This window comes from Cinclus cinclus, chromosome 20 (genome assembly GCF_963662255.1).
Source record: "Cinclus cinclus chromosome 20, bCinCin1.1, whole genome shotgun sequence".
Taxonomy (NCBI): Eukaryota; Metazoa; Chordata; class Aves; order Passeriformes; family Cinclidae; genus Cinclus; species Cinclus cinclus.
This window is the reverse complement of record NC_085065.1, coordinates 6,213,021-6,332,360: the sequence shown is the minus strand read 5'-3', so window position 1 is coordinate 6,332,360 and position 119,340 is coordinate 6,213,021. Positions and strand designations below refer to the sequence as shown.

Genomic DNA, 119,340 nt, shown 5'->3' with positions numbered 1-119,340 from the left:
AGTTTGGTGACTGATTTCAAAGTATTACCGGGGGTGTTCACAGCCCAGCTTTTCCTCACTAAAAAAATAAAATTTTATTTATTTATTTATATCTGTCCCTAGTGTCGCTAGGAGGACAACAGCAGACCAGTCACCATCCCGGTCCCCCATCGCCCCTGCCCATACCCACACAATTCTGCTTTCTAAGGAACTGCACAACAAACTGTGGAAGGGGAATCTGATAAACCAAGGAAACTCAAAAGGGCTGGAAATATTCCCTTCCTCACCTCTTTTCCCTCTCTGGAGACTAAAAACCAACCCGCTAACCCTGTGTGTAACTCGGTACTCCACTGCATTATGCAGGCGGTGCAGTGCTTGCCCTCTTGTGTCTTTTATGCTGACACAGAATTCCCGGCAGGTGAGACCCTCGGGGAGATGGACAGCCCCAGGCGATGTCTCCAGCACAGCGTTCCCGGCTCCCGGGCACCCTCTGCTGTCGGAAAGATGGAGCCAAGCCTGGTGACCGAAGCACGAATCTGTCCCAGTACATTACACCCATGGGTCAATCGATGGATTGAATCCCCTGGGACAGCTGACGTGGAGCAGGGACTTCCTGTTACTCTCTTGTTCATTTTACCTGTAATGTCCTAACTGGGAATGGAGATCTCCAGGGCTGGACTCTGTGCGTGGGACCATGGCCCTGGGACAGGCACAGGGTTTGGAGAGGGTTAAGACAGAGCCACCAGATGGGTGAGAAACGGCAGGAGAGTGGAAAAATGGGGAAAGACTGTAAGACAACATCAGGGGGGCTTGGCAGGCAATGAGCAGAGAGGACTAAAACAGTGAGAAAGACAGCTTATTTATAAGGAAAAAAAATGCAGAAACATAGGAGGGTGGCCCTCGCCAGGTGCTAGGTGCACCCACGCAAGCTGCTGTGATTAATCCTTGGGTGACTGACACGGTGTCAGCATCCTGGCTGCCCGGGGACACCTGGAAGTGCATCAGAGCCAAGGTGTGCTCCCTGCGGGGTTTGCTCACCTCAACAGGTTCCTTTGCACCTCCGGGGCAAGTCCTGATGGGATGTAGTAGCCACTGAGGATTTTGTTGCTGGGATCCTTGCAGGTGAAAAGCAGTGCAGTAACGTCTGCAATTCATTACCGAAGTTTTTAATGATTCTTGTGTTGTTATTAATTAAATTTGTTGGCTGCCAGGGGGACTGGGAGCATTGCCCGAGGCAGTAAACACTCTTTCCTCTATTGCTGGCTGGTAAGGACAAAAGAGGCAAGGTAAACCAGCACGTTTAGCCCGAGGGGCCTCTGAACCTCTGACCTCTGCAAAACATTATTATCAGCTCGGATTTACTTCTGGGAGGCCTGGGCTTCCCCTGAGAAAGGCTGCAGACTGAGAAAAGCTCAGCCACTTCCCAAAGGAATCCTTATGGCTCAGCAGAGGCCAGGCGGGGCAGAGCTGGTGCAGCTGGTGGCAGCACAGGGGGGACACATGGAGCTCTCCCTGGGCTGGAGAGTGGGTCCTGAGCTCTCCTTCCCCATCCCACACAAGTCAGTTTGGTGCTGTACCTGCAGTGCAGCAAGAAGGACACAAGCAGGCAGGAATGAGACTGAGAAAACACACAGCAAATGGCCCCAGCTCTGTGCTTGCCCTGGCTGGGGAAAGCAGCAGAGACATCTCCAGAAGGGGCATTTCAAGGACTAGAAATTTTCCCCATCCACCCAGAACTGCCATGGGACTCCTATAGCTCCCCCACAAAACATAGCTGGGCGAAAGGGACCTTGAGCAGAAGCTGTCCCCTTACCAGACAAACATTTAAATCATATCTTCCCTGTGGTTTGTGACACAGTTACTCCTTGGGAGGAGAGGAGTTAAGGTCCTGAGGTCCAGAGAAAGGTGATCCCACCCTGAAAAAGCAAAGGCAGCACGTCAGCAAAGGAGAGCAAATTCCGGTCCCTAAATCCTGCCCTTTTCTAGTGCTAAACCTTCCTCGTTGATGACACCATGGGTGGGAAAGGATTGAGTTACCAGTGGCACTGAACAGGTACAAATGCAAATTTCTTCCTTTTCCTCAAGAACCTTCGAGGCATGGAGTGGACTGATTTGAATAGAACAGGGTGGGGCACAATGTTTAGTGTGCTCCAGTAAGCAGAAAGCCAAGCCCAAAATCATCACCGAAGATAAGTTCATCATCTAAACCATCACCTTTCAAGGGAAGAGACCTCATGCATGTAGGGAGATGGATTTGGTGGATTTGGTGGGGTGGCCTTGCTCTGTGGTGACCATGACCCTATGACCGAGCAGTCCATGCCATGCTTAGCAGTGTTGTCAACTCATGCTCTTGCTAGGTAAATAACCCTTATCTCCTCATCTCTTTCCAGCTTCCCCAAAATCAGCTATTGCACAAAATGGATCACATGAGTTTCTCTGAGAAGCCCATGAAGCCCTGCTGTCAGCTCCAGACATGGTATAAATTACAGAGACGTCCCAACGGGTATAAATTCTTCAACTGACCAAGCTGCAGCAACAGGGAAACTTCTCAGCCTGGCAGGAGCAGAAATTTGGATCCCAGGCAGCAAAACAGGTTGGTGGAATGGCTTTGTTTGAATGGTTAATTCTCTTTGTTTTGGGTTTTTCACTGAGAACCAATGAAATGCCAAACTTGGCACAGGGCTCAGGTAGTTCACACCCTTCCTGCAGGAACTGCTAAAAAATTAGGATGTGATGGTCCAAAGATTCCCGGGGATTTCTTACCTTTCGGTGGCCTGTTCTTCAGCAAGGAAGTATAACAATTTCTCGGAATGTTGAGTGTTTGACATTTAGAATTTAAACCACACTGGCTGTTTGCCCCAGGATATTTGATCCTGTGAGTACTTTTTGGTGCTTTTCCAAATCTTGCGTCAATAAACATATAAATGTTGTGTGACCAATTAGATGTGCTTCATGAAACTGACCTGGGATCTCCCTGAGCAAGAGCATCTTAAGTAAAAAAAGCCTTCAGGGAAGCAGGAATGGAAAGTTTGAAAATGAGCTCATCCCTCTTCTCGCACTCCCTGTCTCAGCCTTTCCTGCTCCTGTGATAAATCCTGTCCTCCTCATCACGTGTCCTGCTTTGGCCCAGTCCTGGGCTGTCCCAAATGCACCTCTCACTCATTGGCCTCTCTCCCCAGCAGCACGGACCCTCAGGCAGAACCTTGGCTGAACCATGACCGAGGAGCCTGGGCGGAAAGACGGCGAGCTCGGACACCCCCACTGCAGCATGGGCTGCGGACACAAGGACGACAAAGCCAGCCTGGCTTCGAGCCAGATAGCATCCTTCAGCCACCAGCCCCCCTCCACTCCTGCCTCCAAGGAAGTGTGGAAAAAGGGCGGCCGCATGTTCTCCATCCTGCTGGCCGTGCACTTGGCCCTGCTGGCCTGCACGCTGGTGAGCAGCGGGGCTTTCGAGAAGATCGCCGTGCACGACTACGATGTCTTCTTCCTGCTGACAGTCATGATGCTGATTGTCATCATCTGGATCATCTTCTACCTCGCCGGCACCTCCCGGTGCCCGGGTGCCATCCTTGGCAAGGACTCCCATGCCGGGCCCATCTGGCTGAGAGGTAAGTGCTGGAGCTGGAGGGGAGATACAGGATGGACAGTTCATGGCAGCATCAGTTATTACAAGAGAAGCAGCAAAGATCTGGGCACAGCCTCTTCCTGCTGATGGACTGGGGCATGGCACCGTGTCCTGCGTCAGGTCAGCTCCTGGTCCCTGAGCTGGACTCACTGCCAGGTCTCCCTGAATCCACAAAGGCTCTTTGTAACTTACAGCAGGATCTCTCCTGCTGCTTCTGCAAGAGCTCTTAGCCCCAGCATACCAGGCTGATTGAAAATCACTTCCAGCCAAAATTATTATGTGATTTTTTTGCTGCCAAGATAATTTGGGTGTTGGGAGAGGAGAAACAGCAGTAGAAGCAAAGCCTCTTCCTGACATTTTGTCTTCTTCCTCTCATCCATCTGCATTAGCCCATGTGTGCGCACATCTGGCCAACCACAGATATTTTTGTTCCCCAACAGGAGGCCTGATCCTATTTGCCATTTTCAGCCTTGTCATGGATGTGTTCAAAATAGGCTATTACTCAAGCTTCTACAGCTGCCTGTCTGCAATCAAAATCATCTACCCCATTGTGCAGGCAATATTTGTGATTGTCCAGGTGAGAGGTTGTGCTCTATCATGGGGAGCGGTAGAGAGACACAGGCACCAGTAGAAGGAGCTCTGATCTCTTAGATTTAGTTCAGCTGTCCCCAAAGCAACTACAAGGGCTCAACTCAGCCCCCACCCAGCCCACATCTTCTGCCTCCAGCCATGACAATTCCCATCTATGGCAGCTCAGCTCACTATAAGGCAGTGATTTAAACTTGTTACCATCCCGTGGCATTTTTGTCACAAACTCTGAGCAGCCCCCAGCCAGCCAGGCCTCCTTTCCCATGAAGAGCAGAGGAGGAGAAGGACAGTCAAGGCAGAGGCTACCTTGCAGTTTGAGTGCCCACACAGAGGATCCCCTGCTCTGGGACAATGCCAGGGAGGGATGAGATCGGAGAGAGACAAATTAGACAGAACAAGGAGTGGCCACGAGCAGAGCAATGGAGCAAAGAAAGAACGTCCAGCAGAGGGCCAGCGATATGAACTAGGCTGAACTCAGATGGACCCAAGCTAAAGGGGCTCCAGCTTGTTCCCTGCCCTGCAGGGACATCCCTCCTTCAGAGAGATGTGCTTTGCTTTCTTGTTTCCGTGGAAATAACTTCTTTTCTTTCCCCTGCAGACATATTTCCTGTGGGTCTCTGCCAAAGACTGCATCCATGTGCACCTGAACGTTACCAGGTGAGCACTGCTGCTCCTTGAATCCCACTGGCCCAGCAGACCTGGGTCCCCACAAGCACTATGTGCTCTTTCACAAAGCTAAGATGTAACCAGGGGATAATCCCTTAATGCTCTCCAGAACTAAACCTGCTCAATCTCCACCTAAACTTAGATCCCGGCTCAAGCTGTGGTTAATGACCTGTGGATCTATCAGGGTTGGGATTCAATTCAAGAATACAAGCATTACTCAAAGCAGATAGTATTAAATAAATAATTATCATAATGATTCATAGTTGACTTTTTCTTCCCTGGGAAGAAAACTATGCAGTGGGCAAGCCTCAGGCTAAAATAAGATCTTGTCTACTTTTGCAAGATTGGATCTACTGGAGACCAATTCTATTAATTCATTCACTATCGAGAAGCTCTTTCAAAATCAATAGTGGGAATCAAGTCTTGCTAATTCTCATGAGCATGGACAAAAAATAGGAAGACAGTGAGGGCAGCAAAGAAAGGATCAAGATTTCCAGCCTGAGCCACTGGAGTCCTCACACCACTTCAGGCAGATGCCATAGTCCCTCTGAGCACACCTAAACCATGGATGGGAGAAACATGGTCTAGAGCCACTGCTTTAATGTAACAAGCCTTCTCCTCCTCCTACAGGTGTGGCTTGATGCTAACGCTGACTACAAACCTGGCAGTGTGGATGTCAGCAGTGACAGATGAGTCTGTCCACAAGGCACATTCAAAGCTGAAGAAAAACATGACAGAGGAAATCTTCAGGTGGCTCCTGAAAGGTAATCTGCCTCTTTGCAAAGCCATCTGGTCCAGGGAGAGATCCCGTCTGGTAGAATTTGTTTCCCAGCAAGTCAGATTTTTTTTTTTAATCCCTTTTCAGAAGGTCTGTTCAGAGCTGTTTTGTTAAAAGCCAGGCCTGGGGGTTCGTTTCCTAACCTCTGTCAGAGAGGAGTCAGAGAGGTGGAAGACTCTGTACAAATGGGATGGGATTGAAGAAGGGTAGGAAAAAGGAAGATTTAACCAAACAGTTAACTTTTTAAGAAAGAACCTGGCACAAAAAAGCTGAGGGTGAAGTGTCCTTGTTTTCAAAGTGGTCACATATTCTTTTGTTCTTTGTCTTGATTTTCACTGACCCCAAACATCCAGTTCTTCAGGGAGAAGTGTTGGCTCCTTGTTTTAATACCCGGGCATCTGTCTGGTTTTGTCTTGTTTCAGTGGGAATGAGAAGCAGCTCAGTTGAAGAATGCAATTGCAACAGCCAAATCTGCCAGATCTTCAAAAATGGTTACTTTTGGCTGTATCCCTTTAACATTGAGTACAGTCTCTTTGCCTCTGCCATGGTCTATGTCATGTGGAAGAACGTTGGACGCTTCATAGACCACCATTCCCACCACATTCAGCGCCTGAAGTTCAGGCTCTTCCGAAGGACCTTCTTTGTAGGCATCATGTTGGGCCTTATCATCCTCGTGAGTGGTTTGGGAGTCCTCATCCTGTATGAGGTGCAGGTAAATTCCAGCACTGAATCCAGCAAGAAGAACCAAGCACTCACCATGTACTACATTTTCAACATTGTTTGTCTGAGCCTAATGTCTCTTGTCTGCATCGGTGGCTCCATCATCTACCGGTTTGACAAGAGGGACATGGACAGGCACAAGAACCCCACCAGGACCCTGGACGTGGCCCTGCTGATGGGGGCAGCCTTGGGGCAATATGCCATTTCCTACTACTCCATTGTGGCCATCGTGGCCAGCACTCCAAGGGACGCTATCAGCGCGCTCAACCTCACCTACGCCCTCCTAATGATCGCCCAGCACACCTTCCAGAACGTCTTCATCATCGAGGGCCTCCACCGGCAGCCCCCCAAGGAGGACTGCAAGCACGAGCCTCACCAGAAGGACCTGTACGGGCTCACCTTTGTCAACATCAACGCAGTGTCCCTGCGGGTGCCCGACACCCGCTGCACCTTGGCCACTGGCACGGCTTCTGGCACGGAAGCCATGCACGCTTCTGACCTCGTGAGGTCCCTCACTGCCCCCAAGAAGATGAACTGGAGGAGGAAGTTCTTGAGGGAGATCTCCATGTTCCTGCTGCTGAGCAATATCATAGTGAGTACATGTAGGGAGAAGAGTTTGTTGGGGAAGGAGAGGGCTACAAGCACAAGGGAGAAGGGTCTGTGATGGAAAGCGGGTGGCCTATGGAAAAACAGTCCTTTCTGTGCCCCTGCTGTACAGAAAGTACATTAGTTATATTTATAAATGCAGAATTCTGATTCCCTTGTTCCCTGAGAAAAACCCCAGCAACTTCCCTGAAGTTAGGACATTTCAGGCTGTATCAACAGACCTGTCACTAATCACCAGAATATCAGACACAAGACATGGGTGCAAGAGAATAATCAGTTTCAGTATTTTTATTGTATACTAGTGGATGTATGGGATAGCTTATAAAAAGCAATAAATTACATTAAGGTGTTCCCTTCACCCCCCCAAAGAAAGGATGTAAAGTAACAAATATCTGGGCTGAAGTCTGGGTTTTATTGAGAAATGGCAGCATATCTCTTCTCAAAACCCATGGCCTAGGAGGTTGCTCCTTTCCCGGGCAGCCGTGGCTGCAGGTCGCTGATGTGCCACACACGTTTCTCACTGCAGTGCTGTTCTCCCATTTCCTCCCACAGCTCTGGATCATGCCAGCCTTCGGTGCCCGGCCCCAGTTTGACAATGACACAGAACTGAACTTCTATGGCGATTCCATGTGGCCGGCCATCGTGGACATTTGCCTGCCCTTTGGGATCTTCTACCGAATGCACGCTGTGGCCAGTTTGCTGGAGGTCTACATCATGTCCTAAAGAGCTCCCTTGCAAGGAAGATGAGATCCTCCTCAAGCAATCCACTTGCTTCCTGCCCCAGGGCTGGGAAGCTGCTCAGATGTTCCCAGGGGTCTCCAGCACTGCCTGAATCATTTCCCCTTGCAGTGTTGGGGCATTTATGAACTGTCAGTGAAGATCATCCAAACATAGTCCAGATTTTATTTTTGCTACTTGTGTATGGATGTGCCTGTGTGTCTGAAGTTCTTAAAGCTTAAAAGAGAGCAGATTTAAAAAAAAAAAAAAAAGGAAGGTATCTAGGGGGATCATGGTGATTACCCTTGGCTCCTGCAGAGACTCACCTTCCTTGTAAAGCCTGTTCGCTGCATGCCACTGATGGACTCTCCAGAGTGGTCTCAGCACCCTTGGGCAGTTGGAGCCTCTGTGCACACAGAGAACCAAGGGGCTGACGCAGGCCTAGAAGGACAGAAAGGGAAACCACTTCACCTCCTGGTACGGCCAGTCAGAAATCACTCCCCTGCAGAGATGTGAAAAACAAACTGGTGACCACCAAAGGCTTTGGGAAATGTTTGGATCTTTCCTCTCTGTATTGCCCACGTTTATGGGCCCTCTCAACCCTTCCTTGTGCCAGCCCCTGCCTTTCTCTCCAGGGAAGCTTCACTGCAGCCTCCTCTTCCCCAGGAGGGAGAGTTGTGCATGTGGTCCTAGGCTAGCCCTGATATGGGATTGCTTTAGCACACTTTTTTTTCTCAGCTTTCCTGAATCAGGGCTCAAGAATCATAAAGATGATGTGGGCAATACAGTCTGGGGGATAATAAAGAGATTTTTCTTTTTCCTTTTTTCTTTTTTTTAAAATACATAATGATTTTTTGTAATATATGAACATTTTTGTATGCAGTTATTTATTGATTTTCACTGTAACTGAACTCCTGAAGGGACCCTATGACAGAGAAATCAATGCAGTGCCTGGCCAATTTGATCTCCAGTGCCCTGAAGGGATGCTGGTGCTGCACCCTCAAGCCTGTGAGTGCTTCAAGGCTTAAAGCACAGCCCTGCACCCAGACCCTGGGGCTCTGACTCAGGTTTCTGGGTGCCTGCAGCTCTCCATGAACCACTGAATGACTGAGGGGGCTTTCAGAGCAGGAATCCTGGGCTTCAGGAGGTAAAAATGAGCCCATCTGCTGTACCCAGCACCCAAGCAGAGCCTCAGAAAGGCCTCCCTGCCAGGACAGGAGGGTGCATGTCAAGCTGGCACAGCTGAGCTCTGTTTGCATCCTGAGAAATTCGGGTTTAACTGTTCTAATAAAGGTTTTATTGTTCCATCAGGGTTTATCGTTCCAACAAAAAACACTTCAGAAGGGGCAGAAACCATCCAGTCTTTTCCTACGGATGTGTGTGCATCTGCCAAAGAAAAAGTACTAAATGGAAATCATGGTACTTGGAATGGAGTGATGCAGTTTTCCACCCCACAGCCCAGGCCAACGTGTTTCCAACCACCTTCCCCTAAAGTCCAGAACACCAAACCAGCAGGGACCAGTGCCTCTGGCTGGTCTGACACCAGTGTTCCTGCCAGCAGCTTTTCTCTGAACTGGGGAGAACTCGGGGAGAACTTCAATTTCTCCTGCCCTCAGAGGGGATCCAGCACTGATCCAGCATCTCCCCTTGCCTCAATCCTTCCCCTCACCAGCCTGGGAGTCTTTCCAAGCCAAACTGACCCTGCAAAGGCCTGGTTCTATTTTTACCACTGATCTGGTAAAGATAAGATCTTTCTCTAGAAACCTTTACCTTTCCTAAAACAAAAGCCTCATTATTCTGTGGCTCCTGCAGTTAAAATTAAGTCAGAAGAGACGTAAGCAGTGCAGACATCAGTCCTGCTTACAGCTACACATATTGTTTGAGCCCAAGCTGCTGAGCACACACAGGGGCAGAAAACATTTTTAATCATTTAATCTGTCCCAGGGGGTACACTAGGTTTCCTCCTACATGCTCTTGATGGTACCTGCTCCCAGGTTCCCAGGAATGGGTGCCCTGGGTCAAGCAGGACACACTCTGAACTGCTCTGTTTTTCTGGACAGCTATTGTAGGGGAACTACCAGGGCCAAATAGATGCAGGGTGGGTGTCAGGAGAACACCCCAACATCTCAAGCAGCTTTGATACAGGCAGTAATGCCAAATCAACCACTCCAGGGTGGTGGGTCAGCTGGAACCACAACATCCAACCGCAGTCCTGTTGGGATAAACCAAAACATTCTGGGGATGGCAGAGGCTCCATAAGGATTCCTGGCTAACCTGAGGTATCTCCAGGCTGCAAGCACAGGGATGACAGGGGCTTCCAACCAAGGGCTGAATTCTTCTGCCCTGCAGCTACAAACACAGGTCTTGGGAGAAGCAATAGATTGGGAAAGAGCTAGTGAACACCATCTATATACCAAAAAAGGAACATATAAATATAGGGGGGTATATATATGGCCAGAGGGAAAGTGAGCATAAATGCAAAAAAAAGAAAAAAAAAGAACCCTAAAAGTCCAAACCCTAAGAAAACTCCACTGTAAAGCCTCTTGTGTGCTCAAGGATAGTAGAAGGTATCAGCTCATGGTCAGTTACTGTGCAAAGAGGTGTGCTCCAAGGCTGATGGAGAATCATCCAAATGCTCCTGGGCAACTCCTTGGCACATCCAGTCTCCCAGGTGTGTCACCCAAACCCAGGCACACCCCTGGGGCAGGCACTGCCACATCCTAAGTGCACAAATCCATGCCTTTCCCTGGGATTCCCCTCTGGCAGGTGATGCAGCTGACTGCTGCTGGCTGCTCCATCGCTGCCCCTTTCCCCTCAGACCTGGGACACAGCTCTCACAGCCCAGTTAAGGAGTGGGATGCATCTTCTTGATGGAGGGCCTGGTGGAAGGGAAGGACACCCCAAACACAGAGTACCCAAGATACAGGAAGGGACCACGCTTGGCCCTTTGCACACATCCCTGTGATGGATCCCTGCAGAAAAGCACTGTTGGTAGCTCTGTCTTCTGTGCCTGAGGGAAACTGAGGCACAGGAGCTGGGTGAGCAGAGAGCCTGTCAGAGCAGAGAACAAGGCTGGGCCCCAAGGCCACCACCAGCATCTTGCTGACTGCTCCTGCCAAAGCATCCCTATGGAGCAGAGACCCCATCCCCATTAAGGGATGGGGAACCAGGACAGGGATGTGCCTCAGGGTGACTGTTTAAATGGCAGGCACTGCAAATGAAGAGCTACAGGAAAGCAAAGGACTGCCCTGGGGTGCTCCAAGTCCTGCCAGGGGTGCCCAGATTCACCCAGTTTGGTATAAAAATCCACCTTAGCCTCCCAGGGATTTGAGCACCTGCTGTGCTGCAGAGTTTGGTTGAACTCTGAACCCCACAAATAAAAATCACTCCCCAGGGGTTTGCAGGGTCAAGAGCTCAGCACTGGTTGAGCTCGGGAGCTCCAGTCCCAGGACTTGAGACACTGTGTGAGTGTCAAAAATGTCTCAATTCAGACCCTGGCCTGAGGAACACAGTGCCAGCAAGGGAGAGCAGCAAGAGAGGGCAGAGATGAAGTGCAGGAGATCAGAAATCATTGCTCAGAAAAGAGCAGGGAAAGCTATAGTCAGGGTCAGGACTGAGGCATCATCCCACCCCTACCTGCATTTTGCATCCCCTCCTCTGCTTCTTAATCATCTGTTATTTCAGGGTGAGATTTGTTTTATTAGGGAAAAAATTTGAAACAAAACACCATTTATCTGGGTGATTAGCTCTGAGGTGTGTCAAAGATGAGGAATCCAAGTTAATTATTATCTGTCAGTGCAGTAGATGGAAAGTGGATGGATTGAGAAGGTCACAAAGCTGGCAGTGAGGGATGGGATTGCAGCACAAGGTGAGCAGGATTGGTTCCAGCAGTGTGCTGAGCACCAAGTCAGGAGGTGGTGGCAGAGGAGGCATTTCCAGTGGTCCTTAGCAGCGAGGAGGAACTCAGTGCCGGCAGGAGAACAAAAGGACCTATACCAGGAGCCAGCAGGGAAAATAGAGACACATTCCAGTGGAGCCAGCCATACCCCCAGAACCCATCAGAGGGGATGGAGGGGCAGAGCTGGGCAGTGCAGCACGGCTCTTTGCAGTCACCCCAGAAGTCTCTGACTCCCAGCCCAAGGAGACGTCACCACTGCAGTTATCAGTGCCAAAGGAAGGGTGTGGGCCAGCCGGGGAGATGTGAGGAGCCCCGCGTTCCTCAGGTGGCCTTTGGGCAAACACAGCGGCTGGGCATGGAGCTCCTTCCTCCCAGGACCTGTTTACAGACCTGCTGGGCCCAGCCTGGCTGTTATCACTGCTAAGTGCACAGATAGCACCATTAATAAGCACACTGCTGATAGCAGAGGGGCAAACATCGCTCCTAACGTTCAGCAGCTTTCCCCCCAGCTCTGAGTAAAGGCAGCTTCTCCAGGGTAGGAGTTGTGTGATCGATCCAGTGAGCTGGACTCACCTTCTTCTTTCCTGCATGCTTGCTTACTTAATGACCTAGTTAAACTCCTGTCAATACATTCCAGTAAAACAGCTGCTCTTCTTCAAATTAAGGACAAAATAAGGAGGATTAACCCATCTCCCAGGGCTTTAAAACTCCTCTGGGTTCAATTTCAGCTCCAAAGCCAAGATAGGGCAAGTTAGGCTAGGAAGGATGCAACACAGATGCCCAGTCTCATTGACAAAACTACTGAAGCACAGCAGGCACTAGCACTTTATTTCAGACCCATCTTTGAAGGAAAATCCTCCATTTTCAGCCAAATTTTAGGATACATTTGGACTCATGGCCTCTACTTCCCATTTCTGTATGGCCACCCAAATTTGGGATCATAGCACTGAGAAAGAGCAGGTTTGTTAATGCCTCACACAGAAATACTTGGCTTTGGCCAACCAGATGGCTCTTGGGGCATCCCAGTTTCCTGCTGACCTCTGGAACAGAGTCTAGAAAAGAGCCAGGCCCCTGAAAGAGCTCAATTGCTCTCAGGGGATCTCAAAACATGAAAGCAAGGAGCAAGGACATCCAAGCAGGCTGGAGATGCTGATGCTCTGGGGGCAGGCAGAACAAATCCAGCCATGGGTATTCATGCACACCTGCCCAGACTGGAGCACCTGGGCTCTACCACAGCAGTGCAAGGGGTTGGTCAGACATTAAACATGACCCTTTTGGTGGCAGACATCAAATAGTGGCTGCACCAGCACTCACCAGGTTGTGTGTGTCTCACCCAGGAGAAATGGGCCCCTTTCAGTCTTGTTTTCCATCCCTTTCGTCACATCCCCACACCCGATAACCTGTGCTCCCCCAACCACTCCTACCCCTAATCAGCTTCTTGGGAATTATTTCAGGGCTCTGAACTCTCAGCTCATGTATTTGCCAGCTGTAAGGATCTCAGGGCTTGGAGGTTCATCCTGTGACACAAAAATAAGTCCTCATCCTTTCCTGATGGACCCTCCAAACTCACCAACTCAGAAATGCTGAATCCCTCCTGCTAGCCACAAAACCTGAGTCATCAGCTCACCAGAGAGTCCCAAGCCAGAATCAGTTTGCCCTGCAAAAGGAGAAGGGATCAAGAACAGCACAGCTTGGACCTGAAGCTGTGGCCAACACTGTGGGTCTGGCACATGTGGGTCTCACTCTGAAAACAGCATTAGTAGATTGTAGTTATCACCCTCAAAAGCTGTACCTTTCTGTCAAAAAGACATCAAACCAGTGTCATTCCTGCACCAGTGCAGGGGTGGACTGCGAGCTTTACCTTTTGGGTAAGATTTGTGATTTTTTTGGATAAAAGCAAAAAGAAATTGTACATGTGAGAAAAAAAAAAAGTCTTAGAATCTACCTAAAAACAAGGGAGTGGGGAACTCAAGTAGATCTTGGCCAAGGCAGTGTAGGTAAGCACTCCCAGCACAAGCCTGTGCCAGGAGATTAGCTCTACCCCTGCCTGAGCCATGGCACAAATTAGTCACCACGGTTTGTGGTTTTACCAGTTGGCACATCCTGCGCCAAGCCCGATGGTGTGAGGCAACCCAGCAGGTGCATAAAAGAGTTGTTCCCCATTGGCTGCCTGTGGCAGATCTGAGAGCTTCCCACTGAGTAATTAATGTAATGACAATAATAGACACAAAGTAAACAAGGTGGAAAGAAAATAAATCAATGGGGTGGGAGCAGAGGCTGCATTTAGTGAGGAGCAGCCCTGACGGCTCCTGTCTGCACCCTGGGCTGTCGGAGTCTCCCGTGCATCCTGGTGGCATTACAGCCACTGGTTTGGGATCAGCTGCATCCAAGGCTGTGCCAGCTCCTCAGGCAGCAGGAGGCTGCAGGCAGGTAAGGGCTGCCTTTGGCTGCTGCCTCCAGCACAGCTATGGGGTCAAGGGCTTGGGGTCCCCTCTGTGTGCAGCCCCGTCTGGGTACTTGGGTACCTCCTGGTGCAGCCTGAATGGGTTTCCTGCTGAGTTTATGGCCTCTAAGCTCCCTTTGGAGCAGAGGAATTATGCCCCTAGAAGAGAGGAGGGAGTTTGCCCCTCTGCTAACAAGTTAGGAGAATTTTAGAGAAAAACGGGGAAGATTTTAAGATCAATCTCCACCAAGAGAAGTGCCAAGGAACTCAGGGCTTGGGGGGGGTTCATCCTGGGACACACAAATTAATCTTCTCCTTCCATGGAGAGGTCCATCCTCTTGTAATGGACCCTCTAAACTCACCAAATTAGAGAGAAATGCTGAATACCTGCTGCCAGCCACAAAACCCAGGGGATCAGCTCACCCCAGAGTCCCAGGGGCAAGGGCAAATAGAGCACCTCTGTGCACATGCAAAAGAATAGGGAAACACTAAATTCCAATCCCTTCTCAAACAACTTCTCCCCAAGACTACCTATCACAACGTTTAAGGTTCCTCCCACTCTCAAACACATCTCAGGAGGCTTTTTTTTTTTCACTCCAGCCACCCTTCACTACAATCAGAGCCATGCCCTGGAACGAAAGCATCTTGACATGTACCAAATCTATAGAGAGGCTGATCTTGCCTGATTTTTTTATGTGAGCAAGATTTCTCTCTTGAAAGCAATATAGTCCTACCAAGATTTTATCAAAAGATGGATGGAAAAACTCCCAGACTGAATGTCTACCTGGGCCAATTCCCCAATCCCTCCAGCTCCTCTCCTCATGTGTCAATGTCCTCACAGCCTTGTGCTACAAGAGGAAAAAGAAAGAAAATCAGGTACTAATTGTTTCCCAGTCTCAGCCCACCTGGGAGGGAGTTTGGATCTTCTCCCAGCAGCATATTCCGAACTTTAGAGACCCTTTGTTTATTCTCTCCAACTCTGCCACAATTTGTGTGACCACTCAAGGAGCCCATAACTCTCAGAGCCCAAAAACAAAAGGAAGAGGTTGGACCCATCAACTGAAAATCAAACAGCTCTGAATTTCAGAGCAGGTCTAAGCTTGCTCTTCATTTCCATTTAATCCTTACAGCAACAAAGGGAGAAAACCTGAACCCAGGGCTGGAGAAGGCGTGAAAAGGGAGGGTGAGAATGGTTTGTACTGGTGGGGCAGGGCAGAGACATCAAACCCTGTCTCTCTGTGTCTCATGGTATCTCTGGACAGGCTTTGGCAGAAGAGCCTTTCCCCAGTGCTCTGCAATGACTCTGTCCACTGGGAAATTTTTAATGTCTAACCTGGGCTAAAAACCAATATCCTGTTCCCCTTCATGTAGCTTCTGTAGAAGGAAAGAGAAGCTGAAAAGCAAGGAAGGGAGGTCACCACACAAGTGGCCTTCACAGCAGAGCACACAACCTCCCATCTCAGCATATCCCCCACTTAAACCTCCCCTCTTTTTGATGCAGCAGGTGACACCCAGGCAGATGAGCCATGTCTGACAAGAAAGCCTCCAGGCCCTGCCATCACTGCAAGAGCAAGTCAGCATCAGCCCCGACAGACAATTCCAAGATCCACTATGAGAAGTTCTGGCTGTACCGTCACTGCTCTTCGCTGCAGCAGAGGGACCGGCAAGCTCAGAAGGCTGGGCAGCTCTTCTCAGGGCTGCTGGCCATGAATGTGGTGTTTCTGGGCAGTGCCTTCATCAGCAGTATGATCTTCAACAAGGTGGCCATCACTCTGGCAGATGTCTGGATCCTGCTGTCCATCCTCAAGGTCTTGTGCCTGTTCTGGATTATTTACTACCTGCTGGGCACCAGCCGGCAGCCACACGCGGTGCTCTACCGGGACTCCCACGCTGGAGCCATTTGGATTAGGGGTAAATTCTGCTTTTATTTAGTCTCTCATGCCTTCTTCCAAACACTTGGAAGGCAAAGATATTCTTCCCCTGTTACTAGAAGAGTTAGAAGCCATAGGATATGCAGTTAGGGCATTGGGAATCTCCCAGTTCCTGTCAGGCTGATGGGAACAGTGCCATAGAGTGGAACCTCAGTAGCCAGGAAAGCCTGAAACTCAGTTCCCTTCAGTCTCCAGTCAAACTTCACAAACTTCTGGTCCCTTCACAAAGAGAAATCTAGGCATAACCCCTTTCCAGGACAGCAACTGAGCACCATAGGAAAGGTTTTTGGGCAGGAGCACTTTGAAAAGTGAGAGGAGAATCACTGTGTTTATCCTCCAAGAGCACCAGTGGCCCTACATCACCATCATCCTCCTTTAACATCCCTGCAGCCTTGTTGCCAGGGAAGGATTCTTACCCATTGAATCACATCCCAGTGACACCCAGGTTTGTCTGAGAGATTTTCCCTTCAGTATTTGTCCCACTTTGAGAAATTACCCTTCTCCCAGCAGCCATGTCTCTGGTTTATCATGAAATTTTTAATTAGGCACTGTCTTGTTAACTAAGCAGGGAGAATCAATTGAAGGAAGCTGCAAGGTACTTGAATACCTGAAGCTGCAAAGACTTGTCCAAGGCAAAAGGGAGAAACAATTAAAGTGTCCCAACTTCTGCAGGTGGGGCTGCTACAAGCCTTAGCAGACCTGTGTCATCTCAGGTTTCCTCCACAAGGCAGGAAGCATCACCCACCATTAATTTACCCCCATCATTTTAGATTGTACAGAAAAGCCCAAAAACCCCATCCCCACTTTGTAACCAAGCACAAGAAAATACCTTGCATTTTCCTAACACCTTTAACCAATCAAAGCACACAATCAGGTTCAGGAATAAGTCTCTCCTTTGTCCTCTTCTCCTAAAATCATGAGAATTCCAGAAGAAAGACTGCAGGTTCCACACAAATCCAAGAAACACAAGGCCTCCTGTCCCCAGCCAAGCTCAGACGCTCCACAGACATGTCTGCATTTATTTACTGGTCCTTTGCTGTTTGTCCAGGGTCAGTGCTGCTGTTTGGCAGTTGCAGCATCCTCCTGAATGTGTTTCAGATTGGCTACAGTACAATCCTCATCCACTGCAAATCCAGGGTGGAAATTGTGTTCCCCAGCATTGGAATCCTTTTTATTTGCACCCAGGTACTACACATAACCCTTCTGGAAGCTTGTTTTTTCCCTCTGTCTCATTCCTGGGAGCCCCAGGGTTGGGGGGAAGCTGGGAGATGTGGGAAGGTGAATATGGGGGATTCTCCTGAGCATTGAAAACATTAAAGCATCACACACCACTTCAAATGCTACCTGCACTCCCCGTGTGCCACATTGAGAGACAGGGGAGAAAGTTTCAAAAATTACTCTAGAAACACCTGACATACCATAGGGTCCAGAGGAATTTGCTTTGAAACAAAGTAAGGAGAGAGGAGAGAGGAGAGAGGAGAGAGGAGAGAGGAGAGAGGAGAGAGGAGAGAGGAGAGAGGAGAGAGGAGAGAGGAGAGAGGAGAGAGGAGAGAGGAGAGAGGAGAGAGGAGAGAGGAGAGAGGAGAGAGGAGAGGATTTCAGGTTTTGCCAGAGATGACTTTGCACCAATCTCAGCCTCAGCCCCTCTTTGTGTTTGCCAATGCATCCGCCCAACAAAATCCTTTGCACACAAAGATATCTCGCACCGTTTTCACATTTTTATTCAGCACCAGCCCTCTTCTTTACAGACCCAAAGCCATATTTGAAAAGTAAACTAATTCCCACCTCAGCAGCAAGTACCCACATGAACAGAACAAAGGAACACAGAGCTCCAGGATGTGCATTCAGGGCACTCACACATAAATGCTGCCCTTACCCAAGGATGCCAGCATCTGCCTCAGCACTGGGGTGCAGGTGCACACCTGTCCCTGCACCCTTGCACAGAGGCAGTTTTGCTCCTGCTTGGACCTGTACCTTCTTGTCTACCTGTCCCTTTGCACCATGTGTGCAGCCAGCTGCTAACTTCACTCAGTTCACGCTGTTATTATTTTCCACTTACAGGCTTACTTTCTGTGGCATCACTCTAAGGACTGCATTCAAGTCCAGCACAATTTCACCAGGTAAAAAAATAGGATAAAAAATGTCTTCTACTGCTCTAAATGAACTTTTCCTTTCTGCCTGTGATGTCCATTACGATTTCTGCTAGAACTGTTCATCTGATCCTACACAAACCCTATATTTTGGATCACACAAGAACCAAACTATGCATTGTTCAGAACCATCCTCCCTCCACTGACCTGGGCTTACCAGCTCCCTTCAGTTTTCCTTTGTGCCTTGGAGTGCTGCAAAGCTTGTTCCTTCCTCCCAAACATCTTCCTGCTGCCTGTCTCAGGGACCAGCTCCCAGACTGGAGGATGGGGGAGGGTGGTCTCCCCATTCCTATCACTGGGACATGTCAGCTTAGGCCAGTTTCATTAGGCAGTGCCTGTCCTGCTCCTTTGGAAATGGCAAGTGGGAATGTGCTCAGCTATGTTTGTGCAAAGCCACACCCCATGGGCCTCAGGCAGAGGGATCACAAACACCCCATGTGTGCTCAAATCTGTGCATGGGCCAGCGAGAGGGGAAGGACACACTGCCCATGAACCATCTCCAAACATTGTACAAGTCCTGTGTCTCCTCCCAGGTGTGGGCTGATGCTGACCATAGCCACCAACCTTCTTCTCTGGCTCCTGGCCGTGACCAATGACACCCTGCACATCGAGATCGAGTCTCAGCTGCGCGAGGTGGAGCGGCGATTCTCAGGCAAGGCTCCTTCTTCACATCCTCACTGGTGTTGGGCTGACACAGCTGACTTCCAGGGAAGAAACATTTCACAAAACCACAGAATATACTGAGTTGGAAGGGACCCACAAGGATCATCAAGTCCAGTTCTTGGCCCTGTACGAGACCATCCCCAAATACTCCGCCATGCGTCCCAGAGTATTGCCCAAACACTTTGTGAGCTCTGTCAGGCTTGGTGCTGGTGCACTTCTCTGGGGACCCTCTAGGTCTCAGTGATTTAGATACCTCCAGTTCCCCTAAATGCTGCAACTTCCCTATTATTGGAGGTTGTGTCAAGTAAATGGGCTGCAAGGGGAGAAGATCTTCACCTGGAGGGAGGGTATCTGCTATGAAACCCTGAAACTGAGGGCTAGAAAAGGAAAAGCCCACCGTAAACTAGCTTTTTTTGCTCACTTTTTCCTATTAACTGCAAGCACAAGATTGCCAGACTAGAAAAAGCTCATGTAATTGCTGTGGTCTCCTTTCTGAGGATATAAAGAAACAAAGTGGATTCTAGTATTCCAGGGGTAGAAATAGAGAAGGCTTTTTTTGTCAAGGAAAAGAAGTCTCTCATCCAGCACCTATGGTGTTGACAATAGGTAGGAAAAAAACATTAGCTAAACTGTTTTATTCTGAATCCTCATATCCTTTAGGTCTGAGCAGTAGCTATTTAACTTCCTGTTGTTCTCTGCTTCTGAGGCACAGACACACATGTTGTGCCTGCACACAAGAAACTCCCAAAGACAGCTGTGACATCCAGGCCCTCTCCCTCTTAATTGTTGCCTTCCTCTTCTCATGCTCCAGGCAACGACACTACCTTGTGCACATGCCCAAACATGACCATCTGCAAAGTCTTCCAGAAGGGCTACATCCTGCTCTACCCCTTCAACACCGAGTACTGCCTGGTCTGCTGCTCCGTGCTCTATGTCATGTGGAAGAACGTGGGGAGACGCATCAGCCACCACCACATCCCACACATCAAGCCCAAATTCAAGCTCCAGGGAGTGGTCTTTGGGCCACTGCTGGGCACCAGTGCCGTAATCATCGGGGCCTGCGTCTTCATGATGTACCAGATCCAGGCCACCAGCTTGGTCCCCAGCCACCAGGTCTTTGTGATCTATTATTCCTACTACATCGTCCTTCTGCCCCTGATGAGCGTGGGCGCCGTGATCGGGACAGTCATCCACGCCTTGGAAAAAAAGGAGCTGGACACGCTGAAGAACCCAACCCGCAGCCTGGACGTGGTCCTGCTGATGGGAGCAGCCCTTGGCCAAATTGGCATGTCCTACTTCTCCATTGTGGCCCTGGTGGCCACTGACCCCAGGGATCTGCTGAACAGCCTCGCCCTGTCCTACTCTGTCCTCATCATCTTTCAGAACATCACCCAAAATGTTTTTGTCATCGATGGGCTCCACCGACGGCGCATTGTAGCAGAATCTGAGGCCAAACATGCCAGAGATGTGGGGCAGCACACAGTGGCTGCAGAGCTGCCTGGGGAAGAGGAGACCACGCTGAGCAGCAAACAGGAGCACAGCCAGACACGTCCTGGCAAGGAGGAAGACACTGAAGAAGAGCAGAATGGTGAGATCTACAGCCAGAGACGAGTGAGTGTACTGGAGCTGGGACAGGAGATCCGGAAAGCTTCCCTGTCCTACATCCATACCTACTCTAACCTGAGCTGGAAGAGAAGAGTGTTGAGGGAGATCTCGTTCTTCTTGGTTTTGTGCAACATCATAGTAAGTATTGTGCTCTCTGCTCTGTCACAGCTCTGGCTGAGCCAAGTGACCTGTGACACAGATGTGATCTCTTGGTCTTTTTCTTATATTCCAGACAAAAAACCTTTGTCCACCAAGTCCAAACCTACTGGTGAGGCAAGTCAAGTCCGGTTTTGCTGTTAATACCCCACCCTCAAAATTGGAAAGTCTCTCTTCTACCCTTAGAATCAAGTATTGCTGGGTTTCATGGGTGCACGAAGGAGACAACTAATAAATCCTTACTTGCCAAGATTTTAGCCTCTTAAAAAAAACCCATTAAAGGTGTTTCATGAGAAACAGGAAAGAAATTGTGAGGCACCAGCATTAAGTCTATGTAAACATGAGTCTCCAGGCTTGAAACTCAACCCAACTGTGGTCTGGGATCTTGAATGAATGCTGCAGCCTTAATCCAGTAAGAACATATTGCCCAGGGAAATACTGAAACCCTGTAGAAAGATGAAGTAGGCTGGGGCAGAATGGGACTGTCATTAGATTTCTAGGGATTCAACAGGATTTTAATTACAGCAAGGAGTTAACAGCATAACTATGGGATTTTCCTTCTCCTCCCTGCAAGGAGACTACTGTGATACTCCCGAAATATTCCTACAACCATTTGAACCAGTGCTGAGATTAGGGTGCAGGTAGAGGACAGTTTGTCATCCTCTGACTTGTGTTTCTTTCCCTCACATCTCTCCAGCTGTGGGTCATGCCCACATTCGGGGCTCACCCCATCTTTGAGAACAGAATGGAAAGGTCATTTTACGGCTACTCCACCTGGTTTGTGATCGTCAACTTCGGACTCCCCTTGGGTGTGTTTTACCGCATGCACTCGGTCGGGGGGCTCCTGGAGGTCTATGTGACAGCCTGAGCCAAGCTGGACCCCCACCCCAGGGGCTGGGGAGAATCACTGATGCTAAACAAAGATGCAGTAAGCAGCAGATATGTACGTGGAAGCTTCTAAGATTTTTTTTTTTCTCCTCCAGCTTCTACTTGTACTTCTCCTTGTACAATATCACCATGAATTTCAGAAAAGGTTATTTCATATTGTCCTCTTCCACCATAAAGTATAGACTCAAAGCCCATAAACAAACTCTCACTGCTCTCAGGAAGAGAGTCTGCCAGTGGATGCTCTTTGGCAGCAACTGGGACTTTACTGACTCCTATTGAGATTTTCCAGATAAAAGAATGCAAGGACAGCCTCCAGCAAAAGCAACAGACTGACCTGCACCAATTCAGAAAATCAAAAGCAATCAAAAAATAAAAGTTATATCATGACCTTGCTTTACTGAGAACAAACACTACTTCCTACAGGCACTCCCAGAGCCTCAAGTGGGACTCACTAGGGAAGCACTGTGGGTGATCTTTACTCACCACAGATATGTTATCACTTAAGGACTAGCCAAGGTCCCATCCTTGCACACAGGGCTAGTTCAAGAGCAAGCCACAGCCACATCCACTGTGAATCTCTCCCCATACCAACACTTTGGCCCTTACTGCTGCCTTGCACATCCACAAACCTTTCTCAAGGTCAGCATGCACAAAGGAAGGTAGCTGCAGTGAGCTGCCTGATCAAAGACCCGTCAGGATGTGTTCCACAGGGTTGCTTTGAAAGCACGTGACAGAGTAAGGGGCTTGTGACTATGGGTCCCAAATCCAGAAACTGATGAATGGAAATAAAAAGATTGAATTTTCATGCATGTCTTGTGAAATCTCTGGGTCTGCTCTGTACTCAGTGGGCTCAAAGTCAACTCATTTAAGATGCTCTTGCATTCAGAGGTTATATGGGACTCTGAGCTTAGAGGAAGGAATTCCTGCCCATGGCAGATGAGCTTTATGGTCCCTTCCAACCCAAACCATTCTGGGATTCTATGAGACTTAAGAGCAGGCCTGCTCTATAATAAATCAAAATCTGTCATGACCCTTGCCTAAGCATGGCACAAAAGGCATTCTTATTATTGATTCTGTTCCTCTGTAAATCAATCCCAGGATCAGTGTGGGTTTAGTATTAGAGCCTATTTATGGGGTTTTTTTTTGGGATTCCCTAGTAAAGCAAACTCTCCCAAGACAGTAACAGTGAGCATTCAGCATTCAAGCAGTGATAGCACCTCTCTGTAAAACTCTCAGGGAGACTGATTGCCAAGAGCATGAACTTTGCCCAGTAAGTGTTTGTATTTGGGCCCATGTCAACAGAAATATGTAATGAGAGTAACAGCTGGATAAATTAGGCTCCAATAAAGTTAATTATTATTATTCTCATGTCAGTGTGTTTGTACCATGGGATCCACAGGACATACACGCTAAGGTGTGACCTCAAACCTTCTTCCTAGTGATTGACAGTCTGGGGACAAGGAAAAACTGCACTTCATGGGCAAACCATGACCTGGATTTTACCCAGTTTAATGGATGAAACACTGGTTTAAGTTACTGAGCTTTCACAGAGCAGGTGACTTTGGAATGAACACTGAATACATGACTGAAGGCATGATCAGCATGGACAGGAATGAAGCCCACCAGCTCCAACTCTCACCTACAGCCACGACAGATCAGATAAACAATCAAGGCCCTCCATGTCATTTCCTAACAACCCCCAGGGCCAGGGTGCCTGTTTTACAGGTCTCAATTGCACAAAGGTTTTAGCACATGGTTCGCTAACTCAGGAGATTGGATCATGCTTGATCTGTGGTAATGTTTTAAACACAGAAATAGCCAAACTCACACAATTCAGGCTCATTTCCCAGAGTCAAATCTTCATTTCTGATTATTAAAAAAAAATTCCACTGCAGAGGAAGCATGGTTCACTAGTGGCACAAATCACTTCAACATAAGACAAACAAGATTCTAAACCTCTCTATGGAGAAGGAAAAAAAAAGTACCCAAGTGCATGTTTCAATTAATCTTTATCTTTCTCTCCATAAGTAAGCAAAGAGTTTACAGTGCAAGTTGATTTCCACAGAACAAGGATCAGACTCCAAACACCAAGAAACAAACAAAAAGGCTTCCAGAGAAACTCACAAAGAAACAAAGCAGAAAAGAGAGGACGGAAGAGATCATGAGAACCAGCAGATCCATGGGAGGGAAGAGGCAAAGCACATGGGACATGAGAGGTCCCGTTCCAGCTGTGAGATGTGAGTGCCATACAATCAGAATCGGGCCCCACCAAATCACATTCTTACACATGAGATTCTCCAAGTGAAACAGAGCCCTCACCCTGTTTACACCTGAGCAGAGGTGGGGTCAGGATGGGAGTAGTGCTGGGTTGGAGATGGGACCCAGGTGGGGGAATAACCTTTCTCTATTTCATGTATTTCTTATCCTTCAGAAAACCGTTCCAATTTTATTTCACTTTCTACTGGCCTGGGACTCCATCCTCTTTCAGTGCCCAGAGGAGGAAACCACCTGATTACAGGCCAGTGGGAGCCAGCAGCACACTGGAGCAGCATTCTGGAAGGGAATGATCATGCTGTTAACACTGCAACTTCGAAGCTTAGTCCAGGGTTACAAGTCACAGAGTGTGTGTCACACTGTCTCTGTACTTAATGGGACAGACCTGTTTCCACTGGGTCTAACCTGTAGCAAACAGCTCATGGCCTGTTGCAATCATCCCAAGTCTGAATAAAAGAGCACCAAGGGCTATGCTTTGATGGAAAGGTCTGAGTTCATGACAGCACCCCTCACATTTCATTGTCTAAAGACCATGTGGGTCTAAGACAGCAGCCCCTCTCAGCAGAACATAAAATTTGACTCAAACCCTAGGGTGTTTCCCCTCACCAATGTGTAACCCCGTGATACTGAACCAAGACAGCAACAGCAGATCTCCCACCAACTCCCATTCTGGCTTCCCAAAATTCACACGTGTTTGGGACCCAATACATTCAAGATCCAATAACTTGGTTAATAAGCAAAATGCCCTGAAGAATTAAACTTTGCCCCAGCACTCTCCACTTCCTACTGACATGGAGATGCTTTTCCTCCTACAACTTCCAAATTCCTCCTACAACTTCCCTGAGTGCCTCCCTCAAACCCTTGCCTTAACAGTAGTGTGCAAAAGACCCTTCTGCTCCCTGCATTGCATCAGCTTGCTGGGCAAAGATGGAATGATATGGTTCCTTTCAAACCCAGGTGACAGTGTCCTTTCAGCCAGTGGGAGAAGACTTCAAAGAGTTTAACAGTCAGGTCTCTTCTTGCTCTCACTGAGCCAGTCCCTTCCTCCCTGTGTGCTCACATAGATTAAATAGGGCTTTCAAAAGTAAGACAGGCTCCTTTGCAACAGCCCACCATGAAGGACAGGCTGCTGGCCCTGGAAACCAAGGAAAAACTTCTGAACCACACCAACAAAACTTCTCAAGCAGCTTTTCAAGAAAGGACTAGAGAGATTCAGAACTGAGACACAAAGTTTTCCTTCGACATCTTCTCCTTTCATTTAGGTAGGAAAGACTTCCCTATATGCAACTGAGATACCAGGGAGACATCTGCAGCCAGAAGGGATGCCTGGAAACTTTAGAGAGCTACATGGAAGTAACTGCAGTTTCCAAACCCTGTCTCCTGCAGGAATAGCAGCTTCTCCCTTTGCACCCAGTTTAGAGCTAGTCTTTTTCAATTAAATGCTGACTCTGACCAGGGCAAGGACAGGGTCAGATTGGTTTCCAAACCACATCCAGAAGCAAAAGAGTAACAGAGGAGCTAAGAACAGTCTGATTTCTAGTGCAACCACAACAATGGACAATCCCTTAGATATCTTTAACTCAAGGTTTGCCGTGAAGGGTGAGGGAAGAGAAGTGAGCTGGGGGGAGGGATGCCCAAGCAGGTCACAATTAAAGCTTTAAATGACAGGGAGGTAAATGAAGTGATTGTCCTTTTGGTCTCTCAGCTGGATGTGAAATGCAGGAATAGCTGTGATGAAGCAGAAAGCCGCAGTCCTTAGATCCAGTGTATTTCTCTCAGTAGAGGTAAGCGCTCTCTTTAGACCCGTTGAATTTCAAACAGCTTAACATCTGTGTCATACCAGATCGGGGGATCCACATTCCTGAGAGAGAAAGACAAGAGCCACTTTACTCCCTGGAGCCAGTTAACACAGAATTCAAATCTCACAACCATGATTACAGGAGCTGGCTGCATAGCATGTCTTCAGCTTTGGATAAAAGGAAATCACTGGTTGAGAGACAATGCACCTTACAGGGATGACAGTATCTACAACATCCCATAAAGCCAGAGCTGTGCATAAAATCTCTGCACCAGACCTTCTGGGCAGCTTTTCTATACCCTGCTGCTGCCAGTTCCCAAACAAGCAGTGCTCCCAGAACAACCCCCTTCATGTCACCCACTCAAAGTTTTGGAGCAGCTGATTCACCCCAGTCTCTTCTATCCTGTAAATATGAGATAACCTAGGGATGGCTGAGTGCATGCAATTCTCTCCGTAGGCCTCCCAAAAGTCTGGAAAAGACCAAGCCAGGCTGCACCCAGCTGATTTACCTCAAATAAATAACTCCCCACATGTAGGTGCGGAACCACATGGCAGTGCCTGAATTTGCCTGGTACTTGCGGATGAGGATGGGGTGAGGCACTGGCAGCAGCCCCACCAAGGTGCCATGCTGCAGGAACTTGAGGATCTCCGACTCATCCGTGAGACCCCTGCCAAGACACAGACCAGAACATCCTTAGCATTCCCACACATACCTCCAAAACTGCTGCAGCACGAAGGATCAGCCTAAACAAATACAGATACTGAGCTGTAGCCAAGGAAAACACACCCCCTCTCCTCTGTAAACAGAGTGGAGAAGGGATCAGACAAACAAGATGTTTGGCAAGGAAAGTAACAGCTCTGCTGCACCCAGGATGCTTTCGATTTAACTTTAAAAGGTTTTCCTTAGGGGCCTTCCAAATACAAACTCTGTCAACCTCTTATCGCTTCTTAAACACCACACGGCCCCTCCTCTCCCAAAATGTCCTTACTTGTCAATGCAGATCTTCTCCACCTGAGGGACTAGCACCTGTAAGAGTCGCATGATTGTCTGCAGGGGAAGCTTTGACTTCCAAGACATCACCTGTAGGTAGAAAAACAGCAGGCAAATCAGTGTGCTGCATTAGCAGGTTTTTACAGCTGTCTCCACAACCTCTGCAACAAATGAAGTTTACAATAATCACAAAGCTGGTGGATGAACTGAGTGCACAGGAGCAATACGATAAATCTTGAAGCAAAAGAATTATGAGGCACTCAATGAGACCAGTAGGGCATTGGTTTGAAACAGGTAAATAAAATATTTCTTTGCCGATGTCAGTAAATTAAAGTTCTGGAGTTTTGACCTCAAGTGTCTGTGAGGAAATGCTGCTCTGGGAGATCCTCTAATGGCAGGGAAGGGGCAGGGAGTGTGAGGCATTTCTGCCACAACTCTTTCTCATTATTTATTTCCTCTGTCCACATGCCCTTACCCAGTCAGGAGATGGAGTCCACTGTCCACTGGAGGATGCACTAGAGAGACGCCTTCGATCCCGCCGGGAATGTGATGCCTCCTATCATAAACGTGATTTTTAACAAATAAAAACAAACAAATGCAAATCACACCTAGAAGTAAGAAATACAATTCAATTTCTGCTGATATTCTCCCCAGATTTTTTTGATCACTACTGAGAAAGACAGCTCAGCCTGTCCCTAGAACATGTCAAACTCGCCCAACCTTCAATCACCAAACCCACGTGCTCTGACCCAGAGTGACAATATTTGATGAAGTTGGAGGATCCTGTGGACGGTCACAGCTCCAGTCACCACTGCTGACACTCTACTGGAAAATCCACAGTGGCAGAGTTAAAACAGGACTGACAAGAGACTGTTCAGGCATGCTTCTTTCTTTTGGCATAGGGATTAAATAGCTAAAAGCTACAGATTTTCCAGCTTTTGTCTACCGAGTATCTCTGGGATTTTTTGTGTTCATTCAGAGCATTTTTCCAAGGGTAGGCTCCCAGCAACTTCTATCTAAAAGCTCTTGCCTCTTGAGCACTCAGCCTGGCTTTCCATATTCATGGTGGGAAGGAGGGAAGGAAATAATCTTCTAAAATCACTGCTGCTCTCTGCACAAGGTGAAAACAGAGAGGCTTTTCCCTTTAGCAATGCTCCCTGACCATGCACTGCTACAGCCTAGAACTGACTTTTCTACAAAACAAATGGGCACAACACTTCCTTCCAACAAGCCATCCTTCACCTCCACATGCATAGACTCATTCAGTCATCACCTTCACAACCAGAAACAGCCAGCTTGGAGCTGTGCAGTACTTTTTCAGCTGGGGAACAGTTCGAGCCAGCTGCTGGACACAGATGGAAAGGCCCATTATTATGTTTCATGGGCTGCTGGAAGAAAAAAACCTTCCACAAGTTCTCAGTCAAGATCTCATTTAATGATAACATAATTTATTGTGTGCTTAAGATGTCTTGCTGGACACGGGCCTTCACCTGGTACCAGGCAAGGCCAGGAAGGGTAAGGAAAATTGGTCCTGGGGTATTTTGGAATTCTGTACATTCCAATTTATTCAAAGCCACTCTGACCCAGCCTCCATGGGAACACATTGTTCACAGCATGAGATTCTGGTAGCTAAAAGATTCTGGTAGAGCTCTCCATCCCAAGCGAGATGAAAAAGAATCAGCAGTAAGAACCTGAGTTGAAAACATCAGGATCAGGTGGTTTCATGAACATCCTCTGGCAATTCTGCACTCATTGCTCTGTCATAGTCTTCATGTTGGAGAAAGCTCACTTAAGTGCCCCAGCTTTTGTGTCACAGCACAAACACAAAACACCAAAGATGATGCAACAGCCTCTCTGAACCATGCTGTGTCCCAGCACCCTGCATGTGTGCACACTGCCTTTAGTGTGATGCCTTTCTTCAATGGGCCAAGAGACCTCTTCTTCTAACCCCTCATTTTTGTTCACCTCACACCTAGACCTTCCCTGCACACCAGTGTCTGGCCTTACCGCACTCCAGGGCTCCCCATCACTCAGGGCTGTAGGTGGGGTTCCCTCTGGTGACAGCTGGGAAGCCTCAGGCTCCAGTGAACGCATGGTCCCATCCTCTGACACCTGGGACTTCTCTGTGAGCTTGTCAATCCCTGTGTTCAAAAGAGGAAAAGCTCAGAAACACAAGTTAATTAAATATGTTTAAAAGCAGAGGGGTCTTCTCTGCCCCACTATGCACAGACACCCTGTGTCTCTGCTGATATTGGAAAAGCTCCCCTTTCAACAGGAGAAGCAAGATTTAGCTTTGATTTCACAACCCTAAAGGAGTTTTTCTCTACGAAAATGCTCCCGGAGGAGGAGAAACACAGGTTCACATGGATAGAGTTAACCTGAGGCAACAGGTCAAGACTGGGACAAATGGTCATGTGGACACTAAGTCTGAGAGAACAGAAACTCAAGGCAGTTTGTTTGTGATCAGCTTGGGCCAACTGATCTGAAACTCAGACTGAAAGGCAGTTAAGTTATTCACAAATGTAAACTCTTAATCTCTCCACACCCAGTGAAAGGGTGAGTCCACACCATATTCCACACAGAAAACAAACATTTCTCCTGTCCCAAAGGTAAACTAAAGCTCACCTGGAGTAGCCACCAGACTGGTCTTCAGTGTCCCTGGTTCAGCAGGGGCAGCAGGACGTGACCCTTCCATGGAGACCCCGTCCTGGGAGTTGGTGCGAGAAATGGGTTCAGGGGTTTTCTTCTTGCGCTGCAGCCCCTTCTGGATGGACTGAGAGTCTGTGGGCAGGTTGGCCAGCTGGTGAAAGACATTCCGCTTGCGGATAACAGCATAGACCAAATTGGGGTTCCCTGGGAGTAACAGCAACAAATGAGCAGAGAAGTAAGGCTCAAAGAGCTCTGCCAGCCCAGCACAGCTCGCTGAGTACACAAAGCCTGACTGCTCCCACCCACAAAGGCAGTGCCACAGGGAAGAAAGAGCAGAGCTCAATATCCTCTTATCTGTTACAAAGCAGTACAGGAAATTGAGTGAAATCCTTCCTAGGCTGGAAAACTGTCAAGAAATAGCTTGGTGAGGGATATTCAAACAGCTGAGAGGAAAAAGGACAGTTTAAACTACATATTAGCATCTATTTTGGTAGAAAAGGTTACTAGCCAAGGTTCAACATTTTTCCATCTTCAAAAGAACTCACAAGACACATCAAGGCATATAATTTGAGGAGACACAGGCTTGAAATAGCAAAGCCGAAAGGCCAGAATTCTTACTGCCTGCAAGATGGCACAGAACAGAATGAAACCATCCTCTAAATACAAATATAAAACACAGATTACACCCACAAAGGCTGGTTTTGGATTTGGCAACTGCCACATGCAAGATTCCCATCAGGGAAGCAGAATGGCCATTCTTGATTTGCAAGTGTAAAGCAAAACACTAAATTTTGACCAGGTTTAGGGAGCTTACTTTATTATTTATTAGGTAAAGGACTGTCATGTTATTAAGAGGGAAAGAATAAGACATTTCCTGGAAAGTAGCAAATATCAGAACTTGTTTTGGATGAGGCAGTTTGGTCTTCAGCTCCCAGGGACCTACCACAGCAGAAATGAGAGGCACTTGAAAGTTGTTTTGTCCCATCACCTACATTGCTGAGCAACACGAGCAGTTTCACAGCAACTTCCAGCCAGTCACAACTTAGGTGTTACACACTCACTATGTTTCTTTTCCTCTCTGTGCATCTCACCTTCTGCAGGAGTGCTGAGGTTATGCTGATAATTAGCTGCCATCTCATTTTGCTCTAACCAAATTTGCCTGGGCCAGGACTCAGTGCTGATTATCTACTAACCCAACTTCTCAGTCCCATGTGGCTGATTTCTACACTTCTCACCTCCTCTCATCTCCTTGGACTTTCTTTGAACTTCCATCTGACATTCTCTTGGACTAAACTAGTGCAAACACACTAAATAAAGCAGTCTCTTACCATCAAACTGGTACTGAATGATGTTGTTGAAAACTTCAAGCAAGAAGAAAACAAGATGGTGGTTCTGGACAGCAGAGAATAGGAACCAGGTGGTGGAAAAAGCCTCCAAGAGATGCAGCAACTTGTTAGCAGCCACCATGGAAAGAGACTTCAGGTATGGAGACACTGTGGAAGGCAAACAAATGAAAACTAGAGAAAGAACCAAGGTGTATTTATTCTCAAAAATACACCACTAAAATTGTTGCTTTAATGGAATTCCCATCCTTGCACTTCTGAGAAAGCTTCATGGAATAGCTGAGCCAACAGTTCCACAGAAACATTTCCACATACAAAGCAATGAAAATGAGATATTACCAAGTAAAATGAGGCATTGCTGCTTTTAGAGGGTTTTGTTTAGTCTTACACTAATAACTGCACCTCTGCTGTGCCTCCTGAAAAGCTTCACAACCGGAGCCACTTGAGCACTCACTGAGTCCAAGGGAAGCCCTGCCACCATGAGGAGGTGGCACTCCCTGCTGGAAAGGGACAGTACTGCTAACTACCCTCACCAGGCCTGCTGGCAAACGTCCTGTTGCCACCTCAAGGGAGCTCCTGGACTCTGCCATCCCATCTGTCCACAGAAGCAGATCTTATCTGCACTGGCCCCTTCAGCACAGGCTGGAAGGGATGAGTTCCCAGCAGCAGGCACTGGCCAGTGTTAGGGAACACAGGTTAGGGGCACAGGGAGAGGGGAGTGAGAGCACTGTGGGCTGTGGTTTCTCCCCCCACAGTGCTCACCGTTTACAACGATGGTGAGCAGGCAGTCGAAGAGGGGCTGCAGCCGCTGGTGCCCGCTGGTGATGATCTTGTGAAAGACCTGTGGAAGGAAGGAGCTCTTGAGCAAGGCAGCACCTTACTGAAAGCACCCTCTCAACCAAAACCAGTGCCACCCCCACACTAATCGCTTCCTGACACCATTCCTTCCTAGGCAGGGCCCTGCACACACAATTACACAGGTGGGGAAGGCTGCTCTCACTGCAGACTCACGCTCCAGGAGTACAAGCTTTCATCTACAAGGAATCCTTTGGGAACATGATTAGGGCCCTATAACACCGCAAACAGAAACTGACAGTAAGCTGTTCCACAATGTTCAGGCAGCCTGGGACAAAACTAAACCACCAGGAAATAAGAGACACCTTCACCTCCAATAGACTTTGACTCTGACCCTTATGATAGCTGCTTGAAATGCCACAGAACTAATCATTTTACATCTGATTTTAGTGCAAACTTCTAACTCAAATGTTTGTCCTTATTTAACTATATCCTCAGACATGGAAAGATTCAAGTGCCTTGTAACCAGTTCAGACATTTGCAATCTTGGCCCTCCCACCTTTATCTGGCATGTTTGTAGAGAAGTCCTAAGCATAACTAAAACAAAGATATGATCTGAGATAAATGGAATGCAAGAGCAAAACACATAGCATCAAGAGCAGTTACAGTGGGCAGGTTTCTTTCCTACTCCTTTTAATATAAATCTCCTCTTGGAAATTTATCAGAAGCTGCTGAGAGATTCTTCTCTGGCAAATGAGAGCATGACAGAAGGGAAGCACCTGAGGCTCATATTGCAAAGCACACAGCTGCTCATAAGCAGTGCTGTGGGCAGACTGAAAAGTCAGTGAAACTTGCAGCAACCCAAAGCTGTAGTGTTGAGCTTGGTATCACTACTGTCCCCATTGACAGATGTGTTCCACACACTTCTGGTTGCCTAGGACAGAGCCAGATCCCCCACCTTCCCTACCAGCAATAGTAGAGGGCATGCACCCACCCCATCATGACAGCAGTGCAGCACCGTGAGGAGCCCTGTTCTTTGGGATCATATCATGCAGATGGAATTGCACATCATGCACATGCACCCTACCAGACAAATCACCTAAGGTTAACAATGTACATCCCACACACTTCCTAGCTATTCAGTGGGCTTCCAGTCTAGGGAGGGCGAGTATATTGAAGGAGGACAGTTATTTGTGGAGCTAGGAGGGTTCAAGAAGTGCTGGAGCTGTACTCACTATGATGAGCAGATCTGCATGTGTCCCTGTGAAGACAGGGATGTCCATAGGCACTCGTACAGAATATGGCTTGTTCAGTCGCACCCCAAAGTTACGCTCCCCACTGAGGAGCAGGAGGATAAAGACCCCAATGTGCATCAAGCCCACTCGTGCTGCAAGGAGAGAAAAAAAAAACAAAACAGAAAAACATGTCACAGTGAGGCCAGTGAAATTCTGTGAGGGGCAATGAGGAGAGAGGGAAAACACTGTGGGACTGATAAAGACTGCACAGACTAAACCATTCTGATAAAGGACATCCCAGACAGAGCTCGCTCCATTGGCAATACCAGTGTCCTTCCCAAGCACATCTGTGTTAAGTCTTATCAGTTATGTCTTGGATGCTTTTCTTCATTATGTTCTTAATGTAAACCCATCATCATAGTAGGGAAGATGTGACTACTTGTCTCCACTGCACAGTGATGGAGTTATGCCTGATTTACCCCCATGGCAAGAGCAGATTGCTCATTTCTCCCTCTTCACTGGATCAGGGACACAATTTTCAACACAAGGACTCAAAATGTTAACACATACTAAGAAAGGATCTCCTTTCCCTGTACTGCAGGATAGATCATGTCCTGCTTCTAGCCTCCTACAAACATTAAAACCCAATTAACTGGACAATTCCACTCCATGTCTGTAGGTCCGGAACACACACTCAAGATGCTGTCAAGTGGTAGGGAGGAAACATCTCAAAAACATTCTAGCTCGACTGTCAAGTACAAATTGTCCCAAATACTGAAAATAACCAACTTACACTGGTCTGCTCTGGCATCATTGAGAAAATACAAGATTGGGACAAGAATGTCCAGAACATCGCTGCTCTTCAGCACAAAGAAGAGGAATTTCTGGAAGAAAGGGGAGGATTTCAGACAACCATAAACATATACACTGCACTATCCACAGGACTCAGGACAGGCAGTCTCAAGCTAATCAGTCTCTCAAGTACATTAGAAAGAGTGGTGTATGCACTACCTCATCAACTCCAGTGTTATTTATAAAGTTATTGTAACACCTGCTGCAGAATTCCAGCACAGACCTTCAGGAGATGCAGCCCCCTCTCCCAGGCTGTCCCTACAGCCAGATCCCCAGCTCCTGCATCAGTGGGGCTGATGAGCACAGCACCCCAGAGCCACTGCCAACTACCCACCACAGCCCTTCACCAGGGCTTGGTCCACAGCCAGAGCCACAGCAGCCAAGCTGGAGTGAAGCTCAGCAAGAAGCAGATCCACACCTTGTTGAAGTCACAGAGTTTCCAGAAGAGGACAAGGAGTTCCTGATGGAATTGTATCTTCTTTGCAGAGTTTGGCAGGTAGGTCTGGACCAACGGGTTTGATAACAAGCGAGCTACTCCTTTCAGGATGAACTGGAAATCCTGCCAACAAATCAGGAAAGAGACTGTGGTGGGCCCAGGGCTAACATAATGAAATCAGAGAGGGAACAGGGCAGGATGGGAATATGTTACCTCCTCCCGGTGTATCCTTGAGAGGTAATTCACAAACAGATTGTCTGGTCCAGGAGGCTGCATTCAAAGAAAAGGAGGGAAATGCTTACTGGCAATAAGGTGTATTCAGGAAGTTGAAGTATAACCACCAAGGTCTCTCACTTCAGCTTTCTGCTCTGGATGATCCATCTTAAATGCAAGGAGAGAGAGCACTGCATGGAATAATGAAGTCAGGGGCTTTTCACTTACATGCTCTTGATTCAAGTGACCAAAATTTGATATTTTGGTGAGGTATAGGTCTTTAGTGACTACAGGACTGAAGCAGGATTGTATCAGAGAGAGCAGACTGCAAGGGGAGTAGCAGTGCTGGGTCTTACTGCTCAACATTCAATACGAGCTGGTATGAGAGGACCCCAGTGAGTTCAGGAGAGCAGCAAATACAGATTCCAGTATCACTCACATCCACATCATCCATGGCTGTGCCAGTGGTTGTGCCATCCACAGTGGGACTTGAACTGGTGGAGCTGTCATAGTCCAAGGTGACAATCAGCACCTGGGCCGCCTCCTCCACCAGCGGCTCACGGTAGTCAGAGAAAAGCAGGTGATTGTAAGGAATCCCATAACCCACGGGGTCGTAGGCACAGACGACATTCAGGAGAGAGGTGAAGAGTGGGAGTGCATGTCTGAGGAGGAGAAAATGCTCTCAGAAAGCAGTAGCAGGAAACAAAAGGCACTGCCTTGGAGAGGGACAGGTATATCTCTCCCCAGGAGTCTGGGGCCATGAAAAAACACAATCATCTTCTCTAACCTGTGAAAGCAGTCCATGACTGAGCAGCCCAGACCCAAGAGCCAACACTCCAGCTCCCAGCTGAGCTCCTGGACTGCAGCTGAGAGGGGAGGTGAAAAATATCACGTGGGCTCCCAGAGGAATCTTGTTCAAAATGCGAAAACGGGAAAGGACCTCAAAGCTCGCTAGCTCCTTGAAAGACAAAACTATGTCTTCAGCCTCCAGCCAGGTTTGTACTCCCCTACGAGGAGCGAGTGTCACCTGAGGAGCTGGAAGTCCCAGAGGCAATATGTCACTAGAGGGCGGCATTCACCCACCACCAACAGCACACCCCTTTCCCAAGAGAACAGGGTCTACAGCAGGGAACGGGACCTGCCACTTCCCACAGGACAGGGATCAGTCCTGCAGCAGACTCCAGTGGGCACCGTGCTCAGATTCTCATTTTGCAGCTGAGGAACACTCCTCACTAAGCAGAAACACTAATGGCGTGTACATTAAATACAAGTAAAAGAACAGCCCCTGGATGTTGGAGGCAACAAGTCCTATAGTTCCCCATTACCAAATCACTCCACGGAACAGATTTGAAGATATTTCTCCCCCTGGCACCCAGGCCCCTCACCTGTTCTCTGTAGAGCAGAAAAACTGTACCCAGGGGTTGGTGTTGCTGCTGTCGGAGGAGGGAGGCAGGTACATGGCCTCAGAGAAACAGGTCAGCAGCAGCTTCAGCAGCTCTGTCCTGGAAGGAGAAGTAAAGGCCTGGAGCCATTCAGGAGCAGGGACTGGGCATAGGAGGCACAATCACCACAACAACATGTAAGGAAGACTTAGTGCTGTCTAGAAAGTCCTTCTGAGAGAGAGCTAAGCCCATTTAATTTCCTAAGCCATACTTCTGTCACTGGCACAAAGCTGAGCAGAATTGCTGCCTTACAAAAAAGAAATCTAGTACAGAGCTCCTTGGCATTTCCAGAACAGCAGTGTTTACCCAGTTCCTGCTGCAGGCAGTCCAACTCCCATCTCATACTACAAAAAGCTGTTCAAAAGGTCTGCTGGGTTGTTTTTTTTCTGTGTTGCCAGTCCTGTTAACGTCATAAAGAAGCAAGCAGAAAGCTCCTTGGGAATCATGGATACTTGAGGAGGTAAAGACAGTTCATCTCCCCCAGATCTCCCTCTCCTGAGCCCAGTTTCTTTCCATTCTGCCTTAGCAGAAGCTCTTACCTATTTAGGTCATGGATGTAGTTGGGCTGTGGAGAATGAGCAAAGCCCACTCCTGCCTCCCAGATGTACTCACAGCTGTCAATGGAATGGATATCTTCTGCTGTGTCCTGTGGGAGAAAAAAGAGGTTGAATCTTGGAATGCAGGACCCAGAATTGGCAGCTATGGTGGTATATCCAAGGCAGTTCAGACCCTCTCTCTAGACAAAAAACAGCAGAGAAGCATCCAGACAGCTGAACAGTACAGAAGCTCCCTCCCAGGCCTGAAAAAGCAGGTGCTGATGTCTTCAAAGAGCTCAGCCTTTGCAAGCAAGGGATAAAACATAGAGACAAAAGTATCCTCCATGATGGAGGGAGCCCAGATTTCCAGCCATAATTTTAGGTCTGACTTCAGTGGGAATACGGGTCAGCCCTATGTCTCCTTTGCCCATTGTCTCACAGTTCTTCCTCTTTACTCAGTGGTACTTCAGCCAACATCCACCATGACCTGTATCTCTGTGGCCACGTGCCACTCTGCCATGAACATGAGGGGCTCTTAACTCTCTGAACATGAGCATGAACTCTCTGCTCTTAAGCTGCAGTCAGACCAAGCCCAGAGAGAGAAAATCAGCTCAGCAAAGACTACAGAGGCTGCAGGCAGCAGACGGGCAGCCATCAGCAAGGAACATAAATCATTCACAATCTCAGTGTCTAATTCCAGTTGCCCAGAACCCTGAAAAACCAGTCTGGCTGCTGCCAAGGGAAAAATCACAGGTGCAAGTGGTGGGGGGAGGCTCTCCCAGGAAAATCCATTGTCACCTTGACTTGTGCAATCCATTCCAGGTGACAGCACCAGACAGCAAGTCCATCTGTTTCAGCACCACTTACTAATAGCACATGGGTATCTCTGATCCAGCCTTTCCCCTTCAGCCCCAGGTGACAGATTTCAAGTCTTTCTACTATTCAGAAACCCCAAGCAATCAGTACTCAGATATGTCAAGGAATTTTGCAGCCATCAAACATGCCATGGTTTAGTATGTGCATTTTTAGTTTGTGTCAGATCTATCCCAAAAAGGAGTGCTGCTTTTTTGTTTACAGACTGAACCTACAGAAAACACGAGAGTCACTGGCAAGGAGAAAGAAGGAGGGAGATGTACCACAATCTGTTCTCTGTTCTTAGCACACCTGGTAGGAGATCCCTGCTTCAGGAAACTTCTCTGAAGTACAGACAGTCACCATAAGGATCAGAACATATTTAAATATCTTTGCTGCCATGATACAAAGAGGGAGAAGAGATGGAAAGACACAACAGAGGCCATCTACTCATTCACATCACAGCACAAGTGAGCAGGCAAACAGCTGCTTCCTGCCCCAGGCTGCATCAAACTTCCAAAGAAAGAAACAAGGTGCTAAAGGTCTCTGCTCTGCTGGCAGCAACAAAAGAGCAATTGTTTGCCAGTACAACCACCTTTTCCTGAGGGGTGAGCTGTAGTCTGGGGGTAGTTGCCAGCCACTCCATTTGAGATTCATCCCCAGAATATCTGTTTTAGAAGGCACAAACACCATACCATGAACCCAAAATTATGATCAATATTTACTCACTGTGGGCTTGAGCTAAGCAAATCTGCATTTTCTGGGCTTGCAGGAAGCTGCTGGGGTTTCCCAAGATCCCCTGACCATGCAGGTAATCTGCCTCGATGCAGATAATCTCATTATTCAACTCACCACCATGCTCCTCCGGTGGCTCTGCACAGTGAAGTCAGGACAAAAGAGCAGATCTGTGACAGCAAGGAGCAACGACTCAGCCAGTGGCCGGGCATTTTCATCATCTTCATCTCCCTGAAGTGAGAAACAGAAGAGCACTGTCAGGTCAAGAGAGCAAAGAGCACACAGTAACACCAGTATGCTACAACACAAGAAGATACACTCCCTGAAAAACATACAGGGAAGCAAGGCATTACACAGGAACAAGAGGCAACAAAAGGAACAACAGAACAAAACCCGAGACAGTACTGGAAAAAAATTCCCCCCCCCCCCCCCCCCATACCAATGACTAAACAGGAACAAGCTCTTTAATGACAACAAACTGAACAGACAAAGGCCTGGAGATGTCAGGGGATAAGAAGAGTAGCACCGGGTACACCTTCCCATGTGGGCTGGCTTCTTGAGGACAAAAAGGAAAGAGAAACATTGACAGAGAATAGGGCTTTACATTCATGAAGGAGGGTGATTTGGATGGTGCAGGGAGACAACAATAGGGAGAAGCCAACCAGCAGCAACAAGGTGTAAAACCCCTCAAAGTTCTTTCTGCATGGGCTGCCCAGAACTGAAGGTGACAGAACAGGGTGAGACTATGTGCATAAGGCAAAGGGCTGCCCCAGTTTGCCCCAGAAGAGCAAGCATGACAGCAGAGAGGATTGTGCCATCTCCAGCATTCAAAGAAATCTCTCCAAGCACGCATGGCTACTCCTCTGCAGTCGTTGCCATGGGAAACCTTACCGGATCCTGCCTGTCAAAGAGCATCCTGCTTGGGAGGCCTTCCCACCACACACCGGTGCTGGAGAGAATGGCAGAGAGCAGAATGGCAGGAGCTTATCTACCTCAGCCAGGCCTCTGTCTGCCTGAGCACAGCACACAGCTCTTCAGTCACAGCAGGCGGCTATGGAGATAATGGTCTGTGTGGCTCTGAACCTGTCTTGGTGACATCAGGGAGGATACCACAAACAGAGTCCAGATGTAAGAACAGGCACAGAGAGGATGGATGGAGCCAGTGAAGATACTTTGACCTGTGCTCACAGTCAGAGGTGAAATGACAACCATTAGGGTCCAAGGGGATTTCTTTTCCAAGAGTGATCTTTGCTAAGATCTCAACTGCCAGAAAAAATGTCCCTGCAGCCTGCAGGTACCACCTCATCCGAAATGGTGACACACAACAAACCAGTAGATCTCAACACAATACAGACTCCCATAGAGGAGGGAGGAGCCATGGCTCCAGGGATGCCACCCATCACTCCATCATGAGGCAGGTGAAGGATAATCACAGAGATATTTACTAAGAGTCCAAGCATGCCACCATCTTCAGTTCCCAGAGAGAAATCTGCCACCAGACAGCAAAGCTGTGACCCCAGATTAGATGTGATCCCAACTTCCCTAGCATCTCAGGGGTGTATTTGTTATCTCAGCCTTACAGGTTAAATGCATGTGGTTAAATGACTGAGCACACTGAACTGCAACAGCTACACCCACACTCAGAAGGGTTCCCCAACACAGCACACATGGACTGGGCTGTATCACCTTGGGGCGACCCCACAGCACTGAGACTGAGAAACTCTCTTCTAGGTCCTGAACAAAGTGGAAAAACAGGAGTAACAGCAGCCTGGCTGGATCAGAGCACCAGGCACTCCTGCATGCTCCTTTCCAAAACAAGTTCCTCCACTGTTAAGCCTCTTCAGCACTCCCTGGCCCCTGCAGGGATGAAAGGATGGACAACCACCACCCTCCCAATCACACAAATCACAAAGCAGGACTAGCAAAGACTTCCCTTTTCACCACTCAGAACTTCCTTTTGACGTGCCCTCAGGCAAAGCAGATCAGAGATGACAGGCAGAGACAGCAAGAGGTGCCAGTTTATACTGTACCAACCACCACCAACCCTACATAACTGTCCCCAAAGACACTGCACTTAAGACTCAGAAGAACCATACAGCCACATTGACCTGTAGATCAGAAACTCATAGGAGAGGACTCTCTATGCACAGAGCAGGAGGGAGCAAGCAAGCAAATACATACTCCTGGTATAATTCAGCTGTGCTCTCAGTACTGCTATTCCTCCTATTTGCAGACCCTAAAGCACTTTCACCCTGTTCCTCTGAGAGATGCAAAAGAGCACCATTGTGTTTGCTTTCCAGAAAGAGAAATGTGGGGAGGCTGAGATACTCCCCAGGGTTATGCATGTCACTGACAGAGCCAGAAACAGAACCACTCTTCACCTGCTCTTGCTCAGCTGTGGGCTTCATCTCCCAGGTCAGGCCCCTGGCTAAAACTATCACTCAGCTCCTAAACAGGGTATTGAGTCATGATGCCAAGAGCTTCTCTGGCACTGTTCACTTTAAAAACGACATTGTAAAATCAGTGCAAACAACATCCTGCTGCATTTTGATTTGAAATTTAAATCAATTGTAATTAATGGAACAAGGACATTTCAGTCTAAGGAAGTCATACAGCCTTCAGTACAGCTCTCATATTCATTAGGAGTCATACCTCCAGTTGTACTGGAGAAGCCCCTCCTCACATATCAGGGCTCTCCCACAGCTACACACACAAATGAAACATTCAGAAGATGCAACAAGACCCAAAGGAAGGGAAAGAATTTAGAAAGTGCTACCCAATTTCTGACCACATAGAAATAACTGGAATAAAGTTGTGCCCAAATACACAGTGTCTCCTCACTGCAGCCTCCCCATCACCCTCCAGAAAGAAGAGTAAGTGACAAGAGACAGACCCCTGCTCGGCCAGCCCCAGGGACAGTTGACCAGAAGAAACCTCTCCAGTCTGGGTCCTCAAAGATGTAAGGCAGGATACGGGTGAGGAGCCGACAGCAGTTCAAGACAATTTGTCTCTCCTTCTCTGTGTGGCAGCCACTCTCTGCTCCCTGCACCAGCTTCTCCACAGCCTGAAGGAAACAAAACCAAGGAAGGCAGCATTAGCCTGGGCACAAGCTAGAAAGAGCTAGGCAAGTCTCTCCTGTTAGTGATACCCTCACACAGACCTATAAGCAGTTCTTGGGAGTCCATTTTCTCTCCATTTAATGGCACTGCTGCTGTTTGAAACTCTGTGAAAAACAGGGTTAATGATTTTAAACAGATCTTCTTGAATTTCTGCTGTTCCACTGCAAGAGACCTCAAATGCCAGGGCTAATCCATGCAGTGCATGTGTGGTGCCACATGAGACAGACAGCCAAAGCACCAGAAGGCTCCTTCCAGCACTGCTCCATGACACCCCACGCTGAAAAGGGCAGATGAGATTAATCAGCTGCACCAGGTACCTGAGATGCAGGCAGGAAGGACCAAGGCAGCAGCACTGTGCTGCACCGTGTGAGGTGCTGGCAGGGGATGATCACACAGAAACACACAGTCTGACAGTTCTATCTGTGTGATTACAGCAGGGACCTCTCCTGACTCAGGAGGTGGGAGCTAAGCTGCTGCCTGTGTTAAGCATAGGGATACAGCCTCCAGCAGCATCTGTCAAGGTCCTGCTGCAGAAGAGGGTTGTAGCCCAGGTTTCCCTACTGCCCCTGTGAACAGGACTGCTGCTCTGGAAAGAACTTCTGGGCTGAGACTCTGCAGCCCACCCAGTGGCTGCTGCAACTGCCAGTGGAGGGTCACTGGGTTTTTCAGAATAGATGTGGGTCTCACCAGGCAGCAAGCACAGCCATAGGAGGCAGTGGCAGTAGGTTTTACCCACAGATAGAAAAAGGCAATCTCTCCCCTCTATGGCTGCACCCACTAGCTCTTACTCCCTGATCCCAAGGGGAAATGGAGGAGAAATGAAATTTAACAAGGATTCACCTTGGTGCTTTTTAATTCATGAGGTCATGTGCCCCTGCTTATTTTCATGGCAGACTGCCTGGGTCACTGACTCTGCCAGACTGCGTCACTGCATTAATGGGTATTTAAGTGCTGTTTGTCCCAGCCTGTCACACACTAACTGAACTTAACAAGTTTTTCAGGCACACTTATGACTGTACAGCCTGAATCTCCAACCATGGCTGTAAATGACATTTCTCCACAAACACACAGCATTGCTAAGTCCAGTGGAACATTGCACATGGCACAGGTCAGAGTCCTCAGACTGGCAAAAGCACTACTGGAGTCTTGTGGGCTCCTGTGACACAGTGTAGTGGTTTTGGTTTGCTAATTTGAGTTTTATCCCAATATCCCAAGATCTATGGCTCATGGATAAAAAGTCCTTCAGTCACAAGGCCTCCCAACACACCTGTTTCCAGCAGGGAGAAGAGACCATATTTTAGTCTTGGTTTTGGAAGAAAGAAGACACCAAGTCAAAGGGGTTACAGATCTCCTAAGCCCTTCTCAATTCCCAAACCTGCTCACTGCCAGAAGCCAATACTAGGGAAAAAAAACATTGTAGTTTTCCTCGTGTTCATATTTTTCTCAAGTATCCATTACATGCATGTATCCACAGTCTACAATTCGCTGTCAGAGGTACCTTCACTATGACTCAGAAAGTCTCATTCACATATTGTAGAGGAGAAAAGTAAAACAGGATGACAGCAACTATTTAAAACTGGAAAAAAGCCATTCCAAATGTTTCCAACTACAAATTCAAAGCTACTCTTGGCATGACTCAAATCAGGAGCATGGTTAACACCTTCACTTTCCTGGGCGGAGTAAGTCACAGGCTGTTGCTCACCAGCTTGACAATTTGCTAAACCTGGCAGGGTAGGAAATGGTGTTCAAGGAATAAAACAGCACCAAACTTACCTTGTAACACAAAGTTGCCAAATTTGAAGGCGATTCTTCTCTCACTGCTCGGATCTCTGCCGCTGGTACAAGGGCAAAGACATCCTGCACTGAAGTGGCTGTGTCTGCCCAAAACTGGTCCCAAAAGGCATCATCCGTGGCCTCCACAGGCTGTGAAGAGACAAATGTGGTTATAGATGTAGAACTACCATTCCATAAGATCCAATCATCAGCAATTATGCCTGGCTGGGGGATGGGATGAGGCAAGATGTTCAATAAAACATACTAGCGCTGGTTTTATAGCTCAGCCTCTGTTTCCAGAACTTTGGATGATTTATCTCCCAAACAGAACATCCCTTCAGACTTACAGGAAGCTTTGTGTTTGTCTGCAACTGCTGCAAGTAATCCAGTATCTTTACCACTGCACATGGGCCAGGCTGTCCTTGTGCACACTGCCACCTTCAGAGCAAGTCAAGGAAGCCCTGAGTGTGTACTGGAAATACTTCTGTTGTAACCAAAGTCTCAAGGAAGCAATCAGGGACATCTCATTCGGGCACAAACAGACCCACAAAACTGAGAGACCCACCTCAAAGCACTTACATATAAAATGCAATTGATCTTTCTGAATCAAATATTTATAGAGAACTGGAGTCAGTGCTGCTGATCGCTGCCAAGGCTTTGTTCTTAAAAAGCACTAACTGTGCCATTCAAAGAGGAGATGGAAGAAGGAGATCAAAGAAAACAATCCATTTCAAGCCTGTGGTCTCAGAAGCTCAGCCCCCAACCCAGCCCTGGGAATACACCTCTCTTTCCACTATATTTTCTGCTAATACTTGCCAAGAGATAGGCACTGCCCAAACACAGCTGGGAGTGCTCATCCCACCCAGGGGTCCAGCTACAGGGGTGGGATGAATACATGTCTGTTTATGACAAGCAGTGTGAAAGAGACGGATCCATGATTGCAGCCAGAAGAGGAAAATGTGAGCTTTCCCGAGTTTCACCAGCCACGGTGTGGGCATGCTTGGCAGGTCAGAAGAACTGCTCACCTGAGCACCTGCAGCCCTTGGCTTGGGACGAGGAGGAGCCTCCTGCCTGTGACCAGCACCAGCTCCAAAGCAAACAGCAGCGCTGCTGAGGGCAATAATCAGCACCATTGGGTGGGTCTTGCACGTCAGATATGAAAGGGGCAAAAATATGACTGTGTGTTTAATTTAACCAACTCCTGCCCACTCCCAGATCTGCTGTAGAAGGCAAAAAATTTGCCCAGTTCTGTGCTGTGTCTAAATGCAGCTCAGATGCCGCTTCTGGGAGAACAGGTCATTCACAACTCTGACACAGAGAAGTGCTGCATTGCCCCATTTGCTGTCACCTCCTGAACTAAACAGCCACAGCCCACAGGCATGTGACATGTCACCACCACCAAAGGCCAAAAAGCGAGAGGGGCCAACTACCCCAGACTGGTACAGCAGGTTATTGCCCTGCAGCTCTTTGCCTTAATGCTTCAGTGCTGCTGGTCCTAGTCCTTCCAGTCATGCAATAAACCAGCCCAAGCAACTGTCTTTAAAAGCAAAACCAGAAAAAAAAAACCCGTGTGTGTTCAGACATCTTATTAAACTCAGCTCTAGTGTTTAAAACCTGATTTTTTTTCACCTGGACACCAAAGCAAGATCCCACCAAACCTCTTCCCAAGGAAAGAGTAACTTTTTCCAAATGGTTCAAGATCACAGCTCCTCAGAGGGGATGTGTAGGAACAATCCAATCCAATATTCACAGACTGATTTTCACCTGAGCATGTGAAGGAGCTGAGCTCTTTGAAGAAAAGCTATTTTGCACATCTCATCTCTAATTGTACTCCTCAAAAAAGACCCAAGTATTTGATCTATGTAATGCAGGAAATACCCTACAAATCCTACACCCCATTTCAAACCACACACCACAACTTCACGTAGAACTGCCACATGTACATCCTGGCTGCCTGCCACAGCCACTCCCACTGACAACAGCAAGCAGCAATTGCTGCTAATTGGGCATCATGCATAAATAATGTCTCCACTCTCATCTAGAGGGGAAGCAGAAAACCATCTCCCTCCAGCAGACACTGATCCCTTTACCTCCCACTAGCCTGAGGCCTCCTAAGCAGTTGAACACAGCCCCTGTTTTACAGAGGGCAGCACAACAAGGACTGAGGAACTCTGACTGCAGCCTCATGGAGTAGGGAAGCACAGGGGTGATTCCCTGGGCTGCAGCGTTGGATGTACAGCAGTGTTCATGTCAGCCGCCATCTTGGTAACCAGATTACACTAAAACGCTGGTTCCTCACATTTTTAATAGCTGCAGCAAATCAGCTCTTCATCAACAGATGGTATCCCATGTACAATCCTGGGACATGGATTCACTACTGAGTCACTCACATCCCGACTGCCCCCCTGTTTCAATCACCAGCCTGGCATCACGAAGCTACTCAATCCACATAATAGTCATCTCCTTGATAGAACATTACTGGCTGTTTTTAAGATGATTGTATTGTGCATGCAGCATCTCTGGGGATCTAAACAACCATTTCCTCAGCTGAGCTCACCCAACAGAATGTATCCAGAGGAGAGAAAGCTTCACAGAGAAGAGGAAAACAGAGACCTGGATCAGCCTTGTTCACAGGACAGGGATATCTTCATTTGGAAATGTCAGGATTTAGGTGCAAGTGTTGGTACAGCACACGCTGCAGTCACAAATCCCAGAGCACTCCTAGCACTGAGAGTGATTCAGCCAGAGAGCTCACGAGGAGCTGAATCCTCAGCACAGGTAAGAAAGAACCTAATGTTCCTCCAAGCACAAGTGAAGACAACCAGCTCTGCACCAGCACAGCCATGGTAAGAACTGAGGGATCAGCAGCTCAACTCTACTCTGGAAACACAACTGACACATCTGGGGAGCAAAAGGAACTTCCTGACCCACACTCATCTCATGGCAGAGGCTGCTGAAGGTACAGAGCTGACTGGCAGAGAGAGACTGATGCCCAAATCAAGCTCCACACCAAAGGGGTGAGGTAACTGTAAAGCAGTGTGTTGCTGAGGACACAGTGGGCAGATCCAAAGTGATGTGACAGAGCAGGCAAGGAAGGGAGACTTTTGCCTTCAGTAAAGACCTCCCACCTGTACACTAACCAAACAAAGGTAAAACCGGTCATTCTGGACTCCTCCATTCTTTGTTTTCTACTAGTTTCAGGCTCTTTGAAGCACACCACACACACGCTGCAAGAGTTAGGAAAGGAAGACATTCAGATTGCAAACCTCATGCCAGTTACTGAGCAGAGAATCACAGCTTGAGCAAGCAATCCCCAAACAGGATACCTCAGAGGAAACAGGAAAACAGTGAGGGCCTGACCATGTCCTAAAAACAGGAAAAGTTCCCAACGCACAGTCTCCCTTATTTGTCACTGTCCTCAGTCTGACACCAGCACCACCTTCACTTTCTCTTTCAGACACAGTTCCTCACAAACTCCAGCTGTGTGTGTGTGTGCATGTTTGTACCTCCCGACCAAGAGCTCTCTACTCTTATTTAATCAACCTTCCATTCCTAACAATTCTTCCAACAGGCCCCAACTGGAGGACTGTCCTAAAACTAATTCTATGGTTGCTGCAGACCATCAGCAGAGAACCAAGGGACAAGAAGCCACTAGCTTTGCTCAGCTCTTTTTGCTTTTTGCCAGTACTCCAACTAAGCATCCCATCAGCCAAGGCAGCAATCCTTTGGAGCAGGGTCTCTCCTTTTTCTGGGGCTCTACAGCAGAGCAAGTCCCTTGTCCCTGAGCACAAGCTCAGCTGATGTTACAGCATATGTTTCTGCCCCAAACGTGGCAGAACTGTGGTTTGTAATAATCATTCATGCAGCAGCTGATTGAGCTTTAGATCAGATAACCCTGTAGGGCCAGGGATTAGTTTAAAACAATTCACACATCTTTGTACCACCTGTTTGTGACCCACTGTGCAAAAGGAAAGCCTGTGGACAGACTTATTCAAAATATAAACAACTAGTAAGATCTTATCCCTCCTGCCAAGGACAGCATCTTTACACAGGCTTCAGAGCAATAATATTTTTTTTCTATAGGATCTTTGCAGTCAGCAGTGCAGAATCAATGAGAGACTTCAAGTCTACCACAAGTTCTCTGCTCTCACAGCAGAGACAGTGTTGCAAAGCAGACTGGAAAATGGGATTTGTAGAAGTCTGGCAGGGAAAGCCCAGGACAAAAGTCAGCTGTGAAGTGTTAGTAACAGCTTTGCTTTTAAGACAACTTTTTTTTTGATCAACCTGAGACTCTTGGACAGCTGAGTCAAGCTTGAACACAGTAAGAAATGGTCTGCCAACCTTTCTCCCAGCACAAGATGTGCTTTTATCAGACTCAAGTTAACAGCCCATTGTACTCCTGGATTGCCACACCAGGGAAAAGGAAAGGACTGGGGGTTTGTCCCTCATGTTTGATTCTTCCTGTCTCTTTAAAAGCAGAGGCACAGCTGTCATTAAAATCTAACAAGCTGGTACACAAGATCAAAATTTCTTATCTTCCGGCTGCTTGCTGGCAGGAACCCCAACTGAGTGGGAAAAGAAAAGGTGGTTCCCCAGCAGATAAAGCTCCCAGACCAGTTCTCTGCAGTTGACCAGCCTTGATGAGCTGTCATACTCACAATCCATGTTTCTCTTCATCTGTTAAATAGGCAGCACTTTTATGAGCCATTTGGGAGGGCTCACACATTTTTTATTATGAAGCACATCTGTTTTATTATCAAAGGGATAGGCCCTACCAGTAGAATGTGTGCAGTGTAATGTAATATATATATATCTATATCTATATATATATATATATATATCTCATACAAAAATCCTAAAGACCATTTCTCCATGTGTGACTATAAATATACATCTGTGGCGTAAGTTAATTCCTTCCTTCTGGTAATACCGTCCTTTTTAATCACTGAGATAATTCTGAAGTGATTTTTCTTTTTTAATACTCTTACACCTTTAGAATTCCTCTTTGGCAGTTAAAAAAATCAATTAAGTCAATTCCATTTGCGTCCAGACTTGGTTTCACTTTCTGGGCTCCAGGTGTGCTGTGAGCATTCAAGTGCTGTGTTCCTTACAGATTTATTTAATTTTTTTAAAATGCTCGAACATAAGAACACTTGTTTTTTAGTTAAGAAAACCTGGAATTTATAAAAACTTATTTTTAAGAAAAAAGTAACTTCTGTGCTAACTCTAAACCTTCACCAGTGAGAGAACAGTGACTTCTGCTCAACCACTTCTTCCTACCAGAGCCTTAGGAACACCTCACAGTGCACTCTGAGCTCAGAGTTTAATATTACGGATGATTTGATGAAAATCTCTTTGTCAGAGGAGAAGGCTGCAAAATAGGAGACAGGCTGCTGAGGAAGCAAAGTGTGTTGTGAACTAATAGCCTGGAAGGATTTGGCTCTGTCCATTGTTGCAGCCTGGTTTTGGATCCAGGATGTCATGGACCAGGAGGTTTTGCTGCTGGTAAGAGATCAGAAGGCTCCAGGAGAGCCCAGTCATGCGTTCTGCACAAAGAAACACTGGTGCCCTTCTACAGAATGTAAATATGGGAGCGCCAACACCCCACCCATTTCCACACGCAGTCAGTCTCACCTAGATCATAGAGACGTGAAATGAATCCAGCCAAGAATTAAACTTTTGCTCCTTCCTTTTTATTCTAGGCCCCATTGAGCCTTCTTCCCTTACACAGGTCGATAAACCAGGGCAGGGGAGTGCTCTCGCCTGGGCTGCTGATCCAAGGGATTGTCTCATACAGGATTTTCTTTGTGACCAGCAAACTGGGCAGAGCCCTATAGGCCTGATTTACTGCCCCAAATCTCACTTTATAAGCACATTTCCCCATGAAGGAAGGACAGCCCAAAGCTGAGGACAGTCTGAACTATCTAGCATGCAGAAGAGACTTTGGAAGAATCCCTTAAAACATTAATTCCCCCACTTTTCTCTTTACCAACATCCACTAGAAGTGATTTTTAAGAATACATTCATAAAAGCCACTCTTTAGCAATGCAGATAAATGTTATACTGCTTTAGAAAGTATAAACATGTTTTTCCAGGCTCTTCCACAGCCTTACCCATCTATAATTCAATTCCCAGTAGTAGCCTGCACCTCTTGAGTTTTCACAGATTTTCTCCTACCACCCTTTACATCCATACCCTTTTCTTGTGACTTCATTCCACATCATTAACTTTCTGCCATCACCCCCACCATTTTCTTAGCAGCTAAGGGTGGATCATAACAGCTGTTCTCCATTGTAGCTCAGAAGAACCAGAGATGTGGCTTCTCAGTAGAGCAAAATCCCTCTGCTCCTTAGACAGAAGGACAGGTTACTAATTTTCTGCCAGTGTGCTGCTATCACTGGGCACTCCACTTAAAACAGAAATTAAGCAAGCTCCCAGGACAGGCACAACATATGTTAGACCTCTAGACAGCGACCCTCCCTTCACACAGCCCTGACTTTCACTTAACTCCTTCTCCACCTCAGCCTGCAGAAATAAAGCATTATTTCACAGGTCACAGATAGAAACCTCTGCTGCAAACAGCACAGCTACCCACCAGTTCTTTCCACCAGCTACTACCTAAAAACAGGGCGAGATTCTCCAGCCATTATGCGCGGGGGTGGAGGAAAGGATACAGAAAAGGGAGCAGCGGCAAACCGTGTGATGCAAACCCGCAAAGTGAATACATTAGGAGCTACGGACATCCCTTATGACAGCAGCGTCTGCTCTGTTGGCACAAGACGCCGTTCAGCAAGGCACAAGATGTCACCAGAGGCGGTGACAGGGCCCGGCCAGGTCTGGCGGCTGCCCCGGGGACCGGCCGGTGTCCCTCCACAGGCCGGTGTCCCTCCACAGCCCGCTGACACGGCGATGGGCGCAGCCTGCCCTGAGCCCACCGGGCCCGGCCTTCGGGCACGGCCTCGGCCGGCCGTGACTGCAGCCCCGGCACTGAGAGTCCACAGCAGCTCCAGCCCCGGCCCCGCACGCGGGGACCCTCTCGGGGACCGTGCAAAGGAGCGCCGGGGGTGACCTGGGCAGGGCCGGGTGTGAGGGGCCCCCGAGGGCGGCGGTTCCCGACATGGCGCGGGCCCCCTCGCCCCCCGCCCGAGATGGCGGCCCTCACCTGGGTCTTGGTGGTGAGCTGGATCACCGCCTTCCTGAAGTTGAGCTTGGAGTCGGCGCTGCCCATGGTGCGGCCCGGCTGCGGGCAGGGCCGGGCAGGGCTGTCCCCTCACGCCGCCGCTCCCCGGGCCGCCGCTGACGCCATCCCCGTCCCCGCGCCGGCGGATCCCGCTGCCTGCCTCCCTCCTCCTGTCAAACCGGGGCTCGCCGTTCCCGGCCCTCCCCACCCTCCGTCCGCATCCCTCCCTCCGCCCGCGGCTCCTCCTCCGCCAGGTCTCCATCCCTACATCCCGCCCCGCCGCCTCCCGTTTTTTCCCACCTCCGCCTGTCATCCGTCCTTCGCTTCACCCTTTCCTTCTTGCCGTCCTCCTCGCAGCCCTTTCCATCCATTCCCTTCCCTCGCACGCTTTGCTCTCCAGGGCCGTGGTCCCCACAGACCCTGCCTCATCTCCCCTCACGGCTGAGCGCGGCTTTTCTCATTTCTCCTTCCTCGCTCCCTCCTGCCTAAGCTCCCTCCGCCTTCTCTGCCCTGCGCTTTACTTTACAGCCCTTCTCTTCTGCTCCATCCTTTGCCTTATCCCTTCATCAAGTTCCTCCGCTCCCATGCCACCGCTTCTCTGCTTTTCTTGCCCCTTTTCCCATTCCTCTGCCCGCAGCCTTTGCCCCCTGGAGCTCCTTTGCCAGGCACAAGCCCAGTGACAGCTCTGTCAATCCATCATCACCGGGCACTCTGAGCCTGGTCCCAAGCCCAGATGGTCCAGAGGTGCAAGCAGGATGCCAGGACAAGAGCCAGCTCCGCTCTGTCCCTAGCCCCGGGTTGAAAAGAGCCAGGAACAAGCGCTCTTGTAACACAGCACCTTATGAGAAGCTCATTGCATGCGTTAGCCCATTAACCCTAATGAAATTCCACCCACACATAAGGAGAGTATGTTTTATAACCCTGGGTGCTGGAAATTCAGGATTTGGCACTCACTGAACACCTCAAAGCAGATGTTTTGAGGGCATTCAGTGTTGTCTTTGAAGCCATGGTCACGGTTTTCTGCTCCAAGCAGCTCTGTGAACTGCAAGCAGGTCTTTTTGGTGTCCCTGAGTTACATTTCACATGCTCAGCTCTGCAAACCTCCTTTCTTCAGAGGAAGTGAGGTAATTCCAATCGTCCTGAAAAAGAAAGCAGTGTGCTGACTCTCCAGCTGGGGCAGACTGTGGGAATTCTCATTTGCTGGCATATAACCTGTAAAGGAGTGATGTTTGATTCCATTGAGTGACATATCAGATCTGAGACATTCTGGTAAAACCTACAGGAAAAAAATATTTTCACAAAGTTATGTAATCTGGCTTTTGCTGCCAAACAGCCTGGGGCTTTGCATCCAAGTACGCAATACAGCTACAATATACAGACAAATTATAAGAATTTATTGTTAGGAGCAGAATACTTTTGAAAAGCAATTATTTCTCACAAATGATAAAATAGCTCTAGTCCAACTGCCTGACCACTTCAGGACTCACCAAAAGTTGCAGCATTTCATTAAGGGCATTGTCCACATGACTCTTCAACAGGCATGAGAAAGTTAAGATTTTCTCATTTCTGTATTAAATTTGTATTTCTGTATTAATATTGCTTAGAAAAAGATCTAAGACCTAGAGATGGCTTTCTCCCAGATACACCAGAAGTGCTTGATTGTTTTTGCTCAGTTATGCCAGCAAAAATGCCAGGTTAAAGATACTCCTTGACTCTGGTCTGTGACTGCATTAAGGCAGATGACTTTCCAGGCAGTCATTGAATTTTCAGAATGTGTATATGTGATGGAGAAGTCTACGTGGAGAAAAGGGGAGAGGAATAGTATTTCCTCTATAATTCCTCTCTTCTTCCCATCTTTATCCCCCTCCTCTGCTGCAGTACACAAGAGCTGAGTACTAGCCCTCATTTTAATCATCCAGGAGCTCCCAACTGCCTGTCACTGCTGGATTGGATGGAGTTTTCTGACACAAATCCCATCTCTTCTGGATGCACAGTCTGCTGCTCTTGCATAGACACTTTATATTGCCTTTTCTGTAAGCACCACTGCAAGGTAATGTGATCAAATATAAATCCATGGAGTTCCACCACACAGAAGGGAAAAAAAAAGCCAAAACAACAACCAAATAAACAACAACAAAAAAAAAAAACCTCACCACCACCAACAAAAAACACCATTATCTAAACCCACTGTTACTGTCTCAGAAGTTGATTTGTATCTTAGAATCTCTGATAGATTCCAGAGCTGACAAGCACAAACAAATTCCCAAACTCCAGTTAGGAGAAAGACCATCATCTTTAACCCTAATTCCATTAAAGTGGAAAGCACCAAAATCCCAAGATTTTTTCCTGAATTTACTTATATGTAGCAGACACATTTCCTCTATAAATCCTGATAACCTTGAATTTTAAGCTCATTCCATCCTTCACAAAGATAAGCAACCCGCATCAGAGTCACTGATTTCCCATCAGAGTGCAAAATACCACAGCGTTGGAGGAAGACACCGCACTGAGGAAATGCTGTCTGGCTGTTTGTATGGGGTGTCCCCTTCTGCAGCCCCAGCTGAAGGGGGGGGTGGATTATCATCTTGAAGAACAATCCCACACAAATCCAGCAAGGCAGAGAAAGCACTGAAACCGCTGAGAGATCCCGATAATTGTCCCAGTACCGTAAAGCCCACGGCAAGGCCAGGACGCGGCACTCCAACCGCAAGCCCTGCTCCTGGCAGACCTCCCAGCGGGGAGGGACAGAGCAGGGGGACTGCGGGACAGCTCCCCTTGTCCCGTTCCTCGCAGCCCGGGGAGCCCCACCCTGGCACCGGGCGCTGCGCTGCCCGCAGCCCCGCGCCCGCCCCGCTGTCCGCGGCAGGGCTGGGCGGAGAGAAGGAGGCGGAGAAGAAGGAGGCGAAGGAGGCCGGTCTCGCCTCGCCTCCCCCCTTCCCTCTCGCCGGTTTTCTTTGCGGCATTTCCATGCTAGAGGTCCCCACCGAGCTGCGGAGCGAGGATCTGCCTGGCTGCGCTGGGCCCTCTTCCTTCCTTTGTGCATCCCCCAGCCCCGTGCAAGCCGTGTTCCCCCGCCCCGGCCGCCACGTCCCCGCTCCATCCCCTCCTCCGGAGCCCCCCCCAGCCTTGGAGGCAGGAGGAAGCCGCCCCCCCGGGCACGCAGAGCCGGGGCAGCGGCCAGGCAATCGCTGCCACGTCGTGCCGCCTCCTCCTTGCCGGCCCGGCCGGGGCACCGAGGCCGCATCCCCGCCCGCATCCCCGCTCGTATCCCCGCTCGTATCCCCGCATCCATCCCGCTCCGCGCTTCGGAGGCTCCGGGCCCCCCCTTCGGCGGATGCTGCGCGTCTCCCCGAGCCGCTGGTGCTAAATGCTGAGCGCCGACAGGATGGATGAGTTTCAGAGCGAGGAAGAGGAGCCCTGGTACGACCAGCAGGACCTGGAGCAGGGTAAGGATGAGGGCATGCCGCAAGCTGCCAGGGATGGCGGGCCAGGGGATGCGTGGGCAAGAAAACGGGCAGACCCCGGGGACGGGAGAGTGGGATACCTTCTCTCTGGACTGCTATTTGGTTGGCAAAGCCACTGCCTTATCCTGCGGGGGCAAATCTCGGCTCTGTTGCTCCAAACCACTGTCCTGGCCGAGGAAAGTTTAAAGCCGATGGATAAAGGCAGGGAGCCCAGAGCTGTCCTAAGCACCAGGGCAGTAAATAATTTGTTGTGTTAAATCTTCAAGGAAGCTGGTTCCCCAAGAAACTTGCTGCAGGCGGAATTAAACAGGGGTAGTTAGGACACTGCTTTTATTTCAGAGTAGTCCAAGATAGAGTTACCAGGCACATTAGTTAGAAATTAATACATGGGAAATAATGTATTGCTAAGGATGCTGAAAGTCTCTTTCAAAATCTTTTGCTGCCCAAGCCCAAATCCAAAGGGATCTTCAGCTTCTTAGTCCCCTAATTACTTCTGGAGATTTTTCCAATCAGCCATAAAACCAGGAGAAATATGGGAGGAGAAGAAAAATAATCAAGGCCAAGTTTCAAACAGCAAAAGAAGCCTTGTTAGGATAAACTTTTGTAGTTTGCTTTGAAGTAGCTGTACCTGGTTCAATGGAATGTTTACCCTAAGGCTGGACAGTTGGTGCCTATATTTGGGGCTATTTTAAGTTTTATTTTTCTTATCTTAATATTTTCAGTCAACACGCAGTAAGTAAATAACTGGAAGAAGTCCCATTTCAGGCCAGTGGCCCAGGAATGAACGGAACTGATTTGCCAATACAAAGCAAAAAAATCATTCCTACCTAAACACAGCTCCCTTCCATTTGCTCTATAGGTACAGTTCCATATTTGCTTTTCCCAGCTGGCTGTCAGCACGGGTATGCAGTCCAGCTGCAGTGCCTCAGCCCACCATCGCTCCAGTACATTATGTCATGATTTGAAGTTTATACAACTTCAGCTGCAGGACAGGGGCCCAGCAGGGAATGATAACCAGTCCCCCAAGGGTTGTCACAGCTGGGCTTTAACCCCAATTTCTCAATTGACAGGAAGTAGTGGGATACGGGGCCCTGCTCTTTGAAACACAACACTCAAACAAAGCCAAGAGCACAGAGATGAAGCTATCAGCTGGATAAACAGTACAGCCTTTGAATGCTCAGAAATTCACATTTCTGAGTGACGTCTTCCCATGGCTCACAAGGGACCTGGGCACTGGTCCAGGGGTAGGACACAAGCTGAGGAGCAGCAGAACTAGGGATGAATATAGGAAGTGTTGAACAACATGGGACCAATTGATTTTTAGCCTTATGCTGTCCCTGGTGTCAGGTTCATGAGTCAGCACTGGCACTGCACTGGCTCACAACAATAAATGCACCTTCCCACTGTAGGCCAGGTTGCCAGCTCTGTCCAAGCAGCCTAGAAACAGAATGACAGTCTCCTGATGATGGATTGATGCTGGCTATGGGCTCCACTTTAGAGCACATAAAAAACCGGAAGAAAACACAAACCCAAAACAAAGCCCAGCTGTGGGTTTGCAGCCTCCTGTGTATGAATAAGGGCTGCATAGGCTTGCACAAACTCAAGGAGAGATACGGGAAGGCTTTAACTGGAATCAGCCAAATGGAAAGGTCCTACGAGGTAATTACAACCGTAATTAATTTGCATGATGCACAAAGCATCACAGAGGACAGTGCTAGACTTTGTCTACATACACTGTGCCTTTGCATGACACTCAGAGGTCTTTGGTGGCGGCACAGCCGTGGAGCTGTTGATTTGGGAATGGGGGGTGGAAGCACAGCACAATACATCCAGCATGGCACGATTAGAGGCGTTACTAAGAGGATTGGCATGCCAAGAGCCCAGGGTCCAACAGAAACCCACGCCTGGCAGCAGCACTGGGAGGGCAGAAGACAAAAGCAGAGGCTTAAAGACCATTCCTTAGGAGCAAGGGGTGGGAGAAACAAGGAACAATCCAAGCTAGGAGAGCAGAGAAGGTTTTTCTGTGAACCAGTTGGTTGTTGGGCCCTTATCGTCATTTCACAGCATCATCAAATATTTATTACATTTACATCCAAAACTGTTTGCTAAGCAACAGATGGCTTAACTGGGAGCTCTGTGATAATTATGTTAATTAACCATTTTAGCACCGGAGTGGAAATCATGCCTCCAGCTCCACACCAAGCACCTGTTACTTTCTTCGTCATCCTCCATGAGCTTCACCTTGCCAAAGTAACTATTTTTTTCAAAATAATAAACCCCCATCACTCTTTCTTTCCCCTGAAGTGTCCACAGCAACCGGGTGCATCCACCACATGCTTTGGAAGCAGGAAGACCTGGTCCCCAGCCTCGAGGCCCTTCCAGCCTTGTACAAATTAAGCCAGTGCCTTTCAGGTGTTCTTACCTGTTTCCTGAACACTGTAGCACTCTGTGGCTCAAGGCATTGTACCAAGATGCCTTAGCACATAGAAGCAGAGCCTCAAATCCCAGCCAGGACCCTCAGCAATGACACAGTAACAGCAGTGGTGTCCTGTGAGGTTTCCTTTGCAATGATGTTGCCTCTGGGAAGACTTTGTGATTTGAGGAAAGTGGTAAAAATGGAGCTGCCATTCCCTCATACCATGGCTTAGCTTATTGTTTCATAAGGATTAAGAGGTATCAGTGCTGCTTTGGTCCAGCCACCTTCCATGGGCCAGGGACTCTGTGCTTCTAAGTGGTAAAACCAGGATAAAATTCTAGTGAACCTTTTTCCAGCTTTTGAGAACTGATGATGTGACTGCAGTTGCATCACACCCTGCGCACAGGGCCTACGTGCAGGCAGACCCCAAGAGAATGAATGAGCTAAAATTAGAGAGCCTGAGCTGCAGAAAAGTGGGGGCACCTTTCCTGTTCATCAGGGACGTTTGTGTTTGGGAAGGCTGTTTGTGTTTGGTGTGCCAGCTCAGTTGCATCTGGATCCAAATAGACCCAGCAGCTCTGCCAGCCACTTCCAGCCTTCGTCTCCCCCGCAGCAATCTCACAAGATAAATCCTCCTTGCAGTCATCCCACTGCATTCCCTGATCTTCCCAGCCTCCCTATCCCCCTGCCAGCATTCAGGTCTCAGAGCAGAGAGCAACCCAAGAGGAGGCCTCTTAAAGCAACCCTTCTAATCCCTGGACCTAACCATAGCCTAAGGAACATGGGGCAATTTGTGTACTGCGTGGGGCCAGGAGTTGGACCTGATGATCCTGATGGGTCCCTTCCAACTCAGCATGTTCTAGGAGTCTATAAGTGTGGGATTCCTCCCATGTCAATTAACAGCCTCTCACTGCTCTGAGACAGGCAGAAGGAACAGAGGGAGTGCAAGAACCAGCACATCACCTCATTTGCCACTGTGAGACCAATTGTCCTCCCGGGCAGCCATAGAAACATTTGGGCCAAGCCATCTGCAATGCAGGCTTAGGACATTACAGCTGTCACCTCTGAAGGTCTCCAGATTTAAGGATCTTTTTTAATTCCTCCTCCTCTTGCCAAGCATCTGATTGCTTGAGTACTAAGAAGGAAAATGACACAAGGTGCTGAGCTTGCACCACTCCCAACTCATCCGTGTAAAGACACAGGGTCACCAGTGCTCCAGTGACCAGATCCTGGCACTGGAGTGAGCCCAGGGGATCCATGCTGGCACCCACCAGCACCCATATCTGCATCACCCAGGTGGTCCAGAGCACTGCAATCCATTATCAGCTTCCCCAAAGCATTCACTGCACAGGGGAGCTGGTGAAACTCCATATTCTACTCCTCATGAGGCAGTTATCCCAGCAGTGCAGGGACAAGGCACACACCTTGCCTTTCTCCAGGGGCACAGCAGTTATCTACCCTCCCTCCCTCCCCAGAGGCAAGCCAGAAGGACAGAGCTTTGCCTGCAGTGGCTGAGCCACTTATTTATTCAGCAGTACAGTACAGCAGGTAGCTTATGGAAGTGGAAAGTTTTCAGTGACTAATTGCTGAGCTGCTTAGGAATGACAAGAGGGACTAGAAAAGTCACAGGAGACAATGAAATGAGATGACAGGTTAGTCTAAGGAAGTGATGAGAGTCTCCAAATATGGGAAAATATATACATATAGATGAATTTTCCTCGAGTGAAAATTCCCCTGTTACATGAGGCAGCAAGAAAAAGGGGCACAAGAAAGCCCCACACAGCAACTTTCAGTGAGAGACCAGAAGCTCCTTGCCACATCTGCTGAACTCAGGCACATAGCTCTAGCTGTGAGAGGGAGCAGAACTAGAGGAACTGCAGGAAAGAGGAAAAGGAAATAAATAAACAAAACAAAAAAAAATCAATCAGAGTTTTCCATATCTCCCATACTGAAACAATCAGTTAACAGTGGCAATTCTCCTTGGCAGGGGCGTGCACAAAGGATTTATGGTCTGAATCCTGAAGGACATTTTCCCCCAGCAGCTCTGAGCCTAAGGGACTGGAGTCAAGGCACTGGCCACTAGCACCCTGCACATGGAGCCTGCCCCCCACCCCAGCATTTTCCAGTCCTCTTTCTTTGCTCCCATACTAGCCAGTGCTGGCTGGTGACAGGGCAGATGCACCGACTCAGTGTGACAGGCAGGAACCACTTAGAGCAGTGACAGCACCAGGGTCCCATCCTGCTCCTGCTGAAAACAGTGCCAGCACTCAGGATAATGCACTACTCACTCACTCCCACACTCACACACTCTCTCTCCTCTCCAAAAAGGCTTTCCCAGAGCAGCACAGTGCTTTCCCACCTCATCTTGCTCCAACAGATCTGTGTGCTTGCACCAAATACACATTCAGGATTTCCAAAGCTTCTACTTAATCTGCCCAAAAACAGGTATGTAGGCCAAGAATTTAGGAAAATATCTCCATTACAAAATACCCCAAAGGAAGGGGACCAGATGTTATACAACTGCAGATTTTTGCACAGCTGGGAATTTCAAAGGGATTTTATGTTACAGATGGGGTTCTTTTGGTTTTTTTCCATGTGTATTTAACAAACAGTTAAAAACCATCTCTCCAAAGTGCAACTGTTCCTCTGCAGCTTTTTGGGAAGTCACTGTTATTTATCCCATGTGTTGTGCAGCTGCCCTGGCCCTGCTCAGTTAATTTGCCTCCTCCCTGAAGAATTCAGACCTTCTAGTGTGTAATATCCAGGTCCATGCTAGCCTCTTCCAAATAGGCAGCTGCAGCACCAGAAGTTGGAGCAGGGACATGACCGTTCCATCTTCCAAGTTTTCTTGGTCCACAAGGAAGCGTTGAGTCCTGGGAAGGCACCTGAACTGGGAGATGGTGGCCAAGCACTGGTGTCTGCAGGAGGAGGCAGAGCAAGGAGCAGCACAGCACATCCCATGAGCATTAGTCTTTGCAGCAGAACTGTATCAGGGACACTGGTTTTGGTGTTGGGCCCCCAAAAGAAGCATTGCTCTGCATCCTGCTCAAGACTAGTGGTGGATGTAACATTATCTTGAGAGTACATCAAGTATTTAATCACTCCCTTTCCCTGTAAAATCAGACTGGAAGATTACAGCCCTGCGCTCTTCCTGTGCAGCTGCACAAACAGCACTGATCACTCATCTGAGGTCAGGATCTCTTCCTACCTGGGCAGCATCTCCAGCCTGTGGTAATAGCCAGGCACAAGGCAGCTGGACTGTGAGATGAGCACCTGGAGGAACAGGGCTTCCTAAACTCCCCAGTAGCAGATGGGACGGGAGCAGTAGTGGGCACCCTGCAAGATGATACAATTCTCTTCAAAGCCAACAAAAGGGTTGCTGGAGAAGTGGTGGGCAGGGTTTTGGCATTGCTGCAGAGGGTCAGGCTGTTTCTGCATTTAGCTGTAACACATGCAAGAAAGGTATCTGTACCTATATGCCTCTGGACATAAGAGGTAGCAGACAGAGGTAACCAGCAGTGGCAGTGCTGGCAGGGGTCTTGGGGGCTGCTACAGCTGCAAAGGAATGCTGTAAGGAAAGCTGTGCTGGAATGGCTGCTCCCCAAGTGTCCAAATCACTCAATATCAGTGGTCCTACCTGCCTCCCACCAGCAAGAGGAGCAAGGGCATCTGAGCTGGCTGGGAATGGCTCAGAGTAAGGGAATATGTTGTGTGAGCAGGAACAGGGCAGGAGAACTGACACGGCTGGGGCAGCCCAGTGCTGTGGGCACCATCCCCTGCCACGTGAGCAGTGACCTGTCCTTCACAGAGCACCTTTGCTGGCCACACTGGTGCTCTTCTCCGTGCCCATCCTGGGTCACTTACAACCTCCTGTCCCCAGAACACACAGGGGAGAGGAGTTCTGCCACACAGCAGCCATCCACATGCCTGTGTCTTTAGCTTTAAAAGAGTAGAAGCCTTTATTCACGGTTTTCTGCAACCCAACATAATTAATTAGTAGGAGATTTGCTGCCTGAGGGAGGAGCACACACAGGAAAGCTCTGGCTGCCTTTCTTCCTCCTCTGGCTTCACTCCTTCTCTTCAATAGCCCCACTTGTATGTATTTATTTAGGACGTTCTGATCCAGGTGCACTATCAGAGCCTCGGAGCCACCAGTCACCAAGCTCTTTCAAACCATTTTAGCCTATAAGGCAAACACAGGCACTGAGGCTGTTTAGATAAGAGAACAGCAGGAAAGGATGCAAATGGGGCTTCAGCCATGGTCTAATAACATCCTCTGTGTTCTCATGCTCTAACAACTTGGTAAAAAGCACAGCAATTGCTGTGGGCACAGGGATGGAACTGCTCTATGTGTGTAGAAACACAGCTCATAAGCAGAGGTTATGAGAGAGACCATCCTGGGTCTCAAGCTTTAATATACAGGGGAGAATTTGGGGTGCAGGGTAATAAGAGGGAAGAAAGAAAACGCATAAATTAAATTTTAAAAGCCTGGTGAGCATCTGAGAAGAAGAAAGGAGAGCTGATAGAGGAAATAGCAAATAGAACTGAAAAAATATAGATAACAAGGAAGGGAGCAGAAGGGGCTGAGAAAGCTGGAGGGCTTTGCTGCAGCACAGCACAGTACAGACAGTGTGTCCCTGAGCCCCTTGTCAGGGATTTCCACTCCTTTTGCCCAGAGGGCTCAGGAAAGCATGGAAGGAGCTGTTCTCAGGGCACTGGGCTTGCCTTGACCCCCTGCCAAACACCCCTCTGCCACCACCTCAGCCCCTCCTACCAGGGGTGCTTGCACAGCAAAAGGCAGCACAGGAGCATGTAACAGATTACACAAGAGAAAGAAAAGGAAGGGAAAAAATCAAGCAGGAAATCCAGCAAATCTCATTAGGGTAACAAAAATGCCAGTGTTACCTACATCAGCTCAGCCCAGCAAGAGCCACAGTTTGAAAGGAGGAGAAGGAGGAGGCAGCTGTGCTGCCAGGGACTTGGGCACCCTGTTTGCTCTCACCCAGCCCTAATACAGGCTTTTCCCTTCTGCTTCAGTGGGGCTGTTTTACAAAGCAAGCCCTGCCTTTGTGGAACACCCCACTACACCAAAATAGCAGATCCTCCCAAAAAAAACACACAGAGCACCAAGTGCAAAGCTGAACTGAGCAGCAGTGTCTGAGTTATGCCAGTGTATAAGTGATGGGGAATCCTCGTCTCAGCAGTAACACTGGTGACTGACTCTGGAAGCTCTGGCTGACCTTGGGAAACACTATATTCTGTGGAACGGGCATCCTGGAAGGGCTTTTTCAAGTTGTTTTTGGGGTGCTGCCAGATGGCATTTGCTTCCCTGCACCCTAGCAAGTTCCACTGCAATGCCTTATACAGGCCAAGTATAGAGATTGCTTCCATCACCTGCCATGGAGCAGCAGTAAGCGATATACAGAAGTTGATCTTTACTGTAATATACCCAGACAGCAAAATCCCTTGCAACTATGAAGGAAAACAAATGAGTAGCAAGTATACCCTACCCCAGGGTAAACCAGTATAGCATCATTCATTTAGACTTTGAAAGGAATAATTGCACCCACCCTTGACTTTAAGTACCCATGTGTAATGGAGCAGACAGCAAATGCCATTAAATTAAACGTCAGCAGCATTAAACATCAGTTCTTAACTCTCAGTGTACCCCATCCATCAGCTCACAAGCACCCTGAGCTTCCTCCAGAGACCTTCCCACTCTTGTGCCTGCTCTTCAGCAGATGCACTCACCATGTGCAGCACAGGACAGGAGCAGCCCTTTCCACAGCCCCACATTTAGGAAGGGGCTACAAGTAATTCTTTTATACATACTCAGCTGAAAAGGACCTGCAAAACCATAAACCCTTGCTCATCTGTGCCACACAGCAAAGGACTTCTTTGCCCCCTGCAAGCTGCTGGCTTAGCAGGACAGGGACAGGGCTGGTTTATTAAAGGTGAGGAGCCAAGTGCAGCATCTCCAGTGTGTTCTCTCACAGCTTAAACATGAGAATCCCTCGCTGCAAGAAAGATGACAGGAGGAAGTCCAAAGCAGCTGCACCAGATGGTGGCTTCCTCCAGAAAGCTGCATTTATGAGGAGCATCTGAACAGCTACTGGGTCATCATCATATAAAGAGCAGCCAAAACCTGCCCGGCACCAGGGTTATGGTCTCTCAAAGTCACAACCAGGAGACACTGAAGGGAAGAAACCTCTCCAGAGGGCTGTGGCAGAGTTCTCTGCTCAAACAGATGCAGGCCAGCACTGGGAAGGCAGAAACAGCTCCAAGTCCTGTTTGAGCCTCGTTGCAAGGCTGGGGAAGCACCCAGCTCTGCTGCAGCCCCAGGCAGGTAACATCTGCCAGTAACACTGCCACAGAATGCTGCCATGAGGGAATACCCTGCAGTTTGTCCCTCAGCCTCTTCCCATCAAAGGCAACTTGCTAGTGCTTTTGGATCAGGATGGGTTTTTTTCTAAATTTCCTCAGTGGCAAGAGGTAGCAGAATTATTACTGGGCTGCTACTGCTGTTCTCTGCAGCTCCAGGATGGTGCCTTCTTGATGTTCTGCCCAGCCCTGCTCCCCTGTACCAAGCACTGCTTGGATTCAGCTATTGCTCCCTTCCCACCGTGTGGTATCTCTTCTCATCCCCACCCTCCTTGCTCAGAGGCCTTTCCCATGGAACCTTTAGGAGAAATGCAGCCTCCATCCCTCCCTCCCCTGCTCCAGAGGCGCAGCCCTTTGTTTGGGGACACAGCGTGTCTCCTTGGCTGGTGTTAATTAGAAGGTCACATCAGTGCTTGCAGTGCAGGGAGCCAGAGGGTGCCAGGCTGGTGCTGCCCCGGACAGTTTCCATCCACAGCTCTCTCTTGATAGGATTTGGCAGCATCAAGACCCCGTTTTTGAAGTTGAACATTGGCCATTTCACAGTGGTGCATTCAGCACAGGCAGGACGTGGAGGGATGGGGCACATCAAGAGGGCACACAGCATTTTATTTCTCCTCCTGCATCCAGAGGGGAGGGGGAAGGGAGGCATCAGCATATCTGCTGAATTAGGGCAAGTCCTTGAGCACTGGCTGGCTGATTTGACAGTGGAGAAGCAAAGAGGAATACAAAAAACTGTGGGCTAAACCATGGTACTATGTAGAAAGGATTCCTGAATCCCTAAGCAGTTCTTTTTCTCCCCCAAAGAACTTGGTGAAATTTCACATTCAGCCTCAGGTTTCCAAGGTCTCTGTGGAGAGGAGCTGTGTGTTCCCTCAGCCCATGCAGAGCCATAATTAGTACAAAGATAAGAGAGATCTGGTCTGAAGATGACATTAAGCACTTCCACAGCATCCCCTCCCTCCCCCAAGCCCCACAAGCTGGTGGGAGGGACAGGTGGGGAAGAGGACTCGGGCACAAGGGGGTGGATGAGACAGGATTACCAAGGATGCTTTGGCTGGCGGGCAGAGAGTGAGGGAGTGTGTGTGACAAGGGCTGAGGCAGTTAGAAGAGGCTAAAAGAACCAATTCCCCCATGTCCTTCAAGCCTGGAGTCTCCCAGGCCCTTATGGTCAAAATGGAAACAAAGACTCAATTTCCTCCTCAGAGCTGAGCCCAGTTCTTTCCTCTTCTTCTTCCCACTCATCCCCAAACACCACCCATTTCCCCATTAAATTATTGCTGACAGAGCCCTTTAAATTACAATGCAGGATCTTGCACTGCCTAATCCACTTAACTCAACCCCAGCTGATTAAATTGGATGCCATATGGTGGGAGAGCACTAGTGTAATCCACAGGGATGGGGACACTCTTGCCTCATTACCTGGAGCACAGCACAGAGCCCTCTCACTACACACCTCCACATCAGGGCCCTGCTTGCTGCCAGGGATGTGATTTCCAAGGTGCCACTCTCTAGCAACAACACTGGCTCTGGCGAGGTGGTGCTGATATTAAACACAGCCCCAAGCAGCTTAAAGGCACAATTATCCTTCACCACTCCTGGCATCTGGCTGTTCCCCCAGCCTCAGCTGGTGTAGCAAACACCCGGGTCTCCCAAGGGCACTTTATAAACTAGGGAAATTTGGTACTTGGAAAAAACCAAATAGGTGGAGGAGGTCTGTCCATGGGGAAATGTGTCAATAACTTGGCTGCAGGGAGAGCTGCAACTGCAGCTCTCAGGCTGGGTCACTGTGCAATGAAGAGGATTATAATTTAAAAGGTCACAACCCTTTTAATAATAACACCCTGCAATGCAGGGCACAGCTGGAGAGCATGTTCCCATGGAAAGGGAAGATTCGAGGACATACTGAGCAGCTGTTGGCAGCACCACATCTGGGGAGCCAGCAGAAAGAAACATGGGCAACACATAAACTAGTAACATATCAGCACATGCCACAGCACAGCATTATCCATCAGGAAAGCCCCATCCCAGGCACTGACAGCACTACAAGTCACCCCCTGGCAAGCACTTGTGTCCAAGGTCAGCGTGAGCCTCATTTTGTGATGTGTGAGGGGTCAGGGGTTTCCCAGGCTCAGAATATATCCCAGGAGTCCTGGTTCCCCTTGTTATTGTCTTAGTGACCAGGTATCCCTCTTTCCCAATCAAATGCATGGTGAGATGAACCACTGGAGAAAATTAGAGCTACTCTCAAAGTAGCTCTAGCAAAGCCTTTGCAAAACATATCATTAGATGCAGAGTGGAGGGGAGCATTACAACAGGCTAAGAAAATGCCAGGGCAGGAGACTCAGGTCCACTCACATCCTGCAGGATTGTCACTCCTTAATCACCTAACCAGGGAAAGAAAGAGCAGTAACACACACCAGGACCTGTCTCCTTACCTTTCAGAAGGATTAAGGTCAGAATTTCACTCTGCCATCTTAAGAGCTGTTACCTCTAGAAGCCCCAAGAAAAATGAAACCTACCTGTTCATAGTCAGGTTTTAAGAAGACAACCAATTCCTGTGTGAAAGCAAAGGGCTGTTCTCAGAGCCAGCTGTGCTGTCCCAGCCTCACAAACAGCATCATTTGTGTGCTCAAGCTTTGGCCAACACAGGATTCACAGGGCCTGGAGACTTCTTCTTTTCCCAGCAGCAAAAACACCATTTTAAACTGACCACACTGTCAACATCTACTTTTCCCTGCATTCCTCCTGAAGTCCAACTATTTCAGTAATTTCCTAAGGGCCTTTAGAGGTGGCTGAGAGTGAACACCAAGTGGTTTGTCCTTTCCCTGGAGGTGCCCCAAGGAAAGAGCCTTGGATTTGGCCACTGCAATACTGCCAGGGGAGCACATCTGGAAGGTGCCTCCAGCCCCCCCGGGCCAGGCAGGGTTTTATTACTCCTGTCAGTCTATTAGCAGGTGATGGATGGAGGCTGACAGGGAAGGCAAGTCACTCCCTTCGTTAGAGATAATAATGTAATTTAGAGAGCATCCCCAAAGGCCCTGCAGGGCTTTACCAAGCTTTTGCTCCATTCTGACAGGTGCTGAGCCCTTCTCAGCAATCAGGGATGGAGGTGCTGAGCACCTGCCACAGCCCAGATCCTGGGCTGATTCTGGTTACAGTGTGCAGGGGAGTGCAGGAGGGTTTTGCAGCCAGCAGAGCACCAAATCATCATTGCATGGAGGAGCTGCAGAGTTCTGAGCTCGGCCTCCCGTTGTTCCCGCAGCCTAACAAGACAAGGGGCCAGATCCTGCATGTTCTCTGACCATGCACCCAGGTCAAAAACCAGTGCCAGTAAAACCAGTGCCATGAAAAATGTGCTGCTGTGCTTGGTGTGGGATCATTTTTTGGAGCAGGGGGTGGGGGGAGATCCCACCACACCCAGCCATGGAGCTGTGGGAACTACAGCAGTCTTGTCCCTCTGCTTTTCAGACTTGCAATTGGCTGCAGAGCTGGGGAAGACACTGCTGGAGCGAAACAAAGAGCTGGAGGACTCCCTACAGCAGATGTATGCCACCAACGAGGAGCAAGTGCAGGAGATTGAGGTAGGGACACAGTTGGGACAGGGGTGGGGACAAGGGCTGCTTGGCCATCACTGTCACCTAAAGGTGTAGGTGGGAAAGGGACACTTCCACCAGTGCCAGCAGCACAGATGCCAGCAGAAAGGCATGGATGTGCTGTGGGGCATGGAAGTTGAAGTATCTTCTGTAAGTGCCTGAAGCAGGATGGATTAAAGTCTGTTGATGGGTTAAAGCTCATCCCAGCCCTGGGGATGGTCTCGTCCCCCCATTAACTGGCATTTTCCCTATTCTCACATCCTCACTCCCTGCCCAGATGTGCACACCAGATTTTGGCACCAGATTTTGGCACCAGGCTGCATCGGGATCACATTTGGCCCTCCCCTGCACATCCATCAGCCTTCACACTCATTTCTGTCTGCTCTGCTGCAGCTTTCCCTTGATCCCAGAGATTCAGAATCGTGTTTGTTCCCAGCTGTCCCCCAGGCACCCCCATAACACAGTCCCCTTTGTTAGAGGGATAAAATAGCTCTTTCTCCAAGAGCTCCAATATAAACCCCCATTTCAAGCATCCTGTGGGGTCAGGGCAGTATTTCTAAGAGCTCACAGAACTGATCTTAGAGGCTTAAACCTGCTGTGCCTGGGAGGGTTTTCATCCACTGGAAACCTTCTAGGGATCTGTGAGTTACAAAAGATTGGACACCCTCTGATTTAAAAGGACACAGGGCAGAGCAGGGTTGCTAGTTCACAAGAGCAGCACATGATGCTGCAGGGATCAGACATGATGTTTGAGGGAACTAGTGGATGGATTCAGCCATCCCCCTCCAGCAGCCCATCAGAAACACATCTGCCATAGGATCTGAAATCTGGCCCCAGCTGAGAGGGAGCACCTGAGGAGATGCCCCTCTCCTAGTCTTCCGAAGATAAGATTTTGCAATGGCAGACTTACAGAAAAGGGTGTGCAAATCCACAGAAACCACAGGTCTCCTCATATTTCACAGACTCAGAGTTTTAGCCTGAACTCCCAATGAAACACAGCTTCTGCAATCGATCTGTCAGAGGATCCAGTAACCAACTGGCCAATTTCAGTCAACTTGCAGTCTCAGGGATATCAACTTTCTTTGGTACTGGGAATAATAAAGCAGCTGAACAGAGAGAGAGAGAGAGAGAGAGAGAGAGAGGTTAGTGCCCTTCACAGAGGGCAGGGGAAGTTCAGTCGTATTTTAGACACAAAAATATTTAGGGGTCAGGGGGGTGAATATTTCATCTGTGGAAGAGACTTCAACCAGGCAGAGCCACAGAACACATTGTCAGAGGAACAAAAGGCTGTAGGAATTTCTGCTTGTGAAAAAAACTGGTTTTTAGACGTGGAGTGCTCATGCTTCACTTTTCCTTGCAGTACCTGACCAAGCAACTGGAGATGCTGCGGCAGATGAATGAACAGCACGCAAAAGTCTACGAGCAGCTGGACCTGACAGCACGGGACCTGGAGTTGGCTAACCAGAAGCTCGTGCTGGAAAGCAAGACTTCCCAACAGAAGATCCAGTGGTACGGCCTCCCCTGGATCTTCAAGATCCAAGAACCTTCAGCTCACCTTTCCTCTGCCCCAAAGTGCAGCGTGTCATTGCTATTTGAGCCATTCTCTTTTGTATCAGCCTTCTTTTGCAGCTGTTTAGAACAAAAGCGTATTGCAGTAATGCTGGTTACCAGGGGTCAGCCACAGCACAGACATCCCTGGGATGAGGGCTGGACAAAGGAATGTCTGAAGCTACCTCAGCAGCCTCTCCTCAGATGTATTTCCTTTGAGAAAAAGCACATAATCCTATCAGGGAGATCCCCAGTACATAGTCCTGAAGAAACACCAGGCACAGATCCAGTAACTCATTAAACCCTGGCTAGTTCATGCTGAAACACTAGTTTATCAATATTTCTTTCCTAAAACAAGCCCATGATCAAGGTCATCCCTAGAAACAACAGCCTAAACCATGCCCTTGTAATGCAGCATCATTTGCAAACAACTGTGTGGAGAAGGAATTTCTGAGCAGAGTGTTTTACAAACTATCTGCAGACAGAACAAAACAAAATCTCTGCTCACTCTGTGTTTCTCTACAAGATAAACAAAAGGAATAGATGCTTGTTTTAAGTGCAGAGATGTTCCAGGATAGTGCTTATGTCTCAGAGGTGACTCTTTCAGCCATTTGATTTTGGGACAGAAAGACTCAAATCAATCCCCACGTCCCTTTTTAATAACCAACCCCATTCAAGAGTGACCACACAAAGACCAACAAAAAACAAGTGCTGTCATGATCCCAGAGCACGTGCTAGAAACTGGCAGCGCCTTCCCTAGGCTGGATTTCTCTATAGGGAAAAAACACCTTTTAGGAAGCTGTAGTGCCTGACTCCTCACCTGTGCTCCCTCCTCCCTCTGCAGCTTGACAGAAACAATCGAGGGGCTGCAGAACCAGGTGGAGGAACTGCAGAAGCAGGTGGAGGAAATGAGGAGCTTGGAGCAGCTCCGCATCCGGAGGGAAAAGAGGGAGCGGCGCCGAACCATCCACACCTTCCCCTGCCTTAAGGAGCTGTGCTCCAGCCCCAGGTACAGACCTTGGCTTTGGCAACCCCTCCAAACTGCTCCCCACAAACACGGGAGGCAGTGGGGTGCACTGCCTCAGAAACCCCTCAGACACAGAGGTTGGGCATCAGAGCCTGAAACCCACGGCTGGAGCTGAAGGGGGGATGTTCTCCCACCAACCCACCTGCCTGAGGTGGTGCTGGCAAAGCAGAGCCTTCCTGATCCCAGCTCAGTGATACTTCCCTTCCCAAACCAGTACAGCACATTTTCCCTTTCCAGCTGCCTTCCAGCACAGCACCAACACCTCTGGCTCAGCATAACCAGTTGAGATGGTGCATTTTGTGCTGTGTGACTCCAGCACTCCCCAGGAGCACCAGTCATGCACCCAAATACTCCATGTGCTGCCAAGTGTTGTACAAACACCTTCAGCACTACTGCAGCCTTAATGCTCCTCAAAAACTGGCCACTGTGTTAATTCACTGACCTCATGAGGGCATTTCTTGCTCAGCTTTGTCTACAAAAGAGGGCTCTTTAAATAGATAAGCAATCAATAAACTTTGTTACTGAATGCATCCTCTGCCAGAGGATACGAACCAAAGACATTTTCATTGCAGCAGCAATGGGGAAGTTAATCAGGCCATAATCTGACCCCCAGCAAAATCCACTTAATGTGTCAGTGGTTCTTTTCCCCCCAGTCCCCCAGTCCCACTCTCTCCCCCTACTACAGGACCTTGGGTCCCCTTGCAGCCCCACAGTTGGCTCTGAAGGTCACGTTGCCCTTCAGTGCCTTGAAATTTGTTCAATACCCCCCACCACAGCCGTGCCTCCCAGGGAAGCCATGGAGCTTGCACTTTTCCAATCTGTTCTAAACAAACAGGATGCCGTGGGTGCTTCACTGAGGAGGAAAACCCAAATTCCTGACGGGAAGGGGGAAGTGCTTGTTATCACTCCCCAGGCAGTGAAAAAGGGGCACCTCTATCACAAATCTCTGTCTGACAGAGCACCTGCCAGTCACAGGGCTGCACAGGCAGCAGCACATGTGCTTCAGGGTTTTGGCTGGGTGGGTCTGGGGTTGTTGCCATATCCATGGTGCAGAGAGCAGTTGATGAACTCTAGCAGGAAAAACCCAAAGCCACCTACTTCCAGCTCAGACTGATAGCACTTGAACATTCATTCTTGCTTCACTGCAATGCTGGTGGCTTGTCTATTAACCAGATGTGTCTTTTACCTTCTAGGATCTCATTTCCCTCCTGTGTCTTTTATTACTGCTGTCCAAAAAAACTGCAAGTTCTGTGGGACAGAGATTTGTCTCTGTGTCCAGAAGAGCCACACCCTGTAGTCTCCTGGCACATGGAGAAGGCACATCTCACTCCATGAGCTCATGTCCTTTCCGGACATCAGTGGAACTATTTACATAACAATAAAACACAAATCCCTCATGGGAGTACTGCTTGGTCAGACTCTCTCATGCATCTTCCTCCTCTTTCAGGTATGAGGACGCGTTCCAGGTCCACAGCTCTTCCACAGAATTCAACCAGAAGCCACTGGAGAGGGAGAACGAGCGTCTCCAAGCCATGGTGAACTCACTGAGATCCCAGGTGAACCAGGAGAAGCAGCGGAAGGAGAGGGTGGAGCGCGAGTACACCTCTGTTATCCAGGAGTACTCGGACCTGGAGCAGCGGGTGTGCGAGATGGAGAACTGCAAACTGCGCATCAAGGAGCTGGAGGCAGAGCTGCTGGAGCTGCAGCAGATGAAACAAGTCAAGAAGTACCTGCTCAGCAGAGAGGACAACCTGTCCGAAGCCCTTCTCGAGCCACTGAACAACGCCCCAGAAGCAGATTACATCGACCTGTCCGAGGAGGAGGGAGGCAAAAGCCACGGGACATCCATGACCCCTTCCCCAAACCACCCCGTGAGGAAAAGCTGCAGCGACACGGCCCTGAACGCCATCGTGACCAAGGACGCCGTGAGCCGGCACGAGGGCAATTACACCCTGCACGCCAACAACGTGCGCAAGCGGGGCATGTCCATCCTGCGAGAGGTGGACGAGCAGTACCACGCCCTGCTGGAGAAGTACGAGGAGCTCCTCAGCAAGTGCCGGCAGCACAAGGACAGCGTGCGCCACACGGGCGTGCAGACCTCCCGGCCCATCTCCCGCGACAGCTCCTTCAGGGACTTCCGAGGAGAGGGGCACGAGCTGGAAGAGCGGAAAACTATGGAAAAGACCATCAGCAAACATGTGGAGGCCGTGGACAAGCGGCTGGAGCAGAGCCAGCCCGAGTACAAGGCTCTTTTTAAGGAGATCTTCTCCCGCATCCAGAAAACAAAAGCGGACATCAACGCCACAAAGGTGAAAAACAAGAGCAGCAAATGAGTCCTGGCTCTCCGCAGCTCCCACGTGCAATTGCAACGGCCACATCTTCTCTTGAACCCCAGGAAATGCCACGTGGCCCCTCTGCTTAGAAGGTTCAAGAGGTCTGCAAGCAAGAGAATGCTACAGGGACCCAACTCACTTTTTTAAGTTTAGGCTCTGGAGAAACCGTTGGGACAATTGTACATTGTAGTTAGAGGATTTCAGAAACCACATGACAGATCTCTGCATGAGTTACTGCCACTGCCAGACATCACAACAGCAATGTAAACTCCACCATGAAAGAAAAGAAGCCAATCTCCCCCTCCACCCTTTTTCAGCTTGTCCTACAGCCCAGTTATCTGCAAGTAAAAGCCTGGATGTCCTCCAACGTCCTGCCACAGCTGGAGTACAGCGTCTCAAAATAAAACAAAAAGCCATCAGAACTTTAGGGGCTGCCCCAGCACAGCAGCCCAATCCTCCAGTTAGGTTTTATGGCTGAAAACCTACACTTGAACCCAATAGACTTGTATCTCTGCCTTCCCCAAAGGGCAGTATGGTCTTGCTACTTAAGCCATTCTCTAATCAGTCAGGTTTTTCAGCTCTTTACAATGCAAGCTCATTGCAACTGGAAAAACTTGAAGAGAAACATAAAACTGATTGTTCCATCTCCATCAGCGTCACTCAGTGTTTCAGTCCGCACTCTCCAGACCTTGCAGGCATATGGGATTTACTCGCTTTAAGTCTGCCCTGGTATTTCAACCCAGGTGAAGCACCATGCCTGGTAGGAACTCAGTGCCCAGGGCTTTCCCACGGCGAGACAAGAAGTGCTATTACAATATCAGAGACACACTTTCATCTCACGGTCTGGGTACCAGCTCTCTGTGCTGTGCTCTTCAAGAGGTCATTGTCCCATTGTAGCGAATTCCTTAAAATCAGCTTGCATGGGCTCACAAAACTGACTGCCAGGCACACAAGCCAGGGGATGCAGCATCTCCCGGGTCAGGAGCCTGGCCCTGGCAGTAGCACAGATCACACATCACCCCTCACTCCTGCTCCAAACAACACCCCAGCTACCAGGACAGATTTCAGCTTCCTGCTGAAAATAATCTTTCTTGGCTGAGACAGTGTCGCCTCTCATGTTCCAGTTCCCTTTCCAGCACTGAAATCTCCTCACTTTGGCTTCCACAGACATGCAAACATGCAGCCAAAAGGCTGCTGCAGTCTCAGGAATCACCAGTTTCCAGTTTCCATTAACTAGATTATGACTTTGTACAGTCAGACGTGTTTTAGGCAGAGAAGCAGCAGCTCATTACAGCTTAGGCAACACCCTGAGCATTGAGCCACAAAACCCAGCAGTTCAGTGTAAGCAACCTGCTCTGTACTCACCTGGAGCAACCATTAGCTGCATCTGGATTTTCTTTTCACCAGCTTACATCCCAAAATCTTGGGTCAATAGCTGGAACCTTTGCAACATTGAAATAAAGAAATGCGAATGTGGCTTTGGAAGGGGAAGACTGTTCAAATGGAATTATCCCCCATGTCCAGGGCTTTGATGCTACAAGGATCAACCTTTCTTTCAATCCCCATGGAATTAATGACGAAACCCGCCCCCAAAAATTCCCTGTTTTGTTAAGCTGAGTACCACAGAGGTAAGTTGGCAGGAGTGTGATGTGCTGCTCCAGAGGTCTCCTCCTCAAAACCACTAATGGCTCTGCTCTTCCACACTCTGCACTTCCAGGTGCCCCACGGCCCCACACACATCAGGAGCCACATGCACGACTATGGCTACCAGCTCTGTAACAGTATGGAGAACCTTCATGCCTTATTTATTTATAATGGAAAGCAGTTGTCTAATAAAATAAAATAAATAGAAATGAACAACAACAGCAAGAGAAGCGTTGTTGATTTCCTGGTAGCATTCACCACCCGTTGATTTGGCACTTGTAGCAGTGTTGGTTTAAGCCAGGCAGTGTTTGCCCTGCAGTCAGTTGATGCTGCAAAGGTGTGGGAAGGGAGTGACCCTAACTTTCTGTTTTAAACAATCCCGTGTGGATCAGTGTCACAGTTAAGTGCACAACACATTAAATATCTTTTTAAATGCTCTATTCTCCACTCAAATACAAAGAAACACCAATTTTATCACAGCTCTTACAGTTCTTTTTACTTTTAAGAACAGCACAAGAGTTAATTCTTTTATTTTCATATACAATTTGGGTCGAGAAAGTGCTTCAGGCACCCTTGGAGAGAGGAGAGAGAATTTGCTGAACTATTCTGCTGCATTATTTATATAACACCCATTTTTGTGCACTTGGACTGCCAACACTGCCACACAATAAAAACCCCTCTTTTGTCAGCTCAGAAGTCTCTGTAAAACCACACAATTTCTAAGCTCCCAATTCAAATCCTATTTTTCTTTTGGTCTTTTTTGCAAACCACAAATCCAAAAATGTCTGACGTAAGTAACATGATATTAGTACTTGGCTTGACAAAGGCACAGCTGCCGTGTATCAGTGGCACGTTCAGCAAAGTGCTGAGGGAAAATTTTTTCTGCATCCAAAAATATTAGTGGCCATATACACATCTTGATTGACTATGTGAGTCAGAGTCACTTGATTCCTGCCTTAAGTGAGGCTTTCAGTGATTAGAGGAGGAGAAAATAAGCATCTTCTAGCCTTTTGTGCCACCTTTGATCTAAACTTCTCCAATTGCTTTTGGAGCGCCAAGGAAAGCTACGCAATTCCACTGAGAGGGAACAGGAGAGTGCTGAGCAACCACTCTGCCAGGGAAACTGGTGTAACAGAGAGCAGCAGCTACTTAACAGCACACCCCCATGGTTCATGACAGGAAGGAAAATTGCTGCATGCAATTCAAATGGATGAGTAAAAGTCAGAGGAAATAATTCTTAATTTCAGAATTTGGCAGAATCAGTGACCCTATTCAGCTTACAGCATTAACATCAATAAGGGCACAGCTTGTCAACTATCTGGTTTCATGCTGAATTTGAAAGTTGGCATTTAGACAGGTGCAGTTCCATCAGATCTGCCTGGCTTCTCACTGTACCACCATCTGGAATAACCCTTCAGAAGGGCACCTGTTTTTATAAACAGGGAGAGGCCTCTTGAAGCACAAATTCAAGGGATTCACAGAGCTCAAGCTCCCACGGGAAGGATTCAGCATCTTCCCTGTCTTAGAGCAATTGAGACCTGGAAAGCCCCTCTAAGGGCCTTCCCCCAAGGGACCTTGCTCCTGTATTAACAGCCTGTACCCTCACTCACACAAGGAGTGACCAGATCCTTGAACTCCTGAGCCTTTCCCTCAGGTTTCTGGGTTGGCTCTTGACAGCATTTGCTCTCCAGTGACCACCAAGGGGCTGAGCTGGATTCCTCAGCCAGGACCAGTGACAAAGCAGTTCATTTCTCCAGCTGGAATGCCAAAGGTCTGGCTCTCTTGGCTCACACCAAAGTCAGACCTTGCCGTCCTTAGCCCTGCCTGACAGAGAGAGCAGTTTCCAACCATCCAAGCAGAGATCACCCAGCTTTTTACCAAGGCTCTGTGGGCCATCACAGCGTGGAAATGAAGTCTGGCTTCACCTGTGTGACCTTCCAGGTCCTTTCCCAGCCCCTCGGGGGCACCGTCCTTGGAGGGTGTTCCTGCACAATAACCACCAGACACATTTGACAACAGCTGCTAAATGAGTCATCCTGCCCTGAGTATTTTTCCCATCCCTCTGGCTACAAATCACTAATATTTACCTGTTCCCTGTTAGAAATTAAGGTCACCAGATGGCACGGTTCGCCTTTGACAGCTCTGGGTTTCTTCCTTAAAGCGTTTTGTTCTCAGCTGAGTTTGGCCAAGAGCAGTGGAACAGCACTACAGGACTCAGAAGCTCAATTAAAGCAAAGTGAGGAGCTCTCTGTGGCCCTGAGCTGCTCAGCTGCAGCCAGGGCAGAGAACCATCCATGTTCAGGACTTGCTTCCCCCCAAGGACTGAGTCCCTGATGGGAAATGGATTTAAATGGATTATCTGGGTGGGACTCGGCTCAGATCAGTCACACAGCTTGTATCGGCTTCTGAACACCCATTTTGGCTTTATCCACAGTTTTAAATAAGAGATTGTCAGCTCCTGTCAAAACACCAGAACAAATGACAGCCCATCCTTGCCTGTGCGTTTTCCTGCTGCCAGGAATAGCAATCCCTGCCCCTCTGGAACGCACTCCCTTCTTGTCAAGCCAGCCTGACAGCTCCAACAAGAGTAAAAGCCGAAGGATTTCCACAAATGCCGCACTCACCTGCATCTCACATTCACCACTGCTATATCAGCATTCAAATAAACAATTGTGTATATATATATATATATATATATATATATATATGCGTGTGTGTGCGTTTGTATGTACTCTTTAGCACTCTTGAGAGGATAAAAATGTGAAAACTGAAGCGCTCCAGGTGCAAAAACCACCCAGTACAGCAAAAAAAGCTGGATGTATTTTAATTTTCAGTACTGGCCAGCACGCAGGTCTGGGGCGCACAAACACCATAACCAGCCGTGCCCCCGCGGTACCCCACAGGCCCGTGCGCCCCTATAAACCTCCCGTGAGTGCTGCAGACCCCTCCCCGCCCCACAGACCCCCAGCACGGACATCACACGCTCAAAACCCACCACCCCCCCCAGCCCCAGAAGTGCGCTCTTATCCCTCTAAATCGCCCCCTCACTCCCTCCGCCCCGCCCCGGAACGCGGTGCGCGGCCGCCGTTTCCGCGGGGACGCCTGGCGGCGGCGCACCGAGGGGGCCAACATGGCGGCGCACACGCTGAGGGGCCTGTGCCGGCCGCGCCCGGGGCTGGCGCTTCTGTGCGCCCGGTTCTCGCAGCGAGCCGCCGCCGGCACCGAATACCGGAGCTCGCACAGCCTGGACAAGCTGTACCCTCCGCGGCAGGACGGAACCGCCACGCGCACCACGGTCGGAGGGGCAGGGGGAAACAGAAAGACGGAGTCTGGGCGGGGTTTATTGATTGATTGACAGCGGGCGGGCGGGGCTTATAGGTGGAGTTGGTAATGGGTGGGCGTGGCCATGGTAAGGGGCGGTGACTATGGTTGCGCGGAAGGGGCGTGGTCTGCGTAGGTGGGTGGGGCCGGGCGAGTCCCGTTCCGAGCCCGTGTCTCCGGGACCCCCCCCCCAAAACCCCGGGTCCCCCCAAAACCCCGGGTCCCCCCGACACCGCTCCCGATGTGTCTTCCAGGAGGAGCTGCAGCCGCCCGCTCTCGACATCCCCATGGGTGAGCCGCCCTCCTCCACCAAGCAGAGCCATGCAGGGACCCGGGCATCCCCCCGGGGACTCCGAGCTCGGCTCCGCCCCGGCTCAGCCCCTGCCCCTCTCTTCCAGCTCGCCTGACCGTGTCCTACAGCCGGAGCAGCGGCCCCGGTGGGCAGAACGTTAATAAAGGTGAGGAGCAGCTTCTCCCTTGGAAAAAAACACCATTTTCGGTTGTTTTTCTGTACCGTGTGGCAAAGTATTGAGAATTTGAAGTTAAGCAGCGTCTTCATGTTGCTGGACGCTAGTTCTTCATTGTCATCACCCTGCATTTTAACACAACTTCTGAGTCTTCTGGTAACACGTTTGATGCTTCTAGGAGCACTTACAGGAAGCATTGCTGCTACAAGGAACACCACTTCTATCCATAGATCAAATACAACAGAGCCAACAGGATTCTGAAAGTTCACTCTGCAATAAATTCTCAGCTTAATTCAAATACACTTAAAATACTGCCTGTTCTGCCATTAAAACTGAGGTAGGCAGTGGCTGGCAGTAAATTCTGTCGTGTCTAGAAAGGCAAATGCCACGACAGGTACAAGTTTTTCTTGTAGAGTGGTGTGTAAAAATAAAGTGAGAAAAGAATTGTGACCCTTCAGGAAATTTGTGGAATCATCCCATGTTGAAAGCCAGCAGAGATCAGGCTGAATTATCTCATAAATCTGAGGAAGGCAGGCTGTGACATGGAAACAAAGACCTTGTTTTTCCTCCCAGTGAATTCCAAGGCGGAGGTTCGGTTCCACCTGGCATCAGCAGACTGGATTCCCGAAGCTGTGAGACAAAAAATGGCTCTGATGGTACCAACCTTCCCCTTCCAACCACGGTTTCAATGTCTCTGTCAGAACATGACAGTTCCAATGAGGTTTCAGTGGTCACATCACATTTTCCCATCCCTTCAGCACAGGAATAAGATAAACCGGGCTGGTGAGTTGATTGTGACCTCGGAGGAGAGTCGCTACCAAATGAGGAATCTGGCGATTTGCCTGGAAAAAATCCGGACCATGGTCACAGAGGCAATTGAGAAACCCAAGGTGGTGTCTAAGGAGACAACACAGAAACTCATAGAGAGGTATCTTCATTAAAATGGTCTTTATTTGGGTTCAGGCTATCACATTACACAATTTAGTTTGCAGCATTTTTAAACAATTTTTTTCATATTGTTTTAAATTTCCTTTTTTTAAGGAATAATACTGACCCATTGGATTTTAACTGCTTTGCTGAGTAATATCCCCAGAACAGGGACTGGTTTTTTCTATCTGAGGATGTTTGTTAGTTCATCAGATTTCAAAAGTTGAGTATTTAAATGTTTTCTTTGTACACTGAGGGATCTTTTGATTTTGTTTTAGGGTGGAAAAAATGAACCGTGAACGGCTGCGACAGAAAAAAATACACTCAACTATAAAACAGAGCAGGAAGGCAGATTTCGACTGAGAACAGCAGAGATCCAAATCTTTGGCATTCCATCTTCCTAAAGAAGTGGTGTTGACAGCTGTAGATGATGCTAAACTCATGAGCTGTATTGAATAAAAATATCCTGAAAGTGTAAATAAAATTATTTAACATCTTTTGTAGCCATTGATACACTGTGATGGCCTGTCAGTCATTTTTCAGAATAATTATCGTTCACATTTGAGAGGAACTGAAAATTCTTGTCAGCTGCTCTTTTTTTTTTTTTTAATGTTCTTTGTGTTCTTCAAGCAGCCTGTGCTCCATCAGAGCACCTTCTTCTGCTGAACAGAAAGCTACAAAAAAAAGAAAAGCTATTTTTGGGGAAAGAAAGGGAAGAGTAACAACAGTCTCAACAAGGTATCTAAGTAGAAAGTAGAATCTTAAAGCATGAAGTTTGGAAAAGACCTCAAGGATCATCAAGTCCATCCCTTAGACTATCCACTGTTTCTTTCCTTTCAGCTTTATTCCTTTCATTGATTTTTATCTAACCAAACAAAGCACAAAATTTGGTTAAGCTAAAGGCACGTCAGGAATTTGGCAGAAATCTCAGCACTGGGAGACAGAACCCACCCAACCTGTAATGCAGGAGCTTTCTGGCCTTTTAAGTGGGACACCAAAATCCTTTGGATGAGTCCTTCAAGCATGTTAGTGGACCCTGCTTGAGGAGAAGCTCTGCGGCGTGATGTTTCACGACTGCCAAGTGGGAATACTGGCAGGCTCAAAGAAAAGAAAATTATCCTTTTTTATGTCTGGCAGGGCCCTTGTGGCCTTCTGTCAGGGACTGTGGGTGGGGAGATGTGGTCCTGTTTTAGAAAAACCTCAAATAAGAGAGGGAAGTCATCCCTGGGTTTTATTTGAAGCACACAGAGGTATCAGGGCTCTGCTTCATCCCCTGTGGAAGGGGAGCTTTGAGCTCTCCCCTGACAGAATGTTTGCATCTGCAAAAACAGCATTAAAAGCCCAGATTGTCCCCAAAATGAATTGCTGGGGGAAAATGCAGGAGCACTCCAATGCATCCTAACATCCCAGAAAACCCTGCCCTGGCCTCTGCACTCGTGGTCAGCAGCAGGCAGACACTTCATTTCACATTTTCCCTCACTGAAATCTTTTCTGCAAGGAATCACTGAAAGATTCAGGGTGGAAAAGACCTCTAAGATTTATCAAATTGAACCTATCACTGCTATGTTCTCCATCAAACCACGTTCCCAAATGCCACATTGTGAAAAATGAACTTCACTTTCCTGGTAATTTTTAAAGGGTTTAATAAAAGGCAATAAGAGACAAACAATAAAGCAAAAGGTTATATGGCCGGGTGCTTAGCCTTTAGCCAAGGGCACTCACTAACTCAGAAAACACTTTAAATGCATCAACATGTTGCATATTCATAGACCTTCATGCATTATTCAAAATCATCTCCCTCAACCAGTAAATCAACATGTCGGTACTCCCTGATAATAGAAGATCCATAAATTCTTTCCCTAGGGTTCTGATGTGTCACTGATAATCCAAGAATGTGAAGAATTTTCTGATTATATTTTTTATCGTTCTCTTAGTTACATGAACAAAAGCTTTTTACATTACCACGCTATAGTCCAATAAAAAAAATACATTTATCACACTACTATTTCTAAGTTTTGTTAATAGCAGAACTAAAAGAAACCATATTCATATAGCAAAGTTTTTCAACATAATACATATAGTATTCATTGATATAATATGTACTTATATTTTAATATGTATGTAAATAATAACTCACATCCACATGCGTTTTGAACACTTCCAGGGATGGTGAATCCCCTTTTTCCCTGGGCATGGGAGGGGGGTCCCTGCCAGCACCTCTCTCACAGGTACAGGTGTCTGAAGTTCCATGCTGTGCCCCGGCCTCTACAAACAGGGGGATGTCGCTGCTCGCGATGTTTTTGTGACACTGAACACCCTCTGTCGCCACTGTCACCTTCCAGGACACCAACAGCCTCACTGAGGCTGCCAGGACCTCCCGCTGCTCGGGGCTCCTTTCCTTCACATTTTGTAAAACTTTGGTTCAATCAAACGCGAAAAGCCCCCGACGAGCAGGTGACACCGGGGCGTGGAGGAGCCGGCAATTTCAGGGATTAAAAGAAGATTCAGAAGTTGCGCCTGATTTAAGGCGACGGAAAAACGCGTGATGTACGCCCCGAGGTGCGAACCGGAGAGCTGGGGATGTGGGACGGGGCGAGCCGCGATCGGAGAGCGCTGCTGCGGGAAAAGAGTCACCCCAGATGGGACTCGAACCCACAATCCCTGGCTTAGGAGGCCAGTGCCTTATCCATTAGGCCACTGGGGCCGCACGCGGGCGTGTCGGAGGCGCCTCGCTTAACTCTCTGCTGGCCAGACGGGAGCGTGCTGCCGTGAGTGAGCTCGGGGGATCCCGGCCCGTGTTCCCGCGACCACCCCGGTCTGAGCGGAGAGGCCCCGCTCCCCGCCGCCTCCATCTCCCACACCCCCGCTCAGAGACGGCAGCGCGAGGTGGGGATGTTTGTGTGTGTGTGTGTGTGGGAATAGAGATCCCCGCGCCCCTCCGCCCCACAGGGAGATGGCGGGGCCGGTTTGGGGTGCAGTGAAGCCCCGAACCATGCCCCGAACTATGCCCGGAACCCGGCGCTGAAGCCCCGAACCATGCCCAGAACCCGGCGCTCGCTCTGGACCCCACGGAGCCAGCAAACGGTATCGGGCGTGGGGCAGCGGTGGCCGAGTGGACAAAACGCTGCTCCCGTATGGGAGAGGCCCCGGGTTCGAATTCTATCATTGAAGGGCTAAACGCTCCTTACGGTCGCTGAGTTAGGTCAGCGTTCCGCGCACGGTAATAAGGCGCTGTATTCACTTTCCTCACTCTAAGACAGCAAGCCGAACATCGGCACAGTGATGCGGCGTTCTGGGCTATAGTGAGAATCTCGTTTTCCCGGTACCAGGTTCGTCCGCACTCGAGGGCTTGCCCCGTCGAGGAGTGCGAATTGGCACTCGTTGACAGGGACCCCCAGGGGCAAAATCCCAGCCTAAAAGAGCTGAAACTCTCACCCCCACAACGATGCCCGCCAAGGAGAAATGGGAACGCATCGAATCGAGCACCTCTAGGTGGCTTTAAAACAAGCACGAAGGGATTCGAACTCTCTCTCCATCATTCTGATCCAAAATCAGACGCCCTATCCATGAGGCCAAGCGATGACCCACAGGGGTACCCCCGGCAGTGTCACACAGGTGACCTGTGTCACCCACAGGTGCCCCCCGGGTACCCCCAAATCCATCCCTCCTCCAAGTCTGGCTGGCTGTCCCGACACACTCCTGGTGATGGACATCCCCCTCCCCTGAGACACGGTGTGCCACTAGGTCACTGTAGGTGTGACAGTCACAGTCAGCAGTGCAGGAAGCATTCAGCAGAAAGCTGTAACATTACTGGAAAAACACCACGGGTCTCATTAACCTCCTGTTTGTTCTCCACCTGCAGCAGCTCTCCTCAAAACCCGTGTTTCTCATCTAATCCCAAAAAATGTTTCCCAAAAGCTCACCACAGGAAAGTATTTTAGTCGGTGGTACAGTGACCAGGGTTTGGGCAGGTCCATTGCTTTCCAGGCAGCAGAGCTTCCCACATCTAAGAGAAAAACTACTTAAAAAGAAACTTCACTTTGTGTTTTACGGGTGTGGCATTACCCTGACCACAGCTGCCTTTAAAACCCATTAACTCCGCAGGAAAAGACCCTCCAGGCAGCTGTTCAATTCAGCAAATCTGAGAGGGCTTTATCCCACAGGCACTTATAGGGAGGACTTTGGCCCCCAGCAGCACAGCTGAACTCTGTGACCCCACTGAGCAGCCCCTCACGGAGAGTGGTTTCTGATGGAGTAAAGCTTCCTGACCATCCCAGCTTGTCCTGCTCTGGGAAGAGGTCCCCCATGTAAGGTGGACATGAACCAGCATCCATTGGCTTTTTGTTGGTGCCGCTGATAATGCAGGGAGCAGCTGGAAGAGAAAAATGCAGCTGAAATTCCCTGACTCAAGAAAAATCCAGCTCTGCCCAGACAAAGGTAACTAAACAACTGCAACTGCTCTGCTTTGGTGCCTTCTGGGACACCTTGAAGGATGTCCATGACCTGATCAGAGCCATCCTTCCACTAACATCCCTCCAAAAATCAGCCTTTCATTAACACCTCTCATCCACAGGTCCCAAAGCAAAGCTGATTGTTACCCCCTCGATCACAGCCTCACCTGAGCTCTGGGACCACACAACTTGCTGGACAAAACATCTACCTTTGCACCCAAGCCTGGGGCACTTTGTAGCTGCTCCTCGTTGTTTCTCTTTCCATGAAATCTGAACAGGGACCACTGGCCAGGAGCAGTCACAACACCCCATCAACAGCGGCTCTTTGCACATGGAGAGAGCCTGCAGCTGCCATGGGGACCTCATTGTCCCAAAACACACCACGGACCACCGTGACCTCCCTCTTTGGTCTTTCCCCACATCAGGCTCCATGTCCAGTGCTGCAGACAGGGCACTGGTCTATCCACACCTCTGCGTTCTCCTGGCGCATCAACCTCCTCACCTGGCATCTCCCACCCGCACGGGGAACGTCTTCCCACCAAGCAGCCGTACCCAGCGGCCGCAGGGGCAGGAGGAGGAGGAGGCTCGGGGAGGAAGAGCACGGGAACAGGGCTGGCAGACGCAAAACGGAGCACTCACCCCAGATGGGACTCGAACCCACAATCCCTGGCTTAGGAGGCCAGTGCCTTATCCATTAGGCCACTGGGGCTGCGCAGGCCGCGCGCCCCGGCCCGCGGGAACGGCCCCGACCCCGCTCTGAGGGCGCGGCCCGGAACCCCTGAGGGACGAGCCCAGAGCGGGGCCGGGCCGGGGCCGCACCGGCAGCGCCGCGACACAGCCGGGGCTCGCATTTTCCCTTCAGCGCCGGGAGGAGCAGAGATGCGACGAGAGAAACGGGAAAAGATGATTTAAAAATGTGGGGCAGTGGGGAAAAAAAAAAAAGAAAAAGGCCGACCACGAAGGGACTCGAACCCTCAATCTTCTGATCCGAAGTCAGACGCCTTATCCATTAGGCCACGCGGTCGCTGTAGTGCAGCCCCCCTAGTGATGCTGGCAATCCGCGGCATCACCCCCGAGCCCCTCCCGGGTACTCTGGAGCCCCGGGCAGCGGGGGAGGACACGGGGTCTGGGGGGGACATGGCGGTCCACGGGGGGGACACGGGGGGCTGGGGAGGACACGGGCATGGGTGGGGAACATGGGAGTCCGTGGGGGACAGGGAGAGTGGCAGGGGACACTGCTGGGGAAGGACCATCCACTGCCATGGGGAATTCTGCTGGCGGAGAGGCAATCAAGTGTGGGACTTGCTGATTACAATTGCTGCCATGGAGCCATTCACAGAATCACAGAATCATGGAATATCCTGGGCTGGATGGGACCCGCAAGGATCACTGGGATGACAGCAGGAAAAAAAAAAAAAAAAAAAAAAGCAGAGATGGAGAAGAGGGCGGCCGAGGAAAACACAGAGAGATAAAAAACCCAGAAGTCTCTGAGCCTTTCATCTTAACTGTGAGGACTGAGAAAAGAACATGAGGAGTATGGGAGATCAACAAGGAGGCAGAAACAGAAAATTCATAGGTGCATGGAAGGCTCAGTGGGAAATGAGGACATGGTGTGTCCTGCTGGGGAGCAGGACAGGGCTCAAAGGAGAGCGGCCTCCCCCACAGCCCTCAGTCACATAGGCACTAATTCCTGATCCGTTTCAGTGGGGTTGCGGCAAACTCTCAGCCCTGTAAATGAGAGCAAATTTGCTGCTGAGTACCTCTGGCTCTTTGCCTTTACTTTGCGGAGATGAGCCCTTTCTTTCCTTCTCCCTCAAATTGTTGGATTTTTTTTAATGACCTTATTTTTCCTTGACCACAACAAAAGGCTACTCCCAAGAGCCAGCTGAGTACATCAAACCATTAGCAAATTCTTCCTTCCAACAGATAAAATGTCTGTTTACAAAAATCCATCCCTCATTAATAAATATCAAATCAACTTCCACATAACAAATGACGTGTCCTGGTCCAGTTCATAAGACACACAGTACCATTCTCCTCCTTATTTGGAAGCAGGAGATGATGCAGGGAGTTTTTGTAGCCATCCTCACCTTTTCTCTTGGGACAGGTAAGTGCAACGGGGATAGAAAACCTTTGAGGAATTCTGTTGCCATCTGTGTGAGAAGGGATTTTTGTGTGTTAACAATGTTTTTCACATCCACAGCTCTACAGCCTTTCTCTTTTGATGCATCTCTCACAGGCTGAGGTCTTGCCTTGATGTTTCTGTGTTTCAAGTGGAATTCTCTTTCCAGCAGGGGCTGCTCCAAAGTACCTCTGCACCTACTATGACATTGTTGACTACCTGAACATCTCCTCTCACAACAAGCTGCACACGTACATTCTGCCCAAGATCAACCTGGAGGAGCCTGTGGAAGTAAAGATGGATTTCATACTGGTGGCAATTCTCTCTGTGGTAAGGACCAAAATGAGTTTTTACAACAGGAAACTGGGCTATTACTAGGTCAGGGTTTGAGTCTTCTGACAGCAAGTCCACAGGGGTGAGAATCAGCCCCTTCCACTTCAGCCTTCTGCTGTTGGAAAGCACTTTTGGAAGATCTGGAGTATTTCCTCCAAATCCTTCCTGAAGTCACATCCAGAGGAGCAGCCTGCTTTGTAGGAGGCTCCAAAAACCCTGCAGAGTGCCTGAACTGCTCAGGGCATTTGCAGTACACTGCCATGGAAAAGTTGACAATAATCTATTATTTCTCCTAAGCATTGGACTGTGTGCTCCCACTCTTCAGCCATAGGATCAAGAGCCACGAGCTCTCCTCCCAAGCCCAGTTACTGCAGCCTGTGGTCAGGAAAGAGCTTCTGCACTAAGAAAATCAGCAAGGTACTTTTGTTTCTCCAGGTGGAAAAGCTCCAGACAGTCAGTTTTTACTTCGTCCTGAACCTGGTAGGTTCCTCAAAGAGTTTCTCTCCTGATTCCCAGCACAACGTGTGGTGTTCAGCCCAGAGCTCATCTCTCTCCTGCAACTTCTTCCCTCAGGAATGGCAGAACCCTTTTGCAACCTGGGACCCACTGGATTTCTGTAACATTTCTGAAATTATTCTGCCCATGGATACGTATTGGTCACCCCCCATCTTCATCTTAGAGCGGTAGGTTCCCCTTTCATTTTTTTTTCACTGGCTTAACAGAAATACCATGGATGCAAACTGTTGGTTATATTATAGGAAATGGGATAAACTCACATGGCTGAAACTTGTTCCCTTGAGCTCTCCTAACCAAGAGCCTCCTAATTTAGATTAATGGTGACCACAGTTTATGCAAAGCACTTAGTGGCTCTGTAATATTGTAACAGCTCCTGAAATATCCCCTCTGGGCTGTAGCTAGAGCTGAGGAAGCAGCAGAAACTAGCACTGCTGCGGAATAAAGTGACCTTTAGTAGTGTGTGGAAAGATACAGGGCAGAGCACTGGGGGTCTGACAGAGGGATGGGCACTTCCACCAGCTCTCCACAAGGAGAAAGGACTGGGAAGCAGAGCCAGGAAATGATCCCCTGCCCTGGAGAGGGCTGAGAGGCAGGAGGTGCTCAGGAGGTGCAGGGCTACAGCAAACCTTCCCAAAGTGCTCACGAGCCCTTCTCCCAGCCTGGTTTCCTCTCCTGCTGCTGCATCCCATGGCTGGGCGATGGCTCTGAGCCCCCCAGACAGGGTGTTCACAGCTTGGTTTTGTGGGACTGAGGCACAGGCAGCATCTCAGGCTCAGTTCCTCTCCCTGTCTGTTCCCTGCAGAGTGAACGGGCAAAACCCAGAGCTGAATTACATGGTCCTCATGCACAACGGCAGCTTCAACTCCACCCGGCCCTTCCAGGTCACCCTGACATGCAGTTTGATAATCCTCAAGTTCCCCTTCGACACCCAGACCTGCAACTTGAGCATAGCTTCATTCCTCTACCCAGGTACAGCTGCAGGTTGAGCTTTACCACCTCTGGGCTGAATTTGGAGAAGAAGGACTAGATGAGATGTGCCCTGCTAACTCCTGGGCTCCTGAGCAGCACCACATGCTCACAGTGGGGTTGAGGTCATATGAGACCAGGGAAAATGAGTTAAAATGCTGCCATTCTGTCCTGGCACATTTCCCAGCAACATCTCTGGAACAATCTGGATGTTCTGTGGCAAGCCCCTCCCAGGACTGGTTTCTACAGGAGGCCCGAGACCAGGAGGCTTCCTGCAAAACTGCTACTTGTTCACATAGAATTTTGCAGGACTGATCTTTAAACACATTTGAAAGCCATGGAAGTGGGAGGAAATTAATCATAGAATCCTAAGGCTGGAAAAGATTTCCAAGGGCATCAAATCCAACCATTAAAGGACAGTTTCAGGGATTCAAACTGCAGTTAGAATTAATCCCAACAGGAAGGGCTGAAATATAAGCAGAGGTGACACAAAATCTTCCTGGTCTCATCCACAAAGGATAGCTGCCCTAATTCACCAGATGTTTCCCCTCTGAGCCACATTTTCAGAGGTCCAGCCAAGCCTCTTTACAGAGACCTTTTCAATTTCTCCCTCATGGGCTGAGAAACCTGAGCAGTGCATGAAACCTCCCCCTTCCCTGTCTGCACACGCCCTCAGTTGGGTGGGAAAGGGAGAGGAATAACTGACCTCTAATAAATTCCTAAATTCTTCAACTTCCCTCCCCCCTCTGCCTCCTGCCCAAGCAGTAACAGACTTTGTCATGAAGACAAGACGGACACCAGCAGAGATCATGAAAGACAGCCAGAGTTTCTTTCTAACTGATGGAGAATGGAAGTTCACCAACCTGAGCATCATTGAATACACAGAAATGGTGGATGACAAAGGTTTTTCTGTGGTCACCTATCTGGTATGGCGGTACTTCCATATTATATTGCACTCATATGGCACCCAAAACCCCCAGTATAAAACAAGATTATTTTTTATATTAGGGGACCAGCATTTGCCAACACCCCGAGTCATCTCTTGCTCATCAAATTTTGCTCATCTTCCTCAACAGATTTCCATGGAGAGACGACCCACTCTCTACATTCTGAACCTGATCCTCCCAACGTGTGCCCTGTACTTGCTGGACATGGCTGTGTTGTTTGGACCCAGCTCCCTCGAGGAGAAAATCAACTTCCAGATTGCCATCATCCTTGGCAGCTCCATGCTGGCTGTGATCCTCAACAACAGCCTCCCGACTTCCTCCAACAAACCACCCATAATAGGTACCCACCTTTACCAAATAAACCCTGATTTTCACCCAGGTACCAGCCCTAAGGAACGTCTGGGTGTTTATAGACATGAACAGCTAAGCTTGATTAGCTTGCTGGAGTTAGATTTTCCCTGTTCCCCACCAGGCAAATGGAATGTAAGAAAATGCCAATTATCCAGTCTTCTGCATTTTCCTGTTGTTCTGCAGTGGTGTTTTTCCTGGGCACCTTCCTGCTCATGATCATGGCTGTGCTAGATACCTTCTTCCTGTTGTACCAGCAGCGCAAATCCCTGCGCTCGGACAAGGTCCTCAGAAGCTTCCAACCAGGTAAAACACTCCATAACACCTTTCACAGAGTAGGTTTGGGGCATTTTCCTGCACCTTTATTGGAGCCAGGGCAGGTTTCCTCAGGGCAAACAGTGTCCCCAGGCAGTGTGAGCTGTGGTGGCCCCGCTGTGCTGACACTGCCCTTTGCTCCCTGCAGAGCCACAGGAGCTGCCCAAGAGACCCCCAGGCAACCTGGCCAAGGGGGGTCCCCAACTGCTGCACACTCCCAAGAAGGCCCAGGGACAAGGGCAGGCAAACAAGCACCTCTTGCAGCTGCAGGAGCTGGACCCATTTCTGCCAGTTCTGGAGAAGGTGATTCTCTACAGCCACCTCTTCTTGTCCCTGTTCTTTTTTACTGTGATTTCTGTAAAATGGAGCAGCTGAAGATCAGCTCTGCCCAGCGCCAGCTCAGTTGTTCTCCACTGTGTTGCTTCTCACCCCCTGCTGTAATTTGCTCCTGCTCAATTTAGAGCTGCAGTTCAGTTGCCTGAATAAAACAAAACTAAATTAAAATCCAGTGCCACAGGACCCGAGATCTGCATGCATACTGCTTTGTAGTCTGGTTCAGTAGAATTACGGATGTTCTTGAAGTATGCTGTTGGCTACTAAGGTATTTGAATAAAAGAGCTGTAAAATCTGGGGATAATACCTTCATTCTACCTATCAGTAATTCTGACCTTTAACATGACCAAGAGGAAAGGGAGTCGATTGCCCTCTCTTAGAGGAGTTTCTATCTTGAGGGAAGGTGTTTTAAAAAATTCCACCTCAGATTATTAAATAGAACTATGCAAGTCTTTACTATCATTTCTATGAGTTTTAGTGAGATCAGCAGCTTTCAGAAATCCAGGGCAAAGAGAAAAGGAGCACCAGGATTAAGTGTTTTTAAAAATAACTAAAAAAGTATCTTTTTTTATGTGCATCTCAACACACTCCTAAAAAACAATCACAATCAGCCTAGAAAACACTGCCAGACCTGTGCCTGTAGAAGTCCTGAGACACTCCAGACACACACAAATCACTGCCAAATACACTCCAGAATCTCAAAGGGCTACACACATGTTCAACTTCTGAGCAAGTGTCTGCCAGCAAGGGCAGAAGAACTCCATTCCCTGCACCTCATGGTTACAGAGAAGGACAGGAGGTTTATTTGCATTTCACAGGGCTCAGTTCGATCAACAGGACAGGGAGCTTGGTCCCTGCTACCAAAACAAGCTCATGGGTAGAAAACACAAAATCCAGAAAAAGTGGAATGTTTGCAAGTTACTGTATTGTTCCGTGTTACTCAGAACTCATGTCTCAGATGTAAGCCACGGACAGAGAAAGCTCTTTATTTATAAGATCATGGAGTCTGACAGTCATTAAACTGCTCCCTGACCAGTTTACAGATCAGCAATTGGCTTGTGGGGCCAGTATGGATATTTCTCCTTGTTCAGTTTGGTTTCAGGGAAGGCATCAATCAAGTCTTCAAATGTCATCTGTTCAAAGGGAATCATGTTCTTGAGCTTCTGGAGCTGTGGAAGCAGGGAAAGACACATCACAAGTCAGTGGTCAACAGGAAGGAGCAAAGCACACCCAGGAGAGCAAAGGGTGTAGAGTTCAGAGAATATTCCCTAAGCAAAGTCCAGCCTCACCTGCTGCTCGTACTGGGCGATGCGGGCTTTGGAAGCCTGGATGTACTCAGCAGTGCTCTTGGCCTGGGGAGAGCAGAGGACGTGGGGAGTGTGGTTATGATAAAGACACTGCCCAGAGTGAACCTGCACACACACCCCCACCACGCTTTCAGTTGGCACTAAAATCTATCATTGTTACACTGGGTAACTGATGGAATCTCCAGCAGACCCCAAACAGCCAAACCCTTCCCTGTGCAGGGATCCCCTTGCTCAGAAAGCCAGGGACACGTGACAAGGGCAGAGCTGTGCCCTGGCTCAGGCTGCCCTGCCCATGCAGGGGGACATCCAGAACATCACCTCCCTCTCACCCCTTCCCATCCCCACAGAAAGCAGGGACAACCTCGCTGGTAGGGAATGGCTCACTTACAGCTTCCTTCTCCTGGGCATCAATCTTGGCAGTTTGTGTATCCACTGGCTCAGGAACCTTTAGTGCACTGAACTGTAAAGTGAAAGACAGATTTTTATAAGGCTTGTTTGACTGAAACAATCCGTCACATTGAGGTCATCTTCCCTAGCAGGGGATCATTCCTGCAGGGGAGCATTCCCTCCTTTACTACTAGGATTTGCTCACAACCATGTAAGTTAATGAGCTAAGAGTGATCAGTGCAGCTGTTCCCTGTCCCTCCCAAGCAACACTTGCTCACCCAGGAGCTTCCAGCCACCTCCTCTGTCCTACCCACCACCCCCAGAACACACAGCACCACCAGTTCCTCGCAGCACTGACACAGCACCAACACCAGACTCACCTTTCAGAGTTACTGCCCTCACCACAAAGCTCCCAGACCCATCTGAGCTCAATGGGTGCCTCCAGTCTTGGGAGGCAAATTTTCATAGTGACTCGACCAACCTTCTCTGCTAATCCTGGTGTTTTCCTCTCAATGCCCCAATTAAACTCCAAAGAGCAATATCCAGCTGGCAAGGAGACTGACCTTCTTCTGGAACTCATCCACCATTCCAGCTTTGGCAACATGAGCTTTGTAGAAAGCCCAGTCAATGGTCGGTGGCTTCTCTGGCAGTGCAGCCAACCTGAAGGGATGCAGACATGAGCAGCAACCTGAGCATCAGCACAGCTTGCTATATTTAGCTTAGGTGTTCTTAGGTTTGAAACAAGCCATTTCTGCAAATCCCTCTACCCTTGGAACAGGCTACTCTGGACAGACAAGCAGAGCTCAGCCCCTCTGGGTGCAGTCTTTAAGGAAGGATGAGGCTGTTTCACAACACTGAGCCAGAGCAATCAGCAACATTCCCGGCAACAGCCAGCATTTGTATCAGGCAAGAAGACGCTAAAGGATTTGAGAACCACACATTAATTTGTAGAGCACTTAACAGTGACAAACTTGTGCTAAAGCAAAGCGCGTTCACAGAACAGCAGCTACGGGTTTACTCTAGGGAAGATTAACTAAAGGTGATTTGCCAAAAAAAGCCACGAGCCGCCTCAAGGTGACCTGCTTTAATACCTGCAAGGACACTCGTGCGGGACCACAGACAGCGGCAGACACCAGCACTCCCAGCTGGCTGGCTGGGGAGGGCCGAGCGGGCCCTGCCGAAGCGGGGCGGGGCGGGCACTCACCGGGCTGTCAGCGCATCGTTGCGGGTCTTCAACGCGTTGAACATGGCTCGCTGGTTCGGGGGCACTCGCTCAGCGAAGGCCGCCCAGTCCACGGCCTTAAGGGCAGCTTTGCGTCCCGCCATGGCGCCGCCTGGCCTGGGAGACACCGGTGGGTCACAGCGCCGGCGGGGAGCGGGGAACGCGGCACCGAGGGGGCGCGATAGGGCGGGACACGGGGGACGGGGACAAGGAAGGGGTCGGGTCACCGAACAGGACGGGGACTCTTGGGGATCGGGACACGGGGGGCGCTCCTGAGCCCCGCCGCGACCTCACGCTGGCCCCCGTTCTCTCCCACCAGCCTCCCAACACCGAGGACGTCCCCAGCCTGTCCTGTCCCCCAGCTCGGGATTCCAGATCCCCGTCCCCGGGACCCTTTTCCCGGAGCCCCTCCCGCTCCCCCTTCCCGGCCCTGCTCTCACCTTCACTGACCGACACTGCAGTCCCCACCGCCGGAAGTAGCGCCCCCTCGGCTCCCATAGCCCAATGAGAACGCGGCTTCACCGGAAGTCGTCATCCCCGGAAGCGGCGCGGGCCGGAAGAGGCGCGGGCGGCGATGGCGGCAGGCGAGCGCTGAGGCTCCGCCATGGCCGAAGGGCCGCCGAGGGGCCGCACGCCCAGCCCGGGCCCCGGAGGGGCACCGGGGCCGCCCAGCCCCCGCGCGGCCGGAGCGGCGGCGGGGTCCGCCGGGGCGCTATCCCCGCCCGCCGCCGCCTCCAAGTGGGTGCGGCTGAACGTGGGCGGCACGTACTTCGTGAGCACCCGGCAGACGCTGTGCCGGGAGCCCAAGTCCTTCCTGTGCCGTCTTTGCTGCCAGGAGGGGCCCGAACTCGGCTCCGACAAGGTGAGGCCGCGGCGGGGCCGGGACCCCCTCCACACCGGGACAGCCCCTCCTTGAGCCCCACGGCAGCCGGTGTCACCAGGGTGGCCAAACCTGTCCCACGGGCGTGGGGAAGCCCCCGGCTACCGCTGTCCCCGAGCCTCCTGTGCGGCCCCGGGCTGTGGATGTGCCAGTCTCCCACGATTCTGGGGCACGTCACTCGGACGCGTCATCGGCTTGTCCCTCGTGTCCCACGGTCAGGGAGGTGGTGGCATGCCCAAAAACGGGACTTGACTCTGTCCTTGTGTCTGTGGCACTCACGTGCCACGGGTTCTGATCTTTCCACCTCTCATGGACTCTGCTCAAGGAGCAATCCACCTTCCCACAGGAGTTACAGCAGGGAATGAAACTCGGAGAAACAGGAATGTTACAATTTCTCACCCTGAGCATTTTTGTTGTTTTTGTTTTTAATATATTTCACTTCACTCTCATTAAAGATCATGGTGCACATTCTTTATATGACTGGACAGTTTTGAAGTCACTGCAGTTTATTGTAAGGATTTTGTAAACTACTCTTCTTGCAATTGCAGATTTTCCATAGGATCAGTTGCACAAGGTGTTGTAAATATGTCGTGAGTGGGTCAGCCAGAATTAGTAGAGTCTGTTGCTGCTCCATTCAGAGTTTAATCACAAGATAAATCCTGGTTGTGATCAAAATATCAGTCAGCAGCATCAGTAAGGAGATATTTCAGAGTGGGTTTGCACAGTTTCTTCTTGCTTTAGAGTAGATTGGCAGGAGAAACGATGCTTTAAAGTCATTAAGAGAGGGATGTGAAAGTTCTGCAGAGGGTTTGTCAGTGCTTCAGAGCTGCTCAAAAGATGCTTTTGGCTCTGAGTTGATGGTTGTTTAATTCCAATAGTTGTTGTATTGCTGGACACATGGCTGGAGCACTGCAATGTCTGCTGTACTGGAAAGGGAGAAAAAAAGGGAGCTGTTTTGGCTGTCAGGTGCCCTTAGCTAGAACTGGATATCCCAATTTTCTCCAGAGCCTCCTAATTAAACTAGTCTGAACATCAGGCTTAGCCAGAACACATCTGCCGGGTTTTGGTTCTTACTGTAGTGAAGAAGCCCTCCTAAGCCCAGCTTTTTTTCTCCAGGTCCATAAACTGTGAGTACAAGTGCTTCATGTAAGGCATCTGCTGGCATTGTTGGTCTGCAAGGTTCCTAGATCAGATATTAAAAAAATAAAATGCTTTCAATGTAGCATCATTTATACACCTCCCACAGGCAAATGAATCCAGGTTTTCAAAGAGAAACTGTTCAATTTATTGTGTTAGATTGAAATGATTTTTTTTCCTGGTGCCACTGAGCCATCCCTGTTTTGTTCTCAGGATGAGACAGGGGCCTATCTCATTGACAGAGACCCCACGTACTTTGGTCCGATACTGAACTACCTCCGGCACGGGAAGCTCATCATAAACAAGGAGCTTGCAGAGGAAGGTAAGAGAAAAACAGCAGGAAAGGCTGGAAGTGCTGTTTGATAGCACATCCAGGAACCCTCACCAAAGACTGGTGTGAGGGTGTGAGCAAGTTTCCCAGGAGTGCTGTTAGTACTGTTAATTGCTCATTAGTGGGGATTAAGTCATCAGATTCTGTGTCTTCCTGGAAGCAGAGGCTGAAGATCACAGCACACCCTGTCACTGTTCTGCTGAGCCCAAGGTCTGTTACAGCCCATCTGCCCCTCACAGACCATGGTTCTCCCCAGACAGGCAGCTCTGAGGGCTTTCCCTGATGGGGCTGGGTGAAGAAACAGACATTGTACCATGAGATTGCAGGTAATCCCAGGGAAAGGGGAACAATCTTTCTTAATGATCCTTGTAAATCATAAAAGGAGGTGACAGCTAATCAGGAATTTTCTCCTAGCCTGGGAGCAGGAGGTGGGTGGCACATTTGGGATTCTGACATTTCGGCTAGATTTGGAGTCAGAAGCAGGTGTTGCACCCTTGTGACAGAATCATCTTTATTCTACCCTGTGCAGAGTAACAGAACCTGTGCTTTGGTTTCCTCTTTAGGGGTGCTGGAAGAGGCTGAGTTTTACAACATCGCATCCCTCGTGCGGCTGGTGAAGGAGCGGATACGGGACAACGAGAACAGAACCTCTCAAGTAATGCACCTCTGGGTTATGGAGTCAGTTCTGTGGCACAGGAGGACAAGCATGGCTGCAGGCCCTTACAGTAGCACTTCTTTGATTTCAGCAGTAACAGGAATAAATTTTGTTAGGTGGATGCAGGGCATGGCTAGGAAAGAATCTCCGGTGTGGCTTTATAAAGCACAGAACCACTGAGTCATCCCAGCCTTGTAGGGACACTCCCCTTGTAGGGGAGAGGCCAAGAGCAGAAATGGGTGGTTATAAAGCAAAACATACTGCTTTGGTAGAGAACAGCTCAAACTCTTCCTTCTCTAAACCATTTCTTCCCTTTGTCTCTCTGTGACATTTTTCCCGTTGATGCTCAGCTGATACCAGCACACCTAGTAGACTAAATTTCAGAAACAAGTTCAAAAAGCAGCAAATAGCTTTAAAAGCTAAAAAAGTTTTGCTTTCACTGTAGCTTAGACACCTAGAAAGCTTTTAAGAGAAGAGTGCCAAGCATATGGTTCTGTTTTGGAATCACTGGGATTAAAAAGCCTTTAGAAAGCCTGTGGGGCTCTGACTTCCTAACACAAGAGCAGGGGTGGCTTATTAATTCTCTAGTGTGACATTAGTAAAGCAATTACTAGACTACAACAATTGTTCTCTGTGCTCCAGGGACCCGTGAAACACGTGTACAGAGTGCTGCAGTGCCAAGAGGAAGAGCTCACACAGATGGTGTCCACCATGTCCGACGGATGGAAATTTGAACAGGTACCATTGCTGAAGAATGGCAGAATTCCTTTGAAAACTGGATATGGAATAAGCAGAGTTGCCTGTTGAGAATAAGCAGCCTGACCTGAGCAGCAATCTACTTATGTCCAGTTACTGACAGGGGAGAGCAGATGTCACTAAAGCTGCCAGAGAGGTTTAATTTTCTCTCAGGACTTCTTGTCTCTTTGTGAAATCCAGAGCAGTTCTTCCCTTCTGCATTCCATCACACACACCAGGCCACAGTATAATAGTTCTATCCAGGAAAATTAACAGAGCCATAAAAAAACACAGCACAACTTTCCTGGAACCTCAAAGCTATGACTGCTGCATTTGCTAAAGAGGCACTGAGTGATACGAGAACTTCTTGCAGATGTCTTTGCAATGCAGCTGGTTCCAGGGCTGGGTGTGGCATATGGCATTAGTTCCAGGTTTGGTTTCTGGAATCAAGCACAGTTCTCTTATTTCTGAGGAGGGAGAACTGGAGCCAGCTGGCCTCTGTGTTATGTTATATTAAGAAACTACAGAATCGGCTCTGTGGATTACAGCAGAGTCTTCCCATTTAGTCCAGCTTCACTACAAGTGGATGCTGTGGGAAATGTGCTGACATGAAGTGAGGAAGAGGGTTAGGAACAGCACTTCCCATTAGTTGTTCCTATGGATCTGTTCTGTAATGCCTGAAAGCTGTCTCAGGGTGGAGAGGCGGCTGCTCCATGGAAATGCAGTTCTGCAACACCCAGGTTTTGCTGTCCAACAGTTTCTGCTTTTCACACAACCACATCTACATCCCCAAAACCTTGAGGCTACAGGCAGTGCCTTTCATGGGAAACTGCACCCTTAGATCTTTCCTGATCTTCCTTTTCAAATCTGTAATCTATAAATATGGAGCTGGCTCTTCCAAAATCTACTAGGACATGAAAGTTAAGGTGCATGCTGCACAGTAAAGTTTCCTGGATACACACAGTTGGTAAGAATCATAATGCTTTCTTCAGATGACTTGGACTGATTTTCTGGAAAGCAGAACTGAGTTGTAAATGACAAATTAGCTCTGCACTCCAGGATGTCCTTTTAATGTAATAATGATGAATGAGACAGATGGGATTTCTTGGATTGAGTCCAGACCCCCTCAGCACAACAGTATAATGGAATATAATCCTGTTTACACAGATACCAGACTCCATCTTGGCAGCATCCACATAAAGGACAGTGTCTGTTTGCCACGTGTCCCCAGTTAATCCAACATCTGCCTGGGGTAAAGATTTCCCATTTTCACATCAGTCACAAGGCAGGTTGAGAGCTGAGTTCAGCAAGGACCAGGCAATTTGCAATGCCCGCCCATGTCTGAGTGAACTGGATATTATATACTGCACAATCTATTTTCCCTTTTTCCACTCTCACAAACGGGAAAATGTTCTGCTGTGTTCAACGTTAGTTTCAAGCTGGAATTCCTTCCCGGGGCTCCAGGTGCCACTAGAGGGCTGTGGAGCTCGGATGAATCCCTGCCTTATACACACACACACACACAGGAGGCTGCAAGGGAAACTTGGTCCAGAACAGATCTCCCAGGACAGTCCCATCTCACAGCACCTGTAGGAATAAAATCAAGACTTATTGATAGTTACCTTGGCTGTCTCCTGTTGTACAGCTGATTAGCATTGGATCTTCCTATAACTACGGAAACGAAGACCAGGCAGAATTCCTCTGTGTTGTGTCCAGGGAGCTCAACAATTCTACCAATGGCATTGTCAAGGAGCCAAGTGAGAAGGCCAAGGTAAGGCACCTGCTCAGATGTATCAATTTGAATTCCCCTAGAAAGAAAAACCTTTCCTGCACCAAGCTGCAGCAGTAGTTCTGTGGATCAGCTTTCCCATTGCCTTCTCTCTCATCCCCTCTTGGAAGATTTCATGATTTGCTGTAGGACAAGAGCTAAGGCTCTTTGTGCACTTCAAATTAAGACCCAAATACTGAGGGAAAGAGTAACTTGAAGAGGGAAAACAGAATAGCAAGGACCTTTGAGGTTAGTCAGGTTTTGTGGTTGAAGGATGTTGCAGGGAGAAAAAAGATTGTTATCTTTCAACCCTCCCCATCCCTGGAAGTGTTCAAGGCCAGGTTGGATGGGGCTCTGAGCAGCCTGCTCTAGTGGAAAGCGGCCTTGCAGATGGCAGAGGGGTTGAACAAGATAGACTTAAGGACCCTTCCAAACCAAGCCATTCTATGAACCCAGAAAGAAACAAAAGCCAACATCTTTACCTCCTGGCAAGCAGCTGAGCAGGATTTCTAGAGAGAAGGGGCTGGTTCACCCTTAACCAGCCCATCAACTGTTGTGGTGGCATAAAAGCCTACAAGCTGCTCTCACGTTAGTCCGCGTTTCCTTTCTCTGCAAAAAACAAGGACTCTGAACAGGAACTTTTGCATTTAAACTTGTCTGAGGTTTTCATAGAAGGTCTCATCTGTTTCAGATTCTTCAGGAGCGAGGATCCCGGATGTAATTCAAGTGTCCACTCCATTAAACTCCCGGATGTCACAGGGCAGTCCAGCTGGGCAGAGCATCTCTCCGCAGAGCAACCCAGCCCTTGTACAATAACCAAGCTAATGCAAAGCAAAGCCAAGCCTGTCCTGCCAATGGCAAATAATTCTGGTCATAACCAAAGGCTTTTCTCTTACCCTGGAAATCGAGGAAGGAAAAGACTCTTCCAGTTGGATAGTCCTTTCCACAAGTATTTGTTTTATTTACTTGGCCAGCGCTGTATTGAATTTTTCCGACAATGGCTGGGCCGGATTCCCAGTCAGAGCCTTTGTGAAGGTTGCTCAGGTCCTCAGGCCCTTGTAATCAATCCCACCTTTCACAGGCTGCTGTGGGTGGGAAGGTCTATATTTGAGCTGTGCCATTTCTTGCACCCAGGTCTGCCACCACAAAAGTGCAGGGACCTTGAAGTGCTCCCCCCTTCTGCCCCAAATCTGAAGAACAGGGCTTTAAAAGTAGGAACAAAACAACCATTTCTAAAAAACCCACACAAACTTTTCCATCCTTGCTTTCTATTTGTTCCTTGTTCAATTACTAAGAGCTGAGTTTAGATCTGAGGGGAGGGGAATTGTGTGTCCATCTGACACAGGTCTCACTGGTAACACTATTACACATGGGCTCCTGGTATTTTCCAAAGCCCGTTACTTGCATGCATAAACAAAGAGGCCTGTGTTCACCCAAAATAGTGATAGAGTGATAGTCCTGTCCTTTACACTTCTCCACAGAGCAAGAGTGGTGACATCTTCCCCTCCAGTACCCTGCCATGGCCATATCTTAGCCTGGTGCAAAGTCACAAGGTTTAGGGACTTGCTGCTGCCAAGTTCAGCTTTGCCTTGTTTGTCTCCAGCAGTGTGGGCTCTGTCTCCTTCCCTCTCACGAGGGAGGGCTTCAGGCAGAATTTCTTTTGTACTGTACCAAGCAGGTAGGTTTGTCTGACCCCACGAGATCCTTAGCAGAGGAGATCCCCTATTTACACGCAGTGATTTACCTGCAGCCCCCTCGTGTCCCCACCTTTAAGAGATCACCTCAAATTACAGAGGGACATCACAGAACTAGGGTGGGGGGATTTGGTGAAAAGTTGCCAAACTATTGTAATGTTTTTGTCCAAAGTGATGTGTCAACTTCTGTGACTTTTCTTTCCTTTTTTTTTTTTTTTTTTTTTTTTTTTTTTGGAATGCCTTGGATGGATGTGCAAAATGTTCGTTTGTGCCTCTCTTGAATTCTAATCCTAGCCAAACTGCAGTCACTGGTTCCCCTTTATTATTCTGTGCCACCCATAACCAAGGGCATGTCCCTCTTAGTCTGGTAAATGGAATTTCATAGGAATTTGCTGCATGTTTTTCCCCTTTCATCCTGGCTTTGTTCTTTGTAGCCTAAGTGTCCCAGCACTTGGGTCATTTTCAGTCAAGTCCCAAACTGACATTGCAGCAAAGCTTCAGAGATGCTGGAATTCAGACATTGAAAAGCTCAGAGCAGATGTTTCTCAATAAGCTACCAGAAAATTCTTCACCTGGACTGAGGGGTTGGGCTCCTTTCTGGAGGGCTTCAGCTACCCATGTTCTCCTGAAAGCTTTGACACAGAATTAGGCAGGTTTTCCATCTTAATCACTTGCTGCTGAGAGGGTCCTACCAACAGTCCAACAACCAGTTCAGCGACCAAGATGTGCAGGAAAGACACTGAGTGGCACTGCTGTGCTCTGCCTCTCTCCAGTCCTTCTGCACATCCCCTTGCCTGTCCATGCTGCTCTGCCACTGCACCTCCTCCAGTGGAGCCTTTGCCTCGTCCTCAGGACAGACTGGTTAATTGTGCTAGATTAGTCCTGGTAACAACAGACTGTGCCAAATGTCTTTGAATTCACGTTGTGTCAGTGACAGGCTGTTGAAACACAGCTGGCTTTCCATCACACTGAAAAACACAGCTCTGCTTCCCTCCATCTGCCCTGTTTATAACGTGGTGAGCTGGTGTTGGCGTGATCAGACTACACACTTTGGCTGGGCCTGAACAACACTGTGATGTGTACAGATCTCCCTCCTCTGTCCGTATCCTGTAGCCTCAGCCACTGTCTGTGCTCACAGCTAAGAAATCAAGAAGCATATGTATGCAAGTTAGCAGCCTGAAAAGCCCTTTTGACACTCATTTGTCTTATTCCGCTTCCTCAGAGGAGGGAGTTTTTGGGAACTGGTCAAGAAATACCAAGCTAAAGGCAACAGGAACTGGTCAGGCTGTATTTGTCAGATTGATGCCAGCTGAGCACCTTGTTAAAGCATGGAAATCAAAGCAACACTGGCTGCAGAGGGAGACTTTCTGTCCAGTACAGATCAAGTAGATAAGAATAACAAGCACTTCCCTGGCTTTTTTGTGTCACCAAAAATGCAATTTGTGGTGAAGCCCACTGGAGGGTTGCCTGATGCAGTGATGCTATTGCTCTCCCCTCTGAGCCACAGAGAGCCTAAAAGTGACCATTAGCAGGTGAATGGCACTGCTGCTTAACTGATGAGCACAAGAAAGATCAGAGTTGCATCTTGGTTTTCCCTTTCATGCTGCTTTTGGCAGTGAGAAGGTCCAGGGGACCATGGACTCTTTGGATTCCATTGCAGCATCCTTTGAAGTTCAGCAGAACAAGTTTATGGTAGATAACCAATCACTGGTACTGGATGCTCAAGTTTTTGGGTGAGCTGTTGGACCAGGCATGAAGTCCAGCTAGAGCAGGTACATTTCCAGTGAAGGATTTCTTCCCTGACTGTGCTAGGTCACCTTTATCCTGAGACAGGGCTGGTCTCAGCATTATGCACCAGTTGCATCCCTTCTGTGCTCAAACAGGGCTTTTCCTTCCGTTGCCTTTCACTCAGTCACAACTATATCAAAATTAGTGCTGAATTAGGATGAAATTTGTCCCGTTCACTCTTAAAAAAGTGTAGCATGTTGTGGTGAGTAGAGTAGGAGAGCAGGGGTAGATCTACTGGCAGTCCAAGAGTGCTTTTATGCCTCTTAGGAAGGTTCACTTTAAAGCATTAATCCTGGGAATGGAGCGTATGACACTATGGTTTTTATAAAAAACTTTCCCAGTGGCCTAAATTGTTCCATTGTGGCAAGACTGGAAATAACCTCTTGAAGTGTCTTTGTTTCTGCATATTTTTAAAAACTGATTTTTCTCAGGGGTGACTGAGTGGGCTGAGGCGAAGGGGGCCTGGTTGGCTGCGGGGCAGGGGCCGGAGCAGCCAGGCTGTGGGCTCCTACCCGGAGGTTTTGTACAGTTTGTCACGTGTCAGTGCCCTTTGCTACTGTTTCTCTTTGTTTATTAAATGTGTTTGAATAACAGTTGAGAAGCTGTGGTTTTTAATTTTTTTTTCCAATAAATATTCTGAAATGGGTATGAAAAGTTTGAAGGGCAGTCTGCAGCCTGCTGCTTTGCCTGCACTGCAGGGATACTGCATTATTGGGGCAGAAGGGTGTGTGACACCTTGGGTGTGACAGCTGCAGCTGCTCTGTGAGCTCACACAGAGATTGGCCATATCAGACCTCACCTGGACCAGCCTGGTTCATTAAGGAATAGAAATAAATAAAAGGCTAAGATACTTACAGGTTAGGTTGGAACTCAAACAGGGACCCCAGGCAATCCCATTCCATCATGAATGCAGACATTCATCAGTGAGCTGGGTGGGGCTAAGGCCCCAAACAATCAGGTGTTCAAGCAGGAATTTGGAAACCTCTAAAAAAGGGTGCCCATCAATAGACTTGGGCTGCTGTCACATGGACTTGGTGTGGACACATGCCTGGCTCCAAAACTGCAATGTTTGGGCACTTGCATCTGGCTTCAATTCACTTCTAACAATCATTTGCCAAAAGGAGAATCTAATGAGATTCTGGACTCTTCCTAGGCTGCTTTCAGGTATAAAGGTACAACTGAAGCTTGTTTCTGATGTTTTCATCTATAAAATAATCTCCAATTCCACATTTATTCTAACCACTTCCACTGATAACCACAAGCAAGTAGAACATTAATATAACCACTAAATGTGAGTAGCTAAAACAGGAAGAGGATTTTTTTTTTTTGGTCAGTTGTCATTTGCTAAACCCCTACTTGATACTGGACCACATGGAGGAAGGGTATGACTGTTCCAGCTTTGGTGCTGCCAGAAGTTGGATGACATTGGCAAGTCAGGCTCAACACAAGGAAAAGGAAGAGCAAGAACACAAGTGAAGAATGGGGAGTCTTGGACTGAGTTAATCCTACTCTTGATTACAAGTGGCTGTTGCCTCCTGTGGGTAGTCTGAAGGCTGTCCATCTCCATCCTCACTGCCACAGGACCTCAAAGCCACAGAGCAGGGATGGGCTGACACATCACCAAACCAGGCTTTAACACCAGCACAGAGGATAAAATTCTCCCCACACAGGGAGCTCACCAGAAACCATGGCTGAGCCAAGTCACCACACAGCATGAGTTGATTTAAGACAGTATTTTCAAACCTCTTGACCCATTTCTCTATTCCAGACCTGACTGGAGGTCTGCACTGCCAGTGAATTTGCTCAAAGTAAAACCACACTTCAAGTGCTAGCAGAGTCTTGAGCAGAGGCGGAAGCTGCAGGGCTGGCACTGCAGACACCACACACATATCTGTTCAACACAGAGGGCTTGTCAGCAAAAATTCAGGTTATAGCCAGCATTTACATAATGCCATGCCATATTTACACAGTAACCTCTGTGCTATCCTGCCTTCGGGCTGTCCTATAAGCCCACATAAGCTGGAAAAGCCTTTGTGCAGGACCTTTAACCAGCTGCAGGTCTGCCAGGCAGGTGGCTCCCCTAACACAATGCCATGTCACCACACAGGAGACACAAGCATTACTCAGTGGTTCCTACAGAAATCTCAAGCTGGAGCTTGCCAGGTCTTTGCACTATCCCTCACTTTTCCATCCAAGGCTTTGAAACCCATTAACTCCTTCAAAAATTAATTTTTTTACTTGCTGCAGGAAACAGGTGATGCCTCAGCATAACCAAGTGATGAGAGGTTGTGTGGGATTGGCACTGTGTGTTAACTTACCCAAAATAAAAATCAACCCTGTACATCAGCTCTGTGCCAGTCCTGCTACTGCCAGGAGCCCAAAGCTCCGCTCTCCCCGTTGCCAAACCGTGGCTGCTCTAGACCTGCTGCAGCAGCAGAAGGGAAATGGGGGATGGTTTGCAGCAAAACTGGCCTCAGCAGAGGGTTATGGACCTGATTCTTGTCTGGGTTGATCAGAACACCCCAGGCTGCCCCTGAATGCTGTTTCCCCAAGAAGATGTTGGATACCCAGTGATGGCACATCTCCAGCAGCTCCTGTGGGTGAGGGGCTCTGTCCATGGGGCTGTGCCACCACCAAGGCAGGAGGTGAATGGCACCACAAAAGCACACAAGGGATGTCATACCTGCCCATAGCAGGATTTGGTCCCTCCTATTCCCAGAGACAACTAGAGGGAAAAAAATTCTCCAGGTGGCTTTGCCAGGTGCTTGGCAGAAAGATGAGTGACAAAACATCACAGATTTTCTGATAGCCAGAGTAAAATCAGAAGGTAATGCATGCACTAAGCTATGGCAGAGAGACTTGAAAACCCCTTCATCAGGGGTTTTCTGCATTGGAAAGCACATAAAAGGAGCAATTTTACATCCTCCTCTGGAAAGAAAGGCTCAGGCTCCCTCTTGTCCCCCAGGCTGTGTCCAAGGCCCACCAGGCTCCCTGGGGCTGGTGCTCACCTTCCCACAGCACTCCCATTAGTCACCCCAGCTGGCAGCTCACCTTGCCCCTGACGGTTTTGCCTGGAACCCAATTAATTTGTTTTTCTGGCCTGCCTGCTCACGTCCATGGACAAAAAAGGAAACAGTAACTGACATTAAAGATAGGAAAGGGTTTTAGCAGTGTCAGGCACCTATCAGCATCCAGCTGCTTGGCCTGGGGCTCCAGCAAAATGCAGTGGAAACTGAGGCTGCATCTCCCCTCTGCACACATGGAAGGGTGAAATGCAGTGGTGCAGAGATCCTGCCAGAGCTATAGGTGCATCTTGCACAACCCCTCCATTTGCTTTTCTCTCAGGCTCTCACACACAGACGAAGGTCAATTCGTCACTTACCCACCCATCCTCACCCGGAACAAAGTAATCAAGCCGGATCTGTCTGCAGACAGGAAGCCTGCAGATATTTTCAACTCAGCTTACTAAGTTGTTTGGGAAACAAGGACCTTGGCCATGTCCTTCCACCTAGATCTAGTTTTGAGGCAGTTACTGACGGTTTAACCCAACTTTCACCTGGGTAAACAACTGCCATAGACTCTGGTGCTTTCCAGCCTGGAGGAACACGCTGGTTACTCCAAAGTAATTACCTTCAGACTGTGGTGTAACAGATGAGCAAAGGCTTATTACAGAAGATAATTGACCTTCTGGTTATATTTCCTATTAGAGGTCTCCATCCCTCCTAGGTGTTTCTCAGCAGATGGGAGTCTGACCCAAGTCCATCAGCAGTCTGAAGCACACAGAGTCCTCAAGCTTCACCAGTGAGCTGAGGATTCCACAGGTCTCTGTGTCACCAAGAATATCCTTGATCTCAGAGCCATCTGGACAGCAGGTCCTTTACCACAGGCAGGAAAACGTGCACCAGTGATCGTGATGAATTCAAATGACAGTGTCTAAAAATCAGGAAAACCATTTGGGCAACCAAGCAAGGACACAGGCCTTTAACCTGGGCACTAAATTCAAGGTGTCTTGGAAAAGTAGACAGATTAGACATTAAACAGATAGAAAACACCTAATAAATGGCCATCCTCAACCTAATGTTCCAGTGTGTTTTTATCTAAAATTTTAATACAAAGAAACACATAAAAAAGTAAGAAGGAGGGATCATATTTGCCAAGCCAAAGAAGATTTGCCCATGACACAAAGGCTCAAGGCCACATTTTGCTGTTTCCATATTCCCCCAACAATATGACCCTAAAGTGCACAGGGACCTTACCACCCCACTGGTACAAGTCTTCCTGCTTTTCCTTTTCCACAAATCGCAAAACTGAACACAGTGATCCTTTTGGGTATGGGCATGAAGAGCCTCAGTGTCAGCACTAAGTTGCTGGATCTTCTCTCCTACCCTGTTGTGACCTCTAAGCAACACCTGTTTTGTCCTCAGCTGGACATCTTCCTTGGACAAGAGATCTGAGCAGGGCCTGGCTGGGATGGCAGAGCATCTGTTGAGAGCTAAAGAGCCACAGCTGAATAGCTGGAGCCCAAAAACCAGCTGGCTTCCTGAAAACCATGCTCCAAAATTTCTGGCTGAACTCCTTCAACCCCCCACAACCCCCTCCACCTGCTCAATGGATCCATCAGTCAGCCACAAGGAAACACTTCTCTTGATCCTAGTCCCACTGAGTCCCTTATTCCTTATTAATAAAAGCCAATTTATATTATAATTGAAAGCTTGTTAGAGGGAGCCTTCAGCCACTGCTCAGGATCAAAGTGTCAATCTATGAAAGAGATGCCCTGCAGCTGCATCACATCCTACTTCTCCCTTCTTCTGCCACATTCTCACCTACTGCAGAAGTCTTCCTACAGCTAATGACAAGGTAACTTCATTTCTTGAAAAGCCTCATTTTCCCAGGAACATCCCTGCTCCTCATCTTCCCAAAGGCAGGCAATTGCTGGAAGAAGAGCACCAGCAGCTTCCAGATATCCTCAATAACCTCAGCCAGGTTCATAGCAAGGCCCTCCATCTATTCAGATATTCCATGCCACCATTGGTCCATCTCTCTGTCCACTGCCAGGGCAGGCTAGGGCAGTGTTGCACCTTAGAGTGTCACAGAGCACAAGCCAGAGCCTCTTCCAAAGCCACCTTCAGCGTAAGTTTATGCAATGTCTTCCTCAGACTCATCTCCAAATCCCCATTGCCTCAGAGAATACTGCCCTTCTTGGCACCACACCTTGTACACAAAGCACAGGCTCTAGGACAGAGGAGATAGTGGCAGTCAGGAAGGCAAGGGCCAGCATGCACACAAACCATCTGCAGTCACCCACCAGCCAGAGATCTAGCACTGGGATAAAGAACAGGGACAAGCCACATCTTGCTGAATTCCTGCAGGCCAATGGGAGCTGTCAGTGCATGCTCTGGTGCCAGCTGCCTCCCCAGCTCCCATTTCCCATCTCCAGGCTAAGCCGTGTTATCCCAGCACTGGCTAATGGCCATTAAACCTAGTCCCAAAAGGGGGATTTCTCACCTGGTCTTATACCCACATTGTCAGTAATTAAAGAGCACAAAGCAGCCAGGCAGACCCAAAGCCAGCCCAGGAGAGGAGAAAGCAGCAGTGAAACTGAGCAAAAAGGGAACCACGTAAGGATCTGGAGTCAAATGCAGCTGCGAAACAAACAGGATGGAGGAGGGGGTGTGGGAGGAGGACACAGATGAGGCTGGTCGGGCTAATTAAGACCAATTAGTGCAGGTGGGACCCTGATCCCTTTTGCAGGGGGAGGATGGGGGAGTGATGCTATGGGAACTGCTTGGGAAAGTCAGGATAAACTAGCACTTCCCCCATCCTTGGCACAGCACCATTTTTTCAGTACTAGCAGAGCTGGTCTGAAGGGGTTTTGCCGGGGTTGTTCAGATCCTGTCTCAGCCTCAGGAACCTGTTTTCAGGTGCTCTGAGACCTTGGGTCTGTGTCTATGTTCCAGGGATGGATCAGAGCAAAAGTTTAATTTGTGACTGAACCTGGGACAGGAACAGCTCCCTGCCACAAAGGACTCTGCAATCCCACAGCTGAAATGTCACTTCATTTCCCTTGCTTTAGACAAAAAACAAAACAACCCCCCACACTTCCTCTGCAAGAATCAATCTGCCAGAGGATTTGCTAATCTGGATCTCTGGAACAAATTCAACTGGTCTTTCTCAAGTGTGATTTGCAAGCTCTTGAGGCGTTTGCACTTGGGTTTCCAACCACAAAGAATCAGAGGACCATTTCCAACCAAAAGTTGGAAAATACCTTTAAGATTATTGAGTCCAACCATTAACACAGCGCTGCCAAGGCCACCATTAAACCTGTTTTTAAGCCCCAAAACTGCTGCTGAAGGTCCTGAGTATAGGGCTGGTTTACCAAGCTGTAACATGCTAGTAAGGACAGGGAGGGAGCTGGGGACTTGCAGCCACCTCCACCCTGCCCCAGGCACAGCCTGTCCCCCGAGGGCTGCAACCAGCTGCTGACAAGTGGCATCCAGCAGAGACAAGCCTGTAGTGCTGGGCCAGGCTGCACCACTTGGGCTGATGCTTTAATCAGAGCTAAATCTGGACTCTCTGCTGTCACCTCACTGGATGACCTTGGAAAAATCAGCGGGGATATAATATAAGCTACATGGGAGAGGATGGCAAAGAAAGCCATGGTCTAAGGATGAAAAGGTACTTTAAAAGTCACTTATAAAGGTATTTACCAAGACAAGTGCTTGGCTTTCCTGCCCTCAACAGACACCAAAAAGCAGTTTACCACCCTGCTCGGTTTACAGTAAGCATCTTGCTTCGGTACATGCAGCTTATTTTACACATTCATACAATATGTGTCCAGGGCATGCCAGGGCTGAGCTCAATGGCAGGAAGGTGCACAAAACCTTCTTTTCCATTCCCATTCCTGCTCTCAAGCTGCAGGCATTGTCCAGTCTCTGAACACCCCTCCAAGCCCCATTGCTTTGGGCAGTGGTTCTGCATCCCCCAGCCACACTCCTCACTTCCCTGCTGGACCCTGTGGCTAGGTCTCCCTTCTCAGTGGCTCCAGAGAAGAAGTAGGCTGCTCATCTCCCTGCAGAGGTGCCACCAGCTCCAAGCTCTTACTGAAGAATATAAATATCATTATTTGCATAACATAAACCTGAATTTGTCAAATATAAACCTCTTCCTTTGAGGGGAGCTACATAAATGACCCAGGGGCCTGTGTCTCTTGGCATAAAGGGCTCCCTGTCCTTGCAGGGAGCAGCCAGGAGCCCTCATGCCAGCAGCTGTTTGTCCCCCATTGGAGCTGAAGGAAACTGAGGCACAGAAAAAGAAGGCAAAGTCACTGAGTGAGCACTCCTGGTCTACTGCTTAAACAACAGCTACCAGGACTGCTCCACAACAGCTAGAGAAATCCAAGGTTTGAATGCTGATGTCTTGGGGGTCACTGGAAGAAGAAACAACATTCAGGCATGAACAGGAGAGGATTAAGTTATCAGAGCAGACAGTGACTGCCAGAGAGTGGCTGGAGAGAAAGACTGAAACAAGCAGTTGTTCCCTGTGTCCCATCCAGGGCACTCATGTGTCCTCAGGAGCTCCACAGGCTGGTAGAGAGAAGCACCTTTGCACTGTTCACCTCCCAACAAAAGCATACTGTTTGCAGGAAGCACCCAGGTGTGGCTATCGCTCTGAACTCCAACCCTGTTCCCAGCCCTACTAATATGGGATGGTCACGTGCGTGTGAAAATTTGCCTGTGTTTCACAGGTGTCCCTGTCACGTCCGCTGCTTAACACCAAGAGCAGGTGGCCTGAGAACATCAAGCCCATAGGAGCAGGACAACACACACCAGCCCTCCACCTTCACACCGTCCATCCTAACTGGGTACCCTGGAAGGGTTAATCCGAGGGTTTGCGCCGCTGCTGTTGCTCGGTGTGGCACAGCCGGCTAAGCCAGAGCTGGAAAAATCTTGTTTCTTTACCTTTATGCAGGCAGGAGGCAGCGAGGAGGTCGTGTGGCACCTGGCAGCACATCCCCAGGGTCCAGGCAGCGACTGTGCAGGTCGGGCTGCCCAGGGGAAAAGGTGTCCTGCAGCCAGGGGCAGAAGGTGGACGAAAGCCATGGGGTCTGAAGCCCAACTGGAGAATCCTTCCCCGTAAGCAGGCGCCCAGGGAGATGTGAGGGGAGCCAGGAATCTGCTGGACAAACACAAAAGTTGAACAGGGCAGCTGGGAACAGAGAAGAGCTGTGCTTCTGCCTTTTTTCACAGGTTTGCTGTTGCCGGGGAGAGGTTTTAGGCTGTCATCCAGCTAATTCACACTACAGAGACAAGCCCTTGAATTAGTTGCATTATCTGCGCCCAGCTAAAGTGGACAAAAGATTAAAGTGTGCTGAGCACCACCACCGTGATTTGCATCTCAGAGCCCCTTCCCACGGGCCCCCTTTACTCCCAGCCTTTTTTTTTTTTTTCGTTTTCTGGCTGTGAGCCAGCCAGCATAAGAGCCCTGTTTACAGAAATGATGCCTAGGTTAATATTGCAAAAGACTTCATCAAAGCCTGTAGTCGCCAGGGAAGCAGAAGGGTCTGACCATGGGCCATGAGCTGACCGGGCTGCGCACACAGGGAATGAGCCGCAGCCACGCGGCGCCGCCCTTCGTTTCACAAATCCTGGTCTCAGCCTGAGGTACGAAACTAACTTTCTGCCACCATGGCATATTTGAAATAATAAGCAAAATCAAACCATTATTCATCTCTAAAGCTGCACATAAAACCTAAATGCAGCTGTTGTTTTAGGGAAAAAGCACTATCTGAGTGCTAAGTAAATATTGCGCTGTGCAGTGACCTTATGGGCACTTTTTCTGAGCTCATCCAGCTGTCAGAGATTATTATTTTATGCATGTTTATTCATGTGGTGAGGATGGGGAATGCTATTGCTATACGTTCTATGCTGTCAGTCTCAGAGAAATCCAAACTGGGATCTCTCAGAAGCAGCTCTAGATCTAGAGAGGTAAAGCAAAAGCCTATCTACCATCAGCGGATTCTAATCTTAATTGATGGCTTTTAAAATGTTTTTTCAGCACTAGCACTTTGCAGGAAGGTGCAGTTTTCCTGAAAGGTGCACACTGAGCTCTGCTGTGACAAGCAACCTTTATAGGTTTCTATTTTACTTGGCATTTGCACTTTTTCTTCCTTGGCACGGGGACTGAGTGACCTTAACAATTGCCAGCAAGGGGACTCCATATGATGAAAGCAGGTGAAAGGGAAAATAAGGGCGGAACTAGGTAAAGCCAATTCATACCTCAGAGGAGGTGTGGTCCTGTCCTCTACCTGGCTGTGGTCACAGTCTTGTGAAATATAAAAGGAGAAGGCAGTGATTTCTTAAGCAATCTGGTGCCAGGATCATGTAGCGAGAAGGAAGGGAGGTGCTGGAAGAAATGCAGAGCAAAAAGTCAAGAGTGTCAGCTGGGAAAGGTGTGGGACACACCGGTGCTCTGAGCCTCAGGAACACCATCAACTGTTCCCTGAAGGCCTTTGCTGGGCTGAGGGTTGCATGGTAGCTGCACTCCCTTCCCCAGCAGGCTGGCTTTGAGGAGAACGGAGCTGTCATGTCCCAAGGAGAAGCAGCAGGACGTGGCTCTGCCAAGCCCCAGGACCAGGGATGGGCATGGATGGTCCTGCTGGCTGCAGTGGTGCTGCAGGGGCTGACCCTGGGCTTCCCCTGCTGCATTGGTGTCTTCTTCACGGACCTCCAGCATGAGTTCCAGGCCAGCAACAGCCAGACATCGTGGTTCCCATCCATCATGGTGGCCGTGCTGCATGGAGGGGGTGAGTGATTGCAGGGAATGGCCTCTTCCACCTCCTGCCCTTGTGCTGCTAGTGGAGGGATGTAATGAGGATACTTTAAGCATTTCATTAAGGCGGGGGGTGGAAGGGACTGGGAGGTCCAAGTGGAGTGGTTGTTGGGCAGTACACAGCATCTCCAAGCTATTTGGATCCCACAGCCCAAATCTAAATGTCCATAGATTCCATGCTCCCTTTTGTCACTCTCAGAGTCAACCAAGACCCTTGCTCAAAGAAGGCAAATCCCTTTTTCAGCCCAGTTTTTCCAGATCAGCAAGAACATAGTTATTTCTCAAAGAAGCTCTTTAAGTAAGTGCTGGAGCTCTGGTGCTTTCTTGGTTCATCTTGTCCACAAGAGCACATCTCCTTCCAAGTGCCACGTGACAGCTGTGTTCTTTGTGGCTGAAGAGGTGCCAAAAGCTGAGCTCCTCAGAGCTGCCAGCTGAGGCAAAGCCTTAAAAGCAGCTCCTTGGGTGGTGGCACGGAGCGCACACCTAGGCAGGCATCAGGGTGGACGTGGGCAGGGCTGGATCAGTGCAGAACGTGGGTCAGGCAGCACCCTCCAGCTGCAGAAGTGGAAGGAGCATTGTGCTTGGTGGATAGTAGAGTGAATCACTGGTTTTCTCCTGAAATAAAATATGGCAGCAGCACAGGGCAGTGGTCCCAGATTCCACACACAGATGTGGGGATTCTTTCCTCTTTCTGCAGAGAGAAAACCAAATCCCCAGCAGCTCAAGGACTTCCTGTCTGTGCTTTGTGACCCATATAATCCCTGTGCTTATTTGATAAACAGACAACCTGAACCCTACCAGGCAACAGGAGGAAAGTTCCCAGTGTTTGTTGCCCATGTGTCTGAGCTTCTCCCTGAGTTCATTCCTGCTCCCTTCCAATGCTGGTGAAAGTTGATACTACATTATACAGGAAAAAAAAAAATCCCAGAGCCCTGAGTCATGCTGATGAGAAGGCTATGGCAGGTTCAGTCTATCCCGGGCAGGATATGGCAGTCATCTGCATGGAATTGAGAGTTTGCACCTTAGCAGAAACAGCTAGGTCCAGAATATCAAGGTGCAGATTGAAAGAGATGTTGAGGGTAGTGACAAGGGGTGGAAGCACCACTAAGAGTCAGCAGAACTAGAGCAGTATCCTCAGGGCTTGGAATCTGGAAGCTGTTGGGCATTCCCCATCCTGCTTTCCAGCCCCTGTGACCTGATGGCTTTGGGAAATGGTCTCAGAAGCAGCTTGGTCCCAGCATGTCCAGGAAGGACAATTCTAGCAGTATCCACAGGAATGTCAGTTATCCTAACATCTTTAATGAAGCAATTGTGTAGGAGGCTAGAAAAGGTAACACAAAGGCAGCCAATACATAGATCCAAAAGTTATAATTTAGATAAGGAAATAATAGCCTTGTGTTGATATTCACAATAGAATTTGTCAGGGCACAGCCAGAGTTGTACTTTGCTTGCCAGTTATGTCTCTATTGCAGGAGTTGTCTAGAGGGTGTTAGAGCACAGGAGGGCTTGTTCATGTCCCCCAGTAGCACAAGACAGCAGTAACAAAAAACAGAAGGAAAAAAACAAAATAAACAGAGACCAAAGGCCCCCTCTCAGGCCAAGCACATGTGGCTTTTGCTGCAACATCTGACCTCCTTTGGAGGGGGGCCAGGCTTTACTTGGTTCAGGTTCTCCAGTTACATCCATCATTTCAGCACTTAAATCTTTCCCAAAATTGTGTGCTTCTGTCACCAGTATCTCTTGGTGGTGCCACTCTCTTTTCTTCATTTTTATTCTTTTTAATTCAGAGGAATTAAAGGGAGAAAAAATTATTAGTTACAAAAATTGGAAGAAGAATGGAAATGGGCAGCTTGTTCTCAGAGCAGCCAGTACTGGGAGAGGGTTCCATGCAGGAGAGCTATGGAAGGAAATGGGGAAGGGCACAGGGCAAACAGTAGCTCATAACTTGGCCAAACATATCCCATTATCAGTGCTACGTTCCTAGGTAAAAGCCATTAACGATTATTTTGTTATAAGATCATTTGAGAGACCTCAGGGTCCTACAGCTGTCTCCAAAAGGGGATTTCAGACCCTTACAGGTTCCTGCTCCTAGATATCCACACACACGGAACACTCTGCACTAACTCATACAAATGCAGCACTTTTGTTGGTATTATTCTTGCAAAAGAAAGTACAAAAGCCCCAGGCAAGTGAGAAATAACATTTGAAACCCAGACAACAAGTAACCAGGAACTAATCATGAAAAACCCTTATGGTTTTTAGAGCCAATCTCATTGTTTTGTAGTGTTCAATTTATGCCTTCTTGGGCTAGTTAAACAGCTAGTTAATCCTTAATGTCTTCAGCAGGAGGACAAATAATCCAGTCACATTTGCTGGACACTTTTTCAAAGGCCAGTGAAGTCTGAGGCAAAAATCTCCCAAGCAGATCAAAATACAGACAGCTGCACTCCTAATTTTTATAATGTTCCACTGTTCACTTGGCTGTGTGGATTTTATTTCAAACCAGATGTTGATTTAGGTCACAAAATCACAAAATGCCACAGGTTATATTCCCCACACTGACTGACTCCTAATTCTGCAGCTTACAGTCATTTTGCATTTGCTTCTATAGCCATAAATATTCAGAACTGGGAAAAAAAAGTTAATAAAACCTGGAAAACCTTGGGGATCCTCGAGGGAACAGAAAAAGGAACTCTACCCTCATATCCTCTTCTGCCAGAGCATGCAGAGAGAAGCACCTTCCCACTGGTGGGTTGCAGGTGTGAACTAATTTTTCTCTGCCCCAAAATGAAGGATGTTAAGTGTCATTAACAAACAAGTAATTTATCATAACCTCAGGAAATTCACCAGAAATCCATTTCCAAGGATTTTAATGTAAATCAATCACATCCTACTTGATGGTCAAAATCCCAGCAGAGCACAGATTTTCCCTCAGCCAACAAGCTGACCAAGCACTTGGTAGGATCACGGAATGTCTTTTCTCTTCCTGTCTCCCCCACTACATTAAGCTGCTGGGACAGTCCTCAGGGTCTCTAGACTACATCATTTGATAATTGCAGCAATCCAGCAGGTACAAAATACTTCTTTCCTCCCTAACATCTTCCCTTTTAATTCTCTACTTCCAGGGCCCCTCTGCAGCATCCTGGTGAAGCGGTTTGGCTGCAGGTTTGTGGTGATGCTGGGTGGGCTGCTCAGCGGGCTGGGAATGGTGTCCAGCTCCTTCTGCAAGTCCATCAGCCAGCTGTACCTCACAGCTGGCCTCATCACTGGTACGTACTGGAGAGCAGGGAAACTCAGCTGCTGTGCTGGAGACGGGAAATGGGAGAGCTCTGACTAGCTGGTCACATTTTCCCACTCATCTGTGAAATAGGAGAACTCAACAGCCTCCCAGCACAGCAGAAATCCTACAGCCACTAGACTTGGCCTTCACACCCCTTTAGCACACACCTCACCCACTCAAGCTCGCTGGAAAGTGTTTCTCTCTGGAAATAGCTACAGGTCTCCAGAGGGTAAAGTGGAAGAAAAGGATATCTGTTCTTTTTAGTAGCTTCTCAGTCTTTTGTCTTTCAAGAAGGGAGGGGTTTTTGTTGTTTTTTTTCAGTCTTGGAACATCATGTGTTGGGATAATGTGCTTCCCAGGTTCCCTGGGCTTGTATTTTACCACTCCCAAACTGGGGAAGAATGGAGACATCTTTTTCTAACAAAAGACCTGTTGGTTTTGAACAGAAGTAACAGATGGGAACTTTTCCTTTCCAAATATTTCTCCTATGTAACTGACGTTCAACTCTTGGTTTTGAATAACACAGAGAAATTAATTCCTTGCTCTGGAACCAATACTGCTGGATCTTGCAAGTTAAGCAGTGGCCACTGCATAGTGAGAAAAACAAGCAATTCCCTAAGCCCTGATGAAAGCATCAGGAAAACAGCACTGCTTGTTGCATTTCATATAAAATCCAAATTTTTAATGAACAATTCCATAACAACTTCAGGAATTAGAGTGTGTCCCAGAAAAATCTCTGTTTAGATCAGTACCTTTACTATACCAAAGAACACAGATAGTTTAATTTATACACATCCTTCTTCATCCCTGGTATGGGGTTTCCGAGTACTAATCAATTCCTGGGGGCTGTGTGGCCTGGCAGGTCAGAAAATGCTTCAGTGGCAGATGATGTCATCTGTGGGTACACCCTGAATCTGGGTTCTTTTCACCCTTTAAGACAATTAAAAAGGACCACTTATTGTCACCTTTAGGTCTGGGATCATGTTTCAGCTTCCAGGCAGGAGTGACTGTGCTGGGCTACTACTTTGTGCGGTGGCGAACACTGGCCAATGCCGTGGCCTCCACCGGTGTCTCCCTCGGTTTCACGCTGTGGCCGCTGCTGTCTCAATACCTGCTGGACAAGATGGGTTGGAGAAACACCTTCCTCATCTTTGGAGGAATACTACTGAACTGCTGTGTTTGTGGAGCCATTATGAGACCCATTCAGCTGGCATCAGGGTCGCTTCTAGAGTCTGCCAAGCCCGAAGGGGAAGCAGGGAGCAGAGCAGAAGAGGCACAGCTGTCCAACGGAGCATCTCCTCAGCACCCCACACTCCAGCAGCACACCAGAAGGACAAAATGCTTCCAGATGCTGCAGAAGTATCTGGCTTTTGACATCTTCTGTCAAAACAAAGGTTACCAGATTTACACTATTGGAGTGACCTGGATGATGATGGGGTTTGCCTTACCCCATGTCTACCTTGTGCCTTATGCCATCCACAATGGGGTGGAGGAACGCAAGGCAGCCCTCCTCATCTCCATCATCGGGCTCATCAACATCTTCATCCGCCCTGTCACAGGGCTGCTCTCAGGACACAGAGTCTTCACAGGGAGACGCATCTACTTGTTCAGCCTGGCCACGCTCCTGTGTGGGCTCAGCAATTTCATCTGTGTCATTTCAGCTGAGTTCAGCGTGCTCATCCTCTACTGTGTCATCCTCAGCATAGCCATGAGCGGTGTCGGGGCGCTCACCTTCCAGGTGCTCATGGATGTGGTAGAGATGGACAGGTTCTCCAGTGCTCTAGGGCTCTTCACCATCCTAGAGAGCATCACCCTCCTCATCGGGCCTCCGCTCACAGGTGAGAGAGGTTATGAAAGGTAGCTGGGGGAAAGGTGGTGGTTTGGAAACAGGTGACAAGTGTTTGGGAGCATCAAGGAAAGGAATTACGGAGTTTTCAGACCCATGGTGCAGATGAGTTATGCAAAGGGAGCAGGATAAAAGGTAGGGTCAGAGAGGAATTATCAGTCTCTTCTAACAGCTGGAAAGTAATTTCTGCAGCTGCATCAAGAACACACTGAAAAAATGACTCACTTGGTAAGTGATCTGATATATATGGGAGCAATGACAGTTTTTTTCCAGTGCAAGAAGCTGACAGGAATTGCTAAGAACTTTGTCACCATTTTGCCAATTTGCATTGTTTTATCCATGAAGTCTCAAGGAACGGTGAACAACCCATTAAACAAATTATTTGTTTCAAAATTATAACCAGTCCTACATTATTTAAAAGCTCCATAGTAAAAGCTTTTGTTAATTCTCCTTTTCAAGTTCTGGAGCGTATTAATTTTTCTCTGGAGACAAGAAAGGAGCTAGTTATGACTCTCAGTCCAATAAATTATTCACAGTTCACTCCAAATGCCACTAAGTGACCTGTCCAAGACACACCTGCTCCTGCAGTACAGCAGTAAATTCAAAAGACTAACAAACAACAAATGTCAATCTGAGTATGTCAGCCTATGTTCAGGCTTTAGTTCTCATCTCCAGACAATGAATTGTGGCTACTCAGCAGGAAAATGATGCTTGGTTCAATATTGTGACGGTAACATGCGGTGTATTTCATGGTACTCCCTGGCATTAGTGTGTCAGTTACTTTTCTCAAAGAGAAGAAAAGGTCCTTTCTTGGTCATCTCTGTCAGGAGCAGCAGATGGGTAAAACAAAACACAGTAAAAGCAGCTCCATTTCTGTCTGCATTTGTAAAATCTGCTACAGAAAAGTACACTATGGAAAGAAACATCACCAATCCTGACTGAAAAATACAAGAATATAAACATTATTCCAGTATTTCTACATTGTTAAACAGCCTATGGAAGGTATCACATATTAGGCCTGAGTATCACTTTTCTACCTCTAGTATTAGTGTTAAATTACTCCCTTGATATCTCAGATTTCTAAATGGTTTATATTGAGGTCACGTAATGTTAGTCATAATCTTGCTGTGCTGTGAATTTCCTTATCCCTCATTACACAGGATTAGAGACATAGTCAGTTTAGAGACCTTACTATGTAAATTTTCTGAGCTATTTCTCTATCTAGTTGTTCTATTTTCTGCCCTAGGATGTAATAGGGTCACACAATCCAAAAGCCACTGAGTGGCAGTGGCACAAGGGTTCTCTGCTGAGCAAACAAAATAAAGCAGCAGGTTAGGGAAAAATTACAATTTCCCTTCTTTCCTGATTTCTTTGTGTATTAAGAAATACTTTCTACAGAAGTATCACCTGACTTGTGACTACAAATAAAAAACTGAACAACTACTAGAATCCAGAGAAGAGAACTCATCAGAGAATGCTTGTCTTTTTTATATGGCAGTTTGCTGAATGATTCAGGTTTAACATTCAAGTAATTGTATGCCTTAAGTGTGCTTCTTCTCTTTGCCTAAGCTGTGACTTCTATTTCAGGTCTCCTGGTAGACATAACCAGTGATTTCCATTACGTCTTCTACAACTCCAGCTTCTTCCTGATATCTGCTGCATTATTTATGGGGCTCAGCTTCTGTGCTCTGGAAAAAAAAAACAAATTGAGAGAGTCTTCCAAAGCATGTTTGGACAATCCCTCCAGATATCAATACAGTGAAACGTCAACAGAGCCAAAGGCCGAAAGTCAGTCCCCTCCAGCAGTTCAGTACATCACAAGCATATGAAAATAAAGGGGGGAAAAGAGCAACACCATGAAGTGGTCTGCACAAAGCAATACATGGCCCAACGCTGATGACAGATGAGAAAAGAACAGTCTGCTTTCCACAGCTGTCAACTACCTTGTGCACTTCCACTCCACAGGGCCTTGTCAGACTCCAAGACAGTGATCCAGACCACGGGCCCAGCCTAGAACCCAGCACCAGCCAAGGAGACGAAGCATAAAGAGATCTGAGCTTTCCTAAAACAAACCAAGGGATAAGAGCCATGGGACCCAGTGCCAGGAGACAAAAGCTGAGACAACTGGGTTAAGTCACCACCTTTTAGAAGTCACTGGAATTTCACAAGCACGTTCCAGTTGGAAGTGCTGGATAACATGTATTAATGGGTAGCTCTTCACAAAGAGGTATTTTTGCCTCATCTGAATATGCAATTTTGGTGCACAGGCTTCCTATTTGCTTCCCATATTGGGGGTGGCAAGACAAACACTTTCCACAGGAAGTGTGTTATTATTTTCCACATCTCTAAATATTATAGAAAAGCAGCTACATGGGTTGATAGAGCTCCGACAAGTTTCTAGCAAGATCAACTATTTTCTCCTATGAAGCATATACAGGTGTTCGTCATGCCAAGGCCAGTTTCAAAGCATCAAAATTCAACTCCAGAGCCTCAAAAAAAAGAAAAAGAAAAAAAAAAGGGAAAAAAAACCAAACAACCCACCAAGCCTTGAAGTGCCAGCTTTGTATAACTACTGATATCTCAAGTGCTGTTGAATATATCATAAAAGAGGGTGCATGGCTCATGTAAGCACACTTCAGTGTTAACTGGAACCCATTTGGGGCAGGGAGGGTGATATCAGATCTAAGAATAAGGATATGCATCCCTTTATAGGGCAAAATTCAAAGCAACTGCAGTTCCTCTTTGTGGAGACCAGTTCAGCTCTTTAGTCTTAGAGTTTTGAACCTAATTACACTAGCATTCTCATTATAGAGAACTTTATACAAACATAACTTATATCTCTTATAAGCACAAGCAGAACTTACAAAGAAATCTTTAAGGAAAGCATACTGAGAAAAGCCAGTGTTGCTGACTTTCTGTCCATATAGCCTTGACTGTAAGTGGCTTTCTCTGCCACATTCCCAGGATTTAGGGAATGTTCAGATGCTAGGATGCTCAGACAATTGCTGCAGAAGCCTCACCAGCAACTCAAGGTGCAAACTGTACATATTCTGAATCACCCCTGATCCGACACATGTGGATAACAGCTCATGAAGCACACAGATAAAGATAATCCAAAACACCAGAACAATCAAAAAGATGGAAGCACAAAATGGGAGTGAAAGGAAGAAGTGACAACCTTCAATGGAACTTCAGTGCCTGTCTAAGAACTGTTATATCAAACCCATCTGCAGTGCTTATCTGGAGAACTGTCCTATCAGATTCCTAGTGACAAACCCACAGCTTTCATTAGAGCTCCACAAATAAAACAAACAAACCAATAAAAAAAACACCTCTGGATGAAACCACTGAAAAACTGACTCCAAGGTCTTCAGAGATTATGATGGCTTCACAGGTGGCTTTTACACAGAAGGAGCATCAGCCCTTCAGAAGGGTTCCTGCTCTCACAGCTCAGTATCTTCTCCAATACCACCCTGGGATTATGGACCCAGGAGGACTTGCATTTCCTCATCAAATCTATAATTAAATAAAATTATTAGTGAGAGATATATACATCTAATCTCTCAGTACATGTGTTTATTAACTTATGTAATGCTTACATGGTCCATAACTATGAAGTAAACAGGGACTGGTGCTTCTCATCTTACCAAAACAGATTGCTATACATTCCTAGGAAAATGAGGGGGCTTTCTCTCTCACAAAAAAGCAATAAAAAGGGATTAAGTCCCAAATCTCTTTTAGCTATTGCAAATAAACAGCTAAGAAGCTGATCAGATTGCCATTTTCTCTGTGTGTAATACTTAATTTTTAAATTCTGTTTGACTTTATACATTCCCTTTTTGTTTTCTTATGGAAATATGAGGTTATGTGGCTCCCACTGCTATAAATGTCCTGGGCAAAAGAGGAAAGATACGGTGTAAGCTACCATCCACCAAAATTTCTCACAGGAAAAAAAAAGATTGGGTGAAGGAGCAATGGAAGGCACCTCCTGCATGGAGCCAATTGATCCACCTGTAATACTTTTGCCCTGGCTGCTTCATAAAAAAGGAAATGTTCAGGGCAAAACCAAAAAATCTTCACCAACTGAAGGTGACACAGAGATCAGCTCCTCCTACGCCAAGGCAAAGATACCAGTTTTGATCATTTCTTGACTGTGCACAGATAATTTAGGGTGGAAGGCAAGAAGAGTGCTTTACAGAAGTGCTTTTTGATTCTCCCAGATTCATCACTGGGGTCACTGGGACTTATTCGCAGGCACAAAGAGAGGTTTCTGGGAAGAAAAACAACCAATTCACAAACTTGTTATTTTGACATTTTTCAACTTGCTGACTGAAACCTTTCTAATAGAACTCAAGCCTGAAAACTGGGTTGTCCACCCTGGTTACTTTCCACAGACTCTTTAAAAGCAATCCACAACCCACAGGTTTGAAGCAAATCCTCAGCAGGCAAGAAGTAACATTTTATGCTGTGTTTCCACAGGTGAAAAAGACGTCTGAGTTCCCATAACAGAGAAAACAACCCCTGTCCTCTTCTTTCCATGGATCTCCTCTGCCATGTGTGTTTCCAACCTGAAATCCAAGCTGCCCTGAGCAGGAGCCTGGCAAAGGATAACAGGAGGGACTTGAGCATGCTACAGAGTAAAAAATATTCTCCCTCAGATTCTACAGGTGCAACAACACTCAGTCCCTAGGAATCTTGGGGACCAGAAGGAAAAGAAAGCAATAAAAATTCCCCTCATTAGTTTAACGTCAGCCCTTTACACAAGGCAACCACAGCTCCACTGAAGCAGTATCTTTAACATGCGCAGACAGTGAAATAGCCCTGGCTTTAATTTGGGATAAACACTAATAACTCAGCCAGGTTACAAATCCCTGAGAAACAGCAGAGCCACAAAAATTGACCAGAATCAAATGTCCCTTGCTCCTCTTGCCCTTCCCCTGCTCCCTTTATCATTGAAGATATTCTGACCACTGCAAGATAAACATTTGGGCAAGAAGCACCTTTCCTCACTGAAATGAAACATTTCACTGGGAAATTCACACTGAAATATTGCAAGACCATGATCCTTAAAAGTCTAAGATTCTCTGCCAGGGTAATACTTGGGAAAGTTTAATATTAATATTATTTATTTATATTTAATAGCAATAAACCCCAAATAAAGGTTACAGCAATCTTGCACACTAAGACACCTCTGAAGTGTAAAATCACTTAATTTATGAGCTTGGCTTGCTGTTTGCAGACATGGCTAGTAGCTATAAGAAAAGAAACCACTACTAGAAATTAAAATTTCCTGAATTCTGGCTTTGGTGTGCTATGGAAGTCAGTATAGCCCCTGGACCTGCGATTTCCCTGGTTCTGGAAACTGCTCTGGCAAACAGCAAGTGCTTGGAG

The 119,340-nt window shown here is 48.4% G+C and overlaps 8 protein-coding genes and 3 non-coding genes across 11 annotated transcripts; 6 read left to right on the top strand and 5 right to left on the bottom strand.

Annotated features, from left to right (window-relative positions):
- Positions 1–3,193: 3,193 nt before the first annotated feature.
- Positions 3,194–7,688, top strand: OTOP2 (otopetrin 2). Its single transcript, XM_062506421.1, has 6 exons — positions 3,194–3,590; positions 4,048–4,184; positions 4,794–4,852; positions 5,492–5,625; positions 6,062–6,951; positions 7,518–7,688. The coding sequence occupies exons 1-6, from the start codon at positions 3,194–3,196 to the stop codon at positions 7,686–7,688; spliced, it is 1,788 nt and encodes a 595-aa protein (XP_062362405.1).
- A 7,861-nt stretch (positions 7,689–15,549) lies between these two features.
- Positions 15,550–21,396, top strand: OTOP3 (otopetrin 3). The gene is made up of 6 exons (XM_062506318.1): positions 15,550–15,934; positions 17,003–17,139; positions 18,016–18,074; positions 18,638–18,756; positions 19,579–20,510; positions 21,226–21,396. The coding sequence occupies exons 1-6, from the start codon at positions 15,550–15,552 to the stop codon at positions 21,394–21,396; spliced, it is 1,803 nt and encodes a 600-aa protein (XP_062362302.1).
- A 4,091-nt stretch (positions 21,397–25,487) lies between these two features.
- On the bottom strand, positions 25,488–49,687 carry HID1 (HID1 domain containing). The gene is made up of 20 exons (XM_062506324.1): positions 49,622–49,687; positions 42,460–42,609; positions 40,461–40,631; positions 39,949–39,951; positions 37,685–37,798; positions 35,984–36,090; positions 35,388–35,504; positions 34,442–34,664; positions 34,003–34,059; positions 33,772–33,912; positions 33,295–33,385; positions 32,502–32,653; positions 31,234–31,312; positions 30,457–30,621; positions 29,105–29,332; positions 28,487–28,620; positions 26,955–27,035; positions 26,478–26,569; positions 25,998–26,156; positions 25,488–25,551 (listed from the first exon to the last, which is right to left on the bottom strand). The coding sequence occupies exons 1-20, from the start codon at positions 49,685–49,687 to the stop codon at positions 25,488–25,490; spliced, it is 2,394 nt and encodes a 797-aa protein (XP_062362308.1).
- Positions 49,688–53,006: 3,319 nt separating this feature from the next.
- On the top strand, positions 53,007–70,401 carry CDR2L (cerebellar degeneration related protein 2 like). The gene is made up of 5 exons (XM_062506411.1): positions 53,007–53,085; positions 65,369–65,481; positions 66,854–67,002; positions 67,886–68,050; positions 69,516–70,401. Exons 1-5 carry the CDS (start codon positions 53,007–53,009, stop codon positions 70,399–70,401), a joined length of 1,392 nt encoding a protein of 463 aa, XP_062362395.1.
- A 4,767-nt stretch (positions 70,402–75,168) lies between these two features.
- On the top strand, positions 75,169–77,264 carry MRPL58 (mitochondrial ribosomal protein L58). The gene is made up of 6 exons (XM_062506278.1): positions 75,169–75,340; positions 75,621–75,657; positions 75,765–75,824; positions 76,407–76,489; positions 76,592–76,761; positions 77,039–77,264. The coding sequence occupies exons 1-6, from the start codon at positions 75,176–75,178 to the stop codon at positions 77,121–77,123; spliced, it is 600 nt and encodes a 199-aa protein (XP_062362262.1). The 5' UTR covers positions 75,169–75,175; the 3' UTR covers positions 77,124–77,264.
- A 2,127-nt stretch (positions 77,265–79,391) lies between these two features.
- Positions 79,392–79,464, bottom strand: TRNAR-CCU (transfer RNA arginine (anticodon CCU)). The gene has a single exon. It is a non-coding gene; the product is annotated as a tRNA-Arg (tRNA).
- Positions 79,465–81,847: 2,383 nt separating this feature from the next.
- TRNAR-CCU (transfer RNA arginine (anticodon CCU)) lies at positions 81,848–81,920 on the bottom strand. The gene has a single exon. It is a non-coding gene; the product is annotated as a tRNA-Arg (tRNA).
- Positions 81,921–82,162: 242 nt separating this feature from the next.
- On the bottom strand, positions 82,163–82,235 carry TRNAR-UCG (transfer RNA arginine (anticodon UCG)). Its single transcript has one exon. It is a non-coding gene; the product is annotated as a tRNA-Arg (tRNA).
- Positions 82,236–87,997: 5,762 nt separating this feature from the next.
- Positions 87,998–90,569, bottom strand: ATP5PD (ATP synthase peripheral stalk subunit d). The gene is made up of 6 exons (XM_062506102.1): positions 90,448–90,569; positions 89,990–90,124; positions 89,349–89,445; positions 88,787–88,858; positions 88,381–88,443; positions 87,998–88,260 (listed from the first exon to the last, which is right to left on the bottom strand). Exons 2-6 carry the CDS (start codon positions 90,109–90,111, stop codon positions 88,129–88,131), a joined length of 486 nt encoding a protein of 161 aa, XP_062362086.1. The 5' UTR covers positions 90,112–90,124; positions 90,448–90,569; the 3' UTR covers positions 87,998–88,128.
- A 24-nt stretch (positions 90,570–90,593) lies between these two features.
- Positions 90,594–99,588, top strand: KCTD2 (potassium channel tetramerization domain containing 2). Its single transcript, XM_062506101.1, has 6 exons — positions 90,594–90,869; positions 92,238–92,346; positions 92,919–93,010; positions 93,653–93,748; positions 95,391–95,516; positions 96,205–99,588. Exons 1-6 carry the CDS (start codon positions 90,612–90,614, stop codon positions 96,232–96,234), a joined length of 711 nt encoding a protein of 236 aa, XP_062362085.1. The 5' UTR covers positions 90,594–90,611; the 3' UTR covers positions 96,235–99,588.
- Positions 99,589–108,577: 8,989 nt separating this feature from the next.
- Positions 108,578–115,778, top strand: SLC16A5 (solute carrier family 16 member 5). Its single transcript, XM_062505985.1, has 4 exons — positions 108,578–108,797; positions 111,949–112,092; positions 113,075–113,941; positions 115,537–115,778. The coding sequence occupies exons 1-4, from the start codon at positions 108,578–108,580 to the stop codon at positions 115,776–115,778; spliced, it is 1,473 nt and encodes a 490-aa protein (XP_062361969.1).
- Positions 115,779–119,340: the final 3,562 nt, after the last annotated feature.

What these genes read in the sequence shown, in the direction of transcription:
- SLC16A5 (XM_062505985.1), top strand. Translation starts at nt 108,578, where the DNA reads ATGTCCCAAGGAGAAGCAGCAGGACGTGGCTCTGCCAAGCCCCAGGAC. An exon ending in GGCCGTGCTGCATGGAGGGG is followed by an intron (nt 108,798 to 111,948) that starts GTGAGTGATTGC and finishes CTCTACTTCCAG; the next exon opens with GGCCCCTCTGCAGCATCCTG. An exon ending in CACAGCTGGCCTCATCACTG is followed by an intron (nt 112,093 to 113,074) that starts GTACGTACTGGA and finishes TGTCACCTTTAG; the next exon opens with GTCTGGGATCATGTTTCAGC.
- ATP5PD (XM_062506102.1), bottom strand. Translation starts at nt 90,111, where the DNA reads ATGGCGGGACGCAAAGCTGCCCTTAAGGCCGTGGACTGGGCGGCCTTC. An exon ending in AACGATGCGCTGACAGCCCG is followed by an intron (nt 89,446 to 89,989) that starts GTGAGTGCCCGC and finishes GCATCCCTTCAG; the next exon opens with GTTGGCTGCACTGCCAGAGA. An exon ending in ATGCCCAGGAGAAGGAAGCT is followed by an intron (nt 88,444 to 88,786) that starts GTAAGTGAGCCA and finishes TGCTCTCCCCAG; the next exon opens with GCCAAGAGCACTGCTGAGTA.
- KCTD2 (XM_062506101.1), top strand. Translation starts at nt 90,612, where the DNA reads ATGGCCGAAGGGCCGCCGAGGGGCCGCACGCCCAGCCCGGGCCCCGGA. An exon ending in CAAGGAGCTTGCAGAGGAAG is followed by an intron (nt 92,347 to 92,918) that starts GTAAGAGAAAAA and finishes TTTCCTCTTTAG; the next exon opens with GGGTGCTGGAAGAGGCTGAG. An exon ending in ACGGATGGAAATTTGAACAG is followed by an intron (nt 93,749 to 95,390) that starts GTACCATTGCTG and finishes CCTGTTGTACAG; the next exon opens with CTGATTAGCATTGGATCTTC.
- OTOP3 (XM_062506318.1), top strand. Translation starts at nt 15,550, where the DNA reads ATGTCTGACAAGAAAGCCTCCAGGCCCTGCCATCACTGCAAGAGCAAG. An exon ending in TGGAGCCATTTGGATTAGGG is followed by an intron (nt 15,935 to 17,002) that starts GTAAATTCTGCT and finishes CTGTTTGTCCAG; the next exon opens with GGTCAGTGCTGCTGTTTGGC. An exon ending in TGGTTTTGTGCAACATCATA is followed by an intron (nt 20,511 to 21,225) that starts GTAAGTATTGTG and finishes ACATCTCTCCAG; the next exon opens with CTGTGGGTCATGCCCACATT.
- HID1 (XM_062506324.1), bottom strand. Translation starts at nt 49,687, where the DNA reads ATGGGCAGCGCCGACTCCAAGCTCAACTTCAGGAAGGCGGTGATCCAG. An exon ending in TACATCCATGACCTAAATAG is followed by an intron (nt 35,505 to 35,983) that starts GTAAGAGCTTCT and finishes TTCTCCTTCCAG; the next exon opens with GACAGAGCTGCTGAAGCTGC. An exon ending in GGACTCCATCTCCTGACTGG is followed by an intron (nt 26,570 to 26,954) that starts GTAAGGGCATGT and finishes TTCTACCTACAG; the next exon opens with GTGATGTCTTGGAAGTCAAA.
- MRPL58 (XM_062506278.1), top strand. Translation starts at nt 75,176, where the DNA reads ATGGCGGCGCACACGCTGAGGGGCCTGTGCCGGCCGCGCCCGGGGCTG. An exon ending in TGGGCAGAACGTTAATAAAG is followed by an intron (nt 75,825 to 76,406) that starts GTGAGGAGCAGC and finishes TTTTCCTCCCAG; the next exon opens with TGAATTCCAAGGCGGAGGTT. An exon ending in GACAAAAAATGGCTCTGATG is followed by an intron (nt 76,490 to 76,591) that starts GTACCAACCTTC and finishes CCATCCCTTCAG; the next exon opens with CACAGGAATAAGATAAACCG.
- OTOP2 (XM_062506421.1), top strand. Translation starts at nt 3,194, where the DNA reads ATGACCGAGGAGCCTGGGCGGAAAGACGGCGAGCTCGGACACCCCCAC. An exon ending in CAATATTTGTGATTGTCCAG is followed by an intron (nt 4,185 to 4,793) that starts GTGAGAGGTTGT and finishes TTTCCCCTGCAG; the next exon opens with ACATATTTCCTGTGGGTCTC. An exon ending in CTTCAGGTGGCTCCTGAAAG is followed by an intron (nt 5,626 to 6,061) that starts GTAATCTGCCTC and finishes GTCTTGTTTCAG; the next exon opens with TGGGAATGAGAAGCAGCTCA.
- CDR2L (XM_062506411.1), top strand. Translation starts at nt 53,007, where the DNA reads ATGCTGAGCGCCGACAGGATGGATGAGTTTCAGAGCGAGGAAGAGGAG. An exon ending in TCCCAACAGAAGATCCAGTG is followed by an intron (nt 67,003 to 67,885) that starts GTACGGCCTCCC and finishes CTCCCTCTGCAG; the next exon opens with CTTGACAGAAACAATCGAGG. An exon ending in GAGCTGTGCTCCAGCCCCAG is followed by an intron (nt 68,051 to 69,515) that starts GTACAGACCTTG and finishes CTCCTCTTTCAG; the next exon opens with GTATGAGGACGCGTTCCAGG.